This window comes from Macrotis lagotis, chromosome 1, assembly GCF_037893015.1.
Source record: "Macrotis lagotis isolate mMagLag1 chromosome 1, bilby.v1.9.chrom.fasta, whole genome shotgun sequence".
Lineage (NCBI taxonomy): Eukaryota > Metazoa > Chordata > Mammalia > Peramelemorphia > Peramelidae > Macrotis > Macrotis lagotis.
This window is the reverse complement of record NC_133658.1, coordinates 855,193,073-855,336,000: the sequence shown is the minus strand read 5'-3', so window position 1 is coordinate 855,336,000 and position 142,928 is coordinate 855,193,073. Positions and strand designations below refer to the sequence as shown.

At 43.9% G+C, this 142,928-nt stretch overlaps 4 protein-coding genes and 1 long non-coding RNA gene across 12 annotated transcripts; 3 read left to right on the top strand and 2 right to left on the bottom strand.

Annotated features, from left to right (window-relative positions):
- Nucleotides 1-6,990: 6,990 nt before the first annotated feature.
- On the top strand, nt 6,991-10,051 carry LOC141490876 (uncharacterized). The gene is made up of 3 exons (XR_012469379.1): nt 6,991-7,130; nt 8,216-8,257; nt 10,004-10,051. It is a non-coding gene; the product is annotated as an uncharacterized LOC141490876 (long non-coding RNA).
- A 132-nt stretch (nt 10,052-10,183) lies between these two features.
- FNDC5 (fibronectin type III domain containing 5) lies at nt 10,184-16,229 on the top strand. Its single transcript, XM_074191243.1, has 6 exons — nt 10,184-10,277; nt 12,877-12,992; nt 13,600-13,798; nt 14,286-14,378; nt 15,413-15,543; nt 16,013-16,229. The coding sequence occupies exons 1-6, from the start codon at nt 10,184-10,186 to the stop codon at nt 16,016-16,018; spliced, it is 639 nt and encodes a 212-aa protein (XP_074047344.1). The 3' UTR covers nt 16,019-16,229.
- A 13,435-nt stretch (nt 16,230-29,664) lies between these two features.
- On the bottom strand, nt 29,665-57,593 carry S100PBP (S100P binding protein). 6 transcript variants are annotated; one of them, XM_074217741.1, is made up of 9 exons: nt 57,408-57,590; nt 56,877-56,928; nt 54,962-55,009; nt 53,145-53,263; nt 52,084-52,952; nt 51,720-51,808; nt 50,169-50,272; nt 36,841-36,940; nt 29,665-34,845 (listed from the first exon to the last, which is right to left on the bottom strand). In XM_074217741.1, the coding sequence occupies exons 5-9, from the start codon at nt 52,948-52,950 to the stop codon at nt 34,701-34,703; spliced, it is 1,305 nt and encodes a 434-aa protein (XP_074073842.1). In that variant the 5' UTR covers nt 52,951-52,952; nt 53,145-53,263; nt 54,962-55,009; nt 56,877-56,928; nt 57,408-57,590; the 3' UTR covers nt 29,665-34,700. The 6 variants fall into 6 exon arrangements, with proteins under 6 accessions (XP_074073842.1, XP_074073844.1, XP_074073843.1 ...); XM_074217743.1 differs by having other exon boundaries at nt 57,459-57,590; XM_074217747.1 differs by lacking the exon at nt 29,665-34,845 and adding an exon at nt 37,069-37,113 and having other exon boundaries at nt 36,852-36,940; nt 57,408-57,593.
- Nucleotides 57,594-57,696: 103 nt separating this feature from the next.
- Nucleotides 57,697-82,020, top strand: YARS1 (tyrosyl-tRNA synthetase 1). Its single transcript, XM_074217740.1, has 13 exons — nt 57,697-58,009; nt 59,527-59,673; nt 59,830-60,005; nt 60,546-60,675; nt 67,661-67,741; nt 73,571-73,663; nt 74,153-74,288; nt 75,031-75,116; nt 78,037-78,172; nt 78,744-78,841; nt 80,084-80,277; nt 80,609-80,750; nt 81,066-82,020. Exons 1-13 carry the CDS (start codon nt 57,953-57,955, stop codon nt 81,174-81,176), a joined length of 1,587 nt encoding a protein of 528 aa, XP_074073841.1. The 5' UTR covers nt 57,697-57,952; the 3' UTR covers nt 81,177-82,020.
- Nucleotides 82,021-82,149: 129 nt separating this feature from the next.
- NHSL3 (NHS like 3) lies at nt 82,150-124,032 on the bottom strand. 3 transcript variants are annotated; one of them, XM_074217737.1, is made up of 7 exons: nt 123,751-124,032; nt 89,973-90,107; nt 89,362-89,417; nt 88,915-89,041; nt 88,683-88,799; nt 85,660-88,356; nt 82,150-84,741 (listed from the first exon to the last, which is right to left on the bottom strand). In XM_074217737.1, exons 1-7 carry the CDS (start codon nt 124,004-124,006, stop codon nt 84,719-84,721), a joined length of 3,411 nt encoding a protein of 1,136 aa, XP_074073838.1. In that variant the 5' UTR covers nt 124,007-124,032; the 3' UTR covers nt 82,150-84,718. The 3 variants fall into 3 exon arrangements, with proteins under 3 accessions (XP_074073838.1, XP_074073839.1, XP_074073840.1); XM_074217738.1 differs by lacking the exon at nt 123,751-124,032 and adding an exon at nt 111,929-112,042; XM_074217739.1 differs by lacking the exon at nt 123,751-124,032 and adding an exon at nt 95,003-95,105.
- Between the last annotated feature and the right edge of the window lie 18,896 nt (nt 124,033-142,928).

Genomic DNA, 142,928 nt, shown 5'->3' with positions numbered 1-142,928 from the left:
TATTACTACCTCTCATCTCTCCTTCCCCCAAATAGAAATCTTCTTTTTTAGCAAAAAAAATATAGCCAAGCAAGACAAATCAACCCATTGACCTTGTCTAGAAACTGTCCTTCCTGATGCATCTCTATTCCATCTCTTTTTTTGCCAAGAAGTGGGAAGCATGTATCATTCATTTCCAATTAGACAATAGTTCTTTTGAAAAAATTTGGGGGGGGGGGTGGTATTAACAGCTGTAACTAAGGTGGGCCTTTGCCCCAGGGTGATGAAAATTAGAAGGATATTGACAGCACTTTTATTTCTTCAGTAGCATGGAAAAAAACTGAACTTGATGACTTTTTAGCAAGAATAATTAGAAAAATAGGAAGCTACCATATGGTGGCTTCCTCTGCTCACATTCTCTCTCTCCTACCTCCTATCAGTGACAGCACCCCTCCCTGGCCAGGCCTATCTGAATACCCCTTGGATTGGCAGTCAATACAACAACAGAATCACACTGTACCAACTTCTCTGCCATGACCCACTCTAAATAGAACATAGCATGTTTTATACCAATGGCTCTGAGAAATAGTAAAATAAAGCCCTAAGGTTTTTAATGAACTAAAAGTTCAATATAAGTATGGCCCTCCCTTTAAGATGCTAATCTAAACTACAAAGGTCTAGTCCCCAGAAGGTAACTGCAACCTCTGATTCTAAGTGTAATCCTGCAGCTGGCTGCTCCTTCCACTATAGCTCCTGAGTATGTTTCTCATGAACTGGTGTGTTTCCTGCGAACAATTAGGCAGAAGACTTAATTAGCTTTTATCATTTACTAAAATGATATAGTAAAAAATCAGATATTAAACATAATAAAATTAAATAATTTGATTGAACTTAATAGTAGCAATTAAACATTTCTCACATAAACCTCACTCAAATGGAAAAAATGAGCACAAACTTAGAGAACAATGATAGTGAGACATATGTGTAGGATATGTGTATGAAAAGGGAAAATTCATAATTGATGGTACTGCAGAATCTGTAAGTCCTTTCTCTTTTCACACAATTCCCCTAGACACAGCAACTGTCCTCTCTTCTTGAAGGGCTGGAGAATGATGCACTAAATTCCTCCCAAACTTTTCCTTTAAAGAGGACTGAGACCTGAAATTTCCAATTAACTCCTCATTTTCCATCAGCCTCTCTGCTTTGCTATGGATGCCAAAGAACATCCTCCTTCTGCTCCAAGTACTCTTACCACCACCCCATCCACTTTTCATCTTCCCTTTGGTTATTGTCTTCCTCCATTAGACTGTAAGCTCCTTGAGGACAGGTTCTTTCTTTTTCCCATTTGTATATTCAATGCTTAATGTCCCTCACAGAGTAGATGCTTAATAAATGTTTACTGTATTGTATTATATTGTATTTTATCTCTCAAGTATGCCTCTGCTTCCAACATCTGCTTTCAGTGTCTCCTACTGGTCCAGAAGTTCTAATGAAATGGTTGACTGTTGGCAGGAAAGGTAAAGGAAAGAAAATCACACACACACACACACACACACAGACACACACAAACACAATATTCATGAGCCCAAACTCCTCCATTGATGAAAAGACAGTTTCAAGGGGCATGCTGAATTCTCTCTGACAGTGCCAAGTTACTTTCTGTGTAGCATCAGTGACCTTCATTCAATAGCCAAGATTTTATAAATCTCTCAAATTGATTGAGGAACTTATCCACACAATGTAGCATAATGACATCTTTATATTTTGTGATTACAGGCTAGGTCTTCAGTGGTTACATCATCTGAGGTTAGGAAGAAGATTTCTTTTTTACATGAATTCACAGTATGACATAGCCTTTCCCAAAAAACAAATGCATTTCTAGGCTGCAGAGCATCCACAAAAATATAGGGAATGGTCTCACCACAGGTGTGTAGTCTGGTCAGTCCAGACCATATCTGAAGTATCATGCTCAGTTCTGGGGTTTATGTTTGTGAAGAAAAAGTGACTAACATGTGTATCAAGAGGAGTGTGATCAAGACAGTGAGGGGACTGGAAAACTGGAAGATGGGGTTGGGGACATTAGCCTAAAGAAGAAAAGACTGAAGGGGGGCTTGATTGCTGAAGTGCTTTCTGTGGTAAGATTATTCCTGCATTTTTGTGGAGAGTTGCTAGATGGTGCAACTGACTGAAGTCAGGAGGACCTAAGTCCAAATTCAGTCTTAGACAATTTGACATTTACTAGCTATGTGACCTTGGCATGTCACTTAACCCTGACTACCTTGCATCCAGAGTTATATCTGACCACTTAGACCCAGATGACTCCAGAGGAGAAAGTGATGCTGGTGACTTAGCACAGCACCCCTCACTGAAATCCAATTCATTTGCTTGTCATGGCATCATCTCCCTATTGTCATGGTCTTCTTTGAGAACAAAGGACAAGTATCATCATTTTCATCATTATCATCATCATCATCTCAATCAGCTTTCTAAAGCACAAGTCTGATCAAGTCATTCTTATGTTCAAGAAAGTTTGATGGTTCTCTATTATTGCAAAGTTAGAGCAAAAACTCCTGTGCTTAGCAGGAAACTCCAATATTTAGCACAGTGTCTGGTACATAGTAGGCTATTAATAAATGTTTACTGATTATTTGATTGGCATTTGAAGCACTTCACAAGCTGGCTCCAACCTACCTTTCTAGATTTATATACTTTTCTTCAATCACTCTGTATTGAAGCTATATTGGTCCTCTTGCTACTCCCTGAATTAAATACTCTTATCTCTTGCCTGTTTGCCTTTATATTGGTTGTCCCCCATTCCTGGAATGCACTCACACTTTCCCTCTTCTCTTTAGAATCCTTAACTTCCTTAAAGATTCAGTTCTTGTATCATTTCCTTCTGAAGCCTTTCCTGATCCCCTTAGCTTCCACCTCCTCATATTATCCTATATATGCTTATCTGTTTACAACCCTGCCTCTCCCCACTCATATTCTACTCAAAAGAATTCTCATAGCCCCTTGAGGACAGAGGTAATATTTTGTTTTCTCTTTGTATCCTCAGCACTCCCATAATGCCCTACACAAAATAGATGCTCAATCAAAACTTGTTGAGTTTGATCAATTTAAGGTTTGTATATACTTCAGTGGAGGGAATGCCCACGTCAGGACTGTGGACTCTTAATTGCTATAACTAATGAAATTTTCCTCAAATCTCAATATTCTTGACCTTTCTGTATTTGTCTCTATTAACCACCATCATCTCCTAGATACTCTTGCCTCTCTGGGTTTTTGTGACACTGCCTCCTCTTGTTTCCCCTAAACTGACTACTCCTCAATCTCCTTTACTGGATCAATATGCAATAAAATCACATCCCCTAACTCTGGAGTTCTTTTTAGGACTCTCCTCTCTTTCTCTTCATCAGTTCCGATTTCAAATGACATCTCTATACAGATGACTCCCAGATCTATATACCAGATTCTAACCTCTTCTCAACTCTCAGCTCTCACTGTTTGATGGCTAGTTCAAGCTGAATGTTCTGGAGGAATCTTAAGGATATCCAATAGGCAACACTTCCAAAACAGATCTCATTATCTTTACCCTCATCTGAATTTCCCTGTTTTTTGTCAAGAACTGTGCCAAACAAGTCAAAACTTTGTTTCTTTTGCCACAACATCTCTAGCATATGTATTTACATAGTTACCATCTTTGTTTAAGTATTCCTTACCTCTCATCTGGTATATTGCAATAGCCTAATTGGTCTCCCTAACTTAAATCTCTCCCTTCTTCCCATCCATATAACTGCCAAAATAATTTTCCTAAAGGACAAATTTGATCAAGTTATATCACCTTATTCAACAAAATCCAGGGACTCTCTGATCACCGGCAAGGATCAAATTTAATCTCCTCTGTTTGGTACTGAAAGTTCTTTACAACCTGGTCTCATCCTAGTTTTCCTGCTTTATTACACATTATTCCTCTCCACTCAAACTGACTTTGCAATTCATCACATGAGAAATTTCATCTGCTATCTCCAGACTTCACACTGGCTATCCTCTTTGCTTAGAATAAAATCCCTCTCCCTTTATCTTCTTCAAGATGCAGTTCAATTGCTTCCTTCATCCTAAGACTTTTCCTTTTCTTCCAGTTTCTAGTACTACTAAAGTTAAATGATATATGGTATGTATATAAAAAGCTATAAGGGGGAATGTATTACATCTTCCTCAACATCCTGAAAACAAAGTGTGAAATTCAGTTAGATATAACTTATATCCAACAGGAACAATGCACAGTGTTGTCCAATTGGCTTGGATAGTCATTGGATGAAGATAACTCTGAATTCAGGAAACTTCCAAAGATTGAAAAGATCAGACATGCCCCTTGTGACTTAGATTAAGAACAAGTTAACCCCATTCTAAGGCAGCCAACTAGAAAGAAGAACTTTGGGTCCTTCTTTACCCTTTCCTTTAAGCCTCTTGGAGAGACCTGCAAAGGGAGAGATGATTTTTCTCTCCTCTCCTACCTTACTATCTTGCAGCAGAAGCACATGACAACATTCAAAAGAGAAGGTCCCTCCACAAAGTCCAATAAGGTTGAGGGAAGTTGGTAAGAGGAGAGAAAGTCAAACACTTGGAGTTAAGATGTGACTTGAGAGAAGACAGGCCCAGAGCTGAGATTCCTACTGCTTCTAAAGCAATGGTTTTAACCTAAGACCTATAAACATGGTTTTTAAAAACACATTTTACAACTGTGTTTTAATATAATGAGTTTCCTTTGTCTTTTATGTGTTGATTTATGTATTTTAAAAGATTCTTATGAGAAGCTTCACTAGACTTAATCAAAGACACAAAAAATTCTAAGAGCTCTATCCCAGAGTTTAAGTTTCATTTCTTTCCAAGAGCACACTGTAGTAGCATAAGCCAGTATTTCAGGGGAGCCATTAGCCATTAGCCATTAGATTGTGAAGCCTAATGCATATAGAGGAATACAGCCTAAAACCAAAGGCAACAAGGTCAGTATGACTACATTAGCAGTGCTACAGCATCAGAAGCATAAATTTCTCTCCTTAAACTTGTCTTGGCCATATATATCTGAGTACTTATAATCTCTGTATGTATTCATTTTTCCTGCTTTTATTGTGTGTATCTGTGGGAGAGTGTTTGCCAGGTCTGGGGAGACTGGTGTAGTTCTTAACAATATAAAGATATTATATTACTCTTATCCATATGATGCTAGGTCAGTAAATGTCTTTACCTTGAGGTAAGGGTGTACTTTGGATGAATATTAAAGGTAACACATTGGTGACGGCTCATGAGATCTGATTTTTAATAGTTCAGATGTACAGAGTGCCTTGAATCAGAAGTAGTCATCCCCTGGTTGCCCAAGATGGGGTGAGCTGGGTTGGGTCAGAAAAGAAATCAGGTTAAAGTTTCCATGCTTTGTTTTTTGTATTTCTACCCCAAGAAGGGAAAGAGAAAAAGAAGAAAGAAGGAAGGAGGGGTGGCTAGGTGGTGCAGTGGATAGAGCACCGGCCCTGGAGTCAGGAGTACCTGAGTTCAAATCCAAGCCTCAGACACTTAATAATTACCTAGCTGTGTGGCCTTGGGCAAGCCACTTAACTCCATTGTCTTGCAAAAAAAAAACTAAAAGAGAGAGAGAGAGAGAGAGAGAGAGAGAGAGAGAGAGGGGGGGAAGGAAGGAAGGAGGAGAAAGAGAAAGAGAAAGAGAAAGGAAGAAGGAAAGAAAGGAAGGAGGGAGGGAGAGAGAAGGAAGAAAGTCTAAATGGAAATCAAATCTGGAGAGGCATGGAAGCACATGCTGGTTTAGGTTGAGGAGCAGATAAAATCCATTCTCACTGTAGACTTTCCTTTGAACTCCACCACTTCATGTCTGAGAGTCATCTACACATTATAGAGAAAAGATCTCAGGTTTGGAAGTTAGAAGACTTGATTTCTAGAGCATCTGTAAAATGTCATAGTAGAAAGACAGCTAGATTTAAGGTCAGGAAACTAGAGTTTGTATTTCAGGTCTATCACAGTCTGACCATATGACAATAAATGAATTGCTTCACTTCCAGAACCTCAGTTTCTTTATCATTAAAATGGGGATAAAAATGCCAGCATTGTCCAACAAGTTTTAATGAAGAAAAGGCTTTATAGACCTAATTGTGTTGTTTAGAAATGGAAATGTCACTAATTTATTAGGCAGCTACTTGGAGCAGTTGATAGAGTGGTTGGACTTGAAGTCTGGAAGATTTGAGACACTAGCTGTGTAATGCTGAACAAGTCACTGAAACACTTCCAACCTCAGTTTCCTCATCTGTAAAATGGGCATAATAATAGCACCTACTTTTTTTTTTAGGTTTTTGCAAGGCAAATGGGGTTAAGTGGCTTGCCCAAGGCCACACAGCTAGGTAATTATTAAGTGTCTGAGACTGGATTTGAACCCAGGTACTCCTGACTTCAGGGCTGGTGCTTTATCCACTACACCACCTAGCCGCCCCATAGAACCTACTTTTAATAGGGCTGTTGTGAAAATCAAAACAAATAACACATGTAAAGTGCTTTGCAGACTTTACATAAATGCAGCTTAATTATCATTGCAAGTAATCATATTTATATTGCTCATAAGAGAAGGGGATTGGACAGGATGATCTCAAAAGGCCTCCCAACTCTGAAATTTCTTTGACTACTGCAGCTCTATGTATGGCAATAATTCTGAGAGCCCAATAGGTGGCAGATGAGCTCTGTGCCTCCCCAGAGCAGAACTGGACATCTGCTCCCCCCCCCCCCCCCATATCCCTTCCTCAGACTGGAACAGGAGACTGAGAGACAAATGCATTTACCTCTTGCTGATCCTGTTGGCCCAGTACTTCAGGTTGAGGCCCCTGCCTGGTTCAGCTGTCCCAATGCCCTGCCCACCCCCTTCCAGACTTCCCCTTTTTGTCAGCCCCTTTTCAGGCCCTCTGCTGGCAGGGGGTACAGCAGGAGGAGCTGAGACAGGGAAGGGGGTGTCAGAGGAGGATGAGACAACAGCTGCAGGATGAGAGAGAAAGAGACTGAGGAGGGAGGCAGTCAGACGGAGCTCAGATCCTGAAGTTTAGAGCCTCCAGACTTGGGGAACAGGAAACTGGACTAGATTTCCCACCAAGAAAAAGGTGTGTGATGGGGACACTGGGGTGGGCTTAGATAAAGTTCTCATTGTAGAATCCTACTATCCACTGTTGCTCTCCTCCTTCCCTTCTCTTCCCCTGTCTTCCACTTCTAGGGCTCTGATCCTAAACAAAACCACTGCTTTCTTTCTCAGTAAGTTCCTTTCCATTCTCAAGTCCTGTCCCTTATATGTTCCAATATATATTGCAAGAGAATGATGTTAAGTGACTTGCCCAAGGCATACAGCTAGGTAATTATTAAGTGTTTGAGATCAGATTTGAACTCAGGTTCTCATGACTCCAGGACCAGTGCTCTATCCACTTTACCACCTAGCTGTCCCAGGTCCTACTCCTTAAATATTCATCCAGCTCCTGATGCATCCCCCTCCACTTTTTTTTTTTAGGTTTTTGCAAGGCAATGGGGTTAAGTGGCTTGCCCAAGGCCACACAGCTAGGCAATTATTAAGCATCTGAGGTCAGATTTGAACCCAGGTACTCCTGACTCCAGGGCCGGTGCTTCATCTACTGTGCCACCTAGCCACCCATCCCTCTACTTTCTAGTAATGGCATGTATGCCGCCCCCCTCCACTGGAAAAAAAAATACAAAATCTGAGTCCAAACCTCTCTCCTGAATTTGGGATATGATTGTGGGATATGATGATGGTATGACTATAATTAATATCAGTGTTACTAACTCCTAATTTGAAGGCACTCTGAAGTTTTCAAAGTGCATTTCCTCCAACCAACCACTGAAGTGAGGAATATAAATACATACCCTTCTCCCCCCCCCCCAACCTTTCAGATAAGGAAACTGCCCTTTCTTGTGTCAGGCCTCTTATCCAACTCATCAAATGAAGGAGTTTGATGAGATTATTTATAAGTCAACTGGTTTATAGATCTAAGGCATTCAGACCCTGGAAAACCAGAAAGTTTTCATAACCCAAATAAATGAATAGCTAATGGTAAAATATCAGGATTTGTGATATTAGAGGTATGTGTGTGTATATGGAGGGAAACAATCATTCCTCTTAAATAAAGTTATGCTGGTGATGGCAAACTCATCTTCACCCATGGACTCCTTTGTCTTCTAGGGATTTGGGAAAAGCTGTTCCTACCTCCAGAGGAAATCCCAGGTATTCTTAGCTTCCAGAACCTTGATAGCCTGAAGGGTCAAACAAAATCAGAGAGAGAAGGCAGTAAGTGGGGAAACTCCTTGCTGTTTTCAGCATATGTGGAGACAGTCATTGAGAAAGGGGAGGATGATCATAAAGATAGAGACCTCTGGGGCACTTGGAGGAACCTTATCCCATGATTTCGTTAGATATGAGACATCTGTGCAAGATTAGCCAGGAGTTCCTTGACTAGAACTTTCAGGGAGATAAGGGGAAAGAAACATTTTAAGTGTCTTCTATAGACTAGACACTGAACTAATCACTTACAAATATTTCATTTGATTTTCATAACAATCCTATGGGATAGGTGCTATTACTTTTCTATTTTACCATTAAGGAAAATGAGACAATCATTAAGGAAAAAGAAACAGAGAACTGGATTGCATAGTGTGTGAGGTATGATTTGAACTCATCTTCCTGACTCCAGGCCCAGCACTTTATCTGCTCTACCATCTAGCTTTTTTCAGGTGAAATAATGATTCAGAGGATTTAGAGTTAAAAGGGGCTTTCAGCCTCCTCATGTTACAGAGAGGAAAACTGAAGTTGAGAAAAGGGAAGCCACTCAAGTGGTTAAATAGGAAGCCCTTTGATTCAAGATTTCATTTTCTTTCCCCACTGCATCATAATATCTTCCTGGAGCACTGGAGTCCCTCAGCATCCAGATACCCTAGGACCCACTGTCTCCCCTCTTAGCACCACCTCCATTTGCTTCTCCCCAGCCACATTCAGAGGCATTAGGTGTAAAGTGGGGTGAGGGAGAAGGAGGGATTTCATGGCTGTTGTTGGAATCTGGATTTTGCCTGTATCAGGAACAGGCTGTTTTGAGTTCAAGGACTGAGACTGGGGTTATGTTAAAAGGAATCAAGGGAGGGCAGATATCATCTCCCCCACCACCACAACCCATTGGCAACATTTTCTCCTCTCATTCTGGAAAAAAAAAAACAGATAGAGTAAGGGGAGAGGGCAAAGTCATTAGACCAAGGGTACTTTGAATTTTGTGGGTAAGGAATTAAGAGAAGGAGGGAGAAGGCAACAGAGGCTGAAGGTTTTGAGAAAGACTGGAAAGGCTAAGGCGCTACAAGGATTGAGGGAACTGAGTAAAGGAGGGGCATGAGAGGTTCAAGGACTGAGTAAAAATTAGTGAGTAAAGGGTGAATTAAAAGGGTTGAAAAGTTGAATGAGATGGAGAGGATGGAAGGAACCAGGAGGGCTGAGGTCCTGAAAAGACAGGACTGAAGATAACGAGGGAGTTTAGGCCACTGAAGCTTAGATTCAGGTCTTGGGCTGAGGGGCACAGAAGGCCTGAATGGGGAACTCAGGGACTGACAGAGGAACTGAGGTTGTGAGGGAGATGATGGGAACCGAGGATCTCCAGGAGAGGTGGGGGCTCCCCTGGGTCTCGCAAGGAGTGCCCTGGTTAATTGGGCTGGGGAGGAAAGCGGGGGCTGCAGGGAGGAGGCAGGCGACGGGCGGGGCCGGAGGCGGGGTGCACAGCCCTCTTCCACCCCCTCCCGGCTCCGGCTCCGGCTCCGGCTCCGGCCCCGCTGGGACAGCCTGGGCCAGATCTCGGGCAGCCCCTGCGCCCGTCCCGGCTCCCGGCGCGGGTAACCGCGGGGTCCGGCCGCCGCGGGAGCTCCGGGCTGGGCAGGGGGGAGCTTGGGCGGCCCGGCCCGGCCCGGCCCCTACCCAGTGCCTCCCTCCTTCCAGCGGGGGCGCCCGCCCCTCCCGTCCGCCGAGCGGGCAGTCAGCGCAGCGAAGCCCGCGGCGCCCGCCCTGGGGCCAGCCCGGGCCGCAGCCGCTGTCCGCGGTGCTGAAATGAAGGCGACGGCGCGCCCTCGGCCCTGAGTCCCGAAGCAGGCGGCGGGGAGGACGGAGGGAGGAGCCGCCATGCGGGCGGCCCGGGCGGACGCCTCCCTGCTCTGCATCCCCGCCACGCTTCTGCTCTGCCTCAGCTCCGCCAGCCTGTGCCTGGTGGAGGCGGGTAAGGGGCCCGTGGGGTCGGGACCGGGGGCGGGAGGGCTTCGGCAGCGACGGGGTTAACTCCCGGGAGGATGCTACTGGGGGGCGGGGGGAGCCAGGCTTTGCCCTTGGGGGCGAGGAGCTGGGAATCAGAGAGAGGGAGAGCTGAGGGGTGGGGGGGCTGTTTGGAGACTGTCCCCCAGTCCCTCCCAACCATCTCGTCCATTTCTCAACCAGCTGTTCCCCCATCCCTAACTCCCCATCTCCCCATACCCTCACTTCCAGGTCTCTGTCCCCCAGGCCCAATCTTTCCCTTCCCAATCTGTCCCTCAACACACTTAATCGCTGTCCCCCACCTCTCCAGCCGCTCATTTCCCAGGCCTTGTCAGTCCCTTCCCTACCTTTGTACCTCTAACTCCAGATCTGTTATGTTTCACCACCACCCTCCAATCTTTCAGTTCATTGATCACCTTCCTGCGTTCTCACTGAGCCCCCCTGGTCTGAATTCTGTTGTTTGTTCCCAGGCTGTCCAATGCCCTCTCTCAATTGAAGTGGTAGCAGAGTCTGGTGCCCCATGTGTGTCCCTTCTTCCGCCCCTCCCCCTAAACCCTAGGGTATAAACCCTCCCCCTACTTACAAAGTATTCAAATGCATACAGAGCACAGCCCAACAGAAAAACATGCCTTCAAGTGAATTCTTCAGGACTAAGAAAGAGCTTGGCACAGGGCAAGGGGTTGAGGGTGTGTTTGTTAGTCAGAGATGCTCGAGGTGAGTTGGTACCTATAGTCTGGAAAGAAGAAATATTTCACCCAGTGATTATATCAAGAAAGATGTCACACACATGCAAGACTGTCTGTCCCCCTGCTTTGATGACTCTCTCCCATCTGGCTCTCTTTCTCTCCCTGCCTCCATCTCTTCCTCTAACTCCTGACTCTGTGCTTCAGTTTTTCTGACTTTCTACCTCTATGTCTGTGGCTCCCCAGCTCTTTGCCTCCATTTATCTATTGCTATTTTTCAGTATCTATTTTTTCTGTTTCTCCACTTGTTTCTGGTTCTTTGCTTTCATGCTTCTTAGTCTACCCTTCTGTCTCTCCATCCCTGATGCATCCATTCCTTCTGTCAAGGAGGAAGTTGAAGTGAGGTGAGAACTCCCCAAGCTTAGATTCCTCTAATTGCTGTGACCTGAATTGACCAAACCTCCTTCCTCATTACTTTAACCCTCTAATACTTTAACTCACAATAAATGAGTAATAAAAGGTTTTTCTGAGAGGAAAAGGGAAAACAAAGAGTGCAGAGGTCTCCTGTACTCACCCCTCATCAATCTCTTATCACCACCTTTTGCCTCCTTCCTTTCCTTTACATCTTATTCTTTTCCCCTTATTACCTTTACCTCTCTTTTCTTACCCTTTTTTCTTAAACTTCCTCTATTCTTTCTCTCTCTCTCCACCTGTATTCCTGCTTCTCTCCTTTGAAAAGAATCTTACTGATCTCTTCCAAATGTTCTCCTGCTCTCTGTCTAGACATTAATCCATCCAGTCCTTCTCTTATTGCTCCATTTACAGATCAAGTCTTAGGGATAGGCCCCAAAAGGGGATCTTCTAATATCTAATCTCTCCATTCTTTTCCTGCTATTACTTTCAATATGTCAAACTGAGAAGGAAGAATCTATTGGTAACAGACCTAAAGGTTCTATCTAGTGTCTGTGTCCCCCAGAATTAATAGGTTTCTCTCCCTAATTCTTCTGTATTCCTATTCTGAGAATAGTTTTATGGGATGATAAGATTGAACCTCTTACTTAAAGGTCATTGTCTCAGAAAAGGTTTTCCTTAGACCTAATATACAATTGACTCCTCTCCTGCCCAGAAATCCTTTCGATATTGCCCATCCAGAAATCCCAGGGTGGAGAAAAGGACTTAGCTTCTCTTGGGTCCTATCTTCCTATATTCCATGATTGGCTCAAGGTCAGGGAACTTCTCCTCTATCCAACTCTTGAGAAAATCTACCAATTATGAACCAGTTTTCCCCAATAGTAGACGCTGCTTCTCACCTCTGACTAAATCAGAGCAGAAAATGGAAAACATGGGACCCCTCCTCTTCTTTATGTTAAAAATTTTAGAAACAGAGTGAGAGCTAGCCTTTCAGATGGGCTGAGTTGCTTGTGATTTTCATTTGAGACCATCTCTACTGACAAATAGCTTTCACCATTCCTAACTCAAGTCAGTGGCTATTGCCATGTGCCAAGCTGGAAGACAGGACTGTAGGACAGAGACTCAGCTCTGTAAACACCTCATATTTACATGGTGCTGATGTGTTCGATTCTTCAGTTTCATTGTCGGTATGTGTCCATGAGTCTTGGTCCAGTACTAAGTAAGAAAGTGAGAACAAAGTCAATAAGCTTCCCAGAGAGAGAGAACCTGAAGGAAGTTAAGAAATGGATTCTTTGCTCGACCTCTTGGCTTCTACTAGTCCTGATTTCAGCCACATTCAGCTAGACCCAGGCAGCCAAGAGAGGGACCAGGTTGATCTAGGGGCTCGGGGAGGAGAATTCAGTGTCACCTTGGGCTCAAACCTACTCATTAGGCAACTTAGGCCTGATCTCAAATCCTGCCTCTCCCCTGCAGATAGCCCCTCTGCCCCAGTTAATGTCACTGTCAAACAACTGACAGCCAACTCTGCTATGGTGAGCTGGGATGTACTGGACGATGAAGTGGTCATTGGCTTTGCAATTTCCCAGCAGGTAATATCAAACTTGGGGCAAGGTGTGGTAAGGGAGGTGTGAGGAAGGGGTGAAGGAGGAAGGAGAAGTGTGCGAATGGGGCTGCAATGACTGGCTTCCTTCAGTTACAAAGACTGGATCTGTAGGTGACTTCTTGTGGGGAGGGAAGGAAGCATGGTAGGAATTGAGTAGTTGCTATGGGGAAGTGACCCAGTATGTGTGTGCGGGTGGAGTTGTTGGGATATGGTAGAGGGTTGGAGATAAAGAGTACAGGGAAAGGAAATGGGACTGCATGGAGAGAAGCTGAATGCAGAGAGATGGAAGGAATGGTCAGAAACTGGAGGGAGTGGAATTCCAGGGGTGAGGGGTGGCAATATAGAAAATGAGAAAGCAGTGAAGAGTGGCACAAATAGGAGACTGCATGGAGTGGGAGAGGGCAGGGTGGACAAGGGATCAGAGGTAGCATGGGGTAGCATGGACAGGATCTAGAAGGAGTGGGTGGGCAGAGCAGAGAAGGATTAGAAGTAGAGGCAACATGGACTGGCTGGAGGGATTGGAGACAAAGTGGAGAAGGGCTAGGGGGAAAGAGTGTCAGTATGTACAGGGGTTCTGGCCTTTGCTATTGCAGAAGAAGGATGTGCGAATGCTGCGATTTATCCAGGAGGTAAACACCTCTACCCGTTCATGTGCCCTGTGGGACCTGGAGGAGGACACAGAGTACATCGTTCACGTGCAGGCCATCTCCATCCAGGGCCAAAGCCCTGCCAGTGAGCCTGTCACCTTCAAGACCCCTCGAGAGGCTGAGAAGTTGGCCTCCAAAAACAAAGGCAGGAGCTCCAGGACCCGGGTTAGGGAAATAAAAGCAGAGGGAGGAGGGCTGGAGGAATGAATGGCTTGCTCAGGTCATGGACTTCTGTTCTTCAGCCTTGAACTCTCTTAAAGGCCCTCAGGAAGGTATTCTAGTTAGTGAGGACCAAGGGTTGAGAATCTTGCAGATAGTTCTCTGGAAAGAGTACTGAGCTTAGAGATGGGGTGGGTTAAATTTGAATTCAGCTGCCATTTCTTATTTGACTTTGGGCAAGGCATGTCCCCTCTCCTCTCTAAGGCTCATTTTCTCCCCACCTGTAAAACAGATAACCATGCTATCCAGGGAGCTTTCTGAAACAAATCTCTGAAGTTCTCATTATCTTCCTGTGAAGCAGTGGTTTCCAGAGAACAGGACCTTTTGTCAGGGATTTGCCCCCACAGATGGGAGGGTATGTTAACATATGGCATTGACTAGTGGGATTCAGTATTCCTCTCTCTCCTGTACAGATGAGGTGACCATGAAAGAGATGGGAATGAAAAGCCAGCAGCTTCGGACAGGCGAGGTGCTCATCATCGTGGTGGTCCTGTTCATGTGGGCAGGTTAGCCTTCTGATCTCAGAGAGGAGGAGAAGGGAGGAACAAAAGGAACCTGCAAGTTGGATCCATTCTGTCTTCCCTTTGGCTATGTCAGGGTCATTCAAGGTCACTCTCCTGTCTCTTCTCTAAACCTCTTGCACCAGGGTCTCAATGTTTTGGAAAGGAAGAAGCCTGAGATTAGGGATAAGAGGGGAGTGTGTTGTCATGAAACAAACCCTGGTCTCAGACTTACTAGTTAGTTAGATGACCTTGGCTAAATCACTTCAGTTTTCTCTGTCTCAATCTCTTCTTTTGTAAAATGAGGATAAGAATGCTTGTACTACCCACTTTGTAGAGTTATCATGTTCATTTCATTCAGTTAAATTCATTGACCATTTATTCATGTGTTAGGTGTTAGGGATACAAGACAAAAAATTGTCTCTGCTAGCAAGGAGTTTCTATTCAAAAGGAAAGAGTTAATATACCAGAACACCTAGAAAGCTTGAGTTCAAGGAAGAGACCTGGTCCCTGATCCTTTGTCTAGTCTTTTCTCTGAAACAAGAGCCATGGATCTTTTTTTTTAGGTTTTTTCTTGCAAGGCAATGGGGTTAAGTGGTTTGCCCAAGGCCACACAGCTAGGTAATTATTAAGTGTCTGAGGCTAGATTTGAACTCAGGTACTCCTGACTCCAGGGCCGGTGCTCTATCTGCTGTGCCACCTAGCCACTGGGAGAGCCATGGATCTTTGATTGCTAATACATCTGTTTAGGGAATGCACACTTGTAGCATCCTTGACTTTATTGCCTCTAGTGTTCTTCCCCTTTTGACCCCATGCTCCTCCATCTTCCATCCCCAAAATGAGACCACTCTCTTGAGAAACCACTATGCAAGCAGCTTCTTCATTGGAGGGAGGGGGTGGTGATGGTGGAAGAGGAAGAGAAGGAGCAACAAAAAAATACCCTCCATCCCAACCACATACACACATTTGTTCCATGGCCTGAGGGCTGAGACCCTTGCTCCAGCCTCTCACTACTCTAATCTCAGTCCTTGACTCCCTAGGTGTCATTGCCCTCTTCTGTCGCCAGTATGATATCATTAAGGACAATGAACCCAACAACAAGGAGAAAGCCAAGAGCGCCTCAGAGAATAGTACCCCAGAGCACCAGAGTGGAGGTCTCCTTCGCAGCAAGGTGAGGGGACTCTGGGGACTGTTTCCTTCTCTGTCCCAAGGGCCCTGATGACGGGTTAACGTGAGCCTTGGTCAGCCCAATTCACCTCTTTAGGGATATCCCTAGGGTCAGCTCAGGGCCTGGCACTGCTACAGCTGGACACAGACCAGCTTGGCTGCAGCCCATGTCCCAAGGGAATCTCCAAATTAATTTTGGATCCTTTCCTTTCTTGGGGGTGCCAAAAGGCTAGTGCTATTGAAGGGAGGGGGAGGAGGAGAAGAGGAGTGAAGAAGGGAAGGAGGAAGGAAAAAAGGGGAGAAAGAGGAGAGGGAGGAAGGGGGAGAAAGAAGGAGGAGAGGAGGAGGAGGGAAAGGGAAGGGAACACTTGGTTGGTCAAGGAATCATTTGGGGAAAGCTTCTGCCTGACTACACAACCTTGGTTGAGTTACTTAACCATGTTTGGGCTTTTATTCCTTCCTCTATAAAACAGATATGAAAACCTCTTCCTTCTCAACGGGCTTTGAGTTTCTGGGAAGAACAGAAGTAGAGGATCCAACGATGGTCATTCAGCTCCTGGTCCTCTCCATGCCCTCCTCTTTCTCCACACTATTAGCTTCTCACTTCCCTAACCCCAGAGTTGTTTCCTTTTCTTAATTCATGCTTTAATCTTTCCAGTGTACTTTCCCTGAGAAACAACTCTCTCTCTCTCTCTCTCTCTCTCTCTCTATATATATATATATATATATATATATATATATATATATATAAAATCAGCTTTTCTGCATATATATATATGTATACATATATATATATATATGTATACATATCAGCTTTTCTGTCTTTGACTGTCTCCATCTTTCTCTGTCTCTATGGTCTCTCTCTCTCTCTATATATATATATATATATATATATGTGTATATATATATACATATACATGTATATACATATATATGTGCATGTATATATATTAGCTTTTCTGCATATATATATATATATATATATATATATATATATATATATATATATATAAAATCAGCTTTTCTGTCTTTGACTCTGTCTCCATCTTTCTCTGTCTCTATGGTCTCTCTCTCTCTCTCTCTCTCTCTGTCTTTTTCTGTCTCTCCATATTTCTCACCAGCTCCAAAAACACTCATTGGATATAGTAATCATGGGTATGCTGAGAAGAAGCTCCAAGACACCAAGGATCAACAGGAAGAATTGTAGTGAGGGGTGATATTCATGCTGTCCTTGGGCACCATAGAAGTTGGGTGAGATTACAGGACAAACTGGAGGTTGGGAAGCAGGCAGGAGATTCCAGCATGCTCACTCCCTGGAGAGTCTGACTGGTTCCTAGCATTCCAATCCCATAGGCCTAGGCTTCAACAAGGGCAGCCTGTTCCCATCGCCCTAACAGGTACTCCACCTCTGACTTCTCACCAGCTCCAAGCCTACTAACTAGGCTCTGGCATTTCTTCCCATTTCTTTCTCCCCACTTTCCAAATCTAAGCTCTTTATGACTCTCACTGAAATGTGACTGGCTCTCTGCAGGGAGACAGCCAATATTTCTGTCCCCTATCCTTTCTTCCTCTACCATTCCATTTTCCATTCTACAAAGCCCTGCTAGCAGGGAGAGGGAAGGCTGTTCCATGACTTGGGAATGCACTCAGCTGGCTGCATGCTCCACTTCTGCCTTCCACCTCCTTGTCCTATACAGGAAAAGACAACTGAACTTAAAAAATAATTCTAAATTCTGATAAAAAAAAAAAAAAGAAAAAGAAAAACCCAGAACCCAGCCTGATCACCAGCTCTTACCATCTCTTGTATGAACCACAGCACCACTGATACAGTGCCCATACAAGACAATCTTGTTTTTGCCTTCTCCTCTCTTCCAAACTACTTTCCCCTTTTGGAAAATGCACAATGTTTTCAGTCTTTCTGTGTCCATGCCCACTAGACTGAAAACACCTAGTACCTAGCCAAGCCATGTTCTTCAAATAACTTGACAGGGAAGGGGTAGGCCTTACAAGCTGGTAGTAATACAGCTGCCCCCCTGCTCCTTCTCATCAAGCCATTAGCAACTCCAGTTGTGGGTGTGATGCACAATTTCTAAGATGACACATATGACACTCTTAGACTCTGTTCCAGTAAGTCTGGAAGGCCTTCATGGAACCTGGTCCATCTCTCATCACCCCTTCTCCTTCTTCCTATGCCCTCCATCAATGTGGCTCCTTATATTAGCATGAGATGATGAGAAAGAGATCAGAATCATTTTCAGACTTTAAGCAGTGAAGGGAAAGGGGAATCTGACCCTATCTCTGATAGAGTTTAATTGATGATGGAGCTAACAAAGTCATCATCATCTGTTCACATCTTACAACTGGGTGGATTTGGGAGATTTCTGGCCTTGATCTGATTCTGTTGGAAGAGGGTGGGAAAAAATGATAAATTTAACAGCTGTTTAAGCACCAAGACAGATAGGGCAAGGCAGACCAGGTCACTTTCTCTCTTCTGGGCATTTCTTCAGTTCACCATATCATCCAGGATTTATGAAAGCCATGGAGACCTGGGTCCTTAGGGGAGTTAGGCTAGGAAAGATCTCCCTACTACCTCTTTCCAGTGAGGAGGGATGCTCAAGAAGAGACTGACAGCAAAGGGAGAATTGATCCTTTTCAACTCATGAAGGATCTTGACATGAAGAGAGACTGGTCTCCATGCCTAGCACCAGAGATTGAGTATGGGACCCAGAGATCCAGGAAAGAACACCAGCATCCAGCCTATAGCACCAACAATTGCTGCACAGTGAAGGTTCCATTCTGCCATTCCTACCCCCTACTCCCAGGCTCCCACTAGCCAAGGTCAGCCACCACCTCATTTTCCCATTCGCTTTCAAATGGGTGACCAGGGGAGGTGGAAATGGAGTGAAAGGCTGAGCCCCTCCACATCAAGGGCTTCCCCACCACACCAAGAGAGAAGCCTGTCCATCTCTCTCATCTTGTGACTTCCATCCTTGCTGAATGGGGCTTCCAGCCAAGGCTCCTTAGGGAAGAGGTGTTTACCTCCGGTATTGTTTGAGCAATAACCAATTTTTAATGTAAAATAAAAGGAAAATGAAAAGGCAAATTGTTGTCATCTGGTCAATGCCTTGATGCTGCCCTTGACTGGCAGTGACTGGTGGTGAGCCAGGGTGTGTCAAGGAGGATGTGGGGAAGTTACTGGGAGTGAAGTTGGGAAGGAATGGGTTTCCTCTCTCCCTCTTGGCTGAAAGCTTCTTGGGAGACAGATGCCTTCTAGCCTAGCCCATGCTGGAAGGGAAATTTTGAACAGATGGGGGTGTCATACAGGAAGAGAAAAGAGCTGTTCTGTTATCATCTTCCAAAGGCTACCCCCACCCCCACCCAAATCCAAGCCCAATAGCCTGGTTGCAAAAACATCCAGCTTGGGGCTGCCGGATGATGTTCTTCTGATGCCTTTAGAAAAGACATAAGAGCTGGATGGGGAAGTGCAAAGTGCTTCCTTTTTGGGGATGTAGGTCAGTACTTCCTCTGGCCTGGGTAAAGGCAATACTCCCATCTCCTGGGCAGCTGCTTTCACTGGTTCAGACTTCCCAGTAGGGTGTTCAAGGCTATAAAAAGAACATTATGATATCCCTTGACAGAAGGCTGAAATGTTGGATAATAGTTCTTATTAGGTGAGGAAAATACCAGGGTTCCAAACTGAAGCCAGGATGGAACTGAAAAATCACATCAGTTTGTCCTAAGGAATCTTCCCCATCTAGGAGATACGAGGATAAGTGAAGGGAAGGATGCTTTCAAAGGCCCTAAGAAGACCACCTGGCACTGCAGGGAAATAAGATGAGGAATACCAGCAGCTCTATTTAGCCCAGGGGAGTAATAGGACTAGTTCTTGGGAACTGGAGCTGCCATCTCTTTCTCAAAAGAAACAAAATGCTTTAGAGATGATGATGCAGTAATTTAGGGTTCATAAAGTGCTTTTATTGTTTGAGATATTGTATCCCCATAAAAATGTTGTATGCCCAATAAAATGTAAGCAGCTTGGGGGCAGGAACTCTTTGTGTATCACCCAGTCCCTATTACTTAGTAAATGCTTATTTACTAGATTGATTAGATTGGATTGGATTGAGCTTTACAACTAGTCCCATTTTATAGATGAAGAAACTGAGGCAAAAAGATTAAGTAACTTGCCCTAGGTCACAAGCAAGATCTGAGCCCCCTGCCTCTCTGCAAGTTCAGCATTCTTGTCATTATGTAAAGTCTTAAATGTGAATTAAAAAAATCAAACACATGGTTACAGGGTCTTAGAGGCAGAGCTAGGCAACAATTTGTGTGGGAAAAGATCTAGGGTTCCTACCAGACTGAAAGCTTGATGAATCAACAGGATAACTTGGCAGGCTACTTGGATTCATTTATTTAATTTTTTTAAACAACTGTGTTGAAACGTCTTTTTACATCACTTTTTATTTCCCTTTCTATTTCCTTCCTTTCCTTCTCCCCTATCCAGTGAGTCATTGCTTCAATAAACATTTATCAAACATCTAAATTCCTCCCTTCAAGGAGTCCATATTCTTCAAAAAGTAAATATCAGAAAATTTGAAAAGGGGAAGGATAATTAATAACTGGGAAGGACTCAGTGAAGGCTTCATGGAGGAAGTGACCTCTCAGCCTGGCTCTAAAAGAAAAGTATGTCCAGAACAAGGGCAGCAATAGTCCCATTCTCCTCTGCCCTGACCAGAATCTATCTGTACCATTGTGTTCAGTTCTGAGACCACCTTTTAGGAAGGACATTGACAAACTCAAACAGACTGGAGGAGGAAAAGAAGAATGAAGAAGGAACTAGAAACAATCTGAAAATCTGAAGGGAAAGCCATAGTTAAACCTACACACAAAAAGAACCCCCACCAACATTCTCAGCAAGTGATTGTCCAGTCTTTACTTGAAAACATCCAAGGAGAGGGAACTCATTAACCCTTTTTTAATTTTTTTTAGGTTTTTTTTGCAAGGCAATGAGGTTAAGTGACTTGCCCAAGGTCACACAGCTAGGCAATTATTAAGTGTCTGAGGTCAAATTTAACTCAGGTCCTCCTGACTCCAGGGCCGGTGCTCTATCCACTGTGCCACCTCTATTAACTCTTGAGGTAGTCCATCTGGATAGCTCTCGAGTTTTCTTGACATCAAGCCTTAATTTGCTCCTGGAATTTCTGCTTATTGCTCCTTAGTTTCCCCTCTAGAGTCAAAAACAATGAATTTAATCCCTCCTGCCCTTCAGATACTCGAACATGGCTATTATATCATCCTTGAGTCTACTCTTCTCCAAGTTTATTATTCCCATTACCTTCAACCCATATTCTTTTTTTTATTTTGCATGACTTCACATTCAAAAAAATTATTTATGGCAATAAGATTAAGTGACTTGCCCAAGGTCACAGAGCTAGTCAATTATTAAGTGTCTGAGGTCAGATTTGAACTCATGTAGTCCTGACTCCAGGACTGGTATTCTTTCCACTTCACCACCTATCTGCCCTCTTCAACCCATATTCAAAAGACATAGACTCAAGACCCTCTGCCTTCTTGGTTGCTGTCTCCTAACTACTCTCCAATTTAGTAATGTTCTTTAGACATGTCCAGAACTGACCACAGTTTGCCAAATGGGATCTGATGAGGGGATGGAAGGGATGAAGGAATGGAGAGGATATGCTCAATATACCAATATACCAATTATATATTCAATAATGAAGGAGGAGGAGGGAGAAGAGATAGGAAAGGAGGAAGAGGAGGATAAGGAGGAAGGAAAGAAGAGGAAAAAGAGGAAGAGGAAGAGGAGGGTGAGAAGAAAAAGAAGAGGAGGAGGAGAAAAAGCTACATTTCTTTAGCACTTACTATGTACTACACACAGTAGTAGGCACTTTATAATTACTGTTTCATTTGATCTTCACAACAGCCCTGAGAGATAGATGGTATTATTATCTTCCTTTTACAGTTGAAGAAACTGAGGCAAGAAGAGATTAAGTGACTTGCTCAAGTTCATCCTGCTTGTGTTTGAGGCTCTATCCACTATACCACCCATCTGTCCTAAGTGAGGTTCATTAAATTTTTCCAACCCCGATGACTCTTAAAAGAATTCAACCTTGCATTTCTTCTTGCAGCCAAAGGTAATAGTGATCAGCTTAGACTCATAGATAGGGAGAGAGTAGTTTCTTGCACTGTGAGTTTAGAGGCATTGCTATCATCCATCATACTCCCATAGTTCAGCTGCAAAAGGGAAGAAATTACTGGTCATTGGAACTTGGTGTACTCTACCTTCTCTTGGTCCCAGGCTCATTCAAGGGCTAGATACTTAAAGAGTGGTGGAACTGAAGTCAGAAGACCTAATAGGGCTAATCTGGAGAACCCCCTGATCTGTTGGACTAGAATGTCTCCCATAATGCTACGTTTGTGTACTTTGAATCATCAGGACTAACCAAGAGTTACTGGCTTCCAGGGTCCTGTAACAAGGAGTAAGATCCAGGAGATCAGAAAATCACCCTTTTTATACTTAGTTTTACCAACTGTGTGACTTTGAGCAAAATACTGAAACTGCTTCCTCATGGGTCAAAGAAGGGGTGGACTGAACAATCTCTAAAGTCTCTTCTAGCTCTAAAATCTCTCAGGCTTTGACTTCCAAACCAGCCTCAGCCATACCTCAGTGAGGTCTGTAAGTCATGGTGGAAAGTGAAGAGGTGGAAAAAAAGGGAAATAAGATTAGTTAGAAGCAAAAGGCAAGGATGAAGAGTATTCTAGAGACTAGAATAAGGCTTGTCATTTAAAGTGAAAAGAGAAGCCAAGGTCACTTTTCCTTCTTTTCATGGAGGTCAATAAATAACTCTATCCCTCTCAATTAAATCTTAATATAGAAACACTTCAGAATTACTCCTTCATTGGACACAAATGAAAATATTTTCATCATTTTATATCTTAAGTGAATATCTAAAGATCTATTCTTCATTTCTTACCACCACAGACCATTCCATTACCAGTTTCCACATTAGTCCTGTCTATTGGCCTGCACCTTTTGTTCCTTGTGTTTAATATGAGATGATTGGGGTGAGGTCAGAAATTTTTTCAGAAGACTAAAAATGTCTGAGAAAAACCTAATTCAGCTTCCTTCAGAGTTCCTTCAAGGTTGGATCTAACAAGTGGCACCATATTTGTTCAAGTCTGACAACTGGTTGGTGACATGAGATTAGCAGCCCTGAACTAACTCTGTTTTGGAAAGCAGCTGGCAGAACTGATCTATTTGCCAGCTGCTCAAGCACTAAGGAGGGGCAGGGTAGTCTAGCCCCTCTTTAAATTTGAGTTTCCTTCAGGATTTACTGTATCAGGATCTTGGAACCTCTAGGGTCAATCCACTAAGTGTGTACCACTTCTAATATTGGGAGAAAATGAATTTTTTTTCATTTTTATATCATTTGCTTGGTCATAGCCACTTCCCCAATAAAGAACATTCTTCCCCTTTCCCACTCAAGTATCTTTGGGATCATTTTGTCTATTCTCATTTTCTCCAGTAAAGAAATTCTCTGATGTTTCCTTAGCATAGAGGTGACACTGAGTTCTCACAGTACTAGGTGAGTGCAAGCTCTGGGTGTGTAGGAAAAGGCAATGCAATATAGTGGAAAGAACCTGGATTGGGAGTCAAGAAATCTGGGTTCTAGGTTGAGCTGTGATACTTACTAGTTGGGTTCCCTTGAACAAGTCAGAACTTCTCTGAGCTCCAGTCAAGCCTATGTCTAAGATAATTTCATTTATTAATCCTGGTATTCCCAACAACTGGCAGTATAGTAGGAATTTAAATGCTTGTTGAATTGAACTATATCCTAGGGCAAATTACTTAATCTCTAGAGCTTCATTCTCCTAATTTCTAAAATGAGAATGATCAGGCTTACAATTTTCACCTCAAAATGGAGCTCTATAGTAAATTGTTACAGAAATGTGAATTGAGGTATTACTTGAGGAAAACACTTTGTCACACTTAAAATGTTATTTGGATTATTTACTGCATTTCCAGCCTGGAAAGACCTCAAATACAAATTTAGTCTTTTATTTGTCCAGTGAGGACCACAGTGAACAGGTTCAGAGAGGCTTAGCGTGAAGGGTTAACCACTAGGTGGGAAAATTGAGGTCGGGCAGAAGATTAGAGAGGTACAACAACTGAAGAGATCCATTAAAGTGAGGGTTCTTGACCTTTAGTATGTTATGGATTCCTCTGATAGTCTGGCGAAGCCTATAGAATTTTTTTTATTTTATTTTTTTCAATTTAAATTGTCTCTTACTTTCTTTTTTTAAAAAAAATATTTATTTAAGGCAATGGGGTTAAATGATTTGCCCAAGATCATACAGCTGGGCAATTATTAAGTGTCTGAGGTCAATTTTGAACTCAGGTCCTCCTGATTGCAGGATCAGTGTTCTATTCACTGCACCACCTAACTCCCTCCTTCTAGACCTCCATCCCCATTGAGAAGACAAGAAATACAATATCCATCAAATATATGGAGTCATACAAAACATCTCCAAGGTAGTTATTTTCCAGGGGGAAGATTGGAGGAGGAAAGCAAGAAAAAGAAAAAGAAAAAAATACTTCATTGTACTCTTAAGTTCATCAGTTCTCTCTAGTAAAAGATAGCATTTTTCTTCACAAATCCTTTGAAATTATGGTGGATCACTGTGTTGGTCGGAGTTCCTAAGTGTTTCACAATTGATTATCTTTATTTATTTATCTTTTTTTTTGAAGCCATCCCCTTTGTCATTTCTATGGTACAGTAGTATTACATCACATTCATATGCCATAACTTGTTCAGTCATTATCCAATTGATAGGTAGCCCTCTAAGAAGGTTTTAAATGAATATTCTATGATTAATTAATTTAGGTTTAAGATAAGACTGAAAATTTTTTTCATATTCATGCTCAAAAATTCTCTGAAATCTATCTACCGACCCCAGGTTAAAAATCTCTGTTCTCTCTCTTACTTTCCTCTTTGGGAGTTGACAAGATGTCTAGATCATAATGAGAATGACTGTTCTAAAGGTATGGAGAGTTTATGATTGATGTCAAGTGGGAAGAAGGACAGTCTCCACAAGGATGAAGTCACAGATCCTAGAATTACAGAGACTTAAGCAAAGGAAACATCTTTCAACAGGTGCCTGAGGGAGAGAATTGAATAGTTAGATTATCTTCTGGAATCAAGTTCCAATTGTCACTTGGGGGTGGGTGGGGAGATTGAAGGCAGTGAAGTTTGCTAAGAAATTCCACTAGTGACCAGCTGATATCTTCTGTGACAAGAGGAAATCTCTCTCCTAACAGGTGCTCTGGCCTACAAAACTTGCTCTAAAACTGGCTTAGTAATCATTCCCCTTTTGTCTCAAAAGTAGGGGAAAAAATTGCCCCCTGCTAGCTTTTGGGAAATGGGGTATAACTCTTCCTTGGGTGAAGATGTCGAGCTAGGTAATTATGCTCCCAGTTATAAAACTCATTCTGCTGGGAGAGAGTAAACACCCCAACCAACCTTCATTGCTATTGAAATGGAGACTCCCTACCTCAGTATAAAGCTCTTTTAGCATCATAGAGAGGAGCTGTGGGTAAGGAAACTTCTCATCTGCTATGGAAATGTCATCCACAACCAGAGAAAAATCTAAGGAGTCTGAATGCAGAGCAAAGCAAAAGATTTCTTTTTAAAATTTCTTTTATATTTTTCTTTCTTTCTCATCTTTAATTCTAATTCCTCTTTCACAACTATAGCACAATAGTATTCTATCACATTCATATACCTTAACTTGTTCAGTAATTTCCCAATTCATAGGTATCCCTCTAGGAAGGTTTTAAATAAATAAAATATCTAGGATTACAAACAAAACCAAGAGTTAATTAAAATGAAGTTGAAAAATTTTTCACTTTCATGTTCAAAAATTCCCTGAAATCTAGCTGGTGAGATCCTTCTGTGGACCCCAGATTAAGATTCTCTGTTCTGGGGTGGCTAGGTGGCAAAGTGGATAAAAGCACTGGCCCTGGAGTCAGGAGTACCTGGGTTCAAATCCAGTCTCAGACACTTAATAATTACCTAGCTGTGTGGCCTTGGGCAAGCCACTTAACCCCATTTGCCTTGCAAAAACCTAAAAAACAAACAAAACCCCCCCCAAAGAATCTCTGTTTTACACTGTCATGCTTTCTTCTTTGGGGGAAGTTGGGTACTGATATGGAAATATGTTAAACACAATTGTACATATATAACCTATATAAAATTGTTCACTGCCATGGAGAAAGAGGAGGGAAGGGAGGGTGGTAGAAAAATGTAGAACTCAAAATCTTGCAAAAGCATGAATGCTGAAAATGACCTTGTATGTGATTGTAAAAATGAATAAATAAAATTTAAAAGGAAATGGCACCTCTAAGATCTCCAAAGATAGACCTGACTGGACCTGGAGTTTTTCACTGTGCACTTGACCAACTTCCATGCCACTGTAGATGGATCCATGAGCTCATTAAGATGAAAACACCCTCCAATGATGCAAGTCATAATCTCACTGACAACTAACTCATCCTGGGAAGCTCTTGCCCCAGTCATCTTCTGAATCCACTAGTGTCTTGAGATACCAATGTAGGTAGCACTTAGATTATACATCCACTATCTTTCACTGAGAATGGCTGACCTTTTCTAGTCACACCCATCTTTGATAATATCTTCTTTGAGGCTAGTCACTGCTGACAGCATGCTCACACTGACCAGGAGCCCCTGACACCCTAAGTGGCACAGGGGCACTGGGGCTGAAGTCAGGAAGACAAGTTCAAATCTAGCTTTAGATACTATGAGCTGTGTGACCCCGGGTAAGTCATTTAACCCTGTTTGCATCGGTTTTCTCATCTGCAAAATGGAGATAATAATTGCATCTATCTTAAAAGGTGGTTGTGAGGATCTTTTAGTCAATAAGGAAATGGAGATCCAGGGAAGAGAGATGATGAGGTCCCCCAAGAAGATAAGAGGCAGAGGAGACAACCAACCCTGGTTTTTGGACTCCAAAGACTCTTTCCTCTATGCTGCCCTGTATAAAATACATGATAGCAGAGGTACATAGACTCACTTAAATCGAAAAGCAGAACACTTCAAAATCTCCCAGGAATGGTAAAAACCATACCAGTCAAAACATATGGTAGGAGAGGAAAGGCTGCTCCCACTTGTTGCTATTTTATTTTCTCTGCGTGAAACAGAGCTCTTAAATACCGGCTAAGCACTGACAGCTATTATTGCTTCCTGAAACCCTTACCCCAGGGACACCTGGAAGGAGTCACACAATACAATAAGCATTAGATAAGGAACACAGGGTCTCTCTTCCATCCACCCCCATCCACCTGGGACCCTAGAGAAAGGGCTTCTTACTAAGAAAGCACTTAATAAATGGCTTTTGCATCAAAATTGCTCATCAAAGTTGGCCCCAGGATTAAGAGGAGAAAATGCACTTCCCTCCCTTCACCACAGAAGTAGAGGGCTCTGGATATGGAATGTTGCATATACCATCTACCCTGATTTGTTAGTTTTGCTGAACTGCTTTTTTGCCTTTCTTTTTAAATCTTTGCCATCATGGGTGGGTGGCTATGAGGAGGGAAGGAGGGGAGGGGGGAACATAGAGTAAGGGATCTACTTAGAAATTAATGGGTGAAGGGGCAGTGTAGAGTCCCTTTTCCAGACTCCTATGTTGAGTCCCACTTCTGGTGGGGTACTCTCTCAATCTTCCCCAGGCAAGCATTGGAGGGGCCAGAGACAAGGATGACAAAGAAGACTAGTACTCCATCAAGATCTCCAAGTGCTCCATTTATTTACTAAAATAAAAGTGCTTAAATACCTTTCCAGTCTCTAATCCACTCCCACTCCTGTGGTATTTAGCAAAACAAGGTTCTGATGCTCAAAGGCACCAGGTGATGATAATTTACAATATTCCCATACACAACAGTTCCCAACAGGGCAGCTAGGTGGCACAGACTCATCTTCCTGAGTTCAAATCTGACCTCAGACATACCAACTAGCTGTATGAACCTAGGCAAGTCTCTTAAATGCTGTTTGTCTCAGTTTCCTCATCTGTAAAATGCGCTGGAGAACAAAATGGCAAACCACTCCAGTATCTTTGCTAAGAAAACCCCAAAAAGGGTCACAAAGAGTTGGACATGACTGAAAAATGACTAAACAACAAGAATATGATGTAAAAACAAAAAATAGCAATAAAAATAAAACATAAACAACAATTGCATGTTCAATGAGATTATTGTGGTGCCCAGTATACAATCTTGGCCTTGTCTAATTCAACCTGTTTCTCCTGACTTCTTTATCAGCTCTTTAGGAATATCTTCTCTCCTCCCCATCAGATCAGCTAGTGAGGCTCTCCTATTCCATTTCTTTTCTCTGTTGTCACTAATAAAACTAGGACAGATCCTCCCATAATCTGGCAGTCATCCATCCTGTGGATTATCTAATTTAATACACAAAAGTCAACATCAAATGCTAGCATTCTCATATTGCCCCTTTCCACACAAACCAGATCAACCTATTCCCTGAAAGTTACCTGAATTTTTTTCATATCTCTGTTTTTGCTGTTTCATAAACCTAGAATGTGCATTTCTACATATTTTTAGGTTTCAATTCCAATGACATCTTTTCTCTGCTCCTCTACTGGCCTCAGATTTTTGTTTCTTCCTCTGAGGATCTGCAATTCCATCTATGTCAATGCTCCCTTCACCAAATTAGACTGCAACTCCTTTCCAATCCTGGGTTGCATGGCTGAAGAATCCTTCAGTGATAGCAAGTCTCTGATGGTGAGCCTCAGACAAAAAGGGTTCATCTCTATGTCTTACCTTGTTTTTTCTGCTTTGGTAAAGATCTAGAAAGAGTTTCAGTTCCAGGATCATCTCTCCGCCAAAATAATAGGACATCAAAGGACTCAGTATCAAGGAATGTACTACAAAACTTCCACTAGATTGTGAGCTCCATGAAGATAAGGATTATATTGTAATTAAACTTTGTCTTTCCCTTCCCTTCCCTTCTGGATAAGATTTTCTAATAGAATTGATTTCCAATCATCTCCCTAAAGAAGCAATATTGAGATGTGGGCTTCCTTCTTTTTTTTTTCTGCAAGGCAATGGGGTTAAGTGGCTTGCCCAAGGCCACACAGCTAGGTAATTATTAAGTGTCTTGAGGTCAGATTTGAACTCAGGTCCTCCTGACTCCAGGGCCAGTGCTCTATCCACTGTGCCACCAAGCCACTTCATGGACTTCCTTCTTGTTGATGGTCCAGCTGCATATAGCATTCCCCTTTCAAGACTCGCCCCTACCCCTTTTCAGACAGAGATAACAAAGCTCTGGGATAGCCAGAAATCTGACTTTTCCTTCCAACTCAACAACCACAGCAGCAGCAGGAATGTGATCCATCCTGTCAAATTCTTGATGTGTACCATACAGAAGTTCAAATCCTCATCCAATTTAAACATTACTCCAAATGTAGCAATGCCTTTTCTCAACACTATAATTTCCCCTCAATTTGCCACTCCCACATCCCTGGCAACATCATTCTAGATATACGAACTAGAAGAAAGCTGCCACCCTCTCCTCAGCAACGACCCCACTAGCTAACTACTCATGCTGTGTGGTGGGACAGCAAGTCCTATTTTCCTAACTAACCACACCACACTGCTATGGTCAGGAATGCTAGCATTGGATGTTTGATGGAAATTAACTCAATTTCTATGAAAAAAAATGTATTAAAATGTGAAGCTTTCAAAGGAATTTCAGTCTTTTGCTCAGAGAATTCTTTGGAGTTTACTTTGGATGACAAACTGAAATTTGCATCAGGTCTAAACTGAAAAACTTAAGTCAACACTTTTTTTTTTTTTGCTTTGTCAAGTCCTATGACAAGAGCTGCTTCATGGGGGATGTTAAAGTGGAATGAGCTCTCTCTCTGACTTTTCACTGGTGCAGGAGCTCTAAAATAAACCCCTCCAAGCCCTCTTGGTTTTTTTTAGTAAAGGGGAGCAATGGATGGTTGTATTTTATTATTTTTTTGTTTTTTTTGCAAGGTAAATGGGGTTCAGTGGCTTGCCCAAGGCCACACAGCTAGGCAATTATTAAGTGTCTGAGACTGGATTTGAACCCAGGTACTCCTGATTCTAGGGCCGGTGCTTTTATCCACTTTGCCACCTAGCCACTCCTGGTTGTATTTTATTTGAAAAACATTTGCAATTAGGTGGGGTAGAGGAGTAAGATAACTAAATGGTCCTGTAGGCCTGGAGATAAGAAGACCTGAATTCAGATGCTTTCTCAGACACATGCAGGGTGACCCCAGGCAAGTCCCTTAGCCTTTGTCTGCCTCAGTTTCCTTAACTGTAAAACAGGGATAGCATCTGCTTTATATCACTTACCTCTAGTCAAATAGTCTTTGTAAAGTCTTGGTATATGTTTCAGACATAGTAGGCACTTGAGTGTTTCTTTCCCTTAGTGGCCTGCAAGTCCAATGAATCAACACGATATAGTAGTTATAAAAACTAAGGCAATTATAGGCTGTATTGAGAGCCCATCATACTCTTGATGTAGAGAATTATGAATGTAACAGAATAAAATCTGTAATCTTTTAATGCTATTAAAATATGGGAATCTTGTTAAGGGTGTGGAAAGTTCTTTGCTCTTGAGGTGTAAATTGACTCCTATTGTTTCACCAAATAATGTAAAATTTGTAACCAGTCTCTTCAGTCCCAATCCCCAACTTCCAACCTTTCACCTGGTTTCAGTCACAAAAGGTGGGAGGAAATTCCCCTTTTGCCCTCAGTGTCCAGATAAAGGGCAAGGCCATAAAACCCGAGTTGGACATCTGCTGGGGGATGGCGCACTCTCGCTCGTGCTCTCTCTGGCCCAGTCAACTCTCTAATTGTCTTTACCTTATTTCCCTCTCTGTTTCAGCCTCTGTCTACCAAGCAACTGTGCCTAGATTTTTCTTATTCACCCTCTCATAAAGTACTTGTTGACCCTTTGGGAGGAAAAGTTTTAACTAATGCACTTTGCTATATTTTGTAATAAAATCTTGAGCAGTTTTAACATCTCAGAGAGCGCCCAAATTCTTTTGCTTTTCGCTTTTCCTATGCTTATCTGGTTACCCCAGATCCCATTGACAACACTGACTTGGTTGGATCACATTTATAGCATTTAGTTATAGATAGCACATCTTAGGAAAATTGGAAGCATCAAGGGGAAAGAGCACAACCAGGATAATGTTCAAAGGAAGTAGGGCTATTAAACTGGGAAAGTTGGGGGGAATAGGGTCTTCAAAGTATCTTAAAGGGCCTTCACATGGAAAAGGAATTAAGTCTACTTGATCCCAAAGAAATATTAATAATGGGTAGAACTTGTACAAGCACATTTAGGCTGAAATATAAGCAAAAACTCCCTAATGGAATTAGGGCCATCCTAAACTGGAATGGACTGCTTCAGCAAGTGGCTCCTTCTCTAGGGTTCTTCAAATAGAAGTAGAATGATCACTTACCCACAGAACAGTCTGGCTAGGATGTGAATTAGGTGGTCCCTGTCCTCTCTCAAGTTCTGGGATTCTACAGACTGATCCCCCCACACACACACATTAAAGAATAGAGAGGAGATACATTTGGTCCAGCCAACTTGGAGGCCTTCCTCTAATTCTTTGAATGTTTTCTGAGTAGCTAAGGTGGTGCTCAGGTCACCTCTAATTCTTCACTCACAAGACACCTACCTTTTCTGGTCATACATGTCCAGGATGACATTTCTCATGCTTCTCCTCATATATGATTATTATATAAATAAAAGTAGCAAAAACAGATTCAAAATAATCTTTCTGCATAAGTAAAATAATCTAATAATCACTACTCTGAGATGAGGTAAAAGGGGCCCAGGTGTACCATATACTGAATGAATGAGATAGCTACAGGGCACAATATATGATGTGATAGACCATGGGACAGTGGGGACCCTGGTGAAGCCATAATTTGAGCCTTTTTCTAATGTGAGATACAGCTGGATTAGATTACCAGGTATCCCCAAGCTTTATTCTGATTCTCTAATTTAAACCACAAAAGTCAACAGCAAATGCTCACAAATACCAAACTTTGAAAATAGATAACCTAAGTCTATAACCCTTTATGCCCCACCACCCTAGTTCAGAGAACATGCTATGTTGAGTTTTCCTTGATATTTTTTTGCTTCATGTTAATCATTAGGCAACAGACTTCTCCAATCCAAGTAGTTAAGTGCCAAAGCTTTGGAAAAACAGGATTATTTAAATAGAAAGCCATGTGACTGTCACATTCTCTGGCTATCCCCTCATTCATCTGATCTGCCTAAGTAAGGCAAGATCTCCCATTACGGTCAGCCTGCCATAAAAAACCCTACAGCTGAGCTTGGAATGGGATGCTTTTAAATTTAAGCCAAGCAGTGCCCCTTCACCTTTGCGGAGGCAGGGTGCATCCAGTTCAGAAAACAAGCTCCTGGAACAGTTGTCAGTCCTGCTCTTTCAACTGGATTTATTTTAACTTCTCAGTGGTCCCCAAGGCAGCATTACTGTACATCTCATTCACTATCAGTCTATTTCCAGGACCATCTTGTGAAGTATATCAATGTACAAAATATCAGTTCAAAAACTAATTTTGATTCATTTTATGGGGCAACTTACCTTTTGCTTTCTAAGATATATAGAATTTGAGTAATTAGGAAAATAATATAGTCCTACCTGGGAAAATGGAAAATAATTTCTGGGTTTGTTCTTAAAAAAAAATCAACTCTGTGGCTTCTAAGTATGCCTGAGCAACTTTTCTTTAAACTGGAAGGGGAATTCACACACACACACACACACACACACATATAAACAGAGCCTGGTTCAAAAGGCAAATATAGACCCTCCAAGAATGCTACTACCCACTTAAAATGTGTATAACCTCTATGGAACCATTCACTGCAGCACTGACAAGTGACATTCCCAAGTCTACTAAGGAGCAGACTTGGATCATTTTGGGGAAGATGGCTCAGCACAAGAGTCAGATCTAGACTAAAGTTCCAGACTTTGTCATTTAAGAACCAGGTGAGCAAGGCCAAGTCCCCTGGTCTCCCTGAACCCTGGTTTCCTCACCTGTGAAATGAAGGGCTGAACCAGATAAGAGGCAGGATGGTACATTGGAAAGGAAAAAGTCCAATCCTGGATTTGCCACTTACTCTGGACTTAGTCATAGACAAATCACTGACATTTGTGAGTCTCAGTATCATCATTTGTAAATTGAAATCTGGACCTCAGTTCTAAGCTCTAAATCTGCTACTCTCTAATCCTGATGTCTTCCCCTTTAAAAGGTAAGCCTATTGAGAGCAGATTGTTTCATTCTTTGTACTTTTTACTCTGTACTTATGCCACCAACCCCTAGCACAATACCTAATATTACATAATAAGTATTTAATATTTGTTTACTGAATGATTCTGCCAACAGAAACATTCTGTGACTTTCATGTATTGTTCAGAACACTGACTTAGATTAGGTTTCAAGTCTTGGTTATTACTTACTGTGATCTGAGGCCAAATCATTAAGTCTCTGAGCCTCAGTTTCTTCATCCAAAAAATGGAAATACCTTTAATACCAATTTGCAATGCTGTCATGAAACTCCAATGACAACATATATAATGAACTTTGAAAACTTGATGACACCATATAAATATAAGCCATTATTAAAAGAAAACAGACTTAAGTCATTCATTAGGACAATTGATCAAATCATGGCACCTAGAACACTGAACCCTAAAATCAGACTTTTGAGGCTTCAGACTTTTTATAATATTAAGCAGGGAGAATGTTACAATACTATCAGACAGGGTCAATGTGCAGGTTGATTTTGCTGAACCTTTTCTAACTAGTTTGCATTTGTGCTCACTTCCTTTTCCCCAAGTCATCATGAATACATGTTTAGAGGGAAGGAACTTTTTATTTTATCTCTGTGTGTCTTATACAAAGGAGAGGCTTAATAAATGAATAGAACAAGAGAAAGCTCAAAGGTTTTTTTTAAACACCAAAGTAAATCTATGTGGACCAGTGAAGTACTATGTAATGTGAGACCTGTAGTTCCTCTCTAGGGCAGACAGACATACCAGGCCCTGAAAGTATTCTGAATTAGTAACAAAGCCAGTGCCCATTCCTGACACTGGATAGGGAATCAAGATAAGCAACACAAAAGTTTGTATTTAAAGCTGAGAAGTGTAAAAACCTGACAACCTTCCTTCAATCTGTATTTTTAGTCTGTTTTATACATTCAAGGTTTCAAGGCAGTTTTCTCACAAGACAGCAAGGAAGTTGTAGCAATGCTACAGGTAGAAGGCCTAGGTGGTAGCTATTTGTATAAGGGAACATTTTTTAAGACAGGGGATATATATATATATATATAAATGTATCTAGGCCCCAAAGATATTGATCAGGCATTTTTCCAGTTAGTCACAAGATGCAGGTGCAGGAAGCCTGCAAATAATGGCAAGCAAAATGAAATTGTTTAATGAGGAATGCAAAGTCATAAGACAATGGCATCTCGAAGATATAGAAAGGGGGTTGGGGATAGCTCATACATTTGCTCTGTTATGTCCTTTCAATAGAACTTCTACCTGACTTTTACTTGATTCAAATGCCCTGGGGTTTCCTCACTTACAAAATACTGATAGGTATTCTGAGTTCAAAAATGAAAAACTAATCCAGTCTATTAGCTGCAAAGTATCTAAAGCTAACACACACTTCCTTATGAGCTGGTATTGGCTCCTTTAAAAAGATCTCAGAAGCTTTCAAGACTTCAGAAGTGGATCTCTACTCGGTAGGATAGGAAGTCACTCTGCTTAAGGCTGAGTGTCTTAGCTAGATACAGGCTCTTGAGGCAGCTGCCTTTGATCCAAAATGAATTTTTAAAAATACACAATAACATACCACCTTACTGTGGCTAAACAAAAAGGACCTCATACAAAATAGATGAAGTCTATGAACTTTCAAAAGGTGACAAGGTCTTTTAAAAAAAAACTCATTAAAATAAAATTATTCAGAAATCTACAAAGCAAACAGAAAGGAATAAAAATTGCTCTGAATACAGATGAGGTGGGTGCCTTAGAGCAGCTCCTTCATAGGTGTGGGGATGAAACAACTGGTGTGTGCTGGAACTGATCAGCAAGGTCTTGGAATCGACGATGGCTTCGCAGGTTCTGGTCCACCCACTGAGCCAGGCTGTACCTCTGGAGGGGCTTCTGTCTGAATCGGGGGTAGTTTCTGCCAGGAAGAGAAAGGAGAGAAGAGGAATGATCAAAGTGCTAGGTGCTGATATGGAGGTTTGCATGCAGGGAAGGCCAGAAGTCATTTTACGTGACCTTATTAGTTTGGGAAATCTCTGAAAATGACATTTTAATCATTGCTGTTAGACAATACTTCCCCCCTCTGACATTATTTTTTGCTATTGTTTTTCTTGTATAGTAAATACAATAGCTTTTCTCTCTCCTCAGAACCAGTTAATTAGCACCTAGACATTATGGTGATAGGTGCTACAGAAACATACAGATGCTCTTACTTACTAACTATAATGGGAAACCAATACATACATGGAGAAACTATAGGGATATTTATTGCAGTTATCTATTTCATTCTTCACATCAGCCCCATACCTTCAAAAGGACCTTGCTGTCTTGACACAGCTAAAGGACACAACAGTTAAAATTAGAATTTCTCAGAGAAAATAAGTCATCACGTGAGCATTACAGTGCAGGTTTAAGGATTGGCTAATTGCACCAAATTGAAACAGAGACTCCGTATTGCCCTTTTGTGACAAGGGAAAGAGCTGAAAAAATACTTCTGACTTAAGAGGCAGAAGATTTAGATCTAGGTTCCTAATCAGCCATCCACTGGCTAGGTGACCTTAAACAAGTCATTTAAGCTAAGCCTTACCTTCTCCATCTGTAAAACAAGGATAGCACTTGAATTAGAGGTGTTTTAAGAAAAATCTGAAAATGTGAACTATTATAGGTAACATCAAAGAAAAAATATTGGGCTCAGAATCAAGAGACCTAGGTTCAAATTACTGTTCTAACAAATTAAGTTTTAACTTGCTAATATCTGACAATGGTCAACTGACTTATCTGAGCTTCTGTGTCTTCATCTAAAAATGTAATAATAACCCATATTTATACTACAATTTCATAATGTTGTAAGCAAAGTGCTTTGTATAAGATATAGTATTAAAGGAAGAACAACAAGTATTATCTAAAAGTAAAACTCTAACCTCAGTATAATAATTCCAAAACCTTTACCCTGGGCTTCTAGAATTTTAAAGTTAAAAGAGACTTTAGCATTCTTACTTTAGGTATGAGGACACTAAGACCTAAAAAGGTGAAATAGCTTGCTTAGCTAGTTGAATCAGAGAATTTTACAGCTAGAAGGGGTCAAGTTCAATCTCCTCATTTTATAGAGAAGAAATCCGAGCCTAGGGGATAAGTGAACCAGGCAAGAAGGCACACCCACCCTGTCAACTGACACACAAGAGATTTGCTACAATATTAGTCAGGGATCAAACTACTCAATATCTCCCGAATTGGCATTGCTTTCATTTAATTTTTTTTTTGGATGGATTTAGGGTGGTAGAGTTGTTAGAGTGGTTAGAGTTGTTTTAATTGGCAGTTCTCTATTCAACAGTGATTTAAAGCACATGACTGTTGCTGAAAAATACTTGTTCGTTCTTCTATTTGTTAGTTGGTGAGTAGCTCTTAATTTCAGAAACTTAGGTCAGTTCACTAGTATTTGAGAAATAAGACCTTTATCAGAGAAATTTGCTATAACTTTCCCCTACCCCTGACCATTCCCTACTTTTTCTCTAATTTTGTCTGGATTGGTTTTGTAAAAAATCTTTATAATTTGATGCAACCATTATCCATTTTATTTCCCATGATCCTCTCTATTAGTTTGGTCTTCCCTTATCCATACATCTAACATATTTTTCCATATTCTCCTAATTTTTTTATATGAAATCACATACCCATTTTGAGCTTATCTTGATATATGGTGAGAGAAGTCTTAGTCAAACTGTCCCAGCTATAGGTAGATATCAAAATGACTGAATCTTACAGAGACTATTCTTTTACCACCAGACTATCTATAGTCTTGTCTCCTCTTAACTTTTAATACTTTGGAATCAATTAACTAATAACCCTGAAAAGATATACTATCCTCTTCTTGCAGCTAAGTCCCACTCTCTTCTTCCTTCAAATCATCTCTTACCTCAGGGTGAGGTCTGACGGGTGCTGCCACCGCTGGTTCTGCATATGATATTCCACATTAGCAACTTGGTCCATCAAGGCATATAACTCGCCTAAGGTACCTACAATGCACAAAAGTCAATATTTGAGGGTACCTATTTGGGCTGGAGTCTAAGAACATCAGCTGGGTTGGTATTCAGGAGGCAGGTAAGTGGGAACCAGGTTTTGCATCCAAGGGCAGTCAACTCACGGGATCATCATAAGGCTTATGTGGACACAGGCATTCAAGAAAATCCTAAGCCAAGAGGAGAGAAAGTTTTCAGTGATAATTTGATAGTAACTTCCCAGAACTATGAAACTTTCGTACTATACATTATAACATCAATAATACCTTGGGCACTAATGAATTAGATATCTATGACAATGACTGAGCATTCTTCCAAACACACCTCACTTTCTAGTTTTCAGGAAAAACAACAGCTAAAATTAAAGAATCAGTCAATATGTAAGCTAAATATGAGTCCATAGTATGACAAGGCCATCAAGGAAGTCAATAAAACCTTGGGTTTCATTAAGAGGACTAAAGAGGTGACAGTTCTGTTGTTTTCTAAGCCTGGACATAGTTGGATTATTGTATTCAATTCTAGGTGCTACATTTTTGGGAATATCATTCATAGCTGGAGGGCACTCAGAAAAAGAAGAGGAAGAAGGAAGAAGAGGAGGAGGAGAAAACTAGGACTATGAAGGGCTGTGAAGGGCTTCAATTTTGTAAGGGTTGGTTCAGAAAATAAGGGATCTTTTAGGTTAAATAAATGAAGTCCGGGGGGAACATGATAGCTACTTTCATGTATTTAAAGAACTGTCACATGGAAGAGAGATTTGTTCTGTGTGACTTTCAGAGTGCAAATCTAGGAACTAGGTGAAAAGAGACAAATGTAGAGCTAATGTACGTGGAAACTAGATAGCTAGAATCTATCAAAAGTTTGCCTTGGATATTTGTTCACATTCCTTCCCTGGAGCTCCTTTGGGAACAAGTTGGATGATTTGTTGGGTACACTGAAGGGAGGGCTTTTACTCAGGTACACGTTGAACTTGATGGATCCTAAAGTCCTTTCCAACTCAGATTCTGTAACAAGTCTGTCCTCAAGCATGTGGTCACAAATTGTGCCTTCCCAATTGGGCAGAAATAGCCCTTTCGGAAAAATACCAACTCTTCCAAGGTTTCACATTGCAATGATACTGCCAAAACTTCACCAAAGGAGGTTTGGCAAAGTACACACATCCTAGTGTCCAGGTCTCAAAATGGAACCACTGACAGCTCCAAGACTGTCTCCACCATGCATGTCCTTTAGCCTACTCATCTCTCACCACCTGGTACTTCAGGTTTATTACCCCAGCAGCAGAGATTAGGACTCCATTGAAAACCTCTCACGGTGAAGTTTATTCATTTCAAAATAGTGAAAGAAAAGAGAATGGCAGACTTAACAGACTGGATTCTAAGATAACTGAACATAATAAAACAGCCCAGAGGTGATCATTTAGTATACTCTACTGATGTTTAGACTCCCTGAAACCTTTCCCTTCTAGAAAAGTGAGACAGAAATTGGATAGCTAGTCTATAAAACTAGACTGATGAGTTTACAGTCAAAAAAATAATTCATAAATCAAAGAATTTTTCCTCTATATAACATATGACTTTATTTTACCACTATCTAGCTGACCCTTATCTAAAAGTTTTATAAGGGCCCAGGCCTTTGCAGGAAACAGATAATCATCACTCACAAGAGAAGTAGCATAAATTGTAATTCCTTATACAAAAATCAAGTGTTGATTGTTCAAAAATTGAACTTGTTCATCTCTACAATAATGTCTTTTTATTTTACCCACTATCATCAGTAACAAAACAGGCTATAGGACTTCTCTGACTTCACCTGGACCCAGGAAACACTGGGATACTCCAGAAAATAGGATATCATCCTGTTAAGATCTTATTAGACTTGAAACTCTACTTCATCACTACCCTCTCTGCCTCTCTGACTGGAAGGTAGGAGCATGAATTCCAAACTTTCATTTAAAGAGAGAGCTTAGCTATATAATTTTTCTTCTATATGTATGACTTTGGGACTTCTCTGACTTCTCCACCAGGTCCTAATTCTGGTAGCTTCTCACCCTCTCCTCCTTTTCAGCTTCCTTTTGTGAAGTATATCCCCCATTAGAATATAAGCTCAATGAGGGCAGGGACTGTCTTTTTTTTCTGAGCATCCAAGGGGCCTTGAGCAGCCATCTAGTCCACTCTATAAATGAAAGAAATTTCCCACCAGGACATACAGCATCTGTTTGAAAACTCAACTGAAAAAGAAGCCATTGCCCAATACCTGAGGTAGTTTATTCCATGGGATGTCCTACACATAAACTTCATCTCTTCCTCCTCTATCTTTGCTCTTTTGTGACATAAGCATCATTACAGGTTCCTGGTAGAGTGACACTCTCTCAGTCCTACAGCTAACAAATTCACACCTCTTCCCACTCACCTAATTCCAGTTACTCCTCTCTCCCTTATGAATATTAATCCAATCCAATAATATTTTATTGAGATCTACTATGTCAAAGGCACAATGCTAGGCAACAGAGATAGAGTTAAGGCTAAACAAACAGGAAAAACATTTTCCTCGGAGGAGCTTACATTTTTTCTGGAGAAGGGATAAAACATGTAAACAGCTAAGAGTATGTGTAATTTGAGGAAGAGTGTACCAACAGATTGGAGAATCAGGAAAGGTTTGGTATATGAACTCATATTAGAAAGGAATCAGGGAGTTTTAGAGGCAAAGGTGAAAAGGTTGTGTGTATCACTATTTTAATCAATTACTATATTTTGTCAATCTCCACCAATCTCTTTAATCCATCCCCTTCTCTTTGTTCATATGGCTGCTCCCCTAGTTCAGGCCATTATTTCCATTATTGTCATCTAACTCATCTCCCACTTACAGACTCTGTCCCCTCCAATCTATCTTCCACAAAGCTGCCAAAATAACCTTACAAAGGAACGAGTCTAATTGTTACCTGACTGTTCAGTCACAGAGGCTCCCTACTGGTTTCAATCTTGATGTCACAGACCGTCCTTTTCAAGTCCTCCACAATTGTGACTTACCTACCACATTCCAACTTTTTTTTTTAAGTTTTTGCAGGGCAACGGGGTTACGTGGCTTGCCCAAGGCCATACAGCTAGGTAATTATTAAGTGTCTGAGGCCAGATTTGAACTCAGGTACTCCTGACTCAAGGGCCGGTGGTGCTCAATCCACTGCACCACCTAGCCACCCCCACATTCCAACTCTTCACAGATTCCAGCCCAATGAGACTACCAACTCTTCCCAAAATCCAACACATAGTCTCCTGGCTCCACACCTTTGTTTAAGATTCCATGCCTAAATGGTACACCTCTTTTATCTCCACCTTTCAGAATTTTTGTCTTCCTTTGCCTGGTCACTGCACTTGGATGGCTTAAGAGGAGAAAGTGAGGCTGGTGACTATGCAAAGCCCTCCCTTACTCAAACCCAATTCATCTGCATATAATGGCATCACATCCCTGATGCCACAGTCCTCTTTGAGAACAAAGGCCAAACAAACAACTTCCTTTATCAGTTAGCTCAGATGTCACCATTTCCAAAAATTCAAATCAATTCAACAGTTTATCAGGTGATTCCCATATGACAAGTCCTGGGGATACAAAGGCAAAAACAAGCAAAATTACCCCTGCCCTAATAATAAATAGTCCCTTCTTATATTCTCCTGGGAGGATATAGCCAATACATAAATGACACAAAGTAATTTTAGTACTTGTGACTAAAGCCTTACCAGATTCCTCTCCCACTCCTAACCCAAGTTGTTGGTCTTCTTTCCTTCTTCATTTTATCTTGTATTATTTTGTATATCTATTGGTTCCAGGAGAATGTAAACATCATGAGGAAAGTGACATTTTTGTCTTGATAATCCCAATGCCAAGAACAGAGGAGATACTTAATGCTTTTTGTAGCTCTTGAATTTAGCAAAGAGAAAGGGAAAGGCTTGGGGATGGCTACGACCACTATCTTCAAGCATTTGAAGAGGTGTCTTTCAGGAGAGAAATATATTTTGCTCAGCCCCAGAGTCACAACTAGGACCACAAGGGATAAGTGATAGAAAAGTAGATTCAAGCTTCTTAACACTCAGAGCTCACTCTTAAGTGGAATGAGTTTCCACTGGAGGTAGAAATGAATGCTCCCTATCACTTGGGGTTTACAAGCCCAAACTAGATAACCACTGGTCATGGATTTGTAACCTGAGGACTTTTTTTTTTGCACTGAAACTCTGTAATTTTGAATTATTATAATTAGAACTTTCACACTGAGCTTGAGACTGTCCAAGTAATTTCAAAAGTCATCTCAAAAGCAATCTACACAAGTACTAAATACCTACATGCTATGTCCTGTGGTAAGCCACAAGAATACAAAGGCAAAATTAGACACAGTCCCTACCTGACAGTCTAATAATCTAAGAAGAAATTCACAAAAAATTTCAATAGAAATCTGAGTAAGAAAAGTGCAAAGGAGAAGCCTAAACTGCTACAGGAGATTTCAGGGTAAGTGCTCTCCTTATAACTAGGAACTGTAGGAAAGTTCTATGGATAAGATGCTAACCAAGTTGGACCCTGAAAATTCAAGCAGGCAGAGTGTGTGAAGGGTAAGGGAGAAGAGTCCATGCCAAGGACAGAAGACAATGTAAGGACAGGATGAAATCAGGAATAAGAGAAGACTTCTGTTTATCTTTAATAACTATGGGGCAGCTAGGTGGTGCAGTGGGGCAGCTAGGTGGCAGAGTGGATAGAGCAGCAGCCCTGGAGTCAGGAGCACCTGAGTTCAAACCTGGCCTCAGACACTTAATAATGACCTAGCTGTGTGGCCTTAGGCAAGCCACTTAACCCCATTGCCTTGCAAAAAAATCTAAAAAAAAAAAAAATAACTAGAGTAATGTTGAGATAAGACTTGAAAAGTAGGTTGTGGATATCCCTGAAAGCCAGGATACAGAGTTTCTGGATTTCAAGTGGTAGCCACTAGACAGCTAAGTAGGAAAGTGAAGTCATCAGAACTGTGCATTAGGAAAATTATTGATGGGTAATATAAAGGATGAACTAAACTGAAGAGGTGAAAACTGAAAAATTAATTAAGTAGAAAGCTACCATAATTAATCTAGGCAAGTGGTGTGGAAAGTCTGAACTAGGGTGACAGCAGTGGGAAAGAAGCAGGAATGGGTTTCAAAAGATTTTAAGGAAGAATTATTAGGATTTGTCTACTGATGATATTGGGGGGGGTAAGAAAAAAAAGAAGGGGAAAAGTAAGATAACTCAGATCTAGAACCTGAATAACCTCATATATGATAGCAATATTCAGCAACAGGAACTTAAGAGAATGTTGGTTTCTTTTTTGTGGGGAGAGGAAAGGGGATAACTTCGATATGTTGAGTTTGAGGTGCTAGCAGGACAAAAAGGCAGCAATGTCCAGCAAGTAGTGGGTGAAATTTAAGGAAGAGATTGAGGTTGGGCATGATAATCTTTAAGTCAACTGGATAGAACAAATGATTGAAGGCATGCAATTAGTTAAGGCTGCCAAGAGAAACTATAGAAATTGAAAAGAGCCAAGAAGAGTTTTTTCGGGGGAGGCTCGCATTTAGGATGTGGGAAGAGCCTCTGAAAGAAACAGATGGAATTGTCAGAAGGATGGGAAAATTATAAGAGTACAATGTCACGGAAGCAAGGGGAAGAAAAGTAACAAGAGGGAATGGACAATAACAACAAATGATGGATAAAGGTCAACTAGGATAAAAACTTAGAAAGGTCACTATGTCATTAAAAAAACCCAACTTTTAAGAGAACAATCCTAGTAGAGGTGGGAACTGAAGCCAGTTTGCAAGGGACTTTAGAATTAGTTGGGAGAAAGGCAATTATTCCTTTTAGATGTTACATAATAATAGGAGAGATGTTGCATAATAATAGAAGAGCTATAACAATATTCACCCTTCAAGGGAAGGTTTTGCTTAACTATAGATCACAACTAGAATCAGGAAGGTTAAAATTAAACAGGTCATCAGACAGGAATTTTTATAATTCTTAGTCAAAGACAAAAAAGATTTTGTCCCCAGAAAGACCCCACTAGGCATTTACAACAAAACAGTCAAAGAGAGAAAGATCTTCTATGTACCAAAAATATTCTCAATAACAATCTTTATTGTAAGTTAAAAAAAATGACAATAAAGTTGGTATCCCTTGATTAGGACACAGTCATACAAGTTGTAGTCCATGAATGTAAAGGAATATTTATGTACTATGCTGTAAGAAATTATGAATATGAAAAAGAAATAAGAAATACAGGGAAACATATAAGCTGAAGCAGCAAGGTGAAATAAAACAAAACTAAAATGACCATAATAAATTAAACTGAAGGTTATATAATTTTAATGACCAAGCTTGATTCATAAAAGACCTAAGAAGATGCATCTCCCCCCCTTCACTATACAGCTGAAATATTATTAATATGGAATGAACAGTCATTTGGAGACAAGACACAAGTTGATTTTGCTGAAATGCTTCTTCCCCTTATCTCTTTTTAAATTTTTATTACATAGAAAGGTTCACTAAAGGAAGAAAGGAAGGATATATTTGGAAATAAACATGATGTAAAGACAAAATACATTTCTAAAAAAAAGCATCCATGGTACTTTGAAAACTGAAAAATTAAGATTATTCTCCATAATAGACTAATAGTTAAATATCAATCCTCTGAGTCAAAATCTACTAAATGAAGCTCATTGGGTAGGGGGAGGCAGAGATATATTCAGAAATGGAAGTGATGTAAGCTGTATTATTTTTAAATTGTTCACTCCTACTGCCTACACAACAAAAATCTAAGCATTTTTGCCTGGCACTCAAGGTCCACCAAAATCTGTGTCCAAATGACCTCTCTAGCCTTACCTCCCACTATCTCCTTACAGAACACTTCTGCTCCTGTAAGAATACTGTTGCAAGTTAAGTTCTCCTCCTCACTACATTAAATGAATTCCCATGCCTATATTTTTGATTTTGTCATTTCCCTCTGCATGAATATAGGGATGATAGGCTCCTAGTCAACAATGCAGTGCACCCAATGAAAGCTAGTAAAATTATATCTATGTGAAGGCTTATGAATGCAAGGCAATTTTATGAAACCAAGCTTGACCTACCAACATCTATTACCTAACTTCAAATGGATATATATTCTCCCTCACAGTGCAGATCATAACCCACCCATATCATCCAATGCAAATCTTGTACAGAGAAGTTCCACAGCACTTGAGGCCTTTCCTCTGGATATCAGTGCAACACTTGGGTTGTTCATCTGTTGTTCTCTTGCTCTTGTCATATAAGACGACAACCTCTTTCCTGGATCATATCCCTTACACCAGTTAAATGAAATCATCACTGGTAATTGCATGCAGTCTTCTTATTCCCACCATGTATCTCTGGGTCAACTGCAATTATGATTCTTCAGAGTCTGTGATATTCTATAATTCCCAGTCACACAACATTACTGAAAGACTGCTGCTATTAAAAAGGATAGATTTTGCATAGAACATCTTACAATTGTGAAAGTACTGCATAATTTTTCAAATGCTCTTTTCATCCTATTTAATTTTAGATCTAGTCCACTGCAATCTATAATGCCCATTCATGATATAAGTGTTGATAAGACTCTCTCAATGAGTATCCAAACCAAAGGCAGGTGGTAATCTGGCAATAAAAAAATCCCATTGGTTTCTCTAGTAGAAATTGTTGGTCCACCTCTTAAGTGGCTATGGATTTTACTGAGAAAGACATGTGGTTTGATGTAATCAACATAGTCACCCAACCTGTTCAACCTCACCATCTGAATGAATGGCCAGATCCAAAAAACATAGTTAATGAACATTGTTAATATCTCAATGGAATGGCCTATGTTTGCCTTTGGCCCTGTCTAACATTTTTAACAAAGACTTGTATGAACATATAGTTATCAAGCTATATAAGATAAAACAAAATTGGTAGGGATAGCTAACATAATGGATGACAAACTAAACATCCAAACGATGGCCTGAAACTGCAGGCCTCTATACTACCCAGAAAGCTGCCAATTACAAGATCATATATAATTGACATGAGATATAAAAGCCAGTTTGTTATATTCTAATTTTCACCCAGAATAGATCATCATCATAAAGATCTTTTTGGAGGCAATCAAAGTTAAGTGACTTGCCCAAGGTCACAGATAGTAAGTATCTCAGGCCAGATTTGAATTCAGGTCCTCCTGACTACAGGGCCAGGGCTCCCTCCACTTCCACTCTATCCCTCTAAAAAAACTTTTTTTTTTTGCAAGGCAAATGGAGTTAAGTAGCTTGCCCAAAGCCACACAGCTAGGAAATTATTAAGTGTTTGAGACCGGATTTGAACTCAGGTACTCCTGACTCCAAGGCCGGTGCTTTATCCACTACGCCACCTAGCCGCCCCTAGTAAAACTTTCAAAGAGATAATCAGCTTTACACAATAAGATACTACCTGTAATTATCCCACTCCCATCATTTAATATCTCCCTCTTTTTAGATACCTTGAAAATTTCTTCCTCAATTTTTCTCCAATCACATCACTTTCTGCAAGACTGTCTTCTGTGTGTTTATGGCCTGGAGGGCAACTCTTCCTGACTTCAGCACCATTTCTGAGTTTTCCTATCAGACACTGAAGTATTAAGTGTGTGTGTGGGGGGGTCCACAGACATCAATGACAAGACATTTTAATTCTCATCAATTTGTTGTCCTTCATTCCAATCACAACTGTTCTTCAGTTCTTACTTGAATTTCATGCCAAATCTTCCACATATTTGTCTTTGCCATATCACTGCAATACTACTCATCTGTATTCTAAACAGCTATTATCCTGGGCTGTCATGATTCTACATCTGGCACAGAGAACACGAAGATGTTGGTTGGGCACCTCCAGAACCATTTTGATCCCCTCCCAGTATAGCTACTATGTGTTGTGCCTTCTGCTAAACTTCTCTAGGAAATTGTGAAAAATTAGGTCAAGGTCTTTACTTTTATCCATTTCTCATTTTTCAACATCAATATAATCCATTAAAGAGTTGAGGTTAGTATTATCATGACTGCACAATATTTTCCTTCAATTTGGTGTCACATTTTTGCTCTTTGGTCCCACTAGTTTAAATAGTCTGAATGCTTACATCTTTCTCAAAAAAAAACCCCCTATCATCAGCTACATTCAATGGCTTCCCAATATCTTTTTGATATTCAGTCAAAAGGTTTCTCAAGAATCTATAAGTTTGGGGCAGCAAGGTGGTGCGGTGGATAAAGCACCAGCCCTGGAGTCAGGAGGATCTGAGTTCAAATCTGACCTCAGACAGTTAATAATTACCTAGCCATGTGACCTTGGGCAAGTCATTTAACCCCATTGTCTTGCAAAAACAAAAAAAATCTATAAGCTTGTTTATTTCTTAATCCTGAACTATATTTTCCAATTTATTTTTCTACTCCCCCCACTTAGTTTTTACTTTGAAGCCACTGAATATTTAAGTTTATGTTAATGATATGGAGATTCTTGACAAGTTTTTCATAGAATTTCTTTATATAAGTTGCAATTATCTTCACAGTGTCTTTTTTATGTTCATAGCACTACAAGGTCAGATGTTAAATGTCCTAGTTTCTCATTGCCTTTAGGTGAATGACAAAACTGACTCCACTAATTCCTATGTGTCAGAGGACCTTAAGGTTCAGCTAAATCCAAAGAATCACAAGTAGAAAAACTACCAGGTAAATTATCTGGCTGTGGCAATACATGGGGGTGATCCTTGGTCCAGAGAGAACTCTTCCTTCCTCTGAATTCCACAGCATTCATCTACACCACTAATTTTGGCACCATTTAAATAACAAAGCAATTTTATACAATTTCTTTTCATATATATTATATACAAAGTTGCCATATATCTCTATGTCCTGTCTCAACTAGGGCTTCCTCTCACACCTCTTTATATCTACAGTCTTTAGTATAAGGTCCTATTCATGATAGATTCTCAAATATTTCTTGATATACATAAAAGATGACAATTAAATCTGTTTATATTTTCTTCTCTTCCCTCAGAAATCTTGCTTTTCATCCTCCAGGTTAGTACATCAAAGGGACTTGTATGATGCATTAAACAGCCATCATTTTATATTTGCAATTTGAGAGGAAGGAGAAAAAAGATCAGAAATTACAACAAGCAGAACTCCCTAATATGTTGGGAGCCAGGGTCTCTAAACTAATTGACACAGTCATGGCAAGAAGACTCAAGGCGGCCACACCGCCTGATGGAACAACATTTCCTTCGTGTGTGTGTGTGTGTGTGTGTGTGTGTGTGTGTGTGTGTGTGTGCGTGTGTGTGTGTGTGTGTGTGTGTATGGATTCCATGCATACCAATATTTATAGGTCTATTATTAATTGCAAAACTTACTCATCCTAACAGTGGAATGACTAGAAAGGAAGGATTCCAGAGAAATTCCTTGAACAAAACAGATTGTAAACTCTGTCCAAATTTAATAGGATTGCCTCTCCCCATACAAAAGGTTCCAACATTATGAAATCTTTGGAAAACCCAACACTGGGAACTCCAAGGGCACATCAGAATATATACAGGAAAAACAGATACAAGATGGGTTAGGTAGAATTCCTGGGAAATCAAGTTTTTCCCCCCTTATCATACACAGGAATATATGATAAAGATGGTGAAAAAATAGTCAGTATAGGTGAGCAATATGTGAACTTTAACAGTCTTAGTTTATTGGGAAAGAAAAAAGTCACAGAAACCGTGGTTTCTATCAACAAGGGCTGAAAGGAAATTGGTTATTGAAGGAGTCAACAGACAGGTGGACAAACATAACTGCCCTCACTGTAGGTTGTCAAGGGAGCATGTCAAAAAACATTACATACGCAGCACAAAAGCATAAAAGCATTCTATTGAACAAATTACACCAGAGATTAATTAAAGAAAGTTTCACTTAATTAATAATTTTACAAGGCAGCAACAAACTAGGTAACAGACAGGTTGAGGTCATCACGGTCTGAGCAGGGATAAGAAATTAACTATATGATTAAACATGTAACCATATGAACTACAAGATTGATAATGCAACTTGTAACTACATGAACTATATGATTGATAATGAAACTTAATCAGGAGTACTTGAGTTCAAATCTGGCCTCAGACACATAATAATTACCTAGCTGTGTGACCTTGGCCAAGCCACTTAACCCCACTGCCTAGCAAAAAACAAAAACAAAAACAAAAACAAACATCTGAGAAGCTGACAGTCAGTCAACCTGCTCCCGCCTTCAAACCCTTGTTTTAACTCAATTCCTTTCACTGACTCTATCACTCCCGTCAGGTTCCAGAGACCCCTTGGAGGCCAGACCCCTGCACTAATATTGTTTATGCTATATTCATAAACTAGAAAGATGCCATAGGTATATAATTGTGGGAATGGAGTTGGAAGTTTCAAGAGATGGAGAGCTCAACTATCACACTGCCTCTCTAAACTCTTTCACTGTATTAGTTGCAAGATTGAATGGAAAAAAATGTGGCACACACTCAGACTACCAATGAGTTAATTGGTTTCACTAAACTACTTTTTCTTCTACTTGGGTGGGAAAAGAATTCTTAGAAAGTAACAATGAGGCAAAAAAGAAGCATCAATTAAAAAAAGAAAAAATGCAGTTTCATCTTTATGATAATATATCTGACCAGTAGCTTTTCAACACATGACCTCAGTTTTTCCCCAACTGGACCCCTATTCCCCATCACCTTAAAAAATTCTGTTAGACAATACTTAAGAACAACAACACTGGAAGTACTGCCTCTTTTGGCCTAGAGGCTGAATATAGCCCTGTGAGCTTGCAACATCATCTAATGAACAAGAGTAGGAAGAGTTCAGTTTAAAGGACCTGAAAAATTATTCACAGCCTTATGCCTAATTACAAGCTCTGGGGCAGAAAGGATCTTAAAGCTCCTGTAATGTGGAAGCCCTTCTTCTCCAGTCGATGATGATGTTTGTCCTTCATTCTGGAAGAAGACCCTCACAACCAGGGAGGTGATGCCATGACAAGCACAAGAACTGGGTTTGAGTGAGGGGATGTCTGTTGACTCCTTCAATAACCAATTTCCTTTCAGCCCTTGTTGATAGAAACCACGGTTTCTGTGACTTTTTTCTTTCCCAATAAACTAAGACTGTTAAAGTTCACATATTGCTCACCTATACTGACTATTCTTTCACCATCTGGCTCCAGTGGTCAGATCTGAATCAGGACAACTGGAGATGGCCCTAGATGGGAGGTAATCAGGGCTAAGTGGCTAGACCAAGGTCACACAGCTATGAAGTGTCAGAGGCCGGATTTAAACTCCTGTCCTCCTGACTCCAAGGCCAGCGCTCTATCCACTGAGCCATCTAGCTGCCACTTCTCCAGGCAGCTCTCTTCAGAACAGCTATAAACGAAAGGGAAAGAAGTTTGTCCTGGTATTGAATCAAAGCCTGTCATTTTCCCACTGTTCCTGGTTCCTCCAAGAGCTTTATTTAACTTTGGTGCCAACAAGGTAGCTAGATGGCATTTGCAATTCAGGCAAACCAGAAAAGGAAAATAAGTTCATTAATTACCATGAAACCCATGGAACACCAACCATTTAGATAGTCATCTACTCCTAGCAGGAACTTTGTCCACAAAACTGCACAATGACAGCACAGCACTTAGAAAGAGAAGCACATGGCCTGTACTCTAATCTTAGCTCTGACTTTTACTAGCCATCTGAATTTAAGTCAATCCATTTTCTTCTTTAGGCTTGCTTCCACATCTATAAAATGTGGTTAGCATCACCTGCCTTATTTATCTCACTGAACTGCTGTTAGCATAAGGAAATATAAACAAAAGTGACACTGGAAACTGTCAAGTGTTATACAACTATCACATAATACAAGTATCACATAATAATAAATTCTCATCAAATTTAGGTCTGTATTACTTAATAATCAAAAAAGAGGTAATCTCCACTGACTGACACTGAAAGCACTGTCTTCACTCCAATGCTGGTCAACAAAGCTACTTTCAAGGAAAACTTGGATGAAGTGTGTTTGTAAAGTTCTAGCCTGTGGGTGGATACAGTTAGCTAGACCAGCAAGCTTCACCAAATTAAAACTAATCAGTCCCACTAACCTGAGCTACACCGGATTGAATAAAAAGAACTCAGAACCCTCCCCATCCCATTCCTGTTTACCTTGGTTAGATTCCAGAGGGTTTTTTAAGTGAGCAATGACATTCTTAAGATAAACTTGCTTCTTCTGTTCCAGCTCAGTTTGCGAAAATGTCTCAAGTTTATTCCTTAAAACAAAGCATACCAAAACAAAAAAAAAAAAGTTTATGAGTTTTATCTTAACATACAGATGAAGCCAGGCAAACTAGCAATTGGCTAGAAAACAAAGGCAATATTTATTCTCTTTGGGATCTAGTGACAGAAGACAGTATTGATTTCAATAGAAATCAATATGCTCTGCATTTCTTGAGATTGGAGTTTAAAATAAAACAAACCAACTTGAATAATTTGATTGCTTTTCACCAGGATTAACCAAAGAAAAGAACATTCAAATTTCAGGAAAAGAGTTTCACATCCACTGAGCGGATAGTTTAGAAATGATAGTTTAGATGACAGTTTAGAAACCTCAAGGGATTTAATTAAAATGGGATTTAAAACTAGAAAAGAACCCAAATTCCTTAGGAATATGAATGACTGGGCAATACATCTACTCATGACTATAAAGTGATTAGTTATCAACCAGGTAAGGCAAAACAATGTAATTGTTGCTAACCTCTTCTTCCTGAGCAAAAACCAAACAAATCAACCCCAAAACTTTCTCTCTTCCCTAAAAAATGCTTGGGACATGATCTTGCTAGATTAACAGGATCAAATCTCAAGTTTACATCAATATTGAAAAGGTTAACATACAAAGAAATTGCTTTGAGCCTCTCTGTTAGAAGTCAAACTGATAGTTTATCCCAACATCTCCCTTCTGTACTGAAATTAACTGGGTTCATACTGCCATCTCCTGGAAAAGGAGGATATAGGCTGGAAAAGGGTCTTACATCTCTAAGGCTTTACAGAGAAAAGGCATCTTGAAGATGATCCAATTTATTTTAAAGTAGAAGAGGCAATATGGTATGGTAGAAGGAAGATTGAATTTAGAGTTAGGAAAGACCTAAGCTCATCTTCAGCCTCTGACACTTACAAGCAAAGTCACTCTCAAGTTTCTGAGACTCCATTTTCTCATCAATAAGATTAGGATGATGACATCTGCAGAACTCACCTCACTGAGTCGTAAGGATCAAAGGAGGGATCACAAACGAGACATTTGTAAACCTCATTCAAATGTCAGCTACTAGGACTGTGAGGAAATGGGAGTCTAAAGAAGTGACTTGCCCTGCAAAGGCAGACTCTGAAGTCTGGAGTTCTGGCTCCTAGGCTGGTGTCATTTCAACCTTGACATTTGCCCCAAAGCCTCATCCAGTTCTAAGAGAGTTAGACATGCATCTCCACATTTCTACATGGGGAGAGTGATTAATTTTTGTCCATCCCATCCTCCCAACCCAGTTATCACTTCTTTTCTAGTTTCTGTTACTATTCAAATCTTCTACTGTGACCAAATTTCCTCTTAAACCATAAGGGGAACAAGACACAGTAGAAACTAGAGTAAGGCAGAGTGCCAGGGAAAGAAGGGGGTGGATGAGGAAAAACTAGAAACCACAGACAATGGATTAAACTTTGTTATATTACCTTGCTCTGGCCTGTAGAAGTGGACTGACTTTGCCTAATCTTCTCTCATACCTTTCCTTCTTCTCAGAATCCTTGCCTAGCCTGACAGACTTTCATTAAAATAAAAATACAAAAAGGACAAAAAAAGGTCAAATTAGATCTTAGTAAAAGCAAAATCAAAAGATAGCAATAACAAAAGTCTTTGGGTGATAATATTCTAGGACTAAAGAGGCATTGTTATTAATTTATGTCCATGAGAACTTGAAATTCATTCCCAAATCAGGCCTAATAAGGCGAACAAGGTCAAGATAATCTAAAGTAGAAGAAAAGGGAAGCCTACAGATCAATTTCCCCAGCATGCAAAGAAATCCAAGATTGTGCTTACTTTGGTAGACTGAACAGCTGGAAACCTAGATGGATCACCTAATTTGTGTCTACCACTCCTTGAAGATGATCTACGAGACTGTTCCAAGGTTGGAGGAGCCACAGGTAAAAACTCCTCACAACTAGGTTCGCCTGCTCTAGGAGAGCCCTGAAAAGGGCCAGCTTTACAAGGTTGGGTCTCTTCCCAAACAGAACAAGTGGAGCTGGTTTCTTTAGTACAAAGTTTGCCTTCATTTTGGTCATGATCTTCTTTATTCACATTTTCCTCCAATGAGGGGGGAGTTCCCAAACAGTCTGCATTACTGGATCCATCTTTGGAAGAAAACTCAGTCTTCTTTGGACCAAGCACATCATCACAAACTGTTGTATTAAAGGGTGGGACAATAGTTATTTTCAAGAGATTTTTTTCTATTACAAAGTGTCTGCTAGATGATTTGGTCAGAGTAGGTACATGACTAGCTGGGTTATTTGTCTGAGGTAGATTATAAACACTAGCTGGCCCAGCCCTGGGTCCCAAGCTGCAGAGTATATTTATATCTTGGGGAAAGTCAAGTGAAGCACAACTATATGTCCTTAACTTCTCAGTTTCACCACCTGCATCCTTCTGTAATCCTCCCAGAAACTGTTCGTTTAATGCGTCATCATCCTTTAAGAGCTCCTGAATCTCTTCTTCCGTGTAACTGAAGTGACCATCATCCTCTTCTCCCTCAGAGAGTTCCAATAAGGAGTCATCCAGTCCATCTTCATCCTGTCCAAATCTACCCCAGGATGAGACAGGAGCCCTGTCTTTAGGTAGAAAAGGAGTGATTCTAGTCAGTTCAGAGCCTGCGCCATCATAACCACCAGAGGACTCTAGAGAGCAGGTCATATCTGGGGAAGCAAGAGTCAGTATTTTAGACAAATAAGGGAATACTGTTGTGCCAATTCAAACTCTATTAATGCAGAAACAGCATCTTCTCTGACATGTCTAAAGCCCTTTTTGCCCTGGGGATTTTATTATTAAATGTAAACTTTAAGATCATGCACTTAGAACTGAAAAATATAAAGGACTGCCTTCCATACTGTGTGGAACTGCTGAAGCAATCAACAATCTGTGCTTCTGCCACGAGATCAATTGGAAGTAGGTTTCAGCTCCTGCTGGATGTTCCTTTCAGGTGTCAAAATGACTGACTCCCACCTTCCTGCAGACACAAAGAAAATTAAAGGATCTTCTCATCACTTTCACCTCAGTTAATTATAACAGGCAACAATGCTGTACTTTATTCATTTTGATCTTGATAGAGAACATCAAAAAGTTGGATTTGGGGGTCAAGAAAACAAAAAAGACCTTTCAGGCTCTAGACTATTCCTTACAACTGCTTTATCAAAAATGGTTTATGGAGCTTTCAAAAATTCTTATCAGATGATGATCAGCTATGATGGACTTGTTCTTTCCAACAGCACAATAATCAAAGACAATTTTAAAAGACTTCTGATGGAAAACACCATCCATATCCAGAGAAGGAACTTGTGGAGTTTAAATGCCGACCAAAGTTTACTAGCATCAATTTTTAAAAGTTGTCTTAGGTATTATTTTTTTTAATTAGGATTTGTTTCTTCTTTCACAACATGATTAGTATGGCTCTATGTTTAGCATGGTTGTATATTATGGCCTATATTAGATAGCTTTCTGTCAGGGGAGGGGGAAAGGAAAGAGGAAAATTGTAAAACACAAAATCTAGTAAAAAAAAATTATTGTAGAAAACTGTCATGGCATGCAGCTGAAAAAAATAAGTAACAAATGGGGAAAAAATTCTTATCACAGTCCCAAGAAACCCTTATCCTCCCCAACAGAATCCTTTTTAAACAAAGTTGTTAAGCAAAACAAAGTGACTGCTGAATTTCATTGCTTCTTAAGGAGCTACATGGAAAGAACATTGGTCTGCCAATACTAATGCAAATGAAGGTTTTGAAACAAGGGAAGGACAAGTGGAAAGAATATATTCAAAAAGACAATCAGATGTAATTACCAGAAAACATAATTACTTACCCTCTGGCAAAAAAAATAAATAATTAGGGCACCGGCTTTTCTCTTTCCATGCTACTCTTCCCTTGACCCCAATTTTGAGGAGAAAAGCATAAATTGTTCCCCCAAAGGTCATAAAAATACATCTGGGGCAAAATTATTTAAAATATATTTATGAGAAGGGCAGCTAGGGGAACAGCAAATAGAACACTGGCCCTGGAATAATAAGGACCTGAGTTAAAATCTGACCTTAGACACATTTAATAGCTGTGTGATCTTGGGCAAGTCACTTAACTCCACTGCCTTGCAAAAACCAAAAATAAAATAAATAAAATATATTGGTATACAAATTTCACAACAAAGAGATATTAAATAGGAATCATACCTTTCCCTACCACTGCAACTCAATCCCTGTAGAGGGCATAGAATGGAACATCTACTATCTTCTTGCTTTGGTTAGAATTGCTGAGAAAATATCAAACCAAGGAGAACAGAGGGCATTTTCCTAAGAAGTTTCCCTACAGAAGGTTTTCCTACTTATTCAACAACCTAAGGATTCCATTCTGAGTTCTAAAATCTCTTCTCTCCTTTGCCCACTTCCAACAGCCTTAGGAAACTGTAACAGTGAAAAGGAAAATGAGAACAGCATACGTTTTCCTTTACCTGTATGGGGAATGATTTAAAGCATTATGAAGCACTTCCTGTGTATAAGGTATAAGAGCATGAGAATCTCTGCCCTTGTAGGGTATAGGGATGAGAAGGGAAGGCATCCAGAAGCTAAGTGACACTCCTCTTTTCAGCAACAAAGGTGGTATTAGGGGTGGCTAGGCGTACCTGAGTTCAAATTTGGCCTCGGACACTTAATAATAATTACCTGTGTGGCCTTGGGCAAACCACTTAACCCAGCTTTCCTTGCAAAAACCTAAAAACAAACAAACAAACAAACAAAAAGGTAGTATTGATTTGATTACCATCTCCAAAGGGAGAGGAGGTAGGTAGTGGGCAAATTTTGCTAATGGATGATCATCTACTTCACAATTGTGGATTACCTGTGCCCTAGTTTAGTGTATCTATAACCCCACTCTTTGAACCAAAGTCACTAAACTGAGACAAGGTGGTATAGTAGAAGATTCGGGGCCCGGTCCTATTTCTACTATTCATTAGTCACAATCTTAAATAAACCATTTCACTAGAGCCCCAATTTTCAGATCATTTCTGAAATAAGAAAATCATCCACCAGGTTACTGTTGGAATCAAACAAAATGATGAATGTAAAAACACCTAATGTGTGATGCAAACTATTAAATTGAAGTGAAAGGTCTACAAATAAAGATAAAAGGATAAAGTATAAGACAATTTCGGCTTTTTTCTGTAGTCTCTAGAGCCTGGGAACTATAAACAATAAGTTTTTTTTTTTGCAAGGTAAACAGGGTTAAGTGGCTTGCCCAAGGCCACACAGCTAGGTAATTATTAAGTACAATAACTGTTTTTAACAGTAAGTAGACTTCATCTGAAAATGGAGTAAGTCTAGTTTATAAAGCTTTCTCAGAAGGTAAAAGGAATTCTCCCAATCCCAGAATCCTACCTTTCGGTTTACTCTTCTTCCAATCACTTAATCACTTCTGTGACCCTATTCTGTCCCTTCACTTGCCACCTGTCCACCCCCATCTTAACACTTCAATTTCCCACCCCCTCTCTCTGTTCTACAGCCTCCCAAATGGCACCTCAGAAACAGGTTCCTTTTCTATTTTTATCCTACTTCAGAAAACCCACTGCTTCGAGCACAAAGATGGTTTTTATTCAGGGAACCAAAACAATGTAGCATCTGACACACCAAAACCTCTCTTATTATAGGGGCTAATAAAGACTGCGGACCAAAGCTTAAGTCACTGAACTGACAGGAATGGTCAAGGGCAAAAGAAGAAGCAAAAGCAAATGAACATCATTTTCCCATATTGACTGACTTCCAGGTTGGCCTGTATGGGTTACAGCAAATTTTCCTAGCTTCTTCCATTTGAGAATGTATTCATCAGATTTTGTTTTTGACATATCTCCCAATCTTACCAAAAACAAACAAAAAAGCTATCCCACAATATGTACTTGAAATGTTGTGCTTTAAAACATGTTCATTTTGTCAGTTTTGCTTAACTTTTTTGTTGTTTGTTACAAAGAAGGACTCAGCTGGGGGAAAGGCATCATAGAATTAAGAGATATAAGGGGCCTTTGGGGTTTATTTAAATCTTATTTTACAGATAAAATTACATGGTGAAATGTCTGATGTAAAAAAGCAAAAGGAATGGGGGTGGCTAGGTGGCACAGTGGATAGAGCACCAGCTGTGAAGTTAGGAGTACCTGAGTTCAAATTTGACCTCAGACACATAATAATTACCTAGCTGTGTGGTTTTGGGCAAGCCACTTAACCCCATTTGCCTTGCAAAAAAACCTAAAAAAAAATGTTTCAAGAAAATAAAGAATGACTAAAAAGCCACAAAAGTTCAGACTAAATTCAAGTCAATAATGGTAGCAAGTTATTAAGATTAAAAAACACACCTTCCCTTTCTGTTATCAACAATAAACCACGAAGGGGGAAAGTCATCTACCTACCATCCATCACAATCACTATCATGATGTTTTTAACTATTAGGGGCAACTGGAAGTTTTGTTCCAAAACACAATCCATCAACCAATAAAAGTATTTAAAGAAATGAATGATTTCTATTGCAAAGTACTTTACAAACACTAACTCATCTCATGTTTAATTCTTGAGGGGAAGATTATACAGTGAGTACCTGCGTGATGTTGGGCAATTCACTGAACATGGCTGGGCCTCATTTTCCTCACCTGTAAAATGAGAAAACTAGACTAAGGTCCCGGGTGACTCTAAAATCCTGCTGCCTAAGTATCTTTGCCCTATTTTATGGAAAAGAAAGAAGCAAAGACTCTGCCAAGGGCACCCAAGCAGCCTGAACTAGTCAGGGGTGGAGGCTGTACTTGGGGCTAGCCACTTCGGAGCGGAGATCCACCGGGGCCAAGGAGCAGGACCGTCAGGGGCCAGGAGGCCGAGGCCAGTGCCGCCTCCTCCGCACGGGCCTCCCTGGGCAAGCTGGCCCGTCCCGTTCCGCGGGGGCCATTATGGCTCCCCCGGGGATGCGGGGCACGAGCGGCCGCGGCCCAGCGCCCTGGCCGGGGCCCCGCGGTCGGAGGCGGGGCTGGAACCCGGGGGTCTTCCTGCCCCTCCCCCCGCCCGCGCCCCCCGGGCCTCCCGCGCCCGCCGCTCCTCCCCCAGCCCCTCGCGGCGGCGGCCCCTCGCCGCTCTTCACCTCACGGAGCCGGGGCGGGCAAGCTTCCCGGGGCCCGCGGCGCCATCTTACCGCTCGCCCGAGCCCCGGCCTCGCCCACCCGCGAGGCAGCCCCGGGGCGCACGCCGGCGAGGGGGCGGGGGTCTGCGGGCCCAGGGCCGGCGAGCCGCGGCTGGGGGCGGGGAGGGGCCGGCGCCGGGTGATTGGCGGGGAGCCGCCCCGCCTCCTGGGAGGACGGCCGGGGCCGCGCGCAGGCGCAGAGGCCGCTGAGCGCCCCTCCCCCGGCGCCGGCCGCCTCCGCCTCCGCTCTTCGCCAGGCTTGCGAGGAGAGTCGGGAAACGGATTCTCGACGTGCTCCGGTTTCGGCCGCTCTGGCCTGCCTCGCGTCGGAGCCGGAAGCACGGTCCCAAACCACGCGAGATGGTCCGGAAACCCGGATGATGCAACCCGGCGAGGGTTGCACGTGACCGGGGCTCGCGCCGCTGCGCCGGCTTAGCTTGGGGAAGGGGCGCCAGGAGGCAGGAGGCGGGGCTCCCACCACCCCCCGGCCCGCGGCGGACTCCACTATGGGGGACGCACCGACCCCGGAGGAGAAGCTGCATCTCATCACCCGCAACCTGCAGGTAGCGCCGGGCACGCGACCCTCCCCCCGAGATTGCTCATCCGCGCCCTCCTGCCTCTTTTAACGCTTATTTCCTTCCTTCCCGGGGGGGGGGGTCCCCACCATCCCCTCACGTCCCTCCCCCAGGCTATTCGGCTGAGACTCCCCGGGGAAGGTGGGGTTGGGGATGGCCTTTCCATCCTCTTGCATCGGGTACAGATCTAGATCTGAAAGGCTTTTTTTTTTAAAGATTTTATTTATTTTGAGTCTTACCCTTTTCCCCCCATTCTTGCTTCCCCTCCGAAGGCAATTTGTCAGTCTTTACATTGTTTCCATAGTATGCATTGATCCCAGTTGAATGTGATGAGAGAAGTCATTGATATGTGTTGGGGTTTTTAAGTTTTACAATTTTTCCCTTAATCTTACTCCCCGCCCCACAGAAGGCAATTTGCCAACCTTTGCATTGTTTCCATGGTATACATTGATCCAAATTGAATGTGATGAGAGAGAAATCATATCCTTCAGGAAGAAACATAAACTATAACAGAGAGCAAGATCAAACAATAAGATAGCAGGTTTTTTTTCTAAATTAAAGGTCCTTGGTCTTTGTTCAAACTCCACAGTTCTTTCTCTGGATACAGATGGTATTCTCCATTGCAGACAGCCCCAAATTGTCCCTGGTTGTTGCATTGATGGAATGAGCGAGTCCATCGAGGTTGATCATCACCCCCATGTTGCTGTTAGGGTGTACACAGTATTTTTCTGATTGTGCTCATCTCACTTAGCAGAACTGAAAGAATTTTTTTTTAGGTTTTTTGCTAGGCAATGGGGTTAAGTGGCTTGCCCAAGGCCACACAGCTAGGTAATTAAGTGTCTGAGACTGGATTTGAACCCAGGTACTCCTGACTCTAGGGCCGGTGCTTTATCCTCTGCGCCACCTAGCCACCCCCAAACTGAAAGGATTTTAAGAGTCCTCAAATCGAATCTTATTTTACAGATGAGAACACTAAAGCCTAGAAAGGTTGAAGGGACTTGTCTAAAGTCCAGTTAATGAGCAAGTAGCAGAGGCTGAATTCAAGCTCACTTCCCTTCCCATCAGCAAATGAGGGTTCTGTGCCCCTCTTAGTACCCATAAGTTCCTTTCCCATTGTGATGTCCTATTGATTTTTTTTTTAGTTTTTGCTAGGTAGTTGGGTTCAGTAACTTATCCAAGACCACACAGGTTAATTATTAAGGGTGTAAGGCTAGATTTGAACTCAATCCTCCTGACTCCAGAGCCAGTGCTCTATCCTGTGCCCCACCTAGCTGCCCCAGTGGACATTTTTGGTACCCTTCTGTCACCCTACCCACCATCCCCTTTACTGAGCTATCAGCACTGTGCCACATCTACCCTGAGCGGTCAACACTGTCCCTCACTTAACCTCCCTCACCACCACCACCACCCCCCGCCAAGTTCATCCTTACTAAACTGGCAGAGCTTCATGTCTTCCCCACACTGGGGAAGAAACTGGCCCTCACCAATTTCTTCTTTCATAATAGGAGGTTCTTGGTGAAGAAAAACTGAAGGAGATCCTGAAGGAGAGGGAATTGAAAGTATACTGGGGCACTGCAACCACAGGCAAGCCACATGTGGCTTATTTTGTGCCAATGTCAAAGATCGCTGACTTCCTGAAAGCAGGATGTGAGGTGAGAACAGTCATCCCTGACCAAGGCTTTGGGCTTTGGGATTGGCCAAGAGATGAGAAAATCTTCTAAATGGTGTTGTGATAGGAAATAAACTAAAGAATATTTGACATAGGGGAACATCTCAGCCATATTTCTTTTTTGTTTTCTTCTCTCTAGGTAACAATTCTCTTTGCTGATCTTCATGCATACCTGGACAATATGAAGGCTCCATGGGAACTCCTGGAACTCCGGACCTCCTACTATGAACATGTGATCAAAGCCATGCTGGAGAGTATTGGGGTTTCCTTAGAGAAGCTAAAATTTGTCAAAGGCACTGATTACCAACTCAGCAAGTGAGTGTTCCAACCTTTAATCCTCACCCCACCTATCCATTTGCCTCTTTATTGCAATGATCTCTTAGTTTAATTATGGGTCTGTGGAGCCTAGAGGCTCTTTAAGTATAGGGTTAGCAGATACTTTATTGCTGGATTTTTTGAAACTGTTAACCCACAAACAATATCAGCCCTTCCTTCACCTACCCAATAGTTCCCTTATGCCTATGTGTATTTGTTTTTGATAACTCCTTTATGCCTAAGCCTTGGTTTGTTTTAGACTTGATCTTTTTTTTTTCCAAGCTGTGGTTAAGAAACATGTTGTAAAACTGATATAACAAAGCAGCAGATTGCATAGCAGCTTATGCTGTGACTGGCCTCAAGTCTATGATCCCATTAAAGGACATAGAATATTTTGGGAATGATCATGTTCTGAGATTCAGGAAAAGGAGATTATTTCGTAGAGGGTTTTTCCTAGACCTAGTTATATCATAGCTTAGAAGGAGAAATCAAGGATGAGATATCTCTTTTGATCTTCATATCTTTTCTATTCCTTCCCAGAGAATATACACTGGATGTTTACAGACTCTCCTCGGTAGTTACCCAACATGATGCAAAGAAAGCTGGGGCTGAAGTAGTGAAACAGGTGGAACACCCTTTGTTGAGTGGTCTACTCTACCCAGGACTACAGGTACTTAAAGATGTAGTGGGTTGCCAGATTATTTTCTTAAAACACTGCTTTCTCAGTGAAAATCCTTCAGCAGGGGCAGCTAGTTGGCGCAGTGGATAGGGCACCAGCCCTGGAGTCAGGAGTACCTGAGTTCAAATCCGGCCTCAGACACTTAATACTCACCTAGCCATGTGGCCTTGGGCAAGCCACTTAACCCCATTTGCCTTGCAAAAACCTAAAAAAAAATATAAAAAAATTTTAAAAAATCCTTCAGTAACTTGACACATGCCTGCACTTGGAAACCCGTGCCACTTAATCTAGGATTTCACAGTGCTCTAGAGCAGGGCTGTCCAACCTTATTTTTAAATTTTTTTTTGAAACAATAGACAATATATTTTGACTTGCCATTTTAGTGAGAGCTTTCAGCAGTTTACTAAAGAATTTAGTAAACCCACAAGAGTCCACATAAAATCCTACTGTAGGCAGCTGGATTTTGTGAACTGCTCTAATGTCTGACCCCAGGCTATCAGGTTTTATCTGCTGCTTCTTGTTAATACCATTTGAACACCATTCATGTAAGATATTCACACTAGAAGGTCCAAGCATATCAGTTGACAAGAATCTTATTATAATTTTACATGGAAATAAAAATGTTCATCTTATTTCAATTTTCTTTGCTTTATGAATTAAAAAAATTCATTGTATTGTTTAGCACAGCTTGGTCTTTTAAGATATTCTTAAATTCCAGTTCTTCTAATGTAAATGTTCTTTAAAACTTGACCCCAATCTTTCTTTCCAGCCTATTATACATTCCTCACCTTCCCCTACTATACAGTCTGACCAGACTGTTCCTTTCATAATAATATTCTAACTGTATACCTCTTCTCTGCCCCCTGCTTCCTTGTGATGCATTCCCTTCTCATTCAGGGCTGTTAGAATCTTTCATTTCTTTTATACCTCAGCTCTTGCCCTGCTTCTTTCTCACTTTTTTTTTTTTTTAGCTTTTATCGAGGCAATTGGGGTTAAGTGGCTTGCCCAAGGCCACACGGCTAGGTAATTATTAAGTGTCTGAGGCTGGATTTGAACTCAAGTATTCCTGACTCTAAGGCCAGTGCTCTATCTACTGAACCACCTAGCCGCCGCCCCCCCCCCCCCCCCCCCCCCCGGCTTCTTTCTCAATGTCTTTTCTGTCCGCTGAGCTGCTACAGTCTTCCCTTCCCAACCCACCCCATCCCCCCCAAAATTATCTTGTATTTATTTTGTATATACTGAGATTATTTGTGTATACCCCTCTCCTCTCTCTCTCTCCCCCCTCCCCCTTCCCTCCCTCCCCCAGTAAGGCTTGAATGTAAAGACTGTTGATTGTGTCCCAGTTTTTAGTTCACTTTGGCATAAAGTAGGTGCTTAGTAAAAAAAAATTTTTGGAAAGGCAGTGGGGTTAAGTGACTTGCCCAAGGTCATATGGCTAGGTTATTATTAAGTGTCTGAGGTCGGATTTGAACTCAGGTCCTCCTGACTCCAGGGCCATTGCTCTATCTACTGTGCAACCTAGCCACCCAGTAAACACTTATCGATTGAATTATGGAAAGATGAAAAAGTATATAAAGGAAAGTGATAAGAAATAAATCTGGAAAGGAGGGCTCAGAATCCAAGAGCTAAAAGATTCTTCAGTAGACATAAAGACCCCAGTGAAGATGGATATACTTACCTCTTCCCACAACAGAACACTTTACTTTTGAATTAGTTGATTTAATTACTAGAACGTTTTTCTTCCAGGCTAAATTTATCTCTTCACAACATCTAGCCATTGGCCCCAGGTCTGCCCTCTAAAGGCCAAGAAGAGTAAGTGTAACTCCTCTTATGAGAGCTGGTCTGAGATGTATGTAAAGGCAGATTTACTATCTCACCCCAGGCCTGCCTTCTGACTAAAAATCCCCAGTCACTTGAGATGATCTTCACAGGTCCTGATCTGGAGAGACCCTTCACTAGCCCAAGTGCCCTGATGGATGTACTTCCCAAAATATGGCCCCTGGAACTAAATTTCATGATCCTGACCCAAGGCTATTGTTTACCTTCTTAATGCATCATAACACAGCAGTCTTCTTTTTTGCTGCCATATAGTTGGCTCATTTAAACTCAACTGTTGACTAAAAACTTCACAAAATAGAAAGAACACTGGATTTGGAACTCAAGGCCCTGGCCCCAGTCCTTGACAGATCTCTGCCCCTCATTGGGCCTTAATGACCTCAAGGGTAAAATGAGGGGATTGGATGAAGGGGAAGGGAATAAGCATTTATTTAGAGTGTCTACTAAATGCCAGATCCTCTGTTAAGCACTTTTATAAATATTATCTCATTTGATAATATTTCATGACTTTTAAAAGTCACTTCCAGCTATAAATTTCTAATCCCATGAAATCTTTCAGATGAGCCATTGCTTAGCTATTGTCTCCCTTCTCATACTTGTGGAGATAATTTTTAGAACAAGTTTAAGATATAACATTAATTTTATTTAATTTTGCCTTTTTTTTTAAGCCTGTAGAGATTTTTGAATCCTGATTCTAGGCATACAGTGTTGTAGCTGTCTCTTCTGTAAGTTGAATAAGCATGTCATCTCTACCTTAAAAGTCTTCACTAACAAAGCAAAGTTCAGAACCTTGGGGCATCTCTCTTAGAGACTTCCTTATAAAGTGACATCAGTTAATTTGACTCTTCCCAGAATCCCCTGATTATATATTATCTCTCTAGCCCATTTCTCTTCCTCTTTTTCACAAGACTTTGTCAAATGCTTGACTACAGTCTTTGCCTCATCAATGACAAAAATACATCTCAGAGTCTTGCCAGGAATTGAAGTCAGACTTTCTAGTGAATTCTATCCTCTTGCCTCTTGAAAAATCAGGACATTTGTGCTTCTCTAAACCTGCAGTCTTCTGTTCTCCTTGATTTTCAAAGTAGATCACTGACTGGCTCAGCAATTACATCTGTAGATTCTTACCCAAGGATGTAGTTCATCCGGGTCTAATGACTTGAACTCATCAACAGCAATTAGGTGTTCTCTTACTATCTCTCTACGTAATCTTGGGTATCAATTGCTTATTAGTCATTTTAGTTCTACCTTTACCAATGCAAAAATCATTCTACCTGGCAGAGAAAACCTGGCTATTCTGCCTGTTCCTCCCTGTTCTTTCTCCAACCCAATCCTAGAAACATTAATGCATTTTATGTGCAAGACTTTGCTGAAACCTGGCAAGATAAAGACTACATGAGACACAGCCCATGCCTTCATTCTGCCATAAGGTAAAGGGAATAAAATATGTAAAGGGTATGTATACAGATGATATTTTCAGGAGAATAATCAAGGTAGTTGTACTGAACTAAGCTTTGAAGAATTGAGGGTTTCCAAAAGTCTGAGAGGAGAAGGAATAGAGCAGGAGATGAGTGAGCACAAGGGCCTGTCCACCCAGAGCACTGCTCCTTTGACTTCTTTAATCGTTGTTTCCCCAATGTAGCTTTAAAATGTTTCAGTTTTTAACATTCCTCCACAGTGCAGTTTGTTCTGAATTTGAACATTATTGACACTTTTCTCGGACTGTTACACTTTTGTATTTATATGTTATCAACTACCCTCTCTCCTTGTATGCATCTTTTGTCTCCACAAATTCCCTGTGTATCCATCTCAATCTCTTGAGAAAAATTCCCATTCCCCTCATTGAAATCATTTCTCTTTATTTCTTCTGACTTGCTTCATATCAGTTTTCCATCTCTTTTAGCCTGACTTCCCTTCTAAAATTTTAGTCCTATCCATTACTTTTTCTATGCCTTTTGAAATCTGTCCTTCTAAAAACCTATGCTGGTTGTCAGACTCTACTATCAGAAATTCAAAGATACAATAATCACTTCCCCAGGGCAGCTAGGTGGCACAGTGGATATAGCACTGGCCCCGGAGTCAGGAGTACCTGAGTTCAAATCAGGCCTCAGACACTTAATAATAATTACCTAGCTGTGTGGCTTTGGGCAAGCCACTTAACCCCATTGCCTTGCAAAAAAAAACAAAAAAAAAACAACTAAAACCAAAAATAATCACTTCCCTCACGTTTCCCAATCTTCCATCCCAGCAACTAGTCCTTCCTTGTTGATAAGACTTTTGTATTCAAGATAATGGTTTCTCTTACTGCTTTTTCCACCTTTCCAAGGATGGAATTATCGAGACAATTCAGATTATTAGTTAATCTGCTTTGGTCAAAAAGAGTTTTAGCAATTGGCCAGGTTTAATTTCCCCACCACTTCTTCATTGTGACTCCCAAGTCAGACTTGTGATATATTTCTCCTCATTTTGTTTTTATTTCTAACCAAGTGGTTTATAATAAATTTTTTGTTTATGCTGTTACTTCTGCCTCCACCCTATTGATCTTTCCAAATGCTTCTCCAGGTATTCCTCCTTTTGACTCTTGTTTCCTGATTTTCTCACATAAGTATTGGTGTTTTTAGTAGGCAAGAAATATGGTGTACCTATCCAGAGTCAAAATATAGTTACAAAATTCATGTGACCAAGTCTCAGGAATGCCTATGTGGATAAATTTGAACCTTTGACTTCAGAATTCTTGTTTACCTTGCTTATTGGCTATAATTTATGCCTTGTGGAGCCAGCATAGATACATATGAGGCACTATATAGTTTCTTCAAACCCTGTTACAACAGCCTCCCTCTACCAGAATGTAAGCTCCTTGAAGAGAGGGACTGTCGTTTGTATTTTCATCCCTTGTACTTAACGCTTTGCTTGGTCCATAGTAAGCTTTATTAAATGTTTTTTATTCATTTATGTAAACATGTAAGACCATGAATCTTTATAACTGGCTCTTTTCTTGGATTTTGTGACTCTTACTGCTAATCTTCCTGTTTTATAACTGCTCTTAGAGTACCTCTAAGAGACCTTGCTGAATGTCTTTAGGCTGTTGATTATATTTATAATACTTGTATTCTTTTTTCTTAAACTATTTAGTCCTTTTAAAGAAATCTGAGTTCCAAACTCTCCCTTTCTTTAGCCCTTTCCCCAAACACTAAGAATAAGAAGGCAAGGAATATGATACCCATTATATAGGTAAAAACATTTCCATATTAGCTATGTCACCAAAGGAAAGCAAGAAAAATAAAGTAAGAAAAATCACATTTTAATTTGCACTCACATTTTATTATCATCCAATTCTCTCTAGAAGTGGATATATAGCATCATCATTAGTCCTTCCAAATTGCTTGGATTATTGTCCTGGTCAGAATAACTAAGTTTTTTTACAGTATCTAATAACTACTGTTGGTAGGTGTAATGATCTCCTGGTTCTGATAAGTTTGTATAGGTCTTCCCAGATTTTTTTGGAACCATCCCTCTCATCCTTTCTCAAAAAAAAACATTAGTGGGGGTGGCTAGGTGGCACAGTGGATAGAGCACTGGCTCTGGAGTCAGGAGTACCTAAGTTCAAATCCGTCCTCAGGCATTTAATAATTACCTAGCTGTGTGGCCTTGGGCAAGCCACTTAACCCCATTTGCCTTGCAAAAACCTAAAAAAAAAATTAGTATTCTATCACAACCAGTTGATGAGTATCCCCTCAATTTATAATTCTCTGCCACCACAAAAAAAGATTTGCTATAAATATTTTGTATAAATATAGGTCCTTTTTCTTTGATGTCTTTGGGATACAGTGGTATTGCTGGATTAAAAGGCATGTTCAGTTTTCAAGTTCTTTAGGCATATTTCTAAGTTGATCTCTAGTATGGTTGGACCAGTTCACAATTCCACAAATAATGCATTAATGTATCTATTTCCTCTCATCCCTTCCAGCACTTGTCATCTCTGAAAGAAATGATATAAAATTTCAGAGTTGTTTTAATTTTCATTTCTCTAATTGATGGTGATTTAAAGTATTTTTTATTTGACTATAGATAGCTTTCATTTTTTTTCTGAAAAGTCAGGCAAAAATCTTCTTACTGGCCCTTGTTAAGTACATTCATCTTTGATCAAAGTAATGTTTTTTGTTCAGAATTGTAATACAAAAATTCAAATACCATCTTCCTAGCCAGCACCTCATCTCCCAAAACTGCCTTTCTTGTTGGAAACTCTTGCCCTTAAATGAGTAGGATTTGAAGAAGATGCCATATGAACCAAGTACTTAAGGGCTTCAGTTTTTGCCCAGTGCCTGAAATCTTTGACAGTACTTTCTAGATTGTCCTACTGATATGATCTATGTTTGTGTGAGTCACCAGCAGTGGGCAATGGTCACCTGGATTGCTATCACATATAGCTGGTCCTCTTATCACGTTGTAGAATATCAAAGATGTGCACACTTCCTGAGTAATTTTCCTAATTACATATAAAAATAAATTACAAGGTAGGTATTGATAATTTGTGGTTTTAGTGTCATTATGTGACTTGCAGGGATCCCTTTGTATTTGAGTTTAATATTACTTCTAAATGCATTCCTAGGAAGTCAGAAGATTATGGGAAGTCTTAAATATCATACTTTGAAGTTAACATTTTATCCTCTGGGTAACAGGAAGTCATAGGCCTTCCATACCTTAAGCATTTTCTGCTAAAATTAATTGGATTCAGTTGGGGTGAACAAGAAGTACTACTGGGAGAGGTGGGCCAAACTTACCCAACTGGTCTAAATACCTCCAGAATTGACTACTAACCTTTCTTAAGAATTGCCTTTCTTGGGGGCAGCTGGGCGGTGCAGTGGATAGAGCACCGGCCCTGGAGTCAGGAGTACCTGAGTTCAAATCCAACCTCAGACACTTCATAATTACCTAGCTGTGTGGCCTTGGGCAAGCCACTTAACCCCATTGCCTTGCAAAAACTTTTTAAAAAATTGTCTTTCTTATCTATAGATATATAATATTTGTTGATTAGTATGTCAGGCAATTGAATGTTCTTATGTTGTCTTCTACAGTTTACAGATCTCAGGAAGATTTCTGTTTTCCCAGAAAGAAAACTGTGCTCTCCTTCTCTCCACAGGCTCTGGATGAGGAATATCTGAAAGTAGATGCCCAGTTTGGAGGAGTTGATCAGAGGAAGATTTTTACCTTTGCTGAAAAGGTAAGTCCCAGTTTGGGGCCTCGGGTTTCAGTTGAATATTTATTTTATTCTGCATTGCTACAGCAGCAGGGCCATGGCCACCCTGTGAGATAGTCTTTATTTTTATTTCCCAAAAGAATGACTCCTCCCCCCCCCCCCCATCCTGCATCAGAGTCTGTTGACATTTTTCTATTTCCCAGAGGTGGAAATAGTTTGCCCACGTTTAATTAAAGACAGTTTGGTGTATTAGAAAGAATATTGCCTTCAAATTCAGAAGACTTGAATTCTAGGCCTAATTCTCAGCTGCTATTTTGCTATCTGACCTTCAGCAAATCCTGCAGCTTCTCAAACCTTGGAGTCAGTAGCTTGGAAAGAGCCTGAACTTAGAGACAGAAAGACCTCAGTTCAAATCTTGCTTCTGACATTAGCTATGGGACCCTAAGCAAGTCACATCTCTCAACTTCTTTATGTGGCAAGTGGGCTTGACTCCTTTAGTACCCACACTTTCCCATGGTTAATGTGAGATTCAAGTGAGATTATGTATTTTGCAAAAGTTACACATTGTAGAAATGCTCCTCTGACTGTTATCTGGCAAAGGAGGCTAATACCTACCTTGCCTACTTCCAAGATTGCTTTGAAAGTTGCCTTGAGTAGAAAAGGAACTTGACAAATGTTTGTTCAAATAAATATTAAATCATATAAGAAAATTAATCTGAAAGCACTTTTAAAACTGTAAAGGATTGTTCGAATACAAGAGATTATTGTTTGAAAGGATGGGGGGAAAGGAAGTCAGTATAAGGCTATGAAGTTCCTTCTTCCTTGAAATGCTGGTTATTTTGGGTAAATGGAAAAAAAAACCTAAAACAGTCTTTTGTAGCCTTATATAAGTTATAGAAACCAGGGTCAGACAGAAAGAATGGTAATGACAGCCTAGCTTGGTGGCTAGAGAGGTGCCAGGGAGCCAAGAAAGCCTGGGGTACTGCCCCAGCTCTGACCTTATCCTTTATTGACTGTGTAACCAAAGGCAGGACACCTAAACCCTTTAGGCTGCATGAATGCCCTGATCCCATGGCCACAGGCATAATCTGTACCAGTACCCATAGAAAGACAAAGTGGTACAATTTAAAATGAACTAAAACTCAAGGCTCCTGTGGTGCCTTTGGGGTTTCACCAATTTCTCTGCATTCAAGCTTCCATAGAACAGATAAAAAGGTCATGTTGAGAAGCAACCAGTCTGATCAGAGCTGGTCGCTTGCCCAGTTGTCCAGTTGATGCTTCTGCCTGGTACTGACTCTGAGGATTCCTCTCATCTTCTATGAGCCTCCTCCTCATAGTCCCCCTTCCCCCACCCCCCAGGTTGCTTCAGGCTTCTCCCTTTATGAGATGAAGGCTTCACCTCATTACTCCATGAATTTTCCCTTTGCCTCTTTTAATAATGATAATTTTTTAAATGAACAATAATAATCACAGCTAGCATTTATATTGAGCTTTGAGCACTTAAATGTCTTCTCATTCTCTCAAAACAGCCCTATAAAATAGGTTCAGTTATTAGGAGGTGAAGTGGATAGAGCAGCCCTGAAGTCAGGAGGACTTGAGTTTAAATGTGGCCACAGATCCTTGTCTCCTACTAGCAGTGTGATCTTGGACAAGTCACTTAACCCTGATTGCCTCTCATCCAGGGCCATCTCCACTAGTTCTGATTCTTATCCGACCACTGGACTCAGATGGCTCTGGAGGACAAAGTGAGGCTGGTGACTTAGCACAGTCCCCCTCACATCCAATTTACTTTGTATCATTTCCCTGATGTCATGGTCTTCTTTGAGAATAAAGAACAAACATCATCATCATCATCATCACCATTTCAGAGATGAAGAAATTGAGGCAAAGAGAGGTTAAGCTGCCTAGGGTCACATAGCTAGTATCTAAGAAAGAATTTGAACTCATACCTTCCTAACTACAAGACCAATGTTCTATCCAGTATGCCACATAGTTGCCTTCCTCTCGAAACTTCCTGCTCTTCCTCAACATCATCTCCTGCATTCTGTTTACTTCAGTCTCTATTAATGAAGTGATTCTTCACCTTGCTGTTCTTACAGGTGACCTTGATATTTTCTACTCCTGTCTCTCCCTTTCCCCTCCTTCATTCTTCTCTTCTCCCACCCCCTTTCTCTGTCCTCCTCTCCCTCCCTTCCTACTTAATAATGTCCAGGGATTTTCTTTTGCTTCTAGGATAACTGCTGTTGGCCATTTAACAGAACATGACCCTGATCTATCCTTATAATCTCTTCAAATATCCCTCTACTTCCCTCATATTGCATCTAACCAGACTTTCATCCTCTCTGGTCCTCAAAATTCCATCTGTCTCTGAGCTTCTCCCTCCTTACCTTCATCTTGTGGATTTCTTGCTCTTGGATGTATTTAGAGATGATTGAAGGGAAACCCCTTGAAGACAGAAGCTGTTTCCCTTTTGTCTTTGTAGACCAGGTGCTTGGCTCATAAAAACTGCTTATTATTGCTTGACTATGGGGAGAAATGTGTTTTATATGAGTCGCTGAAGGGAACACTGATAGGAAGCAGGAAGCCTCCCTCCCCCTAAGAATTTTAAAGTAGTATATGCTAAATGCCTGAGACTGCTGGATGGAGAGTTGGTGTCTGATGACATTGGTTTTGGGGGGAGGGTTTTAATATGACTTTGTTTACACATTACTAAAATATTCTTGTTTAAAGTAAACGTAATACTCCCACCCCCACAAAAATATAGAACCTCATGAGAAAAAAAGTAAAAGAAAGAGAGAGTAAAAAAATGTGTTTCGGGCTGTGTTCTGATACCATCAGCTCTGTCTCAGGTGGATCACATTCTTTATCATAAGTCCATCACAGAAGTTACTTCAATAATTTTCCACAGCCTTTCACTCTGTCCCTCTTCTAAAATGTGCAGTAGGGTAGCTGAGTGGCACAGCAGACAGAGCACCAGCCCTGGGCCAAGAGGCCCCAAACCCACATACCACCCCAGAGACCCAGCGACCACCCAAGCCCCATGGTCCTGGACAGGCCACCCAATCCCAGCACCTTGCAAAAAGTAAAAAAGAAAATGTGTTATATCTGACTATTCTCTACCCTCTCCTCTATGACCCCACATCCCACCCCCCTTCTTTCCTTTTTTCTCTAGGAATCTATACCCTATTGAGTGTGTATGCCATTACCTCTCTGAGCCATTTCTGATGAGAGTGAAGGTTCTCTCATTCCCCTTCACCTTCCCCCTTCCACATCATTGCAAAAGCTCATTGCAAAAAAAAATATATCTTTTATATGAATTATCTTAGCCTATTCCACCTCTCCTTTTTCTTTCTCCCATTACATTTCCTTTTTAGCCATTGACTCCATTTTTACACTATTACATCTTCAAATTCAGCTCTCTCCTGTGCTTCATCTATAAAAGCTCCTTCTACCTACTCTACTAAATGTGATGGTTTATATGAGTATTATCAGTGTCATTTTTCTATGCAGGAATACATGGAGTTCATCATCATTAAGTCCCTCATAATTTACCCTTCTCCACTCTCTATGCTTCACCTGAGTCCTGTACTTGAACTTTCTGTTCAGCTCTGTTCATTCCAGCAGGAACATTTGAAATTCCCCTGTTCTGCTGGAAGTTCAGTTTTGCTGGGTAGTTGATTCTCAGTTGCATTCCAAGTTCTTTTGCCTTCCGGAATAGTATATTCCAAGCCCTACGAGCCCTTAATATAGTTGCTGATCCTGACTACAGCTCCATGATATTTGAATTGTGTCCTTCTGGCTGCTTGTAATTTTTCTCTTTGACTTGGAAGTTCTGGAACTTGACTGTAATATTCCTGGGGGGGTGGGGTTGGATCTCTTTCCATGGGAGATGAGTGGATTCTCTCAATTTCTATTTTGCCCTCTGCTTCTAGGATATCTGGGCAGTTTTCCTGTAGGAATTCTTTTAAAATAAGGTCAAGGCTCTTTTCCTGACCATGACTTTCAGGTATTCCAATAATTTTTAAATTATCTTTCCTGAATCTGTTTTCCAGGTCAGTTTTTTTTGGGGTTTTTTTTTTTGCAAGGCAAATGGGGTTAAGTGGCTTGCCCAAGGCCACACAGCTAGGTAATTATTAAGTGTCTGAGACTGGATTTGAACCCAGGTACTCCTGACTCCAGGGCCTGTGCTCTATCCACTGTGCCACCTAGCTGCCCCTCAGTTGTTTTTTCGATGAGATGTTTCCCATTTTCTTCTAATTTTTCATTCTTTTGGTGTTGAAGAATTGTCTTGATTTCTCATAAAGTCATCAACTTCCTTTAGGTCTATTCTACATCTAAAGGATTTGTTTTTCCTCAGAGAGCTTTCTTATTTCCTTTTCCATCTGGCTAATTCTGCTTTTTTTTAGTTGGTTTTTTTTTTTTTTTTTTTGCAAGGCAATGGGGTTAAGGGGCTTGCCTAAAGTCACACAGCTAGGTAATTATTAAGTGTCTGAGGTCAGATTTGAACTCAGGTACTCCTGACTCCAGGGCCGGTGCTCTATCCACTGCACCACCTAGTGACCCCCAATTCTGCTTTTTAAAGCATTCTTCTTAGTAATTTTTTGATCTGATTTATCCATTTGACCTAAGCTAGTTTTAACATGTTATTTCCTTTAGCATTTTTTTGGATCTCCCTGACTAAGCTGCTGACTTCATTTTCATGTTTTTCCTGCATCTCTCATTTCTTTTCCCAATTTTTCCATCTCCCTTACTAGATTTTCAAAATCTTTTTTGAGCTCTGTCATAGCCTGAGCCCAACTTCTATTTTTTTTTTTTGTCTTTAGATGCAGAAGCTTGTACTTCCTCATCTTCAGATTGAGTATTTTGATCCTCCTTGGGATCATAGACAAAATATTTGTCAGTGGTCAGGTTCCTTTTTTTTTTTCCTGTTCATTTCCCCAATCTGTGCCTGGTTTGAGAGTACTTCCTGAGCTTTTGAGTTTTATTGGGACACCCCCAACAAGGACCTCAGTGTGTGAAGCTCTGACTGCTCTCCTGCTCTGTGAATGACCACAAGCATACCCCTCTGCTACAGGGTTGGGGGGTAGGGGGTGGGAATCCCTATTCTATGGGGGGGCCTAGAGTTCGATCAGGATCTGAATGTGGTCAGAGCCCCAGAGTCCTGTTCCAGGGACAGAGGAAAGACCTTGGAAGTCTCCCTCCACTCCCTTACCTTCGGTGGGCTGAGCACTCAGGGCACAGCTGCCTAGAGGTTCCTGCTTGCTGGCTCCACAAGCCTGGATCTGGGCACACTGAGTGCCACAACTGGCTGATGGCCTGGGCTTTGTGCTCGCTCTGGCAGAGGTCTCCCTGCTGATTTTCCAAGTTGTTCTTTGTGCTCCCTAGGGTACAGGTCAGGAAACTGCTTCTGCTGCCAGGAGCCATGGTTCCCAAGCACCCTGGGGCTGTTCCCAGGAGGCTGAAATTTCTTTACTCTGGCAGGGCCACCCCTCTAACCCCATGGAAAAGAGTTTTCCCACTATTTTCCAGGTTACCTTGGGATGTGGAATTGCCTCACTGTATCTTCCTGTGGGTTTTGTCTTTGGAAAATTTAGTTAGAATCATAATTTAAAGATTTCTGAAATATTTTGGAGAGAGCACCTAGGAGAGGCTCTTGTCCTGCTACCATCTTGGCTCCGCCCCCACTTTTTTTTTTAATGGGTTTTAATTACAGTCCTAGTTGTTCCCTTACCCTCTGAATATAGATGATCATGTCTTGGAAGAAATAATAATTGCTTGGTAAGTGATCTATACTGAGCCAGCAATTGAATTGGTGATTGCTTCTTTTTTCCTGTGTTTTGTTCCTGTTTCTAGTACCTCCCAACCCTGGGCTATTCAAAGAGAATCCACTTGATGAATCCTATGGTGCCAGGATTGACAGGCAGTAAAATGAGCTCTTCAGAAGAGGTGGGTGTTCATTTGTGCCTCAGTGGTGGCTGTAGTTCTGGGGCAGAAAACCATAGGGACTAGGAGGAGTTCAAAGAAAATAGCCTGGGTAATCTTGAATATTTTAAAGGTAAAAAGGACCCTTGATATTGGTTTTTAGTCCAACCCCCCCGTTCAGTACCTGATTAGAGGTTGGGAAATCCATGTGACTGTTTCTCAACCATAGACACACACATACATTTTTACTTTAAAAGGGTAGGTGATTAGTACATAATCTAATCCTTTTTTTCTCTAGTGTTGCAATGTTTTATGTGTTAGCCTGTTACTCCTGACCCACCTGTCCTGTTTGGTAACATTCACCCTCATCACTAAAACGGGTGCTAGAGAAAAAAGGATCTCTGTCCATGGGCGTAGAGGGGGACTGTGAGGGAAACATCTCATTTGAGAATCAGCTGGACTATTCTCATTTTTCAATCCATCAAAAGGTTCTCTCTGCCTCATGGGTTACAGGAGTCCAAAATTGATCTTCTAGATCGGAAGGAGGATGTGAAAAAGAAACTGAAAAAGGCCTTCTGTGAGCCAGGGAATGTGGAAAACAACGGCGTCTTGGCCTTTATCAGACACGTGCTTTTCCCCCTCAAATCAGGTGAGAAGATCTGCCATTGCCATTTCTGTTCAGTGAAAGCAGTGTTCTGGCACCATGAAGCAGAGCGAGCAGGCCTGGGGGCAGGGAGCCCTGAGATCAAGCTCCAAGGCCTGGGCTTTCAATCCTGTTCCTGCCTCTCCCTCTGACCTGTGGGGGACCTTCAACAGCCCCCTTCCTTTCTCTGGTCCGGAAAGATCCTTGAGGTGTCCTCCAGTTGTGAGTGATGGTGAGCCTGAAATAGTGACTCTCCCTCTGCTCTGTTCTGCTCAGCTAGTCCTGAACTCTGGATTTTGGATCACCTCATTGACTGAATTCCCTCATTGGCATCTGCACTCTGGCAGTATACTGCCCTTGGGTGTCCATGATCTGACTTCTGCCAGAATCCCCATTTTACAGCAGTGAAGACTGAGGTTCACATCAGGAAAGTGACTGCCCACAATCATACAGGCTAAAACCAGGAGCCCAACCCAGACCTCCAGACACTCAGTTCTCCCTCTGCTCCATCCTGTCCTTGGGGCTGCTCAGCCCTGTGTCTTAAGTTATCAGCTCATAATATAACTAATCTCTCCTGCTTCCCTGCTGTGTTACTGTGTTCCCTCCTGGAGTGGGGTCAGGTTTGGGGAGACAAAAGAAGCCTAAGATGTGATACACATCAGACTGAATCAATAACTGCAGTTTATGGCTCTGAGAACCCATTGTGGGGGGTCAGCATCTATCTGTGAGCCTCTTCTCCTTTTTGTAGAGTTTGTGATCCTTCGAGACGAGAAGTGGGGAGGCAATAAGACCTACACAACTTACACCGAGCTGGAAAAGGACTTTGCAGCCCAGGTAATATCCAGGGGAACCCACTGAGATTTTCTCCCCCACTTTGCCCCTTGGTTGGACCTTCAGCCTGGCCATTGTCCTAGGTCCTCTTCTCTCCTTCTATAGGAGAGAGATTCTCAAGATTTTCTCTTCTGTAGACTGTCTTATTTGGTGGGGCAGCCATCCATTCTGTGGCCTCATCCTTGTCTCTGCTTCCTGAATCCAATCGAATCTCCAGCTCCCTTTCAAACATCTTGAACTGAATGTCCCATAGACATCTTAAACTCAACATTCTCTTTCCCACCAAACCTTCCCCTCATCCTGACTTCCCTGTTATTGCTGGGGTTAGGCCCTCATATCCACTCCGTTGTCAAGTCTTGTCATTTGTTGCATCCTCAATACCTCTCAAACATGCCCCATTCTCTCCCCAGACTGCCAGCACCCTGGGGCATATCCCATTACCTCAGACTTGGAGTATTGAACTAGCTACCTCAGGCAGGCCTCTTTCCACTCCTGTTCAGCCTAAAGCATGGGGCAGACCATGTCACCCCCTACTCAGTCAACTAATGATTCCCAATCACCTCCAAGATGGAAAACCAAATCTTTTCTAGTCTCCATAGCCTATGAAAGCAGCCCCTTTCCACTCTTTCTCCACCTTCCTTATTGACCCAAGGACTCTGACCTCCCTGCTGTCTGTCTTCTCCCAGGCCTGAAACGCTCTCCTTTGCTTCCTTCATGTCTCAGCCTTTCCTAGGCCTCCCTTCACTTTGAAATGATCTTCACTCATCCTATCAGTATCTCTTTTATCTAGACAGCATTTGCATGTTGTCTTCCTCATCAGACAGGGAACTAGTTGAGAGCAGGTTGGGGTGGGGGCCACCCTTCTTTGTATGCTCACAGCCTGGCCCATGATAAACAGCCCTTCATAAATGCAGCTAACTGACAGTTCTGTTAAGGACATCCCTGTCATGGAGCTTTGAAACCTCGATCCTCTTTGAACTCCCTCTAACACCCCTGTTCCCCACCCACCCACCCAGTCCATATAAAATGCCTACTATGTAGTGGATAATGGATGCTGAAGATGCCAAGAAAGGCAAGATATACCTACCCTCAAGGAGGAGACAACATGTGAATAACTATGTGCAAACAGACTCCAGACAGGATAAATAGGAAATCACCAAGGGGAGGCCCTAGAATTAAGAGGATTCAGGGGAGGCCAGAAATAGAGATGAAGGAAAGTATCCCTAGGTCTGGGAGACAGTCAGGAGGCCAGTGATCCTGGGGGTGATAAGAGTTTACTCAGTAGAGAGGTGATCATCAAACTTTGTGCTTTAGGAAAATTACTTAGCTCAGTGGAAGATGGAGCCTTGGAGTAAGGAGAGACTCATGGCAGGCTATTAAAATACTTCATACGTGATGGTGTCAGGGAAGACTGAACAGTGTCATTGCCCTAGTGCAGAACTTTAGCACCACATCCCTCTTCTGTTGAGCAGCAAACCAACTGGGGTCTCTTTGAGGCTCTCTCCCTCTCCAGTCCTTCTTATAGTCTTCCTTCCACCTCCCTTTTGATGTGGGGACACTGGCCTCCTGGCTGTCCCAAGAACAAGATCTCCCAACTCCTGCCTATGCTCCACTCCTGAAAGGTTCTCCTTCCTCATGCCCACTTCCTGGCTTCTCTGGCTTCTTTCAAATCCCAACCAAAATCCTCCTCCAAGAAGCCTTTTCAGTTGCCCCTAATTCTAATACCATCCTTCTGCTAATCATTTCCCATTTATCCTGTTTGCTTGCTCTTTTCTTCATTAGATTCTGCATGAGCTTCTCAAGGATAAGCCTGTCTTTGGCCTCCCCTTATAGTCCCCAACCCAGAGTAAGCGGACAGTAAATGCTCACTGACCAACTGGAGCATCTTCTCACCCACCAGACTTCCTCCCCTGGTGGCTCTCTACTTTCTCTATGATAAACTATGCAAACTCTGCTTAGTTTGTCTTTTAAAGTCTTTCCAGCTTCTTCAGCCCTATTTCACTCCAGCAGGCTGTGCCCCAGACTGAGCAAATCCCCCCTTCCCTTTCTTTCTCAACTAGAACATCCTCTTCCATTTCTAACTTGGAGAATCCTATTCTTTCTTCAGGTTCAGCTCATATCCTTGGGCATTCTCCTGGCATGCCTGCCTTATTTTTCCTACAACCCTTTCTGTCTGATCTTTCCCTCCCTTTACTCTCTACCTTGAGTTATGTTAATTAACAGGAATCGTCTTTACTCCAGTTAAAAGGGAACTTTTGGAGGGCAGGCATTGTTTCCATTTCTGTCTGTGTACCCCCCATCTTCCCCACGTCAAGCAAGTAGCAGCCACATAGGAAATGCTTAGTGTTTGTTGATTTGAATTCCATAGAAAGGCCTGTGGGAACCTGATCCTGAACAATTGATCTTTCAATTGTGAGCTGTCTCCATCTCAGAGGACTCTACACTAGAGAAGGCCTTCAGTAGGATCAGTAGGAAGGGTCTACTTGGAATCCACTCTTCAGAAGTGATGCCAGGTTATTGTTGGATGTACAGCCCTGCCATTGTCTGCTATATCATAACATATATATCATATATCATATTCCTGAGCTGCAGCCTCCTGAAATGTCCCTGTTCCACCCAGCCCTCCCCAGGCTCCATGAGAACTGGGAGTGTGGGGATTTTGTTTTTCTATCCCCAGCACCTGGGGACCAATGTCTTGGATGTGTAAAAGAAGGTGCTTAATCAATTTGTTGAGTACACATAGTAAGACAAATAAACAGTCTCCAAGTGAATAATAGATGGAAAGGGGGAGGGTGTCCAGATGTCACAAGATTCAGAATTGAATTTAATTTGTGTGTGCTGTTGATTTTTTAAATAGGTTGTGGTGTGTCCACACTGTTTCCTCTCCAATTGTTGTTTCTTGGGTTCCCTTCTCCTATGATAGGTGGTACATCCTGGAGATCTGAAGAATTCCGTTGAAGTGGCCTTGAACAAATTACTGGACCCCATTCGAGAAAGATTTAATACTCCTGCATTGAAGAAACTGTCTAGTGCTGCTTACCCTGACCCATCCAAACAGAGTAAGCCCGGCTAGACTGAGCAAAGAAGAGGAAGAAAGGCTAGGGCTTCCCTCCCCAGCATCCCAAGCAGTCCAGAGGCATCTTACATTTTATGGGCTTGATGCTTTTGAAATCATCCCAGGCTGCTGCAGTTCTCCATTGTTGCCAAGAACCTCTGGGCTAGACCATAGTTACACTATAGGTCTCATTTTGCGAGTCTTTCAAATGAAACCCACTTCTTCATTGAAAAAGGTGATGGTTGTCCTTGGGACAGAGATTGACATCCTTAGGGTGACAGATCATGGGATCAAAGAATTCCAAGCCCAGAGTTGTGGAGGAATTGGCCACAGAGGAAGCACATAGGTTACCATTTACTGTGGTACAGTCAGGGTTTAGACCCCACAGCTGTTGGCTCTAAATCTAAAGCTCTTTTCTCCTCCATGATCCTGGCTCCATGTGAGATGACAGAACTGAAATCGTGAACATTTCAAGTCCCCCTGATTTTAAGCTAAAGGTAGTCCTTGGGTTCCCTGGGAGACTTCACAACCTCCAGGGGGAGCTTCTGATCCCTTTATCCTGTTGTCATCCCCAGAGCCGGTGGCCAAAAGCTGTGCCAAGAACTCAGAGCTGGAGGAGGTTGTCCCATCCCGGCTGGACATCCGTGTGGGAAAAGTGGTCAGTGTAGAGAAGGTATGTGTTTTTCCTTTCAGCCAGGTGAGGCTAGCCAGGGCCAGAGGGGCTTTATTTCCAGCTGGAGGAAATGGTACAGAGAGAGGAAAGGCCTCCTCTGGAGCCATGGGATGAGTCAGAATTCTGGGAGTTGGTTCCCAGGCCAGGCTGTGTCTGTCAGACCTGCCTCTCTAGTCAGCCAGGGAAGCAGGGAGGAGGCTTATTTTATCTCCTGAATCCAGTTCTTTGGTCTTAAATAGCATGCCCAGACTGGCTAAGAGTATTATCCTAGAACTGTCATTTTGCTCTTGCCTGGGGAGGGCAGCCCACAGAAGGGAGGAAGGTGGGAACCTTATGTCCCAGGGAGAGAGAGATGGTCGCCCAACTGAGGAACTGGGGCCTGTTGGGTTCCCATTACAACCAAGTCTCCTACAAAGCTCATCGCTGCTGGCTTGTTCTCCAGTGTCTGAATTCATAGTCACAGCAGTCAGTCTCCCCTCTAGTGGACTGATATGGGGCTTGTGGGGGTTTTTGAAACCAGTCACAAACCCAGCTGAGCCAGGCATCTGGATGTCCTTGGGGCCAAGAGACTAGAGCTCCTTCCTTTCACTGGGCTCATCTTACCCCACATGGCTCACCACAGTGGAGAGGGAGGATGAGCTCCGAGCTCAGTCTCTGCAGAACAGGGTGGGAGGGGCGGCTAGGTGGAGTAGTGGATAAAGCACCTGCCCTGGAGTACCTGGGTTCAAATCTGGTCTTAGACACTTAATAATTACCTAGCTGTGTGGCCTTGGGCAAGCCACTTAACTCCTTTGCCTTAAAAAAAACAAAAAACAGGGCCGGAGCAGAGTGCCAAGCTCCCACTTCTGCCACTTCACCCTTCACCTCCCCAAGATCTCCTCCTCTCTAAAACAGACTGAGCATCACAGTGCCAGGGAGAGTCATGATTCCTGTCTGGAAACCCTCTGCCTGACTGGCAGCCCCAGGAGGCAGGCAGCACAGTGCAGAGGCCATGATTTCCCTTTGGTTATTCAAAGGGAAGTTGGGGCAGAGCTGGGGTTCAAACCCAGGACCACATTCAGAATCCAGCCTTGTTTCTAATGAGGAGTTGAAGTTAGACTAGCCTTGGATGTTTGGGGGGCTGAGTTAATGAACAAGTTGTTTTGTTCTTTTTAGAACCACTCTCAGTCCCTCCTCTCTGGAAATCTGGCCTGGGCCAAGCCCCTTGTAGGCCATTACTCACTTGAATTTCTACCTCCTCAGCACCCAGATGCAGACAGTCTATACCTGGAGAAGATTGATGTTGGAGATCCTGAGCCCCGGACAGTAGTGAGTGGCCTGGTTCAGTTTGTTCCCAAGGAAGAACTACAGGACAGACTTGTGGTGGTCCTCTGCAACTTGAAGCCCCAGAAAATGAGAGGCGTGGAGTCCCAAGGGATGCTTCTCTGTGCTTCCATGTAAGTGAGGATTCCTGGGAAGCTAGGACTGTACCCTCAAGCAGTCGCTTTCCACTCCAAGGTGGGGGCATGAGGAGCACACCCATCTTCTGGGTGGGTTTATGACTTTGTAATCAAGCAGAAGCGGTGTGCTAGTTGGCAAGGGTAGAGACCTCTGCATTTGGAAGGCTCATTTAAAGTTAGACTTGCATCTCTGAGCTGTCCTAGGTTCTCCAAGACTACAGTCCCATTTGGGTCCCTGAGTGCATCCCACTAAAACAAGACTTTCCCTGGAGGACTTTAGGGCAGCTCTCAAGCTTCCTTGTCCTTGTGCTGTTGTATGTCTTCCCAGGGAAGGGGCAAGCCGCCAGGTGGAGCTTCTAGACCCTCCTTCTGGCTCCGCCCCTGGAGAACGAGTGTTTGTGGAGGGCTTTGAAAAGGGCCAGCCTGATGAAGAGCTCAAGCCCAAAAAGAAAATCTTTGAGAAGCTGCAGGTAAGAAAAGCTACCTGCCAGTTCAGTCCATGCATTTTATGAGACAGAACTGAAGGTCAGATTAGAGGCACTGGGCAGAGGCCTGGGTCTTCATCTCTCTCCCTCAGTGCTTATTGTGCATCATTTGTCAATGATGTTACCTATGCCTCCTGTTCTCTTACAACATCTCATTTACTTGTAACACCCTTAGCAGAGCTTAAGCCCCACCAAAATCCTAGCTAACCATCAACACTCTTGGAGCTGCCAGTAGTGGAGCTTTACACCTTCACTTAGCACTAGTGGTGGGATCATCTTCTCCTTTCTTGTTCTCCCCAGGCTGACTTCAAAATCTCCTCGGAATGCATTGCACAATGGAAACAAACCAACTTCATGACCAAGCTGGGCTGTGTCTCTTGTAAAACTCTCAGGGGAGGGAGTATCAGCTAACCCCAAGGTGGGCCGCCTCCACCCTCCCACTGCTTCCCTCTCCCAAGCTGCTCTCATCCTGGTTTACCTCCCCACTTGTAATCTACTAGGCCTTCAAGGAGACCCATCTTCCAGGTCTAACAGACTGGAGACTCCAAAGTCCAATGCTAAGTATGTGCCCCTTGAATAGATCTGAAAGCCTTGGCTTGAGACTGTGGGAGGCCACCTACCATAAAGCATAGGCAGCTGCACCCCACCCCCACCCCCCATTCCTGGGAGCCTGGCCTCCCACAGGGTCTTTTCTGAGGACTTGGGAACACTAAGGGTGGCCAAAGCAGTCAACAGTTCTAGCTGCCTTTGTTGGCAGCTGATTTAGAAACTTTTCCCAAAAAATCTGGTTTCAGTGTAATTGGGGGGAAATAAAAGTATGCTGTAATTGTTCAAATTGGAAAATGATCTGTTCCTCAGCTTTCCAGTGGGGATCCGGCAGCTGTGCTCCAGGGGCTGTGCCTCTGACTGGAGCCCAGTGCCAGGAATGGGCTAATTACAGCTTTTCAGGAAGTTGTCGGGTTTGGGAAAGCAAGGAAAGGAATAATTGTTCAATGTTATAGCTCCCCAAAAGAGAAGGCAAAGAAACTGGTCTTGTCCTGCCATCTTCCCAGCTCCTTTGCAGTCTTCCTCCCAAGACTCCCAAAGTGACACCAGGGAAACCCTTCATCCTACCCAACTCTCCCCATACTATGGCCAGGAGGGGGCAGGGTCTTTTTAAAGAGGGTGAGAAGTGACTTCATCATCTGAATCATCCTTCATCATAAATCAAAAAATAAAGTATCTGACTGAACGCGCTTGAGTGGACTGTTTGGCAGGAATGGGAATAGTCGGAGCACCCCAGGTTTGCAACCCTTCAGTGCCCACCCCAGATCCACTGAACATACCCTTTGGCCTACCCAGTCAGGCTGAGGCTGGGGGTAGCTAAGAAGAGAAGCAACAACAATTCAGCTTTAATCATATAATTAACATATTTTAACCAAAACATACAGAGTTTTTCATTGTTTCTCACTTAGACTTTTCAAGGAATAGGGTTACGGTCTTCTAGGGTATTGGAGAAGGGATGGTTTTTTTGTTGTGGTTTTTCCTTTTTTGGCTTTTTTGACAATCAAAGTGAGGTCAATGTTTAAAGAAATATATATATTTCTCTATATCTAACATTTCTATATAACAATAAAAATCAGAGGCTTTTGGTCTCGGTTAGTGCTAGGTCCAGCTTGGTTCCCCAAGGGGATAAGGCAAGGGACTCGCCCCTTCCCTTCCTTTCCCCCCCTTCTTGGTCCTCACTGCCATGCTCTGTCCAACCAGGAAAGGATGGGTGGGAGCTGGGCATTCACAGGTGCCCTCACAGGACAGGACTCCAGTAACAACTGAGCAAGGAGGGTCAAGTGGTATGAATTTAGATCGAACGAGAGGAAGTTCTCCCAAACCAAAGCAGTTTGGACGCTGCCCCTCAAGCTTACTCTTACATCCAATTCTATCAAGGATGTGGGCAGAGCTCGGCACAGTACAGACAGTGGTTATTGATTTCTTTTTACTCTTTGTATGTGACAGCAGTAGTGAGATTGGGTGTCAGATGACCCAAAGGAAGAGAAGGACATTGCTGTGGAGTCAAGCTCCCTCATAAGTCCCTTTAAGAGGCTTAGGCCTTAGCCTAGCCAAACTCAGCATACACCACCAGGACCAAATGATAACAGCCCTGGAAAAGGGGGAAATAAAAAGGAAAGAGTTGGCCCAACAACTACCTAGTGTTTGGTGGTGGTAGCGAGGCATCTGTGAAGCCAAGAATCACAGGGACCATCCCTCCAGTTCAAAAAAGCTCTTCCCACTCCCTGTCCAATGTAAACTCACCTCTACCTCCTAGTGCTTCCAGCTGCTTCTGAAATGGTTTCAAATCTAAAAGCAGATTACTCTGATTTACTAGCCTGAAAACAGATTCAAGAGGGTTTTGATCAAAACCTCACTGTAGTCAGTGAAATCTAGGCCAGGTTATTCAAGAGAAATCTAAGGGCATCCCTAACTTCTGGAGGCTGTAATCATAAATCATTCCTATACTCTCCCACCATTCGGGTTGTCAAAAACAAATCCCAGGCCAGTTGGACCAAGGGAAAGTCGAGGGAGGTATTCATGTTCTCAGAATATTCCACTCCTTTGGTGTGTGTGACTGACTTCTCAACCAGTCTTCACCATTGCCTGAATGAGTATCTGGTGCAAAGGTGTAAAAGGATGAAATCCCACAAAAGGGCAGACGAAGAAGGAAAAGAGAAATACATATAAGAATTAGTACCAATGGCAAAAGGCATCATTCCTCCTCTCTATCCTATTTAAGCCTGCAGCCTCTACAGCATCTAGGTGGTAAACCTGAAAGAGGTAAAGACAACAGCCAGTACCTGTGTCCAGGCTGAAATCTCCTTCCCTCTTCCCCAGAAAAGGGGGGGGAAAAAAAAAGCCCAGCAGCTCAGAGAGTGGCAGGGAATCTTGGCCAAGAAAATGAGAAGAGCAGCATCTGAAAAGAACCAGAGCTACTCCCAAGCACAACTTCTGTTCTACTCATTATCAACAGTCAATTTCTGATGCCCTGAGAAGGGAGTGAGGACAAGTCCCTTCCTCCTGGACCTAGGGTCACATTGGCACCATCCTCCCCCCATTGATGGAAGCACCTGTTGGGAGCAGCCAAGTTGGGAAACAATAGGAGGCTCAGGGAACAGATGGGCACAGGAATTCATTTCCTCCTATTTTGTGCTTAGTTGTCTCCAAAGGCCAGGGACTACTACCTCTACCCACCTGTACCTGTTCTGAAGTCTCATGACCCAAAGGAATAGGGCACACCAGACCCCTATGCCAGTCTGAGAAGGCTAGCCAAAGACCCAGAGAGTGAGAACCACTGCCATGTAAACAGGAGCCTGTGGAAAGGAGGCAGGTCCTGCTCCAGGAGGGGCAGGTCCACTGGTGAGGTGGTGACTGGCAATATGGAATGCCAGCCACCTGCCCTGTAAGATGGACGGGCAGCTGTCTTTGAAAAAGTGCTTTGATTCAAAACTACTGTTATGTGCTTGATTATAGGACTAATTATCCCAGAAATTGGAGGGAGTAGGGGAAAGGAGAAAGAAGAGAAAAATTTTTTCAAAAGAAAAGAAAAAAATCCCAGGGAGCTCTGGACCAGGCCCTAGGCTCATTAAGAGTTAGGGCTTTGGGACCAGCAAAGATCACTCCCTCTTCCCCTCATCTTTCCCTCCTCAGCTAAGCCAGGAGAGCATCAGAGATGGAGAAGTGGTGACTCTGGGAGTGTCCTTTTTTTGTAAAAAGGCAAAAGAAAACTGCCTAACCTGAAGGAGGAAGGTACTCCCACCAGGTTTGCATAAATATCAAAGGCCGTGGAGGCTAAGGCTGAATTCTTCCTTTGTATTAAGCTTCTATCCAGTTCTCCCCTTCTCATGCTTCTTCGACCTGCTCAGGTCCCTGAGAGATTGTGTTCTTAGGATGGGTCAGTAGTACCAAAGTGCTGCTCCCTCAGGTCAGACCAACTCTTTCTGTTTTTCTGTGGAAAGAAGAGTGACCTGTTAGAGGAGGGGAGGTCCACGGAGCTGAAAAACCCAGTGATTTGCCCTGGACAGTGAGGATGGTTGAGAAAGGCCATCCCCGCTGCCCATTGCAAAGTGCCACCCTCAGGTGGCAGTGACCAGCTGCTCTGAGGTATAGAAATCCCATTTCTAGAAGTCTTCTAGTGGAGGGAAAAAGGAAACAGGAATGTGGCAGGCCTAAGCTAAGCACTTTATCTCATTTGAATCTCACAACCCTGTTGTCCTCATTTTTGCAGATGAGGAAACTGAGGCAGACAAAAATTAAGTGATTCACTCCAAGTCACTAATTGGAACTCTAGCACTCTATCCCGTGCCCCATCTATTTGCCAACAGTGCCATCAAGGCCAAATGGCATTATCAGAGATGTTACAAAGTTCAGCCTAGGATTGGGTCCCTCCTTGGCTCCAAGCTGCTATGAATCTTCATGTCCTTCTCCCACATCACCCCGTCCCATTCTGGGATCCTGAGGAATTGGGAGTAAAGGAACTCAGACCCTTCAAGGGTTCAAATGGTGTGTAAGTCTTCCTCCCTGACTCCTCAGCGCTCCTGAAAACACCAAGGCCTTCCTGGATAGAAAGCCCAGGACTCCCTAGCATCAAAGCCTCAGTATCCATCCACATCCGACCTCAGTGATAATCCTCACTGCTCCGACCACCTGACAGGATGGTTGAGGCAGGTGTGTTCTTCAAGGGCTTAGAAAACTAATGAGGAGCTGTTGCATCTGGGATTGAAAGAGCCCTCATAACCTTCCTCATGCCTTGGTTTCTCTAGGCATAGGCAGAGAGCCACTGCACATCTTCACTGCAGTGGGACAAGGTCAGCAAGGATTGAATCCATGAACATAGCCCCCAGGCCCACCCCAACACCCCAGGTACCTGAGGCGGCAGGACTCGACGGCTGTGGCTCCAGGCCCGCCAGCTGCACTGTGCCTCCGTTCTCTGCTAGCTCTCGTTTAGTCCTATCCTCAAGGTGGGGATGCCCATTAGCAGGAGACGCTGAGGAGCTCTCAGCCTGCTTGATGCCAGGAGAACCAGATGGAAGGCCCCCTGCTGTCGGCTTCCGAGCCACAGGTGGGGCAGCCTTGCTAGGTTTCCTCTGGGTCTGGGGTCCCCGCTGCTCAGACAAAGTCCGAAGTTCTGCTACCAGGTTCCGCTGCAGGTCGACCTGGGCCTCGGGAGAAACAGGCCGCTCCAACTGCAGCTTCTTGGCACCCTTGGAGAAGATGAAGCTGGCGGTGGAAGCGGGAGAGGCAGGGGACTGTGGCCGTGGTGATGCGGCCTCTGGCTCGGATGGGCCGTTGGGTCGAGGGCCAGGGGGTCCTTCGGTGGAGGCCAGGCTTGAGACCTTGAGGCGCATGGCTGCATGAAGCCCAGTGGAGGGCCCGGGGGCTGGGCTGCTCCGCACAGAGAGCGCCTTCCGTAGTGGTTTCTGTGGAGCAGGGGCAGCTGGGGCCTCGGAGGCTGGCAGAGCTGGGGGAGCAACAGAGCGCAGCCGCACCATCTGCAGCAGGGAGGGCGTGACAATAGGAAGGCTGGCATCTTCCTTGGCCACAGGGATGCTCTTACTGCGTCCCAAAGGCTCCTTGGATGGCTCTGTGGTCTTCCCAGAACTAGGCTGAAGGACTGGGGCTGGCAAGGGTGGGGGGCTGGGGGGGGACCCCGGGGCAGGCAGTGACTCAGGCTGGGGTTGACTTCGTGAGGAGACAGTGGCCAGGAAGGAGCTCGAGGGCTGTGTCTCAGGCTTGGCCACAGATTGAGGAGGAGACCCCAGAGGAGTGGGAAAGGCCTGACCTGCAGCAAGAGGCTCAGCAGGGAAAGGAGATGAGGCCACACATGGAGCCGGGGACTCTGGCCTTGCAGGTGAAAAGAAGGCCTCATCTGGTGGAGGGAAATCAGCCATAGACAGGTCTTGTTCCTCAGGGACAGGGGGAGGGGGAGGGGGCCAGTTGGGGTCCTGGGAGGCCTCCCCATCAGAATTCAGGGGTGCTGAGGCTGGAACCTGGGTGACGATCTCCACTTTCTTAGCAGGCGGTGGGGGTGGGTGGTAAGATGGGGGAGGTGAAGGGGGAGGAGATGCACCCATGGGTGGTAAAGATTCCCCATTTGATTTCACTGGGGTCACTGAGCCCTGGATGGGAGGAGGAGGAGCAGAATTAGAAACAGGAACAGATGCAGTTGGAGTTGGGGCCTTCGGTTTTGAGGGCGGTGGAGAGAAAGGAGCTGGGACTTTAGGGTGAGGGGGAATGACAAATCTATCAGCTGGGTTGGTTGAGGGCAAGGGAACATCCAGAGGCTGCACAGGGACACCCTTATCTGCAAGAGCTGGGTCACAGGACGAAACGGAGGAGCAGAGGGAGGTAAGTGAAGAAGACACCGAGGCCCCAGGGGATCTCAGGGAGCAGACTCGCTCAGGTTTCAGAGGCCTTGGAGATGGCTTGCCTGGTGAGGCAGGGGGGCCCATCAGCCCCTTGGGAGGCAGTGTAGGGGTGCCACTTTGGCTGGAGTAGCCGCTAGAGGGTGAGAGGGTACGCTCTGGGGAGCCCACCAGGCGCTGAGATGTGCTGGGAGACAGAGCTGGGACTGGGGCTCCTGGGGCCACCTCCTCAGGCTCTCCAGGAGCAAGGAGCTGTGGGGGCTTTCGTTCTGGTTTGGGGGGCAGGCCAGGGGCTCCATCCGCTGAGCCTCGCTGGTGAAGGGAGTAGGTCCGGCGAGGGGGCGCCGGTGCCCGTTTCAGCTTCCGCAGAGACACGCTCCTGGTAGACGAGTGTCCGCTTTGAATGCTGACGGTGTCTGACCCATCAGCCCTGCTGCTGCCCATGCTGGGTGAAGCCTGCCCACTGCCTGTAGCCATGGAAATCCCACTACCCGCCACACTGCGGGGGCTGTCTCGGCTGGTGGCATGCCCCTCCTCAAGCGCTGGCAGGCCATCAATTCGGTCTCCCGAGCCCCCCTGTGATGACAGTGTTGATCCATCGGATACAATTGTTTCTGTGGACTGTGAGTGACTCCAGTTGTCACTGGAAGAGGATGCATGGCGGCTTCTGGGTCGGCAGGAAGAAGAGGAGGAAGAGAAGCGTCCCAGAGAACGAACGGAAGCTGGACTGGCTGACATGAGGCTGCAGCGGCTCAAGGTGCGAACGCTGCAGCGGCTCAGGGCCACCACATCCACTGTTGGGGGCAAGACCGCATTAGGGATGATCTTGGAGAGGTAGGTGGCCTGGGGTGAGATGGACATGGCTGGGCTCAGAGGCTCTGGGGATCCTGCCCCACCGGTCATCCCTGGCACTGCTAGTGACTTGGGCCGGATCAGGGGGGACAGCCGGGCCCCTGTCCTTCGGCCAACGAGGCTGTCGTCACGGTAGACGTGATCGATGTGCCGTTGTAAGGCAGCCTCATCTCCAGACCCTGCTTCCAACTCAGCCAGTGACACTCGGACCCCCGGAACACCACTCCCAGGGGCTGCCAGCTGCCCATCCACTGTGGGGATGTGGACCACTCCCCCTGCTGCACCATGCCCATTGGTGAGGTGAGCAGGAGGCCGGGGCACAGGCAGGTCATGCCCATTCCTTAGACCTATATGTGGACAAAAAGAGGAGTCAGTGAGACAGGGAGCTTTGCCTTCCATAGACGTGGTATAGGGCAATGAAAACAGCACTAGACAGACTGGGGTCAGAAGACCTGGGATCGAGATCCATCCATGATACTACTCGGCTGTGTGACTCACAAACAGGTCACCTTATCCTCACTGAGCCTCTCTCATCTGTAAAAGGTTATGGTGCCTGAACTCTCATAAAGCTCCTGTAAATCTAAGGTCCTCTGTAAACCTAACATATCCTAGGAAACAGAATTCTCCTTTCCTTCTCCTCCCAGCCTCCCAGCCCAGCCAGGTAATGGCTCACCCAGCTCCTTCTGGACATGCTGTGGGAGCCCCAGCACTGTGCTGCGCCTTTCTCGCCTTCGCCGGCCCGATTTCCCTGATTTTGAGGGGAATGAGTCATGAGGTCGAAAGGTGGAGCCTGTAAGTGAGGGAGTTAATGGAGGCATGAAAGGGTTAATGAAAATGTCATCACGCAGGGACACACACAGTGGGGAGGCGCTGGCCGGCCCCAGGTCCCATCCCTACATAGGCACCTTTGCGCTGGATCATCTCGGACCGGATGGACAGGGCATCCTCGGCGGCAGAGCTCTCCATGGTAGACGTGGTGCTCTGGCTACAGAAAGATACGCTGTCCTCATCCACGGTACCCAACTGGGATGACTGTGGGATAGATAGAGTAGTGTCAGGAGAATCCAGGGAGTCAAGGACTATACCAGCCCTCGGCTCCTCAGGATCCGCAGAACTCATGGCCCGAATGAACCCAAACCCACAGAGTGCATTCCCTTCCCTTACTCTTAAAGTTAGGAAGGTGAGGATTGAGAGAGGAAGAGACAGAGTTTAAATGTGGACACAGGCTCTCTGATTCTAAGACCACTGCTTTTTCCATTCTATCTTGCAGTTTCTTCCTAAGGCCTGGTCCCTCAGGGACCTGGGGGAATCCAGGCCAGGATGGCAGCCCTTTCCTTCCTCCCCCTTCTCACCTTGATGCTCTGACTATCTCCATGGTCCCAGCAATCCTTGTTCTGCTTCTGTTTTTCTGAAAGACAAGAAAAGAGAAACTATCCAAAACTCCAGCCTTTAACTCAGAGGTCTTTTGGTCAGAGGAGGTAAAAAGGAGGAGTAGCACTATCACTGCCCCCCCCATCCTACCATCACGACCTCTTGCTCCAGAGTGTCGCTCCCCTTCTCACTCAGGGCCCAAAATCCAGGGGGACCAGAGAACTTAGAATGGAAAGAAGGCTTAAGAGAACACCTGCTTCAACTTGCTCATTTTATAGATGAAGAAACTGAGGTCCAGGAGTCAGCCTTGGACATGGGACACACACACTCCCACATCCTTTATCCATCCTCTACAGTCCCACTCCAATGCCACCTCTTCCCATAAGCCTCCCTCAGACTTCCTTTCTCATGCACTTACATAAGATTATGAATGATCTTACTAGCTGCGCTGTGTCACCTTCCCTTCTAGATGAAACACTGGTGACCCATGGGGCTGGGATAGAAGAAGGGGTTCAGCTGCCTGAGGCCACGAGGGCACAAGGAACCCAGAACCTAGGGAAGAATGGGGGCGGGGGTGGAGGGGGGGTGGCACCTTGGTGCTGCAGAGATCGAAGTCCTTCTTGAGCCTGAAAATGCAGTTCCTCCAGGTGAGGGGGGCGACTGCTGGGAAAGAAGACATTGTCCTGGTGGTCATCCGAGGGCTGTTTGTTGTCTGCTTTATTTGAGCCTGGGGATAAGACAAGAGGTCGACCTTCAATGCATTGTTGGTGGAGTTGTGAACAGATCCAGCCATCCTGGAGAGCAATATGGAACTATGCCCAAACTGCAATAGAATGGACTATACCCTCTGACCTAGCAAATCCAATGCTAGGTCTATATCCAGAAGAAATCATAAAAAAATGGGAAAAATACTACAAGTTCCAAAATATTCATGGCAACTCTTTTTGTAGTGGCAAAAAATTAGAAATTGAGGGGATGCCCATCAATTGGGGAATGGTTAAACAAGTTACGGTATATGAATGGTTATGGAGTACTATTGTTCTATGAGACACCATGAATGGCCAGATCTAGAGAAGCATGGAATGAATTGCAGGCTCTGATGCTGAGGAAGGGTGCAGAACCAAGAGAACAATGTCCTCATTAACAACATTATCAGCTGATCAACCTTGATGGATGCAGCTCCTTTCAGCAATTCAGAGCCAGTACAACCCTATTAGACCAGCTATGGACAATGCCATCCCCATCCAGAGGAAGAAAATCAAAACAAAACAAAACAAAAATCAAAAAACCTTCAGAATCTGATGAACATCACATTCACGTTTTAAAAATTTCAATCATGTTTTTCTTTCCCTTAATCCTAATTCCTCATACTGAAAATGACTAATCTGTAAACATGTTTAACACAAATGTGTTTGTACAAATAGTCATCTAACTGTTCACTGCTGAGGGGAGGGGGTGGGAAGGGAGAGTGGAACTTAAAAATATACATATACATATGGATGAATATACTTAAAATGTAACTTAAAAATATACATATACATATGGATGAATATTGAAAAACTTTTATAACATGCATTTGGAAAAATAAAATATCAATTTTAAAAAAAGAAAGAAAAAAGGTTATCATGGGATCACAGATCTTAAACTGGAAGGGACCTCAGAGTTCCTCTAGTCCAACCCTCCTCATTTTACAGATGAGGAAATTGAGTCCCAGGGAGAGAAAGTGACTGCACAGCAAGTCACACAAGTGGCACAGACAGGACTTGAACCCAGATACTCCAGCTAGAAATCGTCTTCTTTCCAATGCACTAATGCGTTCATCCACTGTCTAGTTAACTTCTAAAATATATTTCACTTTTCTCTCTTATTTTATAGGGGAGGCAAAATGAGACCCAGGGAAGTATTAAATGATTTATTCCAGGATGGATGGGTAATAAGGAGAAAAGTGGGAATTTGGACCAGGGTAAAGTAGAAAGTTGAAAGGACAGGCACACACCACCTCCCTCCCCCCCCATCCCACAATGTGCACGGTGAACAGCCCTATCCATTAGCACAGTGCCTAGAATGAAGGAAGCCCTTAATAAAGGCCCAGAAGGGGAGCTCACAAGACTGTGGTGTCTTCTCTCCAGGAACACCAACTCAGAGCCAGCAGACGGGGGACCTCCAGCCAGAAGCAGAACAGAAAGCATTCCAGGAGGTGACAGCGGCAACCTGACCCTGGGCTTCCTTGCCACTCCTGGTCCCTCTCTACCTTTCTACCCACTCACAGTATTCCCCTCCATAGCTCTCCTTTGCCTCTACTCAGGACAACACCTATGTGGCTATGGATTGGGGGACAGAATGGGGCTTCCTGTCTGTGTGCTGCCACCTCAAAGGGAAAGAAGTCTCTCTGCCAAGCTCCTTTCTTCTGGACATCCAAGCATCTGCGATTCTGTCCCCCACCTTTACCACTCTGCTTTTGTTCTTGTTATTCCCTAGGCCCAGAATATCCTTTCTCCTAAAGGACAGGTAGTCAGGCAATAACATTTATTAAGCTATTAAGAAGGAAGTTAGGAAGGAAGGAGAGGGACCTTAGTATGTCCCAGCACTGTGCTAAGGCTGAAGTTAAAAAAGAAAAGGGAAAACAGTCCTTGCCCTCAAGGAGCTTACATTCTAATGGGAGGAATAAATTCCTCCCCAATCTTTTGGAGAAGTAGCTAAATGACCCAGTGGCTAGAGCTCTGGACCCAGAGTCTGGAATCAAGCTGACCCAAGTTCAAATCAGACACTATCTGTGTGACCCCAGGCAAGTAACTTAAGCTGCCTCAGTTTTCTCAACTGTAAAATGAGGATAACAGCTTCCACCTCAAAGGGTTGTAAAGATCAAATGAGAGATCACAGTGCCTGGCAAAGACTAAGAGTTTAATAAAAGCTTGTTTCCTTCCTTCCTTCCTTCCTTCCTTCCTTCCTTCCTTCCTTCCTTCCTTCCTTCCTTCCTTCCTTTCACAACCAAACTCAAATGCCAAGGCATCCAAGAAGCCTTTCCTCTCAGATCTCAGATTACACTTTGTATCTTTCTAAGGCTATTTAAAAAAAAAAAAAGAATAACTACTAAACTTTCTATGGGGACCTTCTCTACTGTATAGTAGAGAGGTATCTGGGCCACTCAGAGAGGTTCAGGGACTTGTCTCATCTCACACAGTCAATATGGCACGCTTGTAAGAGCCCGGGCCTTTCTAGGTAAGAAACTGGCTCTCTATCTCCTACCCCAAGCTGTCTTCCTCTGAGACACTTAGCCATGGAATATTGTGTACCCTTAAACCACCTGCATTCCTTTGGGCCCTAACCCCTACCAGCCTGTGAGCTCCATGGTACTAGAAGTAAGCAAGCCTCCATAAAGGGCCCCACACACTGAAGAAGCTTTGCACTGACCTTGTCTGGTAAGGGAGGGAGAGATGAAAGGAGATGGTTATTGAGGGCAGGAATCCTACTTTCCTTTACCCCCCCCCAAGACTATCACTCTCTCATGCCCAGAATAATCTCCTGGGCTCAGGAACCCCCAGATAGGAAGCTGGTTTCCTTACGAGTGATCCTATCCCAGGCTCCTCCTCCAAGAGGAGCAGAGGGGCCTGCAGAGTGCTGACAGTCCACTCTGTCAAGTTAAGTGGCCTGTGCCCCTTTAAATAGAATATACAATATAAGCAATAAGGGAGAGGTGGGTCCTGTGACCTGAACTAAACATTTCTGTACCTTACAAAGGACTATTTAAAGAAGAAAAGGTCCCCCAAGAACCTGATCCCCTCGGAACCTGTGGAAGAGATGACCAGGTCACAAGACAAGGTACTGATTTGACCACCCCCTTATGTGAAGTACTTAGAGATCCCCAGGTTCCCTGGGTAGGGCACTGGTGGAGTATTTGGAGAGCCCCAGGCCCACTGGGAGGCACAAGGATGCTAAAGGATCTACTCCCATAAATATTCCTACCTACTCCCATAAAAATACTCAGACTCCTGCATTTTTCACCAGAAAGGTAGATACTCTTATCTACTTTCATTCTCCATGACTAATTTTTGAAGTTTACTCACATCACACTCACCCAGTTGCCCAAACTGTAAGGGGGAGCTCCAGGTTCTCCATTCTGCTTTCCCTAATTCCATCCAATCTCACTGAGTCCACATGTGAGACAGTACCCAAGACCCAGAAGTGAATAACAAGGATAGCCCCTCCCTTCTATCACGTCTAGTCCTCCCTCAAACACCTTTATCCTAAGGTAATAGAGGCACAGAGAGAAGGTAGGTTACTTGCCCAGGGTCACAAGATCACAGTATCATAAGGCCCCTAAACTTAGAGCTAAATGGGGATGGTAGAGATCAATTAAGGCAACCCTCTCATTTTAGAGAAGAGCCTGAAAGTCAGAGAGAAGTATTTTGCCCAGGGTCATATAGGTAAATTAAAGAACTGAGATTCAAACCCAAGTTCTCCTACACCAAATCCTCTCTCCCATGTCAAATAAAGGAATTTGCAGCCAAGACAAATTCTATCCACCATGTCAGGTAAGAAAGAAACTAAGATCCAGAGATGGTAAGGGCCTTTCCCAAGATCAGACAAAGTTAGTGGCAGGATTAGAACCCAAGTCTTGGTTCTTTCCTCACACCAGCTTCCCAAACACCTTTTGTAGAATTTGGGGAACTCACCTGTCTCTCTCAGATTCAACCAAAGTTAGCCCTCGCCTGCTCCCAGAGGCCTAAAATCTGAGTTTCAGATCCAGCAAAGGCTTGTTGCTCAAAGCTAGGAAAATCAGCTCAGCAGAGGTCCGGAAACCCAAGAGCCCAGGGTAGAGATCGATACCCTGCATTATGTGACCTGGCAGCTGGAGATAAACTCTGGATGGATGGCGGGGGGGCGATCAGACAGGGAGGTCTTGGGGGTAGTGAGGTGGGCAGGGCAGAGGGTTACCAGATTTCTGGGGGGAGGGGTTGAGCGACCAGCCTGTTTCCCCAGTTCCTTCCTGGCCCAGATGCCTGGGCGCACACACAAATACATGCACACATCCTCCCATCCGTGACCTCGCAGATAGATATAATCCACATACTCCTGGACCCACTTCAGTCTGCACCCCTCCCCCACCCCCAGCCCGCCTCCAACTGGGCGGTGGCCGGACTCTTGGGGGCTGGTGCAGGAGGAAGAGAAGAAACACTGGCCCTCCTGCCTTCACCTCCAGAACAAGGGGAGAGGGGAGCCCACATCCCTTGCTCATCTATCAGGTCACTCTCTCCTGCCCACCTGGTCACCATTTCCAGATTCTACCCCAAGGGGTACAAAACAGTGGGGGGGCCTCTCGGGACCCCCAAGGCTCACGGAGATGCTCTCCCTGAGGTGGGCTTACCAGAAGGCAGCCCCGCCAGCACTCATGCTCAGGGAAGGGCAGGGATGCTAGGGGACCCAACGCCCCCCCCGCTGCAGGGATGCTAGGGGACCCAGCGCCCCCCCAGCTGCAGGGATGCTAGGGGACCCAACGCCCCCCCCTGCTGCAGGGATGCTAGGGGACCCAGCCCCCCCCCCGGCTGCAGGGATGCTAGGGGACCCAGCCCCCCCCGGCTGCAGGGCTGCTAGGGGACCCAGCCCCCCCTGCTCCCCACTCACCCCTTTTCTTAAAGAGTCCGAGGAGCGAGGGGAGGTGCCGGCCCGTAAACACAACCATGGCGGCGGTGGCCGGGGCGGGGGTCCCCAAGCCCCCCGAGGCCCCCCCGGCCCTCCCTAGCCTGTGGGAGCCGCTCCGCCTCGGTCCAGGTTGGGGCGAGGTCCGGGGACTGGAAGCTGCGCCAGCTCTGAAGGGAGGGAGGCGGCGGCCGGGGCGGGGGTCCCCAAGCCCCCCGAGGCCCCCCCGGCCCTCCCTAGCCTGTGGGAGCCGCTCCGCCTCGGTCCAGGTTGGGGCGAGGTCCGGGGACTGGAAGCTGCGCCAGCTCTGAAGGGAGGGAGGCGGAGGCCGGGGCGGGGGAGGGGCTGGCCAGCAGCCACTGCGCCAGGGCCGGGTCCCCTCCCCTCTCTGGACAATCGGAGCTGCCCGGCCAGACCCGGGCCCCAAGAGCTGGACCTGAAGGGGTGCCACGGGGCAGAGGGGGAGATGGAGCCTGGACTACCCTCAGACTTCACCCCATGGCCAAAAAAAAAAAAAGACTAAAAATTGGTAAGAATCCTTAGAAAGGATCCTCTACATTAACTAGCTTTTTTTTTTTACAAAAGAGTAAACTGAGGCCCAGAAAAAGCAAAGGATTTGTCCAAGGTCACATGGCTAGTGAATGACAGAAATGGAATTCAAACCAGGTCAGAGAATCCCAGGATATTAGAGTTGGAAGGGAATTTAGAACTCATTTATTCCAATCCTTTCTGTTTGGTTTGGTTTGACAAAAGAGGGCGTTGAAGCCCAGAAAGAAGGAGCTTAGCCAAAGGTCGCTAGGTCAGAAAGTTGCAGACCCACAAAGATCTCCAGTCTCATCTACCCCAACTCATATTTGACCACGATTCCCCAGAAAGTGTGGGGGGGGGGGAATATGAAAAGTCAAACCCAAACTGCAAGGTACAGTAAAGTGGGAAGAGCCCTGGCTCTGGAATCAGAGGATCTGGGTTAAAATTTTGCCACTGATAAAGGCTGTGTGATCTTGAGCAAGTCATTTCTCTCCGGGCCTCAGTTTGGCATTGGACTGGATGATCTCTGAAGTCCCATCTAGATTAGAAATCCTCGAGATAAATTATGCCTTCCAATTGCCTTTTTGAAGGTACCAACCAGCACCTCCAAATCATCCAGCTCTATAACCTCGAAGAGCACCACCTCTCTCTACCATCCCTCACTAATCAGCTGCCAAATCATGTCAACTCCACTTCAAAATTCTCTTGGACCCCATTCCCTCTAATTAAAGAGCATTCCTCATTTCCTGTGTGTAACAGCTTCCCCACTGATCTCCCTACCTCCAATTTCTTTCCTTGCCAAACTCCTTGCCAGTTTCTCTCCACATTGCTGCCAAAATAATCTATGGCACAGATCAGAACTACATCCCTCCCCTCCTCAAAAATCTTCAATGGTCCCCTATTTTTTCTAAGATAAATTAAAAATCAACCTCATATTTAAAGCCTTCCACATTCTAGTTCCAATTGACTTTTCTAGTCCTATCTTATATCACTCTGTCCCTACCCCACCCCCATGACTTACTTCTATGTTCCAGTCATGGAAATTTCATCATTCTGCAAATTCAAATCAAACTTCATCCGTGGTAGCCTCTGCCCCCTTACTGTAGGGCAAAGCCACTAACTCTGAAACCATCATTTAAGAAGGATCCAGCACAGATACCTCCTCATTTTCCAACAGCTCAGCTGGGTACCTGATCCCCCACTTTCTGCTTTCTCTTGTGTGTAGTATTTACATATTAGATTGCAAACTTCAGGAGAACAGGGACCCATCTTTCATGTTTGTTATTTGTAACCCCAACACTTGCCCAGGACACATAGGAGATGTCTAACATGTTTACTGACTAACTAAGGTCAAATTGGACTGTTATCCTACAAGCTTATAATGTTCTCCATTCCATTTTGACAATTTGTTCTTTAATCTTCCCCCAAGGCTCAGCTTAGAAGCCACCTCTTCTCTGAAGTTTTCCCCACCTCCCTAGTTGCTATAATTCTTTCCCACTTCCAACTTCTTAGCATGGTACCCCATCTGTTTGTATGGGCTCCATCCCTCCTCTCCCCCATCCTGGTAGGAAGCCCAGGTTGTCTGAATCCCTAGCACCCAGAAGCAGCTGGTACAAAAGACAAGAGAACTGGCCTTGGATTCAGGAAGGTTCAAATCTGGCCTCTTTTGACTTGCTAGCTTTGAGATCTATAACTGCTGTGTGTTTCAGGCAATTCCTCAGTCCCAACACAATCATAGATGAACTGTTATCAGTATTGGTAGAAATCTGGTAGAGGGAATTCCCCAGATCCTTTTCTGCCTACACTCAGCACAGTCTGTTCCTAATAGGTGCTTACTGAATGTTTATCCATTGTCCCTATGGGGTCTCTGAGAATAATATTGACTTACTATGGAATCAATTCCATTCTGACATAATTCTAATAGTTAGGAATCTCTTCCTTGCATCCATCCAAAAATTGCTTCTCTACAATATCTACCTAGTGTTTCTAGGCCCCTCTAGGGCCAAGGAAAGAAAATCTAATCCCTCTTCCATAGGACTACCCTTCAAATATTTAGAGAACTAGCATCCTTCCCCCACCCCCAAGCCTTCCTTCTCTTATCCAGGCTAAAAATCCCCAGTTCTTTCAACTTGCCCTCTTGGGCCAAGCTGATAATGAGACCATCCTCTTTTGAACACATTTCAGTTTGACAATGCCCTTCCTAAAAATGCCTAAAAATAAACACAATACAAAGTGAGGACCCAAGGAGCAGTGCCTCCACCTGCCGCGTTCTTGGCTCTGCTGGTTCCACAGTATACAAGGTCTTGTCCAGAGCAGTCCTCCCAGAAAGGAACAGGTGGCCAGAGTAAACCCAGGGTAAGCACATGAGGAATCTCACTTTAAAGGACTCAGCCACTGAATCATCCTGCTCTCAACCCAGCCCCCAACTCTGCATAAGAGCTGGTCCAAAGCTTCCACCTGTTCTGAGGCTCTGGCTTCTAAGAAAGGCCAGGTTCCTCTCAGGGGGCTGAGTATGCCAAGGTGCTGGGGTCTGCTGGAAGAGTTCTGGACATACCCTGGAGGGACAAGTCTGCCAAGGCCAAGAGCACTGGCCTGGGAGTCCAAACCCAGCTCCACACTTCTTAACTGTGCCCCTGCCTTAGAAGTCACTCCCTCTCTGGAGCCTTGGTTTCTTCACATCTTAAATGAGAAGCACACTTTCACTAACCTCATAGGGTTGTTGTGTGGACATCATCATGATGGAAATGGAATTTATTATTATTATTATTATTATTAATAATTATTATTCCCCCTCTGCGCATGCTACAAAGATGGCCTCTCTGATCCAGGACAAGGCCACCTACCTTGTAAAAGGGATGCAGGGAGAGAAGGACAGAGAAAGGTATTAAGGAGCTGGAGAAAGCCTGCTAATCAATAAAGATCTTGCTATGGCTGGCACTCCAATTTCCTAGCATGGTACCCCATGATTTGGTACTACAGGTAAAGGGAGAGTAGAGAGCTGTCCAGCCCAGTTTCTGCTCTCAGGGAACTCTCCAGCTTGGGAAGACACAAAGCAATAACAATTGTAACAGTAAACAATAACCTAATAACTACAACAAACATTTATAAAGTGTTAAGATTTACAAGTCTGTATTATGTCATCTGATCAGAGGGAACTGGGCTAAAGTCTCTCCAAGATCCATTCCAGTCAGAAATGTATGTTCTTTTTATCCTGAGGATACCCATCTTGCTGGTTCAGCCCTTGGCCCATAGAAGACCCTCTGGCCTGGTCTACTGAAAGCTCCCTTAAAGGCTCCCCTGGCCGAGACTCTCCTCTTCCAGGGATCCTCCACACAAATGACTCAACAGATAGCCTCAGGACAAAATGACACCATTTCACTTCCCTGCATTGATCACTCCTTATTGTTTCCAAAAGAAAAAAGGAAATCTTTGATTTGGGAGTGAAAGTTCTTCAGGACCCAGTTCTGGCTATCTTCTCCAAATTTAAGCCTAGATCTTCCTGCCTAAATAGGGCCTCAGATTAGAGTTGGAAGTGAGTTCCAATATGAACCCTTCATTTTACAGATGAAGTTTCAGTCCAGAGAGTTTAAATGGCCCATTCAAGGTAGTAAGTGGCAGAAAGAGTATTTGAACTCAAGTGTACAAGCTCCAAACTCAGTATTTTTTCCTTGGGATCACGCTTCCTCTCTGAAAGGAATACCTCATCTTCCACCTCTGTGCCTTCGTCACCTGCCAACTACTGTCTGAAACACACCTTCCCTTTCCCCCGAAAAAAACCTTAATTCTACCTCTTCCTTCAACAATTCAAGTCCTACCTTATCCATACATAAGATTAGAAAACCATGGCAAACAGAAGTTAAATGATTTGCCCAAGTTCACACAGTGAACTGAGCATCTGAGGTCACATTTGAACTCAGGTCTTCCTGAATCCAGATCACCACTCCACCCCCTACAGGATCTGTATGGTAGCTCTAGAAGAACAATGTCTACAAGGAAATCCCATTTTATCTATAAAAGTTGTACCCCCCCCAGAAGCTCCTTTAAGGAAGACATCCCACTGCTGGGACTCCCACCAGACCCTTAATAAAAGTATGATGAATAAGTGAATGCATGCATGCATGCACATGTGAGCCAATACACTGATGGAAGGGTGGACTTGAAGAGGCCATGGAGCTCAATTCCCTCATTTTACAGATGAAGAAATAAAGGCACAGAATGGGCAAATGACTTGCTCAGGGTCACACAGCTACTCACTTAGACCCTATGATTTCAAATTAAGTACTTTTCCCTAAAAACATCACTTCTCCATACATGCTCCCACAAACCACAACCTACAGAGAACTTCCCTACCTCTCTATAGTACATATGTACATGAACATATACCTATACACAACACACATATCCACCCACATAAATGTACCATACTTCATTCTCTTATGCATATGCATTCATATACCATATGTTCTTCCTACCACACACATACACATACATACCAATCACACCCCTACCTTTCCCTTACCCCTTCACAGGCACACTGCTCACACCTGTAGAGAATTGCACAGCTTTACAGGCAGAGGGGACTCTAGGAGTCATCGAATCTAACTCCCACATTTTACTGATAAAGAAACACACCTGCAGAGATAGGATCTGCCTATAACTGTACAGGACTGTGAGTGGCAAGCCCAAGAGTGGCAAGCCCAAAACTGGCACTAGGGTCCTCAGGGGACAATGGAATTCCACCAGATGAGGGGAGAAAGAAAACTGCTATGGAGTGGAGGTTCTGGGATCCCAGGACCCTTTCTAAGAAGCTATCCTGACATCTCCACAGTGGTGAACTGCCGAGAGTTCACACACTTCTCATGAACACACCTGTCCTCCCACATACCACATAGTACATACACACACACACCCCATAAAAACTCTCCCACACACACAAGGCATCTCTGGCACTAGTGGAGATCCCAAGGTATGGTGTAGTGGGGGTGGAATCAAAAGTCATTTTGCTCCTTCTTTCCTCAAATGAGCTAACATCTGTAGCAAAGACATAGAGCTATAATTAGAATTATTCATTTCTTTGTCCAGTCTTTATCTTCTCAAACTTTTTGAGGAGTTCCTAAGAGGTCCAATTTCTTCCTCCTGCAGGAGCTCACCTCTTGGGACCCCATTCCCCTCTGGCTTCCATGAGCCCCACCTTCAGTGACTGGTGTCCTCAGTCAGGTCTTCTTAGCACAGCCCCAGGAGAATTGGGGCCAGGAAGCCTGAGGAGAGAATCAACTTCCCTGCAGATGGTTAGTAGATGTTAGGTGTCCTTCATTGTGTGTGAAAAGAAATCTGGTGGTATGGATTCCATCTAACAGATAACACTGCCCATATGTATTTCTTCGTGGGATTCTATTCTGCTGGCTTTCTTTGAGTGGTTTCCTTTTTTTTTTTTAAATAAGTATGCCCTTGTACCTGGGGGGAGGAAGGGGGGGGAGAAGAAAGGGGAATGGAAGAAGCTGCTGGGTGTCCCTCCTCCCTCAGACTAGAGGCTGCTTCCTCCCCCAAAACAGCAAAACTTGGCTCCAGGCCAAACTCTAAAATTCCTTTGGTTACCTCAGGGACAATAGGATTCTACTGGATGAATGAGGAAAAGAAATCTACTATGGAGTGTAGATCCTGGAAATCCAGCCTCAAACATTGAGTGGGGAAGTTGGGCAGATCCTCACCTTCTCTAGAACAGAAAGAATCCACTCTCTTTCTCAGCCCTGACCCAGAAGAAACAGTCACCCACCATGGCCATTGGAAGCAGGCAGGAGGTGGGAGAGGGCTATGCAAAGCAGGCTAAAGAGAGAAGGCTGCAGATTGGATTCCCCTAAGGATGAGGGTCCCAGGTGCCAACAGCTGGAAGTTGACAGCTGCATATCACTGGAGCCAAGTCCCCAAGTCCAAGTCCCAGTTTGGATAACGTCTTGTTGTCCTGACAACGCCCCTCCCCCAGCTGTAATCTCGAAGGGCCTCCTCAACTTCTGGTCAGCCACCTCCTAGCTACCTCTGAGTAAGCAGCTCCCAGTGGAAGCAGGTCTACAAATGACCTAGGGCCAGGGAGAAGGGGGGAAGAATGGAATAGGGACCTTTGGCCTGAGAAAGCTTCTTCACAGACCATTTACAAGCCTGCTGAACCCTGCCAGACCCCATCTCTGGAGCATTGCTTATAATCCTGAGAAGGCTGTCCAGTACTAACATCAGCCAGCTAAGGGGTTACTTCCTGACCTGGCTAAAAAAGGGAAGGAGGAAAAGGATATCCCAATCAAACCTTGGACTCCGGCAGCCTAATTTAATAGAAAGAATATATAGTGCTCACATAGACATCTCATAACAGCCCTGGGAGATTCAAATGTGACAGAGATCATTATCCCCCATTTTACAGCTGAGAAAACTGACTCTGACTGAAGGGTAAATGACTGCTTCCTAATCACCCAACCATTCATTGTCAGAGACAGGTTTTGCATCAGTTTTCCTAACTTCAGGTCCAACACTGTACATGATGCCCCCTTGCCTGGATGAACAAGGAACCCAGAACAGGAAGTTCCAAAGACTTGTTTAAAGTTCTGAAGGCCAATAAAGAGCTGTGTAAACTTGGGCGAGATACTTCCTTTTTCAAGGACATTGGACTAGGCGACCCCCGCCAAGGTCATCTCCCAGACTGAGAATTTTTTTGTTCCAAGGTCCTTCCAGGGCTGCCATGCAAAGCTGGCTGATCTAACATTGTCTTTTTTTTTTTTTAAACAGTTCCTTCCAGCTCTGCCATTCTATAATGTGGGAAACATCCTCTTGAGGGTGATGTCTCAACCTGCCCAATTCCTGTTCAGGGGGCAGGGGCAGGGGAGGGGCAGGAGGGAGCGCCTGAAGCTCCAGTATGACTCAGGTCAAAGGAATGAGTGGGGGAAGGGGATCCTGAAGAGAAGAGACTCATCCCCCAGCCTTTTCCACACCCCAGGACTGGGGGAGAGGGTCTACAAAGGGGTGTTAAGGGGGGAGAGGATGGAGTTGGGGATCCCAGGCCCAGCTATGTGACCCAGTTACCCTAAGGAAAGGAGGAGAAGAAGGCTTGAAGGGGGCAGGGAGACTGATGAGAGGCATGCAATCTCATAAAGCCCTGTGAGAATGGGGTGAGAGGGGAGTTCCTGAACCCACATTCCAGCCCAAGAAAAGGAATTCCTCTCTCCCCCATCCCCCTCAGTCCCCCACCTGTCCCTGCCAGGCTGGCTATGAGGGGTGGCAGAAAGGACTGGGCCCCCCACCTCCAGGCTCAGGGAGGCCTTCCCTGTTCTCAGTCAAAGGGGGAGGGGCATTGGTCTTTGGACAATAGATCCAAGGGACGGGAAGGGAAGGTTTTCAGCCAAGGAGAGGGGAAACACCCCATTGCTGTAGAGAAAGCCAGGGGAGTTTCCAGCCCTTCCCCACTGAAACAACAGCAACCCCTCCCCCAGCCAAGCAGACCAACAGGTTTTAAGGTAAATATTGATGGGGGGGGGGGGGTAGAAGAGCTAGAAGAGCCCAGGAACAAGAGGGTAACCTTTCTGCCCAAGGACCCCTCAGGCTAAGGAGAACAGAGTACAATCATTGTCCTAATTGAGTCTCCTCTGATTTAGTCATTCAAATTATAAAAATAAAGTAAGACTTCCTTCTTGGTAGCACCCGTTTGACTTTTCAAAGGCCAGCTGGGAAGACAGGTATCTTCCCAGCACTACTTACAGAAGGGGAAACTGAGGTCTACAGAAAAGAAGAGACCTGCCCAAGATCACACAGCATTAGCCTAATTTCCAGGCTTTCAAGATATCCCCAATAAGAGGCCCAGGTTCTTTCCTCTATCCCTCTTTCCTTGCTCTCCAAAAGTCAAGTGGTGTCACAATCAAGATAAAGGCTGAGTACTGGCATCCAGCAGACTCAAGTCTTCCCCAGATACATACTTGATCATAGAGGAAAGAGACAAAAATCTCTGGGGTGAGAGGACCTGGATTTGCGTTCCAGCCTCCTCTCCTCAATGCAGGTGGGCAAACTTAGGTGAGTCCTAGCCCCCCATCAGATTTCTGTTCTTAAATGGTCATATACACCAGTCACAGAATCCTGGCTGGATCCTTTGTAAATGGAGAAAGCAGAGTATTCAGAGATATTGTAAAGGTAGAAAAGAGACTTGTGAACATAGGGGAAGGAGGTGATGACAACGAGTTGAGTCTGACACAAGCTATGGAGGTTGGTGGGCCATGAACAGTAGTAAGAGGGATAATACCATAATGAACTCCTGATTCCAGAGGTAGCCAAGGGGCATGATGGAAAGATTTTCCAAAGACCAATGACCCTTCTTCTCTGATGGAAAGAGGTCTTGGAGTCAGGAAGACCTTAGTTCAAATTCAGCCTCAGAGTAATCCAGAAAAAACTCTATTTGCCTCAGTTTCCTCAATTGTAAAATGGGAACAATAACCACACTTACCTCCCAGGGTCATTGTGAGGATCAAATAAGATAACATTTGTAAATTGTTCAGCAACAATTAGAAATGCTTATTACTGCCCACCTACTCTGCAATTCAATATTGTTTAAAGAATTTTTAAATTTATTTGTTTAGCATTTTATTTTTTCCCCAGTTACATGTTAAAAACCATTTCTTAAGGTTCGTTTTTAAAATTTTGAGTATCAGGGACAGCTAGGTGGAACAGTAGATTGAGCACTGACCCAGGAGTCAGGAGGTCCTGAGTTGAAATCTGGTCTTATACACTTGATAATAACTAGTTGTGTGATCTTGGACAAGTCATTAAACTTCACTGTGCCACCAAATTAAATAAATGGATGGATGAATGAATAACTTTGAATTCCAAATTCTCTCCCTTTCTCCCCTCCCCACCCCAGCCCATTGGAAAGCAAGAAATTTGATATAGGTTATAAATGTGTAGTCATGCAAAACATTTCCTTAATAGTCCCATTGTGAAAGAAAATACAGTTGGCTGCACCCCCAAAGAAAAGAAACCTGAAGAAAAATCAAAAAAGTTAAAAAAAAAAAAAAGAGTATGCTTTTCTCTAGGAATGAATAGCATTCTTCATCAGGTAAGTCCTTCAGAGTTGTCTTGGATCACTGTATCACAGAGAAAAGTTAAGACATTCCCAGCTGATCATCCTACAATTCTATAATCTTTACAACTATGCCTGGAGAACTGGCAGAAGTTAAGGGACCTATTTAGGGTCACTGAGGTCAGTTTGTGAAAGAGATGGTCCTTGAGCCCAGGTTTTTCTTACCCAGTCATTGCCCACTTCCCTAACCAAATGGAGTCACAGTTCCAGATTTGATCCCACAAAAGAGAAGAGTCAGACTGAACCAGCAGTTCTCAAATGTTTTTGGTCTCCAGACCCTTTTTCACTCTTAAAATTAGTGAGGATCCTCTCCTCACAAATTTGCTTACATGGATTATATCTATCAATCAATATCTTTCATATTATGAAATAAAACATCTTGGATCCTTTTGAAGATAGTTTTGACCTTACAGGCCCATGAAAAGAATGGTCCCCCAACCATACTTTGAGAACCACCAGACTAGATAAACTGTAGGCATCTAAGTCAACACGTCCAAAACAAAACATGATCTCCTCCCTTCATGTCTGACTTCTTCCCTCTTCTAGTTAATGGCCTATTATCTTCCAGTCACTCAGACTCACGGTTTGGGTCTAAATCAATTCCTTCTCTCCTCGACATTAGCACTTCATCAAATCTTTTACTACATTTACAAGATCTCTCCAATACACTCCCTTCTCTCTAATCTCCAACCCTAATTCTGACCCCCCATCACATCCCCTGGATTACAATAGTCTTCTAAATGATCCCCTGCCTCAATTCTCTCCCCATTCCAATTAATCCTCTACTCAGCTAACAATCAATTTTCTAATCTGAAGGATAGATCTGATCATGCCACCTGCCTGCCCTCCCGTGTTTAATTAGCCCTCCTTGTTGCCTCCGAGATCAAACAGAAAACTGTCTAGCTGGCATTATTTAAAGCTCTTCAGAACCTGGCTCCTTCCTTCACTCCCACTTTAGGCCTTTCTCTGATCTAGCTATGCTGATCTATTTGCCACACCTCAAGCAATCTAATCTCTGGGCCCTGGTGCTGGGTTGGGATCCATGCTTCCTCACCTCTCCCCTGGCTTCCTTGGTGTTCTTCAATACTCAACAGAAATCCCTGGACCTTAGCCAACCCCCAGTTGCTAGTGCCCTTCCCTTTTATATTTTTGTTTTTCTGTCATTTTCAGTCAGGTCTGATTCTCTATGACCCATTTGGGGTTTTCTTGGCAAAGATACCAGTTTGCTATTTTCTTCTCAAGCTCATTTTATGATGAAGAAACTGAGACAAACAGGGGTTAAGTGATTTGCTCAGTGTTTCACAGGTATTAAGTTTCTGAGGCCAGATTTGAACTAAGGAAGAGTTCTTGACTTGAGGCCCTACCTACATTCTATCCACAGAACCACCTACATGCCCATCTGCTACTTCCCTTTACTCTGTATATATATCTTGTATGCATCTAGTTGATATCTCTCCTATCCAAATGCAAGCTTCTTGAGGGCAAGGAATATCTGCCTTTCTTAGAATCCCCAGCACCTAGCTTACTGACTCACAGTAAATACTGATAATGCTGACAGATTGTTTTGATTGATGATTTCTAGGGTTCCTTCCAGCTCTAAATCCCGAGATTCTCTATGTCTTAAATCTACAGCCAAACCTAACTTCCCAGTTAAAAGGTCAATCCTAATCCCATGATCTATCCTTCAGGTACATGAAAATGAGGAAGAGGCTGCAATTCAGCCTAGCACTCTGGCACATTAATCAATGCTTACCAACTGGACCAAGGGTCAGAAAAAACTGTCTGTTTGGACAAAGAGGCCTTATTAGGAAGACCCTTCCTCCCCACCCCATTCTCTACCAGAGGCCTATCTGGTTCAGGAAGGTTAAGGCCTTTTCCTTATCTCAGGAGTCAGATAAGGAAAGGAAGGAATCTTCAAGGATCCTAGAGGGAAGGGAGATGGGGAATGAATAGACAAGACTAAACAGGCAGCAGTTTTCCCCACCAAAGTCCCAAAGCCCAAGCCGATTCCCCCACCCCAAACCTTATTTGAACTAGAATTCTGGTTCATTCTCAGCCTAGTATCCACTGTATCCCCAATCTCAGACAAGTGCCTTCTTCCTCTCTGGGTTTCACCCAGTGAGTAGGATGACTAGAAGATGGACCTGAAGACTTACTGTGGTAAGAATGCTAAATTTGGAGTCAGAAAAGGAATCACAGGATGGGGGTGGGGGAGAGAGTGGGTTAATCAGAGGAGGCATAGAGGGAACAGGGAGAGAGCCAGAGCAAGCAGGAAGCAGACATGGTTGTTTCCCAGTCAAGGTCCAAGGCCAAAGCAGAACAAGGACCTGAGCCCCCACGTCCACTCTTTACCACATGTCTGACCTTGGCCAAGTCACTTCATCAGAAATCGCTATATATACCATCACTCAAAAGAGATGACAAGACTACAGGGACAGAATGAGAAATACATTGTCAATGTGTTGATTTGTTTATTTGTACTTTTACACTAGTACAAGATAGATTCTGGGAGCGTAGGGCAGGGTAGAAGGTGGAAGTGTGTAAGATGTCACTGGGAAGTGACTTTTTTTAAAGATTATAGTCTTTATAGTTTTTTATGCTATAGATATGAGCTATTAAGGTGTCCCTTACCATCCCATCTCCTATGGGGGGGGGATGGGATGAAAAGACTTGACACATTTTTTTTCCTATCCAAAGGAGCCAGTACATGTTAGAGAGGCTTTACACCTGTGTGATCTTTGAGATGTACTAGGGATATTAGCTAACCTAAAACAGGCTCCACTGAAGAGAAAGCCCAGGGGCGGCACAAGGAGTCTCTTCCTTTGGAGCCTGCCAGCACCTGACCAAAAATACACAATGATTCCTACAATGCTCCCCACCCCATCTCCTCCTTAGGGACAGAATTCCCATCCTGCTCAGAGCACCCCTAACTTCTCCAAGTAAGAGCTGGACTTTGACTTTCTCCCCAAAGCCCTGGCACAGCCTCCCTGTCCCCACCCCCAACACAGGACACACAGACACAAACACACACAGACACATACACAGATGGAGGGAGGAGCTGCCACAGTCATTCCCTTCCCTCCAGTCCCCACCCAGACCTGCCCAAATGCAAATTCTTAGGCTACAGTTTGAGCAGTGTTTCCATGGAGCTGAGAACAAACATAAGGAGATCCCATCCCGTCTCTCCCCCACAGAGACACCTGCCTAGGCCCCACACACTGCTACTTCCACCCCCAGGTTCTTTCCCAGAGGAGGCTCAACCCTTTCCACCTTTTACTTTTGGCCCAGCTGGCCAAGGAGGAGGGAGTAGAGCCGGTCCAGAAGTCCTGGGAAATCTTCCAGGTTAAAACTAGACTGACCTCTCCACACTTTTCAATTTTAAATGCCATCAAGTCCAACTCTCTCATTTTACCAATAAGGAAACTGAGTTAAATGACTTGCCCAGGATTGTATAGCTATAAATTTCTGCAGTGGGATATGACTCCAAAACATAGGATTTATTACTGTAAGAAATTTTATATAGTGTTAGCCCAACCCTTTCCCCTCTCTACCAATAGGGAGACTTGAGATTCAGAGATTCCATTCAAATTAATACATTCATTAAGCTCTCATTAAGTAAAAAAGCACCTATTTGAAAGAGATCATTGGGTCAGCTAGGTAGTGTAGTGGATAAAGCACCAGCCCTGGAGTCAGGAGTACCTGGGTTCAAATCTGGTCTCAGACACTTGATAATTACCTAGCTGTGTGGCCTTGGGCAAGCCACTTAACCCCATCTGCCTTGCAAAATCCTAAAGAAAAAAAAAAAAGAGAGAGAGAGAGAGAGAGATTATTGAAGGTAGGATGGTAGGAAGAGAGCATGAACTCTAAAGTCAGGAGACCTGGATTCCAATTCTGCCTTTTTCACTAGCTTCAGGATTGAGATCAAGCCATTCAACCTCTCAACATATAAAATGTTTAAAAAGACAAGGTAACAGTTCTTTAAACCTACAGAAAGGAGTTATGTTAGAGGCACTCTCCCTGCCCAAGGAGAATTTACAATCAATCAAGACACTGTGGAGCATCTCTTCTTCCAGAAACTCTCCCCCACCCTATCCTCCACTACCAAACTCCAACTGTGGCCATTGCTCACCACTAGGCTCTTGACCCTCTTCTCTCCATCTACCATCTCTCAAGATGAACTAGTCCTTAGCCAATAAAGTATCACATCTCTGGTTATGGATACATATAGATAGCTCCCAAAACTAAAACCACACCTCTAAGAACCTCTGGGATATCTATCTTCTTATGTATGTGCTCCCATGGCCTCCATATCAGATCTACCAAAGCTAAAACTCTTCATTTCCCCCAAACCTGCTTTTGACTTTGATATTTCTGTCAATGATACTACCATCTTCCAAGAGGCCTGGAGTTACCTCAACTCCTCCTCTTCCTCACCCATCACCTAGATATAAGATCAAAGAATTAGAGCTGAAAAGGACGTAAGAGGCCATCTAGTTTAACCCCATCATTTTTCAGATATGGAAATTGAGGCAGGGAGAGGTTATATGTCCTGCTAAAGGTCACACAAGTGGCAGAGACCAGATTCAAACCTAGATGATTTGCCTAGAAATCCATCATTTTTCCTCACCATATCACACAAGCTCTTTTTACCATTAATTTGTCTTCTATAACATCTCTCTTTTCCAATCCCATGGTCCAATACCAAGTTCAAATTCCTGTCATCTCTTTTCTGGACAATTACAATAACTCCAACAGCTCTAAATCTTGTTCCTGAAGAAGGATGACCAAAGGTGCTGGAAATCTAGAGTTAGAAGTCAAGAAAATTTAGAGTTGGAAGAAACTTTAAAGGTCATATGGTCCATCTCTAAGAAGTCACATCCAAAACTTTCCTTTTGGCACAGAAACATATGTGACTTTAGGTATTGTATGCCCTTCATTGTCTTCTAACAGGTCTCCCAGTGACAAGTCTCTCCCTTTCCATCATACACACAATCAAGTGATCCTTAAATATCAGTTCAGATTCAACATTCCCTTATTATAAAAACAAACTCAAAACCCAATCTTGACTCCCAATTGCCTGAATGAATCAAGTCCAAATTCCTCAACCCAATCTCATCATCAGTTGAGCCCATCTAATCTCCTCTAAAAACATCCTCAGCTCCAACCACGTAATTCCTTGTCATCCCTTTCCCCCATCATACTGGGCTCTTTCCCACTTTTGTTCAAGCTTCTCCTGTCCCCTAGAATACCCTCCCCTGGTTTTCCCAAAGGATAATGGGACTTCAAAGTCAACAGATGAGGAAATTGATGTTTTGAGTAAGAAAAAACTGCCAGGGGTAAGACTGGTGGTGAGCATTAGAACCAGCATTCCAAAATAGATCATCCTACTCCAAATCCATGTTTGCATTGTATCATGTGTGCTGCTTTATGACAAATGAAGGCCCATATTTCCTTCAGTGCCCACTTCAAGACTCATGTCCTCTATAAAGTCTTCCCTATCAACCTTTCTGAATTCTTTTTCACACATGTCTAGAGCTTAGATAATAAAGTGCCACTTTTTCATATCACTTTAATATGTCTAGAAGTGGGATGTCCCCAACCATATCTGTCTTGTCTCTCCAACTGTCAGTAATCTGAAGATAAAGATTATGTTTTCTTCTCGGATTCCCTCCAGCCACACCCACAGGGAAAACAAAAAAGTTCATCAGCAGTAAGGATCTCTAAGCACTTATCCCATCCAGGTCAGCAGCGTTATAAACACAAAGGGATGACAGTCATTCCTCTATCCCATATTCTCCTTTCCCTGCCTGGCTCTAGAAAGAGAGGAAAAGAGAAGAATAGGGAATTGACTTGATTTCTTAATTGGGTGAGGAGTATACAATAGGGATGATGGGCAAAAGTGAACAGAATTCCAGGATCCTCTTACCCAGGGTTTCCCTGGGTGAAGTGTTGGGTAGGAAGGCATTCAGTCCTACTCGGGGACATATCCCTCAGAAAAAAGTTACCTTAGAAGTCATCTAATCCAGTGTTCTCATTTTACAGAAGCCAAAACTGAGGCTCAGAAAGGAAAAGGGACTTGTCCAGGGTCACAATTTGATACCTGATCTCTAGGAGGTACCCATTCTCTCTCTCCATGGAAAACACAGAAATCCACATTCCCTGTACCCCAAGTGGAATAAATGATCTTGGGTCAGTTTCTTTCCAGCTGTAGGCCTCAGTTTCTGTATCTGTAAGCAAAGGTGGTTGGGATGTGATAGTCTCCAAGAGCCCTCCAAGTTTGGAGCATCTATGAATTTAGATCACGTATAAATCCAAATGAGCAGGGGAAATGGGCAACTGCTTCCCCCTGCCCCCTCACCCATGATCCGCCCCATAGAGTTCTTTGCCCAGGAAATAGCCTAGAGATTTCCACCTGACCAGACAGCTCCCTTGTGGGAGGGCAGGGGGAGGCTGCACCTCCTCCCACTACCTATCTCTCTGATGTCCTCTCCCACACACATATCCATCCCAGTTCATGTTACAGTTCTCTCAGCACTCAGGGAACGAGAGGGGGAAGCCAGGAATCCTGTTGCCCAGCCTCAGGGGACCCTCCCCCACCCCAGGGTTGAAATACAACCTTTCAGGCAGATCCCAGCATAGACTGGGGCCCAGGCTGTTCCAGCTGGGTGACTGAATTGAAAAGGGGGGGGTAGCTGAGGGAGGGGCCTGGTCCCATGGCCGTGGGGGGAGGGCGCCCCAGAGAACCAGTCAGATGGCGGATGGGAGCCAGTCTGAGTCCCCTTCTGTCACCAGCTCCCCTCCTTCTGTGGCCCCTGCCTCCCTCCCTCCGGGGTCCGCGGGGTGGGAGAACAGAACACGCGTGGCGTCACACAGCGTGGGGCTGTCCTGTGTCCGTCCAGCTGCTGCGGGGCCGTCGGGCTCCGCACACAGTAGGGGTTGCTATGCGCTGCAAGGAGTCCTCCGCCTCATGCGGCCCACGAGTGGCCGCGGCCATGTGTGGAGCGCCCGCGGGTGTGCGGAGCGCGGCGGCTTGGGTGGCCCGAGGCCACGGCGCCAGCCCGGGCTGGGTGATGGCCATGTGCGCTCGGCCCCGGCGGCCCCGGCGGCCCGTGCTACTATGTATCCCCGGGCGGACTCGCGGCGGCGGGGGGGACTTCCCTGCCCAGGCGCGTTCATACGTGTCCCTCGCATGTGCTCGCGTGTAGGTGTGAGGGGGCGCGTGTGACCCGCGGGAGGGGCCCCCGCCCCCTCCCCTCCGCGCCCCCGCCCCCGCCTACCTGTTCCCTGCCGCCCCCGGCGGCGCCCGAAATGCCAGAAGCTGCGGGTCCGGCTGCTGGGGGGCTTCCTCTTGTGGTGGGAGTTCCCCATGGCGCGCGGGGTCCCGGGGGGCGGGGGCGGGGGCGGGGTGGGAGTGGGCGGGGGAGGGGGCGCGCGCTACATGGCGCGGGGCTGGCGCGCGCTCCGGCAGCTCCGGCCGCCGCCGTCCCCGCAGCCAATGGGCACGCCCGGCGGGGGCGGGGCGGGGGCGGGGCCTCGGCGGGGCGGGGCCTCGGCCGGCGGGGCGGGGCGCTCCCCTCCTCCCGGGGCTCGGCAAGCCTGGAGGCTCCTGGGAAGAGGCGGCGGCGGCTCCCCGCGGAGGGGGGGGCTGCGGCCCGGGGCCTCCCCGGTCAGGTATCCTCGGAAAAGGCCGAGGGCGGCTGGGGGGCGCAGTGGACAGAGCACCGGCCCTGGGTTCAAAGCCAGCCTCAGACACTTCATAATGACCTTGGGCAAGCCGCTTAACTCCATTGCCTTGCACAGAAGGAAAAAAAAAGGAAAAGACCATGACATCATGACATGAGGGGAGGTGACGTCATGGCAAGCTCGTGGATTTGAGTGAGGGGCCATCCGGGTCCAGTGGCCAGAATCAGGACGATGGCCCTGGACAGGAGACATGGAGTTGAAGTGGCTCCGTGTCAAGTATTCGAACTCCTGAGCTCCTGACTCCGAGACCAGTGCTCCCCCCTGCACCCCCACCCCAGCGCTCCTTGCCAGCATTCCTGTTGGGATGCCCCCACTTCCGGGGGAATCTCCTTGGATGGATGTGGTGACCATGGTGGTTAATGAAGAAGGCATTATACAGAAATGGGAGCTGACACTAGTCTTATTTTTACTATCTAGATGACCTTGACCAAGTCATTTCCTCTCGACAAACTTCAGTTTCCCCGAGGAGCCCAGTTAAGTGATCTCTAAGTCCTCTCTTACCAGTTCCAACATTCTCTGATTCTATGATCAGTGAGCAAATATGACTCTGGTTTATAGAGAGAAATATTGAGACCTGGAAAGACACAGTAGTATCATGTCTAAAGTCACAGGAGTTTTAAGAAGAACTAAGATTCAATTGAATTCTTTTTCTCTACTGGGAATTTCTCAGTTAGGATTTAAAAGTTTTTAAGAAGCATTTTGATGGGCTTTTTTTTTTTGCAAGGCAATGGGGTTAAGTGACTTGCCCAAGATCACACAACTAGATAATCATCAGGTGTCTAAGGTCAAATTTGAACTCAGGTCCTCCTGACCTGAATGCTCTATCTGCTGTGCCAAACTGCCCCTGAACTTTTTCTTCCCCAAGACTAGCATTCTTTCCATGTAGTATGTTGATTTGACTGACTCCAAGGAAAAAACTCTCACAGACTCCCTCCAGGCTTAGCCATCTTCAAAATGTCTCTAAGAACCACCAATAGATCTGGAGTCAGAAATCTAGATTCTAATAATTACTACTCGTGTAACTTTGGGCAAGTTCCTTCCCTGATATGAGCCTCAATTTCCCCTTTGTAAAATGGCAGATGAGCTAAATGATCTCTTAAGATTCTTTCCACTTCTAAAGCCAATTCTAAATCAATAACAGCTGTAGAAAGGAATGCTGCCTCAATTTCTGTTTGTGAACAGAGAGCTAGGAAATGAAGTAAAGAAGAGGAAAGTGTCAACAGAGGGTAAAGGTACTCAGATCAATCTATCTCAAGAAAAGAAATCTGGTCTAAGGTGCTTGGAGATTCCTTTGCAAAAAGTCAAGGGTTGTTTGGTAAAGGGTGCTACCAGGTCAGACTGAGGATCTGGAAAACACTAAAATGCCAGAAAAAGGAGGATCACACCACTGCCTAAAGACCTGTTACTCCATTAGAGTATAAGCTGCTGGAGGGCAGGGATGATCTTCTACCTCATCTGCATCCCTGGCAAACCAAACAGCTCCTGGAAGACAGAGAGTACTTATTAAATGCTTACCAACTGACTCTGGATTTATTGGGCTCTACTTGAAGCAAACCTACTACATGAAAACTCCAATGACACAGAGATTTTTTTCCTCCCCAATTTCAATCTTCAGCCCCTCTCTTTTACTGCCTCAGTGTGTATCAGGGTGGGCTGGAAGAAATTCCCAGAATAGAAAAACTTCACAGTGAACAGAAACAGTGAGTGTCTTGATCCCTTCCCCCTCATCACCAGAAGTCTGGGTACAAAGGAGGCCCTCAGTACAAATTCATTGATTGACAAAACAGCTCATTTTTCAATTCTTCCATCTACAGAAATAAAACTACCACAAGTCATTACAGCATTCAGAGCTGACCGGAAGGAACCTCAGAGCTCACTTTGCCCAACCTCCTCCCCACCCCCACCCCCAATTTGCAGATAAGGAAGCTGAAATCTTGCCCAAGGTCACCGAAGGAACTGGGTAGGGGACTTCATGACTCCTACTTCCAAATTCAGCACTCTCGTTGTACTGAATTGAAATGTAGATTGGCAGAGACTGGGTGACTAGGGATACCATGGAAGAGCTACTGGAAATTCAGGTAGGTTTGGATTAGTTGACCTCTGAGGTTGGGATTCAAAAACTTTTCAGGAACGCATCTGTGCTATAAAGTGGGGTCTCTCTATTTGTTCAGAGTGAGACAATTTGCCCAGGGATAAACTAGAATTCTCAATTCTTCTATCATCAGAGTGCTTGCCTCCCCTGTTCCAGGCCAGCATCCACCAACACCAAGATATCATGTGGGTAACTGCAGCATTTCCCACCTCCACACCCCACCCCCATGGGGTAGAAGGCTCTTTCACATGAGGTTTATTCAGCATGTGACCAGAGCAGCTGAGATGGCTTTGGACTTGGATGGGGGGCCCTCTAGGGAGGCTCTCTCTCCCTAGATCTAGTCCAGGTAATCACAAAAAGTCTGCTACTGACAGCCCCAGATAATAGGTACAGGTAAACTATCCAAAAAGGTACAGGTTTGGCCATTGGTTACCATCATACCAAGTCCAGGGGAGAGGGAAGAGTTGGGAACCCAAGGAAGCAGATTCCAATCTTCATTTACTAGCCAAATTCAGCTCCAAGCCCACCACCATCCCTTAGCCCAATCAGGAGTGCAACCCCAGTCTCTGGCTCTAACTTTACTCCTTCCTAACTACAGGATCTTCTCAGGAAGAGATAATGATTGAATTAGTTTCTTTTAGTGTGAGGTCTTCCACTATTTGTAAGCTCCTTGAGGATTGTAGCTGTTTTGCTTCTTACTTTTATTTGTATCTTAGAACAGTGTCTGGCATATAAGTGCTTCATAAATGTTGGTTGTATTGATGAGATTTTTTATATAAAAAAAAGAAGCTAGAAATGCCCAGTTTGGCACTTGCCACTCACAACCCTCCAACCAGGCTTCTACCCCACACACCAGAGAAGTGACTGTTCTCTCCTCTCCATCTCCTCACCTTCTACTGTCCCCATATTAGAGCAGGTCTCCAGTACCCCCTACTCACATTCTGCAGCTGTTTCCTCCTACTACCAACCATAATTGCCTTCTCCCTCATGTCCCAGAACCCTTCCTTTCCCCAAATCCCAGAGTTTCATCTTCTAATCCCCAATATTCTAGAGTAGTAACTTACAGAATGATCGAACTAGAAGAAAACTTGAGGAAACATCTGGTCCAACCCCTTAATTTTCAAAGAGGAAAACTAAGGCACAGAGAAGTTGTAAACTGGCCCCAAAGCCACATAACTAATTATATATCAGAACCGAAAAAGAACATGGACCTGTGTGATCCCAAGAGCTCTTTCCATTACACCTCATCTCTCCCCATGTGAGCAATAATCACCCCTTTCTCATTTTCCAGACCTTTGTCTTCATTTTAACACTTCATTTCAGGGCAACAACTACTCACCAAGATCTCCACAGCTGAACTAACCACCCTGCCCCCCCCCCATGATCACCACAAACAAACAGCACACACTCAAAAACACACACAGATCTGGCTCAGAATTCTTTCCAGCTGTTTTGGGGAACCATCTCATCCTATATTGATCTTATAGCATTTGATACTCTTCTGATGCCCTCTTCAAGCTGTAATATATATTCGGTTCAAGTGTATCTATAAGACCCCCCCCCAGTCCCCAAGGACATTGAAGGTTCCCTGAGGGCAAAGGGTAAACCTTGTCTTCTCCTAATGCCAAAGGGTCTGACACACAGCAAGAACATAACAAATGTGTGAATGGGCATGGTACAGGGCTTCAAAAGTCATGGATCCATGGCTCTGCCACAGAGCAAACAAACACATTTCTCTTTATTCCTTATATAGTGTCCTCCCTATTCTCCTTCCCCAATGTTCAAGACTAAGAGAAATTATAATACTATAGTATGCCAAAGAATACAAAGGTTGGAAGCAGTATGGTACAATGCAGAAAGTACTGACTCTAGAATCCAAAGTCCTGGTTTCAAATCCTATCTTGAATAAAACCTTGAATATGTCACTTAGACTCACAGCCTCAGTTTCCTCATTTGTCAAATGAGGGAATTGAATTAGAGGACCTCTGAGATCCCTTCCACCTCTAGATCTATGTATCCATGAATTTTTGTTTTCTTCAAATTACTTTCAATTAGACAGGAAGTGGGAATAGTTCCCCATTTTACAAAGAAGGAAATTGAGGCTTCAGGGAATTTAGTGACTTTGAGCACAGCCACTCAGCTAACAAGGGACAGAACTTCAACAAAAACCCATGCTTCTCTACTCCAAGTCAAAAGTTCTTCCCTTTCCATTCCTCCCAGTTCCTCTGCCCTCTAATTTTGAAGTCTATCATCTCTCATTCCAGTGGAATCCCAGAGAGTTCACGGAACTGGACCCTTGAACTCAAGAGGCTGAGCTGACAATATCTTCAATCAGGAGTTAAAGAGAATAGGGGGTTTAGGGGGGAAAAGGTCTTTGGCCTCCTTCCATCACAGGATGGAAGAGAGGGAACCCACTAGAATAATCTCAGCTGGGAGTCCCCTAGCCAAGGATTCTCCACTACTAAAGGAAACACTCCCTCTCTGTAGAGTTAGGCTCCTCCCTTCCCCTCAAACATGAATTTCACCTGCTCTCAAGAAGTGACTCTCAGACTCCTCCTATATGACTGTAGTCCTGCTTTTAAGGCCAACCACCTCCATCCCATGCACAACTGGAACTCATTACAAGGTATAGCTCTCCAGGCAACTAGGTGGTGCAGTAGATAGATCAATGACCCTGGAGTCAGGAGGACCTGAGTTCAAATACTACCTTAGTCACTAGACACTAGACATGTACTAGCTGTGTGACCCTGGGCAAGTCACTTAATCCTGATTGCCTCACAAACAAATAAAAAAGGTGACTCTCTTTCTTTGCCTCTGTCATACCCATAGACCAGGTGTGTCTCTTATCAAGTTAGGAGACTCCCTCAGGATGCCAACTATACAGACAGTAGTACCCTTATAGGATAAATGACCTTACAGTATTTAGAATTAGAAGGGACATTTGAAAATGAAAAACATCATTATAGTTTAGAAAAATGACTCTCAGAGTCATACAGGTAATAAACATATAGCTAGGATGAAAGTCCATGTCTACTAACCACAGGTCCTAACATGGAATTTCTTCAGTATTTTACTGTGGGAAAAGTATAATCACAATCATTATCCCAGGATATAAAAACAAGCAGAGCAAGCCTCAGACCCAATCCACAAAAATAAATGAATAGATGAATAAATGGAATTACAGATTGGGAAACTGAGGCCCAAAGGGCAGAGACTTGCCAAAGGTCACCCAACTAGAAATAGCAGAACTAGGACTTGAAACCTTATCCCCTGACCCTAAGGCTAGGGTTCTTTACACTAAACCATGCTCATGTTTAAGAATGGTAATGAATCTTAATTCTGGGTGTGCCAGATAGCCAGGAGATTTCTATCTCAGAAATAGATTATTATACTAAAGTCTAAATAGTTGTGATTGTTCAGATGGTATAGTGGGAAAATTAGTAGTCCTGGAGTCAAATCTTGCACATTAGCTGAGTGACCCTGGGTAGGTTCCTTACCTACAACATTCAATTCAATAAACCTTTAGTAAACATCTACCACCGTCTGTCATGCACATTGGAGTTGACCTACTACGTGCTAAACCCTGAGGATACAAAATTAAGGGGGGGGGGGATAATCTAAGATGGGAGATAAGATGAAAACAACTAAGTAAAAACAAGATCTGAGCAGGATAAATTGGAAATAAACTTGGTGGGAGTTTCTGGGACTTAGGTATGAGGAAAGACTTCCTGAAGGTTTCCTATCTCTTACATTTCTACATGTTCCTTTCCATTTTTGTTTTTTTTGGTTTATTTGTTTTCACTTCTTTTTATTCCAATTGCTTCACTAGGAGCACCATAGTATAGTGGATAGAAAACCAGAAGGACCTGGGTTCAAATTGTGTTCTATGACACATGTTGTCTGGGTGACCCGGAGCAAGTCACCTAACCTCAGTGCTCTCTCCTCAATTCTCTAGGACTTTAAATTGCAAAAAGCATTTATTGGCATTAATAAAAGGAGCTCCCTATATTAATGAAATCATGGGTCTAGTCCCTATGTTTGTCCTGGCAAAAAAAAAATCAGTCCTATAGCTGGAAGGAATCTGCCAGGGTGGGAAGCCCCTCCAAGGCCTCCCTGGCAGGAGGGCAATAGCATGATGAAAACCTCTTAGTATCTTCATCAAGAAGTAATTAGGGTGGCTAGGTGGGGCAGTGGATAGAGTACCAGCCCTGGAGTCAGGAGTACTGAGTTCTAATCCTATCTCAGACACTTAATAATTACTTAGTTGTGTGACCTTGGGTAAGTCACTAATCCCATTGCCTTAAATAAATAAAAAAAATTTAAAATATACAACAAAGTAGGTAGAGGTCATGCCTCATTTATAGATAAAGGAAAGTGAGCCCCAGTGAGATAAGCAATGGCTTTCCCAAGGTCACACTATTATCCCCTAGTGGAACATCGTCTTAAAATTTCTATGGCATTTAAAAGTTTCTGGCAGCTAGGTGGCATAGTGGATAAAGCACTGACCCTGGAGTCAGGAGTACCTGGGTTCAAATCCAGTCTCAGACACTTAATAATTACCTAGCCGTGTGGCCTTGGGCAAGCTACTTAACCCCTGTTTGCCTAGCAAAAACCTAAAAAAAAAAAGTTTCCCCAAAACAGTATTCAAATATCATTTACTTTGATTCTCACAACTGTCCTAAGAAATGGGTGGGATCAGATATTTAGTGAACAATAGAGGTCCTTCCCTCACTCAGTTCCCTCCCGATTCTAGTCCATCCTGTCAAATTGATCTTCCTGAAGCACAAATTTGACCAAGTCACTCCATCCCTATTCAATAACCTGCAGTGGTTTCCTATCACCTCCAATATCAAATATGAAATTCTCTTTTTGGCATTTAAAGCCCCTCATAATCTGGCCCCCTTGTCCCTTCTTATACCTTACTTTCCATCACATCCCCTACAACCCAGCTGCACTGGTCCCCTTGCTGTTCCTAGCATAACACTCCATTTCTCAACTCCAGGTCTTTTCCTTGGTTGTCCCCAATCCCAGAAGTCTCTCCTTTATCATCTCCTTGGATTCCTTTAAATCTCAGCTAGAATAATACTTCCAAAACCTGTTAATGGTAGTGCCTCCCCCAACCAATTATCTCCAATATAGCTTTTCTAAAATCTCTTATTTGCTGGATGGTACAATGGATAGAGCAAGGACCTGAGTTCAAATCACAACTCAGATTCTAACTGTGTGACCCTGGACAAGTCACTTAATCCTGTTTGCCTCTGTTTCCTCATCTGTAAAATGAACTGGAGAAGGAAATGACAAACTACTCCAGTATCTTTGCCAAGAAAATCCTAAATGGGGTCATGAATATTGGGACAGGACTGAACAATATCTTGTTGGTACATAGTAGTTTGTATGCTATCTCCCTCCCTCAGATTGTGGGCCCCTTGAGAGTTTTTGGCTTTTTTTTTTTTTTGGTATTCCCAGAGCTTAGAACAGTGTGAAGAACCTAGTAGCATTTAATGAATTTTTATTTGACCCGACCTAGACAAAGCCCAGTGATTTTTACAGATGAAATAAGTTAGATAAAGAGAAGTAAAGAAAACAAGTCATGACTAGATAATTCAGGATTATCTCAAATACTTTCCACATTTCTACATACCACCTAAAAACATTATCACCCTCATTTTCCAGAAAAATAAATTGAGGTTAAGGTGAAGTGCCCCAAAACAATACAAGTACCAGTGGTAAGATCTGAATTGAGGTCTTCTAGACTTTCAGAGGTCAGCACTGTACCCAATATTTCTCTCTTAGTCTTTTTTTTTTTTGCAAGGCAATGGGGGTTAAGTGGCTTCCCAAGGCCACACAGCTAGGTAATTATTAAGTGTCTGAGGCCGAATTTGAACTCAGGTACTCCTGACTCCAGGGCCAGTGCTCCATACACTGCGCCACCTAGCTGCTCCTTCTCTTAGTCTTTTGCCTCTAAGCCCCTGAATATTGTGACATCCCACTCAGGATCAGAAAATCTTAACACCTTCCCAGAACTGTCTAAGAAGACTGTGACCATATGGGACCTTGGATAAATTGTTTCCCCTCCATCAAATGAAGTAGTTGGGCTCAATGATCTCTAAGATCATCTGTGATTGCCCAAAATTCTAAGTGCCCTAGGCTGAGGAGGGAAGGGGGAGAGAGATGTCAAGAATTCCAAGTTTGGGTCCTATTTACCTTGGATACAAGGTCACTCTCATTTTCTAAACCTCAGTTTTCTCAGCTGTAAGATGAGGGTGTTGAATAATATGGCCTCTAAGGACAAATTTTATGTTCTTTGGGTCTCATCATCATATGGAGAAGGTAAGAATTAGAAGGTTTAAAGTTAAATTCTTGACTCTTACTGTGACTTTTCCCTTTCTGGGACTCACTTTCCTCAACTGTAAAATGAGGGGATTAAATCTGATGATCTCTAATGTCTTCCATCTTGAAAATTTTATAGATCAATCACTCTATTGCCCTTGAAACCAAGAAGACCTGGGATCAAGTCCTAGACCTGACACATACAGATTATGGGACCTAGACCAAGTCACTCAACTTCTCCATACTTGAGGCAACTCTTTAAAGACTCTAAATTGCAGAGAAATGCTAGCTGGCATTATTAGTGTATCTTTCATTACTTTGGAGTTCTCTTGAATCTAAACCAATGAAATCAGGGTTCTAGCTCCTAATCCTCTATGATTCTATGACTCATAGGTCAGGTTGGAATGTGACCCTCCTCCCCCTCCATCCTCTACACAAACCCTGCCCCTCCATCCCTCTCAGCTTAGTCTCCCCCAAAAGAATTAACCCTCCCTCTTTCCCTAGGGCTCACCCCTCCCCTCTTCGCTGGGCATTGCCAAAAGGGATTAAAGCAATCAGATCAATTTCTTGGTTTCTTTTCAGAAAGAGAAGAGGAGGAGACGTTGGGGCTGGTCAAGAGTGAAGGAAACAATTCAAATAATGAGAGGTTGGAGGGAAAGGGGGTGACTCTCCTTCCCATCCCCGCCCAGGCACTACTAAAGCCTTTGGGGCAGACAAGCTCACACGTGGATGAGAGCCCTTACCTAACCTACTAGCTGGAAGCGATACTCCCTAAATACTGCAGGCCCAGGGGGTGCAGGTGGCCAAACAACTCATTCTGGCCTGGACTGAGGTCCTAATGGAATGAACTGGCCTATCACCCAGCCTCAGGGCTGCTTTGCCCAGATTTGTCCATTCCAGGAATATCTCCAGACCAGAAGAGTCCATCATATACCCTAAGTGACCTTGGACAAGTCCTTTATCCCAGACAGCTTTGTAAAAACAGGAATTAGATGAGAGAATCTCTAAGGTCCTTTGAGCTTGAAATGCTCTAGTAATACCATTCTACCCAAAGACTTGCCATTCTGGGTGGTCAGTTTACATAGTCACAATCCATCCTGCTGTGATTTCTACTGCATTTGCTTTTGCATGGATAGGTGACAACAAATAGGTGGACACTGAGGAGATGAGACCCTGCATAGGAGGGAGCAGGGGGAGAGAAGGAAGGTGTATACTCTTCAGTATATTTTGAGACCAATCTCTCTTCCAGCTCTTGTCCCTCACTGCTCTAGCTGAGTGTCTTCAGGCAGGCTAAGGCAGAACCAAGGCAATGATCCAAAAAGACTACAGTCAGGCCGGATACAATCACACAAGAAGCTTTTTCTCTCCTCTCCCTGCCCTCCTCTTCCTGCCCCCCCAAACCTCTTCCTTCTAATTCTCTCCTCCCTCTTTTCCTCCCAGGGCTGATTAAAGGACACTCCAGTGGGTAAACATAGCACCCACCATTTCCTGAAACATGGGCAGGCAGCTGCTGTGGGCAGGGTAGTGGTTAGATGCTGCAGGACCGGGAGCCCCGGGGGCCTAAAAAGGTTTCCACCTTCTTCCGGATTGGGAAGAAAAGCTGAAAGACCCCCCTCCTTTTTCCTCCAGGTCTGGAGGGGGAACAGTAGGAGGGGGCGAAGGAGCTGAGGGGATGGGTTTAACTCAGGTGATAACTGGGAGAAGTGGGGTAAGGATCTAATGGCCTGGCTAGGGAAGTCAACAGGCAGAGCCATGAGAGACCAGGGCATGGTGTAAAGACACTTCAGCTGTGTGTGACTTTGAGCGAGTCACTGGCAACACAACAACAACAGGGGTAGTCCTTGAATCCCCCGTCTCCCAGGGCTGTTAGGAGGAAACCACTGGTTAACCTTAAAGCTCTACAGAAATTGGAGCTGCTATGATTATCTCAGGAGCCAAGAGAAGCCTGCCAAAAACAATTCACAAAGCCAGGTTCCCTACCTAATCTCCGTCCCCCACAAAGCAGCATACCTTCCTAGCCCGGCTGTGCTTCCCTGAGGAAATGCTCATGCTCTCTCTGTGCTTTCCTTACCCCAACTCAATATCTTTCAGTGAATTGTCACTGAAATGAGGAAGGGGCGACACCTCATCTGGGACACTAATCACTTTATCTAATTTGTGGGAATGGGGGTGAGACAAGGACAAAGCTGCAAAGGGAAAAACAGAAAAACAAAACAAAAGAGGTCTTTTTGAACTCCCTCCTCCCCATCATTCAAAACAAGAGGCACCCTGGACAGGGCCAAGTCAGGAAGCTGAGGAGACAGGTGGTCAGCAGCCCCTCTTCAGAGAAGCCACTCGGAATCCATGCCAAACTTGCTTGCCAATGTCTTACTGTCCTAGTTCAGGCAGGGCAGGGCAAAGCAGAACAGAGTCTGACAAGCTTCTCTACCCTGAGACTGCCCGGGGAGCTGGGCCCCAGGCTCCTATGACCCCCTGACTCAGCAAAGTGCCTACAGCTGCGGTTGACCCAGCAAAACCCCCTTAGCCTGCCGACTGCGCCTCAGGGGCGCAAAGCCGAGGATCTGGTCCCTTGAACCCAGGGGGAGTTCCCCTTCACCAGCCCTTTCCCCCCCTAAAGCCAGACTCCACAGCCTGAGTAAACCCGGAGATCCCCTGGCCAAAAGTGGGGGGTGGGGTCGGAGTGGGGGAACCGCCCCCCTTTGCTGAGGCAGTGCCCCGGAAGTCCCGAGAGGGGCTCCTTGGCTCTGCCCCACCTTTCCTACCAACCATTCTGAGTCCACCCCCCCCAGGTCACCCGTGCCGCTCCCTGGGCAATGCCCGACGGCTCAGGAAGCGGGGCGCCTCCTCCCGCCTCCTCTCCCCCTCCCCCCGGCGGCGGCCCGGCGCAGCCCAGCCCTGCCCAGCTCAGGTGAGCGGAGCGCCAGCCGGCCTTACCTCTGCCCTTGCCTCTGCCCTTCTTGGCCTTTTCCTCGGCCTTCTTGCCCTTGGAGGGGGGCTCGGCGCCCTCCCCGGCCGGCGGCCCCTTCTTCTTTCTCCGCTTGCCCCGCAGCCAGCTGAAGGCGCGGCGCAGGCCGCCCCGGGACTTCTTCTTGCGGGGTCCGCCAGCCTGGCCCTGGCCCTGGCCCTGGCCCTGGCCCTGGCCGCTCGGCTCCTCGGCCGCAGGTGTGGCGGAGGCAGCCCGGGCCGCCATGGGCCGCGTGCGGGGCAGCCGGGCGGGCGGCCGGGCAGCCTCAGGCCCCCCGGGGCGGCGCGGCGGCCATGCGGGGCAGGACGCCCGGGTCCCCCTCCCTGGGCTGCCGGCGCCGCCGCCCCGCGAAGGGACTGCGAGGAGCCCAGCAAAAGTTTGAGCGGCTCCTGGGGCCGAGCGCAGCGGAGCGGGCTGGGCTGGGCTGGGCTGGGCTGGGCTGGGCTCGGCTGGGCTGGGCTCGGCTGGGGCGGGGAGAAGCTCGGAGGGGAGGGAGAGGCGGGCCGGGAGGGGGGGCCCGGGGTGGGGGCCGGGAGGGAGCGCTCGCTCCCCACCCGCCCCCGGCTCCCCGCACCCGCCCGCCCGGCCCGGCGCGGTCCGCTCCTGCACCCCGCCCCGCCGGACCCCCCGAGGGAAGCGCGGCGCTCCGGGCCGCTCCGGGCCGCGGCCTCAGGCGGGGCGGGATGGAGGGGAGGGAAGCCAGGTAAGTGGCACTCTCACGCTAATCGCCTCCTGGAAAGGCGGCGGGTGCCCAGTCCCGAGCTCGGTTCTAGGGGCCGCCCCCTGGAGCCCCCGAAAGAAGCGCAGGGAAGGGGGAGGAAGGAGGTTGGTGTCCTACCGGGAAAGAAAACCTCCAACTGTGCCAGGGTAGAGCAAGTAAGATTCGATGCCAGGGGCTGGGGAGCAGCGGGATCCGCGGTTCTCTTGGGGAAGAGAAGAGGCATATTGGGGGGGGGTCTTTCTGGAATGGGGCGGGTGCGGGGAATCAGGTTCCCTCCGAGGAAGGACGCTGGGGACTTCAGCAGATCCACTGAAAGAGCGGACAATGTTCCAGGCTCCCCTACAGGAAACTGGGATGGGGAGCACTCGGGATTTTCGGGGTCGATCCTAAAATAAACTGAGGACCTCTGCGGGGGAGACCTCAACTCTAAGATTCTGTCCCCGAGCGGGCAGCTAGGTGGTGCGGTGGTTAGAGCACTGGCCTTGCAGTCAGGACAACTCCAAGTTCGAATCCAGCCTCAGACGCTTGAGTCTTCTTAGTTACCTGAATTTGGGCATCCGGGACCGTCTCCAATCGTCCTGACCCCTATCTGGGCACTGGACCCAGATGGCTCCGGAGGAGAAAGTGAGGCTGGTGATTTAGCCCAGCCCCCTCACCCAAATCCTATTCGTGCGCTTCTCGTGGCATCCCCTCCCCTGATGTCACGGAGGGGGAAGAACAAACATCATCATACTCACTGGAGGGGGAAGAGGCAAACCACCCCTGTAGCCTGGCCAAGAAAACCCCATGGACTCAGGGGATCACAATAAATCTGACCCAACGGAGGGTGAGAAAAACGAATTTGTCAGAATCTCCCTGGTAGTTTAGGCACGGATGAGACAGATTACGGCATCCCACAGAGACCCTCAGTAGGAAAGACACTCGGAAGGCTACACATCCGTATTAGTCACAGTGTGAAGGTTGAAAGGGATCTTTGGTTCCCTTCTATTCCCTTTTCTTATCTTCCTCCCCTCTTTCTATCCACCCTGCTCACACACACATGCACATATACCCGCAACCCAACCACCATTCTTATTTGTTCCTAGGAGAGGGATCTTGCCCCGGAGGATGGGTCTCAGGATTCCTGTAATTCTTCCCCTAATTAATGGATAAATTTCTAAACCTCAGTTTCTTTGGTTGGATTGTGAGGCCTCAGGGCACTAGGCCACGTGGCCCCTACAACAGGTTAACCACCACTGTTAGCCTAGTTAATTATTGCCTACAAAGTGCTTTGAGATCCTTCTAGGAAGAAGGTGCAAAAAATGGCTTGGGAGAAGCAAAGGACAAAGTTGCCTTTCTAGAACCCAAAACATCAGCTGACAATTTGAGGCATGTGACTTACTTTGCTTCCTTTTCCAAGACTGGGGAAGGGGACAGGACATGTAAACCCCTCTACCTTCTGCCTCTTGATCTGCCTCTTCAGGAGGACAACTCTACCTTCTTGAGCTAAGTGCATGATAGCAATTGGTATGGTCCAGGCAAATGAGCCTTAGATTGAAAGTCAGATGCCTGGGTTCCCATTCTACTTCTACTTTTGCCTGGTTTTATGACCTTGGGTAAGTCCAGTATTTATTTATGATAGTAAAGATGAGAGGCAGTCTGTCATCATTTTTTAAATAATAGTATTTAATTTTTTCTAATTTCCTATAAAGATAATTTTGATAAATTTTCAAGTCCCAACTCAAATACTTACTGGATATTTGACCTTAGGTAAGTCATTTAACTTCTGAATACAGTAGATAAATTGCTATGAGCAGATCCGCACTGGCAGATAAATAATGCCCTATACAAAATTATTTACTTTGATTCAGTTTCCTATCCTATGAAACCACAAGTCCTTTCCTGTCATTAGCAGCAGCAGCAGCATATCAAAAATGGATTTAGTGAGACTTAGTTTACTGAGAACTATGTAGAAATAAAGAGAGGTACATCACAGAATGAAAAGGAAGCTGAAGGTCCACCCAATCCACCCCATTCCTGAAAGACAGCTCTGGCTAAGGAATTCCACAAGTGATCATCTAGCCTCTTTGGAGACCTTCATTAAAGGGCCTCTCATCTCAACATCAACCATTCCACTTTTGGATAACTCTTCTCTTGTTCCCAACATCAAGGCCCATTTGAAATTTATGCTCAATCATTGTCCATATCAGTAGGCTGACCAATAGACAAGGAAGTCTTAGGTTATGGCTATGGATAAAACAAAGACTCATACCAAATGGTGTTCAGTCTGTCTGTTACATCCCCCTTCTGATTCTGCAGACAGTGACTGTGCCCAGCAAGGTGGCAGGTGGTACTAAGAATCAGTTTGTCAGCATCTCTAAACATTTATTTAGCTATTGGTACTCTAGATGGGAGTTCTTGTCCAATGATCAGTGAACTGAGACTCTACCAGGGGAAATGAACCATGTCAGAAAAGGAAGTGGGCAGGTCATGTTTGGAGATTAAGGGATGACAGATGGACTGGCAGAATACTACACTAATAAAATTCCAAGAGGAAGACAGTCACCGAGTATACAGAATGGATGGATCCATTACTGGAAGGTTTATGGCAGAACACAGAAAACAGGGTTGCATGGATGAGAGGTCATGGCTCAATTTCACTCTTCACAGTTGGGGGGAAGGACCTCCATTAATGCTCCAGGTCAATCTAAGATCAATGAAGTATGTCGCAATAACAAACTTGAATTGCTATTGTGCTTTCCTCACAGTTCATAGGCAGGGATTATTAGCCCCAAAACCAAGACCTAAAGAAAGGAAGTGACTTGCCCTGGGGCTAATCCCAGGGTTTTTTAGCCTCCTTTCAAAGTTCTTTCTTCTGCACCACACCCCTCCCTGCATAGTCTGCTTGATCCCCTTTCCCAATCTTTTGGCCACAAAAGGCTCTGGCAAGTCAAGGGTGGGGAGGACACCTGCCTGATCCCCTCTAACTTACCCTGCCTCCTCCAATGAGTGATGATGTTATCATACAGCTACTAGTCTTTGTGAAGCACTTGCTTTGGTGTAAATCAGATTAATATCTATCATTCCCTGGGTCCCCTTTTTTCACTGATACTTTTTCTTTAATGTCACTGACATTTAGAAATGATCCCACATGGAAATCTACTGCTGTGACAAATAAACACAGTCACACAAACCAGATCCATAAGTTGGTCATGTTTGGAAATATATACCTAATTCTGCACCTGTTGCCCAACCACTTCTCTTCCTAGAAGAAGCTGGAGGCGTATTTCACCCTCAAATTCTAGAGTTTTGATTGACCACTTTAATCATAATTTAAAATTTTTCTTTCAAAAAATAAATGTTCTTGGTCTCTTGCTTTTATGTCATTTGTATTTCCCAGTCTATCCTGTCCTTCCTTCCCTCCTAGAGAATAATCTTTTATAACAAAGAATTTAAAAGTTTGATGGGGAAGTAGAGGATAGAGAACAGCTCATCAAAACTAACCAAGTCTGAAAAAGTCTGAAAATGTATATAGCATTCCATACCCATAATCCTTCACTTCTACAAAGGAGAGTCTGGGAAATGACTTAAGAGTTCTTTAAGGCCAAGGAATTATAAATTCAATTTCATTTTTTTTTGCATAAAACTGTCCCTTCTATTTACATTATTGTTTTGCCTGCTATTTTTCTGGTTCTACTTACTTCCTTTTGCTTCTGTTCATATAAGTCTTCCTGAACATCTCTATCTTTGTGACATTCATCATATCTTACTGCACAGAAACATTCCAGATTAGCCATTCTCAGATTAGTGGGCATTTAAGGCCTCAATATTTTGATGTCCTTTACATTGTTATAGATTTTGGATAAATTGTTCTAGGTGGAAATATTCTTAGCCTCATTGCACATATGGGGTTACTAAGACCTGTATTTATTCAGTGTGAGATACAGTTACTCAGCCTGACTCCAGTAAGGTCAAATGAAAGGGTTTTGGATTGACTTAGTGTTTATTCCTTTTAGACTTAAATGTGTATGTCTTTGGCATCTTTCTTTCCTTTCTCCCTGTTCCTTCCTTCCATAGAAAATAAGATCCTTGAGGGGAGGGATTATTGATGGACCTTGTTGTCCCAGAAAATAGCAAAGAGTCCCTAGCACATGACAATAAAGACTAGATCTGTACCTTCCTTGGTGTATGAAATTCCTAGGTGAGGAAACTACCCTTTACTTAAGCAAGTGGTGTCTTTTCTGTAATTTACAGGATTAGAGAGTTTCCTTGAACACTGAATGGTTCAGTAATTTGCCCAAGGTTACAAAACTAGTATGTTAGGGGTCATATTTGAACCCTGGTCTTCCTGGCTTGCAGATAAGTTCTCTAGCCAGGTTGCCTCTGTTTAATAAATGTTAGAATAGATCACCTGTTATTTTCCTTGTATAGGGTATCCATAAGGCATTCCTCACCACAGTTTCAGGAAACCTGTTGTCTGAGACACAGCTGGGTTTCCTTCCCCATTTCCCATTGGGGGACTCCATGAGGGCGGGGCCATATTTCTTCATCCCATCAGGAGCCCTCTGAAGGGAAGGCTCTTTCCCAGAAAATTAGGGTAGAGGAGTTCCCTGGGAGTATGCCCTTCTCCCCTCCCTCATACTCTTCCCTCCTCAGGACAAGGTTGTATGTCTTCCCCTCAGACCCAGAGGGATAGGTTTCTGGGGGGGTTCACTCCTGTAAGGCTCAACTGACCTTGCCTGTCCCCTCTACTTAAGAGCTAGGAGAGGCTAGTTCTCAGCCTTGGCAGGCAAAGAGTCCTAGATGGATTGAATAGGCTGTGGGCGCCTGGCTCCAGCCTCCCGGGATTAATGATTACTGAGATCCATTTCAGTGCCACTGGAGAAGGGAAGGACACCAGTGCAAGATCAGGAACTCCCTTCCCTTTCTTCCTCCCTCCAGTGGAGCCCAAAGTCCAATCTGGAGTTTAGACAGCTAACTGACTTGCCTGGAGAGAAAAAATCAACAGATACCAGAGGTTCAGCCTCTTGAACCTCATCCTTTTTTGTTCCCTCATTCCTCCTCAGAGAGAGACAGAGACAGAAAGGAAATGAGACTTGGGGATCCTTTCCCATAGCCTAATGACTTGAAGGTTGCAGAGGCAGGTGGCTGTCAGGAAATTAGTGGGGCAAAGAAGGATCTGGATAGGGCTCTTAACCAAGGGAGAAGGGAGAGGAAGAGAAGCTGGAAGGAGGGAATGATAACAATGGAGTAGTCAAATTCCATTAGCACCCAACCTCCCCAGAGAGAGGGTCTGTGTCTCTGTTTCTGGAAAACTAAACTCCACTCTGTTGCTTGCTAATTGTGTGACTTTTGAGCAAGTCCCTAAGCTTCAGTTTCCTTTTCTATAAAATAAAGAATTAGGGCAATCTTGTCTTCTGCCGAGCCTTGATTTGGAGAAACAAGGAAAATCAGCCCTATTTACTCTGCCATTGAGACAGGAGAGCACACACAAAGAAGTCCATTTATTGATAGAAAAGGTACAGGATCCAGGATCTCTCTTTGTTATTATTCAAAACCCTTCATAACCTAGCCCCCTCCTACCTTTTTAGTCTTCTTTCACCTTACTCCCCAACATATACTCCTCAGTCCAGTGACATTGTTCTCCTGGTCATTCCACAAAAAGACCCTCCATCTCTCAGTTCTGGGCATTTTCTCTGACTGCCCCACCACCACCACCACCACCACCACCTAGAAAGTTCTCCCTCCCTCCTCATCTTTACCTACCGATTTCCTTTAGGTCCCAATGAGATTTCCATCTTCTACAGGAAGACTTTCCCAATCTCTCTTAACTCTAGTGACTTCCTCTTCAAATTATTTTCTATTTACTTGTATATTTACACATACTGTTAAATTGAACCTGGGTTCAAAATCTCACTTTACCATTTGCTAACTATATGAATTCATGCAAGTCCCTTCCCTTTAGATGATTTCTATGAATCTAAGGTCTAGAAGACCCTCTCCCAAGATACTCTGCCACTCTCAAGCTTTTCCCAGTAGAAAGAAAGAAGGGTTATTAAGTTCCTATTATGTTCCAAGGATTGTGCTAAGTTCTTTCCAAATATTTTATCCTCTCAACAACCCTGGGAGATAGGTACCCCCCAATTTTATAGTTCAGGAAACAGGCAGACAGGGGTTAAATGTCTTGACCAGGGTCAGAGAGAGAGAGAGGAAATGAGACTTGGGGATCCTTTCCCATATCCTGATGACTCAGGGAGGTTGTAGGCCAAATGCTGTCAGGAAACTAGTAGGGGCAAAGCAAGGTCTGGATAGGGCTATTGGTAAAGGAAGAAGGGAAGAGGAAGGCCAAATATGAACTCAGGTTTTACTGACTCCAGAACCAGTGCTCTATCTACTGTGCCACCTAGCTGTCCTGGCCATGTAGGAAAAAATGTGATGTTTGAGTCAGTAGACCTGACTTCAAATCTTACTTCTGTTATTGGCCCTGTGGAGCCTAAGGTAAATTTCTTAACTTCTATGGAATCTCAGTTTCTTCATCTGTAAAATGAGTGGGTTGGACCAAATGGCACTTAATGTCCTTTCTAGCTCTAAATCTCTGGTCTTATGAATCTTCACCAGGATCTAGCTCTTCTGGGTGTGAGGTTCCTCTAATGGTTACACAGCAGATCATAATTGGGGTTGTCTCCCCATTTTTATACATCAAGGCCCCAAAGAAGGCAAGAGACAGACCCAAAGTCATTCAGCCTCTAGCCCTGAATGTTCTCTTGCCTCCCACTGAATTTTCAGGCCCCTTCCTTGCTCTGTTTTTGAAAGGGGATGGGGAAATCAGAAGGTAGGAAGAAAAGAAGATCCCTTGTCCAAGGAACTTAAAGGAATCAATGCTTTGATGGCCTAGAGAGCAAAGGAAATCTTTGTCCTGGTGAACCTCTCATTGGGAGGTGACCAGATCCTCCCCATGAGAATCAATAAGCTGTAGTAAAAATAGCACTAAAGTCAGATCCAGGAGATCTGGGTTCAAATCCTGACTTTTCTATTTACCAACTGAGAATTTTTACAAGTCATTTGCCCTCTCAGCCTCAGTTTCCTTTTATATAAAAATGGGATACATGGGGGCAGCTAGGTAGTATAGTGGATAAAGCAGCGGCCTTGAAGTCAGGAGTACCTGGGTTCAAATCCGGTCTCAGACACTTCATAATTACCTAGCTGTGTGGCCTTGGGCAAGCCACTTAACCCTATTTGTCTTGCAAAAAAAGAAAAAAAAACAAAAAAAATGGGATACATTAGGGTTAGGTATAGAAAGTGGATCTGTGGTTTCACTAATAGAAGAAAGTGCCAATAAGGAATTTGTTCAATCAATGCAGGATTCTTCAATTTAAAGTCTTAATCTGCTGTGAGCACAATTAAAGATACTTGTCTGCTTCCTCTTCAAAGTCATACAAGTATATGGTCAGAGATAGATTTGAACCTGGATCTTTTTGGCTTTGAGACCAGCTTTCTATTCACTATTATGTTAATCCAATCTTAAAAATAAGTTTTATTGGGACTTTGACTTTTTACCTCTGTCATTTTTGGATTTAATCCCCTTCAATTTTTTTTTGGGGGGGGAAGCTAGGAGGGTTAAGTGACTTGTTCAGGGGAATATGATTAGTATCTGAGATGAGATTTGTACACAGGACCTGTGACTCCCAAAGCCTTGTTCTATCTACTATGCTAACTCCAATCTCCCTCAAATTTAAACCTCCTTTGTAACAAAGAAAAAGAGTTAAGGAAAAAAGACTGATACAATTATAATTTTTTTGCTCCCATAATCCCCTGCCTTTTAAGAGCGAGGAATGAAATATATCTCATTATTCCTTCCTCAAATCATTAACTAAAAATGGTGATAAACCTGACTATTGTGAGGAAAGAACCTGGATGGAAATGAAAGCCAATATCATTTCCATAATCTGCAAACAAGAGTTAGAAATAGAGAAATGTTTCTATTTAATCTGTATCTCCACACACACCCCGACCCCTTCTTTTGTACCTGGATTAGCAGGGGAAAGGGTGAGGATGGCTCATCCCTGGTTCTTCTTAGGAAAAAACTTCCATCCATTGTCAGACTGGATCCTCACATCAGCCCTTGGAGATTGGCAGAGCACTTTTTATTATCTCCATTTTTCAGATATGGAGACTGAGGTTAAGGAACACACAGTATATATGGACAGGAAGGAGTCAGTTATCTCCAGAAAAGGACAGAGGAAGAAGATAAAAATGATCCCATTGGAAGAAGATAATTATGCATGTTTGCATGGTACTTTTAGGTATACAAAATGCTTTTCTCAAAACAGATAAGCAAGGGCAGCAAGGCAATAAAGTCAATAGAATAGAGCACAAGCTCTGTGTCAGGAGAATCTGAGTTCAAATCTAGCCTCAGACATTTATCAATTTGTGATTCTGGACAAGTAATTTAACCCCAACTTTCTCAGAACACACACACACACACACACACACACACACACACACACACACACAGAAGCAGGGTTGACTTAATGGACTTGCTCATTTCATCAATCAGGGACAATTTTAGAGTATCTGTGATGGAGAATACTATCTGTCCCTAAAGAAAGAATTATGGAGTTTAAACAAAGACCAAAGAATATTACCTTCAATTTTTTTTTTTGCAAGGCAAATGGGGTTAAGTGGCTTGCTCAAGACCACACATCTAGGTATACCTTCAATTTTTAAAAAAAGTGTCATATACTACAAAAAAAAATTGGGTTGACTTGGTAGAGAGAGTTTCCTCTCCTGGGTATTCCCAATGCCAATGAAACGAAAAGTCCCAACCTATTCCCTATCTTTCTATCTTTCATCACCAAAATTCTGTGAGGTTGGCAGTATAATTACCATCACATGAGAAAGAAAAAGTACACTGGACTCAGCTCTAACACTTCTCAGCTGTGATGACTTCAGCAAGCCACCTCTCCCCTCTCTGAGACTCAGTCTTCTTATTTGGAAAGTGGGGGATGGTAATGAACTGCTATTCTCATTGTAAAATATCAACTTCAAGAACTTCAATAACAGTGCTCTTTCCATGACTTGGAAAGAGCTGGGGAATCAGTGTGAAGAAGTAGAGGCTAGGGCCTGAAGTCAGAAAGACCTGTGGTCATATCCAGCCTCAGACACTTAATAACTGTGTGATCCTAGGCAAGTTACTTAGCTTCTCCATACCTCAGATTCCTTATCTGTAAAATGTCAGACTAGAGCATCTCTAATGCCTCATTTCACCTCCAAGTCTATGAGCTTATGCTAAAGACTTTCCTAGGATGACTAAGGTATTTGTAGGTATGCCTGCATGTGTGCACACTTGGGTAGGTGAGTGGAATGTATGAAGATTTGGGTTAGAGAAAAGGAAACAAGCTAGTTGGCTTCTTTAGTCTCCAGTTCCCTAAAGGGACAATGCCCCAAAGATGCCTCTAGCTGCCTGGTAAGGGGACCTAACGATGCCACCCTTGCTTGTTGACTAGTCTTGCTCTGTGACAGGAGATGGCTCACATCCTTGCCCTTCAGGTACTGCTCCCAACCTGACCAAATCCCTCTTCCCTCACTCCTAGGCTGTCATGGAATCATCGCAGACTCTCTGAGCTGGAAGGGACCTGAGAGGATATCTAATTTAATGTATAGAGACCATCCTTGCCAAATTGCCATTCAGCCTCTGCTTGAAGACTTTGAGAAGCTCCACATTGCTTAAGGCAGTCTATTTCACTTTTGGATAATTCTAGTAGCTAACAAGTCTTCTCTTATGTACACTGAGCTTAAATCTGCCTCTTTTTAACTTCACTTTCTGCTTCTCCTTTTGCTTTTCTGGGTCCAAGCATAGCAAATCTAATCCCTTTTCCACATGGTAGCCCTTGAGATATGTGAAGGCAGTAAGATTTTTCCTTCCCCATCTAATGTCCTCACTCAAGAGGACAAAGACCTTGTTTGTGTGATCAAGGAAGCCTTAACCCTAATTCATCTAGATTTGTGGTTAGGAAGTCACTTTGGAACCTCAGACTTTGGAGTTCTTCAAGGCTTGAAAAGTTCCCTGGGGTAGGCTTGGGGTTAGGAGGTGGATGGGATGATCCTCTAGCCTTTGGTACCACCAAAGAAGATTTTGTGTGCTCAGGGTTGTTGGGTGGGACTGGTCCCCTACATTGAGTGTTTGCAAACACCCACTTTACTGGCCCTTGGCATTGTAGCTGGCACAAGGCCCAGTGTTCTAAGCTAGAAGGAAACGCCCATATTCAAGTGGTGCTGTTTCCGCCATCAACCAGAAGGCTGTCAGAGTTCAGATCGAGGGATTTCAGCAAAGGCAACTCGCACAGAGAGCTCAGGGTCACCCACAGAGTCTCAGGAGCTGTATGATTTATAGAAGCTGAATGTCCCACAGAAAAACATGAGACATGGACAGATGTGGTGGGATATTGTAGAAAAGACTCAGTGCTTGGAGGCAGGAGTCTTGGATACAAGCTAGGATATGTCCCATTTAAACAATTCAAAGCAAGTCACTTCATCGTCATAAGCCTCAGTTTCCTTATCCATAAATGGAGATAATTACACTTACTTAATTCTTCTGGGCACAACTGTGAGGGATGGACTTTGTAACCCTAAGGGCTATGGAAATATATGTTAGGATTTAGTTTCTTTGGACTTAGAAGTTCAGGGGTGGACTATGGTGTGTGTGGGGGGGCTCTTTTTCCCAATGCAGATCTGCACTTGTTCTGTTTTGGATCATTTCAGAGTATTGCCTTAGAGGCACTGAGAAGCTTGATTTGGCTTGGATCTCACAGCTAGGACTGCATGTGTCAGAGGGAGCATCAAACCCAGCTCCTTCTCTACATGTCATTGTTATTTTAGTTATTGTTTATACACAAGAACACACACAGAGAATTCTAGAATACTTAAACTAGAAGAGACAATTGGCTACTAGGAACCTGACTACAGGACTTATTTGTCTTGGGTCTTTGTGTTGCAAAACTTAGTTAAAAGCTTTTTGATTAACTGACTTTGGAAGTCTTCCCTTCTAATAATGTTCGTCCTTCCTTCTCAAAGAAGACCGTGACATCAGGGAGGTGATGCCATAAGAAGCACATGAATTGGACTTGAGTGAGGGGGAGCTGTGCTAAGATGCCAGCCTCACTTTCTCCTCCAGAGTCATCTGGGTCCAGAGGCCTAGCATGAATCAGTATATGGCCCTGGATGCAAAGCAATCAGGGTTAAGTAATTTGTCCAAGGTCACACAGCCAGTAAGATGCAAGTGTCTGAGGCTGGATTCAAACTCCTGTCCTCCTAACTCCAAGGCCAGTGCTCTATCCACTGTGCCTTTAATGGAGAAACAACTGAGGTCCAGAAAAGAGAAGGAACCAGCCTTATTAAGATGAGTTCTGACCTCAAATGGAAACAGCCAGGTGGCTCACTTGGCCTGTAATCTGGAAAACCTGAGTTCACTTTTGGTCTCAGACACTAGCAAACATGACCCTGGACAAGCCATTTAACCTCCATTTGCCTTAATCCTCTAGAGAAGGAAATGGCAAATCACTTCAATATCCTTGCCAAGAAAACCTTATGGCTTCAAGAGGTCACAAAATTTCAGACATGATTAAACACACAACAGCCTCAGATACTTTCTAGCTATGTGACCCTGGGTAAGTCACTTAACCTCCGTTTGTCTTAATTCACTGGAAAAGGAAATGGCAAACCACTTCATTATCCTTGCCAAGAAAACCTCCATAGTATGGTCCACAAAGTCATAAAGAGCGATATGTGATAAAACACACAACAGCTTCAGACACTTACTAGATGTATAACCCTGGGCAAGTCACTTAACCTCTGTCTGCCTAAATTCCCTAGAGAAGGAAATAACAAACCACTCCTGTATCCTTGCCAAAAAAAACTCCAAGGGTCAATAGGATCACAAAAAAGTCAAACACAACTGAACACACACCATCAGATACTTTCTAGCTGTGTGACCCTGAGTAAGTCACTTAACTCCTGTTTACCTCAGTCTCTTCACCTATTAAATGGAAATAATAATAGCATCTAATCCCAGGGTTGCTGTAAGGATCAAATAAGATAATCATTGCAAAACCTGATATCATTTGTACCTGCCTAGCACACAGGAGGCTTTTTATAAATGTTAACTGTAGGGGCGGCTAGGTGGCGCAGTGGATAGAGCACCGGCCCTGGAGTCAGGAGTACCTGAGTTCAAATCCGGCCTCAGACACTTCATAATTATGTAGTTGTGTGGCTTTGGGCAAATCACTTAACCCCACTGCCTAGCAAAAAACAAAACAAAAAAAAAAGTTAACTGTTGTTATTACAGGCCAGCTCCTGTAGCAGAGCTTAGGATACCAAGATAAAAACCTAATAGTCCCTGACCCTCACGGAGCTTACATTATCTAGATGGGGGAAAGGTGGAGGAATGGAATACAACCTGAACACAAACAAGAATAAACTATTAATATTAATATTAAAATATTAAAAAGAGAGAAAGTATTAACAAGTGGGAAGATCAGAGAAAGCTTCCAGGAGAAGATGGCACCTGGTCTGAGTCTTACAGGAAATTTTGTTTTCTCACATGCCAAGGTAAGAAAGAGTGCAAAATCCCAGTGGCAAGAGAAGGAATAATGAATTCATGGGATAACTAGTAGACCATTTGGGCTAGATTTTATGATCTGTTTTATAAAGAAGAAGGATAGAGACAGGACCTCTGATTTCATTGATCTAGAGAAGTTGTGCAGATTGGCATCTTCTCTGCAACTTACACAAGTTTTTATGGACTTAAAGAAAAGTCCATAGCATTTAAATGACAGCCAGGATGTTTCCCAGTGCACAGCCAAGAAGACTTTGGTTGACTCTGACACATCCTGGCTGTGTGATCTTGGGATACACTTAACCTTGCAGTACCCCCCAAGTAATTCTTTAGACCAACTCTCATCCACACCTGTTAGTCTTTCCTGTTATGGGGGACAATGTGAAATTAGACTTCAAAAATAAGGGGACGTTGGGGCAGCTAGGTGGTGTAGTGGATAGAGCACTGGCCCTGGAGTCAGGAGTACCTGAGTTCAAATTCAGCCTCAGACACTTAATAATTACCTAGCTGTGTGGCCTTGGGCAAGCCACTTAACTCCATTGCCTTGCAAAAACCTAAAAAAAGGGGGGAAAGTCTCATTGTGTCCATAAATATCGGGTTGAGGAGTTGGTATTTTATCTTATAGGCAACTGGGAGTCAGTGAAGCCTTTTGGAGAAAGAGAGTGATCTGGTTAGCCCTTCAACCAGTACATTAAGAAGATGATTTTGGTATCTGTGGGAGAAAGAATTAAAGGGAAGAGAGACTGGAAACAGAGATGACACCACTTAGGAAGCATTTTAGGAGACCAGCAGAAGGGGAGATCCTGGGTGAGTTGAAAGAAAAAGATGCCTTGTGGAAGTAGAATGAAAACATAGGAACTGTTAACCTTTTGGATCTGGGGAATGGACCATGTAGTTGTGAGAAAGGAGAGAGATATCCACTATGAACTATGTACTGTACAAATATTATTTCATTTGATCTTCACAACAAGAGGAAGGTGTTATATCCCCATTTTACAGCTGTGGAAACTGAGGAAGGGAGAAGTTAAGTAAACTTGTGTATGATCACACAGGTTGGAAGTGTCTGAGGTTAGATTTGGACGAAGGTCTAACTGCAGGCCCAGGACTCTATTCACTGAATCAACCACCTGCTTTGAGAAAGAAAGAGGAGAAAAGGATGAATCAGAGGTCACAAACCTGCGTGACTAGAAGGCTGGCAGTGCTCTCAGTAAGATTGGGAAGGTTTGAAGGAAGGATCTAGGGCTCTTTCCATTATTCTCCCTGTGTTCCCACACCCATATACAGAGACAAAGCTAAGACTGACTCTAGACATAGATTCTGCTGTTGCTCCATGCTGTGACATGAAGGGTGCTGGGAAAGAAGCTGCCCTACCCAAAGAGACCTTTCCCACCAGCCTGCTAGGTGCCAGTAATTCCACCATTAGAGTCATTCTTTTTGGCTAAGGCAGTGTTTCTGGCAGGTCCTGGTCAGAATGCAAATATGTTGCCTAGGAGGATGAGTACCTAACCTCATTATCACAGAACAAATTTGTAGTGACTCAGAAACACTCTTGGGTTCTGTGTCATCTAGAGAAGCCCAACACAAATCTTAAGAGAGAAAGGATTCATGGCCAAAAGGTTTGGGGAAAGGCATTATGGTAGGGCCTCTTATTATATCATAACCATCCTTCCTCCTCTCCATACTGACTTTCCTCTCTCCTTCCACCCTTCCCTTTTTCTTCAAGACTGGGAGATTGGAAATGGTTTTGATGATAATCCAGTCTTTCTCAATTAACATTGCTCCCTCTTATTCTCCACCACCACCCCATTCAATTATTTATTTTTTTTAACATTTCATTTAATTTATTTAGTGCCTACTTTGTATCAGGCCCTATTTAGTGCTAGAAACCCCCAATTCAATTTCTTTCTTTCTTTTTTTTTTTAGGTTTTTGCAAGGCAGTGGGGTTAAGTGGCTTGCCCAAGGCCACACAGCTAGGTCATTATGAAGTGTCTGAGACCGGATTTGAACTCAGGTACTTCTGACTCCAGGGCTGCCACACCTAGCCCCCCCCTCCAATTCAATTTCAATGAACCCTGGACATTCAGGTGGAGATTCTAGCAGACTATTATACATATGGTACAAAATGAGATAGGGAAGGAAATCTATAGATTTCAAAGACATCTTGGATAGAGACAATCATCATAGTCATGGAAATGAATGAGATCCCTAAGGGAGCAGCTACACAGAACATAGAGACAACAGCTTGGACGGTGAGGAAAAGAAGCAAGGTAGAAGGAGAATGGGGAGAAAGCTATCAGAGGAGAAAGTATCAAAAAGCTATAGGCTGGGCAACTAGGTGGCACAGTGGATAGAGCACCAGCCCTGGAGTCAGGAGGACCTGAGTTCAAATCCTGCCTCAGACACTTCATAATGACCTAGCTGTGTGGCCTTGGGCAAGCCACTTAACCCCATTGCCTTGCAAAAAAAAAAGAAGAAGAAGAAAAAGCTATAGGTTGATGGTCAACAGTATCAAAGACTAGACAGAAAATAAAGTCTGAGACAAAGCCACTGGATGAAGTCATTAAGAGGTGATGAGTGACCTTGAAGAGAGCAGATTCCATAGAATAGGGGACCCCTCAGCTTCATTACAAGGAAGAATTTGTGGAAAGTGAGGCAGCAAAAATAGACAAACTCTTCTAGGATTTGCCTGGTGAAAAGTGAGCCAAGATTTATATTATATGATCAGATGTTTAGAGCTAGTAAGGAACTCTGAGGCCCTGCAAGCCAAACCCCTCATTTAACAGAACTGGTGTTCAAGTGACTTGCTTGAAGTCACACAAGAGGCAAGTCAGATGGAGAATTTGAACCTAGATCCTCTGACTCAAAGTAGGAGGGAGGGGCATCTCAAGGGAAGGATCTTCATGGATAATGGGAAGACATATATATTGATACACTGGAAATATAGGTTCTGGAGAATTCAAGGTCAAATAACAACTTTTCTTGATTCAGAAGATTAAGGATACACATATACCTTTTAATTGAGAGATAGCACATATGATGTCAGACTTGGTTAACCTGCCTGTTTTGCTTAACTGTTTTTTTTTTTTTTTTGGAAACAAAGGCTTGGGGATGGATGGGCATGCTATTAGGAAATGATAGCTATATTTCAAAAAAAAAAACCAATGAATAAAACATTTTTCCAATGTGGACTCTGGAGAGAGGTCAGAGCTAGGGATGACTGAGGAATTTGATGCACAAAAGTGACCATTGAAGTCATGGAAATGAATAAGATCGCCTGGGGAGAAATTACGGAGAGAGAAGAAAAGCCAGGGCAGAGCTATGGAAGAGCACAGGTCAGGATTGGAGTTATGGAAGGAGACCCAGAAGGTCTGAAATCTCATCACCCCTTGTCCAGCTGGAAGGGAAAGAGTTTCCATTCAGGAAAATGCTGACTCACCCAGCTCTGATTCTAGTCTCAGATTCTGATACCGGATTAGAGGAAGGGCAGGGAGGAAGAGAGTACCTCCTTCTCCTGCCCTCCACTGGGTTCAGTCCTCAACATCCAGCATCCCCACCTCCGTTCAGATCCAGATCTGGAAGAGATCCCAAGAGCTCATCTCATCCAGTCCCCACCCCTTGGCCATTTGCCCAGTCAAATATGTGTGGATGTGGGAAGTAGAGAGTGTATGAAGGGAGGAGGGAAGAAGATAGACCTTGAAGCCAGTGATAGGGAGAGAGTATGAGCTGCCACCTGGGAGGCCTCCCCTAGTGCCTGGAACAGCAGGCTTCCCTCCCCCTTCCCACTGCCTGGAGCCTGGGCACTGCCCCAGCCTCTCCCCCTCTACTCATTCTTCAGTTTGTTTGATCCTCTCTTCCCACTGACCACAGGGACCCCAAAGTCAGACAACTGAATATGATCTCCTCCTAGGTCACTGCTCCTGGACCTAGTCCAACTATTGTCCCCAGAAAGGAGTGTCCAGAACCTTGGAAGGCAGAAGGCAGTTGCTTCTGGCTTCCCTTTGTGTTTTCTCTAAGTATATTCTGCCCTTCCTGGAGGAAATTCCCAACCCCTTTAGAAGTCTTTTCTTAATTCTAGGCTCAGTGCTACCATTAAGTGTATAGCCTTGACTAAGAACCTTTTCCTCCTCTATACCTCTGTTTCCTCACGTGTAAAGTGGTTTGAACTAAATGATTTCTAAAGGTCATTTCTCATGCTGAGATGCAAGGATTTCAAGACCATGGAGTCAAAGGATCTGGATCCAAATATGGTTTCTGAAGTTTACTGACCTTGAGCAAATTCACTTAGCCACCCTAAGCATCAGTTTCCCCAACTGTAAAATGAGGACATTGGATTAAATAAACTTTATAGTTCCAAATCTAGGAGCCTATGATCTTGTGGTATATCCTAGACTTATAGAACCCAAGTCCAAATCCACTCTCAGTCACTTACTAGCTGTGTGGATCCTAAGCAAGTCTCTTAACTTCCTTAACTGTAAAAGGGGATATTAATGACACCTACTTCACAGGGCTGTTGTAAAGAACAAATGAGATAATATTTGTAAAACGTGCTTGGTCCATAAGCAGATATCTTCTCATTCCCTGCCTGTTTCCTTCCCTTTATAACAAACAACCCTCTTCCTCCTCTGTACCTCTCCCCTGCCCAAGGCTCTAGCATGAGCAACATCTACTCTAACAAGATCTGCTCTAGCAACATGCCCCAACCCTCAGTTTGCCCATTTTAAGCTACTGGGCTGGCTAGAACAACACTGGGACTGGACTAAAAAATTACAGTGAATCTCATGTGGAGGGTCTAGGAACTGACCTACTTAGGAACTGAGAGACCACAATTTAGTTTTGTCATCTTGGAAAAGTCACCTAACTCCTCTGGGGTTTTGTATCACAGGATTCAAAATGGATGGGAAAGGATTATAGAGATCATCCAGGCCAACCCCTTCATTTTTCATTTGAGGAAACTGAGCTTGAGAGGTGAGGAATTTACCACAGGTCACACATAGTAAGAAAACAAGAGTCAAGTTTGAAACCCATATCCAAATCCAGAACTCTTTCTAGTATACTTTATTGCCCAGATTGTCTGAGAAAGAGAGAGAAAGGTTATTAAATTACATGTAAAGTCCTTTAATGGACACCTGGGGCAGAGACATTTGTGATTCAGTAAATGAGGCACAAAAGGAAAAGTCCCCAGATTTGGTCCTTTCACTAGTAACTGAGCTGCAATTCTGCTGAGGATGACTGGGCTGTATTCCAGAGCCCTTCTTGAAAGACTTTGCAAAGGTGACACTAGTGGGACCTCAGGGGTCAGGAGTCAAAAAGGAGAGATAGATACCTACACCCAGGCTTGGGAAAAGAATCTTCTCTGGATTCACTAAAAACACAGAAAATTGTTCATACTCCAGGGAAATGTAAAGAGTTCAGGCAGGGGATGGGGTGTCCTTAAAGAAGGAAAGAGGCCTTCAGGGAGGAGATACACATACTACGAGATAGAGACTCAGCAAGATGCTGAGAGACTTGGGGGATAATGATTTAGTTAAGATAGATGGGGTTCAATGAAGAAAGAGCAGAAAAGCTCCATCTTTCCCCTAAATAAGGTGGGATCTGAGGGAGGCTGGCAAGTCTCTGTCCCAGGGAAAGATGAGGCAAGGAATTCTCTACTACCTAAGTAAAGGACCCTAAGCCCAGTCCTAGAAGAAGGAAACAAGGTCAATTAGTCAGTGGCAGTACGGGTGAATGCCTGCCTCTGGATGTGTGGGGGAAATCTGAATAACTAGCTTTACTTTCTTGCCCCCAATCCTTTCCCTGGGAACCAGGACAGGCAGCTAGTTAGGCAGGAGACCAGA

Coding starts and splice junctions, on each gene's coding strand:
- FNDC5 (XM_074191243.1), top strand. CDS start 10,184: ATGCGGGCGGCCCGGGCGGACGCCTCCCTGCTCTGCATCCCCGCCACG. Junction 12,993..13,599: donor GCTTTGCAATTTCCCAGCAG/GTAATATCAAAC, acceptor TTGCTATTGCAG/AAGAAGGATGTGCGAATGCT. Junction 13,799..14,285: donor GTTGGCCTCCAAAAACAAAG/GCAGGAGCTCCA, acceptor TCTCCTGTACAG/ATGAGGTGACCATGAAAGAG.
- S100PBP (XM_074217741.1), bottom strand. CDS start 52,950: ATGACCTGCTCTCTAGAGTCCTCTGGTGGTTATGATGGCGCAGGCTCT. Junction 51,809..52,083: donor CAGCTGTTCAGTCTACCAAA/GTAAGCACAATC, acceptor TTTTAATGAAAG/TCTGTCAGGCTAGGCAAGGA. Junction 36,941..50,168: donor CCCTCTGGAATCTAACCAAG/GTAAACAGGAAT, acceptor TGTGCATTGTAG/GTACCTTAGGCGAGTTATAT.
- YARS1 (XM_074217740.1), top strand. CDS start 57,953: ATGGGGGACGCACCGACCCCGGAGGAGAAGCTGCATCTCATCACCCGC. Junction 75,117..78,036: donor AAAAGGACTTTGCAGCCCAG/GTAATATCCAGG, acceptor CTCCTATGATAG/GTGGTACATCCTGGAGATCT. Junction 78,173..78,743: donor CCCTGACCCATCCAAACAGA/GTAAGCCCGGCT, acceptor TGTCATCCCCAG/AGCCGGTGGCCAAAAGCTGT.
- NHSL3 (XM_074217737.1), bottom strand. CDS start 124,006: ATGGCGGCCCGGGCTGCCTCCGCCACACCTGCGGCCGAGGAGCCGAGC. Junction 88,357..88,682: donor GCATGTCCAGAAGGAGCTGG/GTGAGCCATTAC, acceptor GTCCACATATAG/GTCTAAGGAATGGGCATGAC. Junction 84,742..85,659: donor GTCGAGTCCTGCCGCCTCAG/GTACCTGGGGTG, acceptor TTCTTTCCACAG/AAAAACAGAAAGAGTTGGTC.